At 36.8% G+C, this 129,750-nt stretch overlaps 1 protein-coding gene across 3 annotated transcripts; it reads left to right on the top strand.

Moving 5' to 3' along the window:
- The first annotated feature begins 9,369 nt into the window (after positions 1-9,369).
- Positions 9,370-78,552, top strand: LOC110459991 (lactadherin-like). 3 transcript variants are annotated; one of them, XM_021512661.1, is made up of 13 exons: positions 9,370-9,456; positions 9,584-9,805; positions 54,616-54,682; positions 62,883-63,088; positions 67,568-67,690; positions 68,011-68,149; positions 68,465-68,605; positions 70,511-70,683; positions 72,505-72,588; positions 73,778-73,922; positions 74,531-74,578; positions 75,107-75,382; positions 75,734-78,552. In XM_021512661.1, exons 3-13 carry the CDS (start codon positions 54,616-54,618, stop codon positions 76,012-76,014), a joined length of 1,683 nt encoding a protein of 560 aa, XP_021368336.1. In that variant the 5' UTR covers positions 9,370-9,456; positions 9,584-9,805; the 3' UTR covers positions 76,015-78,552. The 3 variants fall into 3 exon arrangements, with proteins under 3 accessions (XP_021368336.1, XP_021368335.1, XP_021368337.1); XM_021512660.1 differs by lacking the exon at positions 9,370-9,456 and having other exon boundaries at positions 9,473-9,805; XM_021512662.1 differs by lacking the exons at positions 9,370-9,456; positions 9,584-9,805; positions 72,505-72,588 and having other exon boundaries at positions 54,019-54,682.
- The last annotated feature ends 51,198 nt before the right edge of the window (positions 78,553-129,750 follow it).

Below are 129,750 nucleotides of genomic sequence, written 5' to 3'. Positions count from 1 at the left end.
AGACTACGGTCAACATAAGAATGTGGATGATGTCTGACAGACTACGGTCAACATAAGAATGTGGATGATGTCTGACAGACTACGGTCAACATAAGAATGTGGATGATGTCCGACAGACTACAGTCAATACAAGAATGAGGATGATACCCGAAAGACTACGGTCAATACAAGAATGTGGATGATACCCGAAAGACTACGGCCAATATGAGAATGTGGATGATGTCCGACAGACTAAAGTCAATACAAGAATGAGGATGATACCTGAAAGACTACGGTCAATACAAGAATGTGTATGATACCCGAAAGACTACGGTCAATACAAGTGGATGATGTACAAGAGACTACGGTCAATATAAGAATGTTGATGATGTCCGAGAGACTACGGTCAATATAAGAATGTTGATGATGTCCGACAGACTACGGTCAATACAAGAATGGGGATGATACCCGAAAGACTACGGTCAATATGAGAATGTGGATGATGTCTGACAGACTACGGTCAATATAAGAATGTTGATCATGTCCGACAGACTACGGTCAATATGAGAATGTGGATGATGTCTGACAGACTACGGTCAATATAAGAATGTTGATCATGTCCGAAAGACTACGGTCAATATGAGAATGTGGATGATGTCCGATAGACTACGGTCAATATAAGAATGTGGATGATGTCCGACAGACTACAGTCAATATAAGAATGTTGATGATGTCCGAGAGACTACGGTCAACATAAGAATGTGGATGATGTCCGACAGACTACAGTCAATATAAGAATGTTGATGATGTCCGAGAGACTACGGTCAACATAAGAATGTGGATGATGTCCGAGCGACTACGGTCAATATAAGAATGTGGATGATACCCGAAAGTCTACGGTCAATATAAGAATGTGGATGATACCCGAAAGTCTACGGTCAATATAAGAATGTGGATGATATCCGAAAGTCTACGGTCAATATAAGAATGTGGATAATACCCGAAAGTCTACGGTCAACATAAGAATGTGGATGATACCCGAAAGTCTACGGTCAATATAAGAATGTGGATAATACCCGAAAGTCTACGGTCAACATAAGAATGTGGATGATACCCGAAAGTCTACGGTCAACATAAGAATGTGGATGATACCCGAAAGTCTACGGTCAATATAAGAATGTGGATGATATCCGAAAGTCTACGGTCAATATAAGAATGTGGATGATATCCGAAAGTCTACGGTCAATATAAGAATGTGGATGATATCCGAAAGTCTACGGTCAATATAAGAATGTGGATGATACTCGAAAGTCTACGGTCAACATAAGAATGTGGATGATACCCGAAAGTCTACGGTCAACATAAGAATGTGGATGATACCCGAAAGTCTACGGTCAATATAAGAATGTGGATAATACCCGAAAGTCTACGGTCAACATAAGAATGTGGATGATACCCGAAAGTCTACGGTCAACATAAGAATGTGGATGATACCCGAAAGTCTACGGTCAATATAAGAATGTGGATGATATCCGAAAGTCTACGGTCAATATAAGAATGTGGATAATACCCGAAAGTCTACGGTCAACATAAGAATGTGGATGATACCCGAAAGTCTACGGTCAACATAAGAATGTGGATGATACCCGAAAGTCTACGGTCAATATAAGAATGTGGATGATACCCGAAAGTCTACGGTCAACATAAGAATGTGGATGATACCCGAAAGTCTACGGTCAACATAAGAATGTGGATGATACCCGAAAGTCTACGGTCAATATAAGAATGTGGATAATACCCGAAAGTCTACGGTCAACATAAGAATGTGGATGATACCCGAAAGTCTACGGTCAACATAAGAATGTGGATGATACCCGAAAGTCTACGGTCAACATAAGAATGTGGATGATACCCGAAAGTCTACGGTCAATATAAGAATGTGGATAATACCCGAAAGTCTACGGTCAACATAAGAATGTGGATGATACCCGAAAGTCTACGGTCAACATAAGAATGTGGATGATACCCGAAAGTCTACGGTCAATATAAGAATGTGGATAATACCCGAAAGTCTACGGTCAACATAAGAATGTGGATGATACCCGAAAGTCTACGGTCAACATAAGAATGTGGATGATACCCGAAAGTCTACGGTCAATATAAGAATGTGGATAATACCCGAAAGTCTACGGTCAACATAAGAATGTGGATGATACCCGAAAGTCTACGGTCAATATAAGAATGTGGATGATACTCGAAAGTCTACGGTCAACATAAGAATGTGGATGATACCCGAAAGTCTACGGTCAATATAAGAATGTGGATAATACCCGAAAGTCTACGGTCAACATAAGAATGTGGATGATACCCGAAAGTCTACGGTCAATATAAGAATGTGGATGATACCCGAAAGACTACGGTCAATATGAGAATGTGGATGATGTCTGACAGACTACGGTCAATATAAGAATGTGGATCATGTCAGACAGACTACGGTCAACATAAGAATGTGGATGATGTCCGAAAAACTACAGTCAATATAAGAATGAGGATGATGTCCGAGAGACTACGGTCAACATAGGAATATGGATGATGATGTCCGAGAGACTACGGTCAACTAATAACATAAGAATGTCGATGATGTTCGAGAGACTACGGACAGGAGAATGTTGACTATGTCTGAGTCTGTAAGGCTTGCATTCTACAGACATTTTTGTAGTACCATATACCTGTGATTAGCATCATTTATCATCGACACGACGTACATTATTTATCATTGGAAAAAAAACCTTCAATGCGAATTCTTTGACGATGTCATTGTTCGATACCATTTGCTTCTTTTTACTGTAATCTTCATGTACGTACGTTATTTGAAATGAATGCAAAGTGAATTAGCGGGATGAAAGATAGATTCTCGTCTCAATGTGCCACATATGTCCTCGAGTCCGATAGCTCTATAGCATGCGTAACAGGCTTGTTATTTCTCCAATCACAGAAAAAGGACTACGATATAATACCTTGACGTCAGAAGAATTCAATATTAAATACCAATTTTGAAACTTATACGTATCATTGAATCATTTATCAAACGTTACAAAATTGTAATTAGGTTTGGTTCTATTTGAGTGTCTGGACTAAGTTAACAATATATACCAAAAAATGATTAATGATTGCGAAGCATGTGTATTCTTTAAGGAATGAATACAAATATATTTGGTGCATTCTTTGACTTGATTTGTACTGTTCTGCCAAGCGTTCTCTGGGTCTGGTATGCTCACCATAAGGCTCGCGTCTGTATCAGACCGGTGCATCAACCTTGGGGACCGGGGTCAAGTAAGTTTATCATCTGTCCGATGAGTGCTAGCAGTCGATCATATATGAAATGAGAACCTCGCGTAAATCGTCAGCATACTCGGGACATGGTGCTGTCTCTACATCAAAGCTAGGCCGAGCAGGAATGCCGTGTACCTGAAGCACGTCTCCAGTTATACTCCATACCAATCAGCGCCTCCGATACATACAAGTGGTGGGGACGAGCAGCAATATGCACGCACGCGTTTCTCACGCGCAAGACTACATTAATGGTTTGGTACAATCAATAATGGTTTGGTACAACCATTATGCTCGAGAAAAAACTGTAGGTCAAAAATGGATTATATTATACGATATTAGTATACTAAACATTTCATTTCCTTTATTCAAGTATAAAGAAGTTATGTGTGTTCTATATTGAAAGTACCTCATTCTTGACAATAGTATTTAGGATTTTCTTTTCACTGCGCAGACACGGTTTCCTGACGCTTTCTGTATATCTTACACATAGAGTAAGTAGATTGTGGCTGAGGTCATGATAGTCTGTATCGGGGAATTACGTGGTTTCCACCGTTTCCTAATGTATATGCGTGGATGAAGTAATGAACATAGATATAAAGAGGCGGTTTTGTAACATGATTTTGACGTCCTCTTTTATCATTGACCATACCCACATCTGTTTATAAAATAAAAGCGTCTTTACTGCCAATGTGGGTCTGAAACCCTAATTTGTCATGAGGATCGCAAAGAATTCAGGACAATCTTACAAAACCTCACCTGTGTATTCAGAACTGGATGAAACATAGCTCGGTATAATTTAATTATTTCCTAAATTAGTTTGTTAAGATAAATTTGCATTTTTAGAGTGGACTTGTCGATAATTTCAACGTGATCTTCCCATTTAGCTTTAGAAATGAAAATACTGCTTGAGGTGTATGTCCACATGTATATTGGATTTAATTGAATTCCCGCTGCTGTTTGCGCGTGTGTTTGCCGCTTGATTTTCATTATCTGGTGTCCGAGGGATTTTCCTCGTCAGTACATCACGTGCTGTTGGTCCGTTAGATGTCCGCCCCGCTGTTCTCGCCGCAACACACATGCTTTTCAGTGATGTATTTCCTCGCTGTGTGGGGCGGACATTCTGATGGCCCAAGGAAACAACTTCACATGTTAGTTGTCTATTAGAAAACACATCAAACGGTCACTCAATGTCGTAAAAAAACTCGAGGTCCTAATCACCGTGAGCAGATTTCAGGTTACAGCTAGTTAAAAGTTTTAAATACTCAAGGCCAGTCTGTCACTTCTGAATTACACTAAAAGGGCCGAGTGTTCAAGGGAAAATGTCGAGTATCACAAATTTCAAATGGCACCTCGATTTGTTTTGTTTCCTGCGTAGTAAACAACAATGGGAGTCCCGCATGGTTGTGTTCCGAACAGTGGCCATTTTACTTCAAGAGTTCGACAAACCCAGATCAAAACGTTCCGGTGTCGTTGATATTTGTATACAAGTCAAGAGAGGAGAGGGCTAATGTCAGTTGTCAGGTCAAGACTACAGTCCTGGGGGTCAACGACGTCACTGGTCTGGTATCTGAACAGACTATCAAGTAGCCCCTAACATCAGCTTGAGTAGTGCCTCGTTACCGCCAACTTTATAGCAGACCTTTCATTTCATTTTAAAATCATTGTAAAAATTGAACAAAACTTTTAAGTGTCAATTGAGCATTGTTTGGTTGAATCTTGGTATTCCTCTGAAGTTCCAAGTCAGTAGGGATATCGTATGCGTGGAGTTTCCTGGGCTTTATTACATTCGGTCTAAACAACAACACAGCAGCGATACGGGACCAGTTTTACGGAATGAACTCTACAAAGTACATGAACCAGCACGCGCTGTGGTTGTCATGACAGGATGTGACACTCGTCAATATAGACCTACTACGACAGTTTATACCATCAGGTTATCAAACACGTGTTGGCGTTTCCGCCCGGTTCCGATTGCAATTTAATTTGATTCATAAATAACAAATTACGAAAATATCAAAATTCACCACCAGTTGGCGACATAGTTGAAAACGAAACCGGGAAAGTTATATGTATTGCTCAACACGATCTGTGGTAATTAGAAGTCGTTTGTGATTGTATAGTCCTTAAGTACGAGGGACATAGGCCTGCCATGCTAATAGATGACCGTATCGAGTGTCTGTAGTGTCGACGACGAGACAATACTACCTCCTGGGTAACATACATAGTTACATAGACCAATAGTATCGTTTTATTCAATGTACACGCCACGTATAGCGCGTATCTACTGTAGTGAAAGTTGTGGCATGGTCTGACAAAGTCGTAACGCGGTCTGACAAAGTTGTGGCATGGTCTGACAAAGTCGTAATATGCTCTGACAAAATTGTGGCAGGGTCTGACAAAGTCGTAACGTTGCCTGACAAGGTGTTGGCATGGTCTGACAAAGTCGTAACGTTGTCTGACAAAGATGTGATCGGATAATCAATACCGATCGGCCAGGGCGTTTGGACATTTGACGTCGTTTGAACCCGGTATGCCGATAGCCGTGGGTTCGGCTAAAGTGGTCAAGCACGACTTGTTTCGGAACTCTTTACATGGTTTGGTTTTATTTTGTTTAACGTCCTATTTACAGGCATTGCTTATCTCCAGGACATTTTTGGTTGTAAACAAGTATCAATTGTTCTCGTCAACCAGTTAAAAAGAAGGGAAGCCGATGATTTTGTAAACATATCATTAGTAAAAATGCATCGCCCTCCTAAATGTATGTAGTATAAGCATATTATGCAAGGTTCTCGCCTCCAGGGAATTATTATTTAGGTAGGGTCTGTTGCACATATCAGCAAAACCATGTCATGTGATTTTTACCATTGATATATCCGCTTTACATGTCCCGTAGAAAATATGTATATGATTTCACCCGAAAACACGCTCACATGTACGAGTGCTTATATGTATCATATCACAATACATTCTTACGTTGCAATTAATGGAAATCTAGCCATTTCTTATTGGTGAAAACCTATGTATGATACCAACACCTCGCCTTTACTGCGGACTTATTATAAATCATATCGCTCTCGAGCAGAATTCAAACATACGTGTGTCTTTGTGGGTAAAAGTACGCCTGCTTCCTGATAGATATCCATGAATGAAGATTATAAGTGTATGTAGAAATGCTGTTATTATCCAATTTCAATAATAAAAAAAAATCGCGAGACATCTCATCGGGGAGGACCATGTTCTTACAATAGAGAATACGTGATTCTCCATGGTACGTCAGTGGGGCCACATTATATATTGTCGTTCCAGAATTATCGCCAGGGGTGTCCCGGTACTCATACTCTGGTCTAAAACAGGTACCCGAGTTACTTATGTTTACCTGTGTTTATGTGTATACCCCGAAAGATGGTTACAAATCCGTATCTTGTTGACGATACGGAACGTCTGTCTATGAGCCAATTACCTTTAAGTGTCGCCGGTAGTGATCGTAAGTTGACCGTCAAAGGAGAAGTACCAGGATGTATCGAAAATTGCTTTCTCGCAAATGTGAGAGTTTCAGATTGATTAAGTCCTAATGCGTTTGTCTAGGGTGTTTTCCTTGTTCACTATCATCGTGTCGAGCTATTTCAGTTAAGGTATAGCACATGCAATTACCCTTGATACAAAAATAAATTTATAAAAAAAAATCCACTTTCCAAATGAGAAAAATAAGCCGGCATGTATTTCAATTTCATTTTTGCAGGTCTTAACTCATCATGGTAAATTATTACCACATTCGCTTGTACTCCAAGACAACCCGAGAGTTCCAGTTTGGCGCCGGGATTATTCCTGCAGGATCCGCACATATTTCTAATTTATATCCCGATCATGAATTGCCCAAGGGTAAAAGAACTTTACGGAATTCCTTGTAATGGATATATGATAACCTATTGGATCTTTAACCATATTTAACCGCCGACTTAGACAAGAACGACATGGGGTATGACGTTGTCACGTTGTCATTCTTAAAAATAGTTTTTTTTCTTTGAGGATTTATAAAAAACATAAAGTCATTTTATAGCTTCATCAAGATGTTCCGGCGATGTCAGTGTACGTCTGTGACCTCTACGAGCACGTGTGTTTTATGTACGTCTGTTGGTAGCACTCTGTTACCGAACCAACAAGTCCGTGGCAGGCGGATGAAAGTAAAATGATCCGAGCCCAATTGGACCTGTAAAAAAGTGCATACGCATTCTCCTACTATTATATTACATGGCAAGAAAATTGACATTTTATATCAATTGGAAAAGTGAGTTCTTTTCATGACGGCATGGCATCAGAAAGAGATTTCCGGAAGCAGAAGCTATCTCACATAGGGTTAATTAATGATAAAAAACGCTTAAAACGCACATAGATCTTAAGAAAGTTAACTGACTCGTCCAAATGCCTTGTGATAGAGTCCAAAGGCATGTTTATAATTAGCAATTTATGTTTATTTTTAAACCCCAGAGTGAAGCGTGCACCAGCCAGCCAATCAGAGAGGTTAATGGGGCGGCGTTCTCGTGTTCTTCATAAGCCGGAATTTCGGCAACGTAAAAACTTTCAATTAGTTTACACCCAAATTTCTTTAACATTACGACAGAGTGTGATATAGTTTAAATAGAAACACGTATATCACTGCTTAGAACACCACGGTGCCACCTTCACGACAAGTGACGTAATTAATGGCGGAAGTGATAAGTAAATGTTATTTTGTATGGTAATATGGACACCAAATCTCGTCAGAGGGTCAGGCAAGTAATTAGTGCAAACCCGAGGAGTTATCGACATTGTTATAGAACGTGGCGCAACAACACAATCTAGTAGAGGGTATACACAGCGCAACTGTACCGTCCCAGTAAACACATACATAACCGTGCTACTGGTAATATCTATAAAACAACAAACAGAGAGCAGAACTATAATAAAGCGTAGTTGTTCCTTCAGATGGTAAATACATCTCATACATTTTTATTGTTTATCCTTGATACTTGTCTTCTGCCAGAATCTTTCGGAAGAGGATGACATTGTTCCTTCGGGCTATAAGTCCTCCGCGTCTGTTTATGTTTACTGTTATAAATGGTTGTCACCCTTGGCAACCGTATCCCATCCCGTTTTATCGACCTTACAAGACTAAATATTTACACGAATACTGATGTGTGAGATTGCTTACGCATTTGGATTTAAATGTCATGCAAAAACTATCAAACTTTTGATTAAAGATAACTACACGTGTTATTATTATAATTTTAAAAAAATGGACTCGTCTGAAGATCGACAACATCTGGGTGATCTCTGAAATACGAAATTTGCCGAGGGAGTTATTCTGCGCCCCCGGAAACTTCGAAAGGAGCTAGTTTGCTGGGGTATTTTAGTTTTCGCACTAACACACGACTGATGGAGGACTCACACCCTGGACAAAAAAAAGCGCAGGGATATAGTAAATTTTAACGAATTACTTTGATACAGAGTTAATAAAGAACATATATATTACTTTCAGCGATTACCCTCCACATCAGCTTTTTTATCACTTCTTTAGATAGTGATGACGTTATAATTGGAATAATCACGTAAACCTACACAGGAATTAGCGAACACATTTTGCAATGAAGTTGAAAAAAAGTGACGGTTGATGAGCAATTTCGCAAAATCACAAAGTCTTCAAACGTGATCACTGAATAAAAAATCTCCTGAGCTAAGCAAACACTGCTCGATATATCTCCATTAGTCTTGTTGCCATAGTAACGATACTATAATTGTTCATAAAACATTTTCAGTGGAAGTAGGGAGGCGATATCTGTAAGTATGTTTATTCCATTCGTGTTTTTCTCGTGGGAGGTAGAAAGCGTTTCAACCCCCCCCCCCCCCCCCCCCCCTCCGCCTATGTCAGAGAACAGACGCGGTTTTCAAGTATTTACTATCTTTAGAAAAATAATAACTCCCCTGGTAATTGTCCTCGAGTGCAGATATTTTTTTCTTCATTTTTAACCCCTCTCCTCCGGCTTTGATGAGCCTGTAAATATGCACCCACACGTACATACACTTTCAGATTGTGTAGACTGTATTTGACAACAATCAAAGCAGGCGGAGTGATATGGTCATGCGTGGATGGTTTGAAACCCCATACAGGTATACAGTACACTACCGGAATATGAGATAAACAGAGATAGCTAGCTGAGAATAGGCACTTCTTAAGCTGTAGGATCGTATTATAAAATTCAGGTGTTTAAATTCTATAATCGTTCGTCTTCTGCAGATAAATCCGCCATGCACGTCGCACTGATGTGAATTTCCACAACTGAAGGATCGTTGTACAATATTCCTATTTCGAAATTGGATTTTTGGAAGAATTGAACACCTGTTTGTGACTTAAAGGGGTCACTGGTTCGAGGAGGTAGAGGCTTCGTCATTTGGCTCTAAGGAGCCGACCTGAAGATATGTGAGACTGGCCAGCGTTAGGACCAGAGTCCTCCAAAACGTAAGTCCATATATTACATTTATAAATTGAAAGTAGATCGTTATAATAATATTATTATTTTAAGAGATTTGCATGAAATTATTATTTATTTAAATCATTCAGAATAAACGTATGAAGAAAAGTGCATTTCATACCAGAATGAAAGCCAAATAGTGTGCATTTCTTCCAATTATATCATGCTATTCGAGTTAGGATTGCGTCATCGTTACGCTGGAATGACGGTAGGTTATTATTACGCATATGTCTTCCGTAATACTTCTGAATAAATTGGTTATATATTGCTAGTTTTTGTAACAGGAATAAAATATGTTTAACCACTGGTTATAATTCATGATGCGTGAGAGCGTGTATTGGTGGTGATGGAACGAAATGATAAATTGTGGTAGAAGGTAAAAAAAACAGTGGGGCTCGAGATTTTGTAATGTATTATATATGACTGTAATGTATTGTAATGTAGGGTGTATGAACAGGAACAGATGGAAGTTCCGTACTATACATACATGTACCTATTTATGTATATTTATGGTTGTCGTACTGCAAAATGTATCACTTAGGTAGAAAACAATCTCAATCATAGTAAAAAGATTGTCTTTGCGTTTACGTCACATCGGTTTTACTGTCCGCGTGTTAGCCATATTGGTGTACAAGTATGTATAAACAGGTAATGTGATGGCCGTCTGTGGGTATGATGGAGCGAAAGAGACTCGGCCCAGGGTTATTTATTTTTATTAGTGGAGCGGGCCATTGACGGGGAGTGCTGTTGTTTTGTTCAGAACGCGAGATTTAACAAACTTAAGAAGGAGCAAGAGATTAAAATAACCCAAATTAACAAATTGAATAAGACACGTGACTTTCCTTTCCGAGATCAGCAGCTGTAACTCTTAAACGCTTTTTATCTCTATGTGGACCACTTTTGGTCATTTAAATTTTCAAGTTTTCTCAATTACCTTCAAATGAGTGAATTTCCCGTTGAATGGGCCCATATGTTTATTTAAACATTCCTTACTCCCGGTTTGTCGTTGGCACTATATCTTTTGCCGAGGGCGGAATCAGAGCATGTGAGTGTGCTATTTGTCACTTGTCAGTGTTGTGCAATACATGTATGAAGATTGTAATGTGTGAAAAAAAAAAAAAAATACGTTGAAAATCCCCGGAAATTGTTGAAAGAGGAACCATGATTTCGGAAAGGCCAAACGTTAAAGTATTATAATTTATTATGATTATAATGATATAAGATATTCCTCCACGACCAGAGCCATCGGCAGCTCGTCTTGAAGAAGAGACGACAAGACAAAAATTGGTATCAGATAACTAACATCTTCCCCTTTTCCTGCTTCCTCTTTCGGTAAGAAAAGCCTCAATATGAAAAGCCGGAATTCAAATCGCAGCCATGCATGGATTTGCTCAGCGAGCTCTAACACGAAACCTTTTAATATGTAAATACAGACACTTTTTATAGCAGGAATTCCTGAAGGTCATTTCAAGGATGTATGTTTATATATGCTGAATTTTCTGATTAAAAAGGTTTTATTTTATAGTTGCGTTATGGACCAATGATTCGGGTTAACATCATAGACAGTTCAGCGTTTGATTTTTCAAAATATTTCTAATTTTTCCTGCCAATTAGCCGATAGGATGGAGTTAGTAGCTCGGTAGCGGTTTTTTGTGTAACCAGAAACACATCATAAAGGTTCACCGCATGGTCCTCGTAACGTACCCTCTGATCACGAGTAACGCGAGAAGGGTGTGTTGTGGCCGCTCATAATGTCGGAAGTTGTGTATGCACAGTCAATGCACACTGTTTCGTGTCGTTCAAACCCAATAACGTCTACTCATTATTCTGTAATTACAAAGGTGTTCGGTGATAACTATATGTTAAATACCTGCTCATGAAACCCTGGGTAACGTAGACAGGACACTTCCGGTTCGATGACGCGTTCGTCTTGGCTCGAAGTGTTCTTAATTAGTGTTTAAACAGGTATCTAAATTGATTGGGTTTTTTTATACAAAAGGGCGCGGTTTTTTCAAGGACAAATGTAAAATGTTTAGTATTCATTATGCATTTTAGATGGAGCGTAGATTTCGAACGTATTTGAATAATTTTGGAAGTAAAAGGTTTTAAAATAGTTGTTTTTTGCACGTGTTGGTTAGGCTAACGAAACCTCACATTGCGAGGTGTACAAGATACACTTAGCACACGCTAGCTCCGTGCCGGATTAAATTTCCCTTTGCTGTGAGTTAACTTTCCATCTTACCGTGTTTACCATGTTGTAAATTAAAACATAAAAGTGCCAGCATATTTTAAGGTTCGAGTGTACACACATCTCATGCGTTTTACGTAACTGCATCGCCACAGATAATTTTCTGGTATGTCAGAAATGACGGACAAAAACAATTTATTTTTAGCTCCACATTTAATTAATACTCAGCTGGAAGTGTCAGAAAGCTGTCCATAGTCTCCTATACCATACAGCAAAATGACACACCATTATAGAAACCTGTTTCTAAATTAAGTTGAGTGACTGAATGGGAAATTCCCAAAGAGAATTGCACCATGTGGGGAAAATGGAAAAGCAAAGAATGATTTCAACGGCAATTTATCACAAAGATTGGTATTTTGCAACTTGGCAAGTTTTTCGCGTTTTGTTTTGAAAACAGCAGTTCGCGCTTCCAGTACTAGTAATGGAGGTTAGGTGAACGATAGATAACCTGTTTAAAATTAGTTACATGGGCAATCAAAACGTTGCATAATTTCTGACAGCTTGAGAGCTATGAGCGCTGTAGCAGCTGACTTACATATGTATCCTCGTCTGAACGGTCCCGCAGGCCTCTTCTGCACGCCAACTATACCTACATTTGTATTGAACGACGGGTGCAATAAATCGGATCGGAATCGATTCCTGTTTGGCCGTGCATGTTGTGTACACGTGTTAATGTTCTGTGACTAGAGATATTAATGGGGAGTACAACACCAGGAAGAACTACTCGTAACATCTCAACACGTAACGCACGTACATAATGCTTGTTACCACGTGTAACAAACCGTGCAACACCAGTGTAATTGGCCTCGTTAGCACGACACGAGCAGAGCTACTGGACAGATTTACACGACCCCGGGGACATAAAACAAAACGGAGCCGCATCTGGTCCACGTGTAACAGACAACACCGTGTAGATATCACAAACGAATCAGTGAAACCCGTATAAAGTCAGACCAAATGCATTTTATGAATTGAATAGCTTTTAGAAAACTTCGTATTTATTCGTGTATATTTTTTTATCAGCGTAACGCTTCTAGTGTCGCTCAATACACGTATAACTGTTATACCGACATCTGAAACTTTATAAGAATGTTCATTCATCAAACGCTTTTCATTCACAAACAGATGATTTAATTTCCCACTGTGGACATTTCGTCTTTTAACTATGCCCAAGTATTGTGTTGTATGGTTACAAAAGATCCTCTATATGGTACCCCGTCTGTCCAGCCCGGATTACCAGTCCGGGTCACTTATCCTGACAACAGTAGTATCCTGGGATTACCAGTCCTTGACACTTATCCTGACAATAGTAGAACCCCTGATACATACTAGACAGTGATGCGGTGACGACGATCACCTGCTTGGGTAACGTATTTCACCTCTCAAATCGTCCTATATAGATACCTTACCCGATACATCATCTATATTGCTACTAATGCTATGCTCTACCTTTCAGTTTTAGTTATACGTCATGAATTATTATTATTTCACTTTACCCCAATTTGTTTCTTTCGACGCATTTTTCCTTTACAATTTTGCATGAACATGACATGATATAATAAAAAAAATATCATAATTCAATATTTACATGTGTACACTCCAGATTTCGTGTCTCTGCTACCGTGAACAGAGACTTTCGGGTAACAAAATTGTACATGTATGATCACGTGACATAGGCGTTGATACATGAATCTGTTTAAGGCTTGAAAGTCACAACCTTAAGAGAATTTTGTACCGAACTCGGGAAAAAAACATGATGACAAATAATGACCGTCAGTAGATGTGGTATATAAGTATAGGACGCATTGTTTACAGAAAGGTCGGCCTTGAATTTATTTATGATAATGTTGGAAGAAGGAACACAGACGCAATAACTCAACTGGGTAATGCATATGTATGGCCTTTCTCACTGTTAAAAAGTCTTGTCTTGACATTAGCACTGTGTGCTCCCATTTAGACAAAATGCCTTATTCGAGGAAAAGGTGATATACATTGATTTGGCGTGTACATATATTTCTTAATGTTGGCTTCACACCAAACGAAAGAGGCAGGACATGCAAACATAGTTGCAGAGACTATTTTAAAATCAATTATCCGGACTTAAAGTTGACGGGTCCGGTTCTCTACGTTATAATTAGGTGATAGGGGTTTGCCTTTGTCTCTCTCATATGACATCGAAGTTTGACTCCTCAAAAGGTCAGCGGCCTTACATGGAAAGTGACAAGGGGTTTATTGTAAAGGGTATTCTACCTCCTTGTGTGTCGTCCCCCTGAGAAATAGGACACCCGGTGTAGATGATCTATGATTTAGGATCATGTATTCTTAAAATGACGTTTTGATCTCTGCTAGCCTCATCACGTATCCTGGTCTGCTTGCGGCTTTTATCTCATATTTCGTAATTGAATCAGCATTAACAGAAAATTCATTCTCGATCCTTTCGTTTCAGAAGTTAATTTCTTTGGCTTAATAAATTGTAAATATATATGAAATACCCGATATTTTCTGACTTATTACAACTGAAACTAATGGCAAAATGAGCTCTAGGATGTCCTCATTATTGGACAAACGAATAGGTAAGAAAAAATGTAAGTGAACTGCTGAAATGTTGCATGCAAGTTCCGCGTTAGATTTAGTTGGTAGTGACTTGAACGTTTTTTTTGCCATTTGCTAAGCAATATCAACTTTAATGTCAATCAAGGTCATCGCCAATCTAGGTCATGGTATCAAGGTCATCGTCAGCCAAAATCAGCCAAAGTCAGGGAATCAAGGTCATCATTGGTCAAGGTCAAGATGTCTCTAACAAAATTAACTGCAGTAACGCAGACGTTGTGTTGCAAACAGTGTGTTATACTGGTATATATCTACGTGATGTGTAAATAGATATTTTCATCATCGTATGGCATTGCAACTATAAAACCCTACCAAATTCAGTTGGCATTCATCAAAGGCTATGAATGCCAAGGACCGATTGTTGACGTCATCATTATTATGACGATGACGTCATAATTTGATTCGGATACCACTGACCCTCTCTTGGCGATGGCTGTTCTATTCATTGAACAAGCATACACTATACATACATTATTTGAACTAAATGCTGAATAATAATAAGTGTAATTGAATTTTCAATGAGATGCATAGATTCCAAAAATGGTAAATATGAGTATTCAACTGCTTTCAGTTGGCATTCATAGGCAGTATGAATTCCAACTGAACAAAGGCAAATTCAATGAAGCGCGCTAGCGCTTCATGTTGGATTTGCCTTTGTCCAGTTGGAATTCATACTGCCAATGAATGCCAACAGAAAGCAGTTCAATGCTTAAATGATTAAATCGTCAAATGAGTGAAGGTGATTCTCATGTAGGGTGTGGCCCGAACTTCGCTTTATACAATGTATATCATATACATAAACATACGCGAAGAACATGACAACCCTGTCAAATTAAAATATAAATTATTATGTGAAATTGCAAAGCTTGCTGGTGATAGTTGGAATTGCGGACTCCCCCTGTGTATTATCTACTGTGAAGTCGTACAATAGACTAACTGTCACCGACGGACATTTGATCTCTAGAAGGACATTCTTCCATAGATGTGGGACACTTGATACGTTATTCCAGAAACCTGATCCGTCGGAGTTTTATCTGTGTATCTGTCCGTAGTGGATCGTTGACGGGAGTGTTACGTACCCGCTGGAGTACTAGATTTGTCACCATTCCTACAGGAGCACAACAACTTGTCAAAAATTCTTTTCTGTGAATGAATTGGCAACGATGTTGTTGTTATTCGTGAGTGTTTAGTGTGATATTAACCAGAGTGTTTAGTGTGATATTAGCCAGAGTGTTTAGTGTGATATTAGCCAGAGTGTTTAGTGTGATATTAACCAGAAGTTTAGTGTGATATTAGCCAGAGTGTTTAGTGTGATATTAACCAGAGTGTTTAGTGTGATATTAACCAGAGTGTTTAGTGTGATATTAGCCAGAGTGTGTACTTGTCAATGGAATACACGTCTTCCTGAGTGTCTATTGATGATTTAACCATGTTTGTTCGGATTAGCGAGTATTCCGGATTATTATTATATCAAGGGGAGTTATTGAAGCAAGAGGCATGCTTCATACAGTAAACATGTTATTCGTGAAAGTGCAAACACGAATATAATTTATCGCAGCCTCCGAAATCACACACGTATACACTACACGCATGCATCTTGCACACAGAGGAGGCCGTCCTTAAATGACCATAGCTGTTGATAAGACGTTAAACAATACTAAACCAAACCAAACCACACGCTATCATGTTAGTGATTATATAACATAAATACGTATATTTGTGGAAAAACGTTTAGCCGGAAGTGTCTGCCATCATGCCGGAATATGGAAGTTTGGACTCCAGGAGTATGTCAATATAAAAACGTGAAGATCGTATCATCTTGAAATATTGCTTGGAGAAGAGGTGGGGCTTTGATAGGTCTAGAAATGGGGCCGGGAATGGAAGGGGCAGACATATATTTTGAGGGAAACGCAAGATTCCACTGTTAAAGTACATTTAGATGCTAGTTGTAGGTCAATATCCGCAAACTTGCCAAACCCGTAATTGCAAAATACTATTTGTTGAAAAGTTATGGAAAATTTCTTTTGAACCAGAGCCAGATTGTCATGTACAGGATGTAAATTTTATCTGGTGGCCTGATTACGTCAGGTATGAGCTGGTCTGTATCGCTGTGATTGCAGCGGTTAGATTTATGGACGCGTATTATATAAATAGCCAAAAACCATGTCATAATCGAGCATACTCCAGTCTAACGCCCTATATATTTGGCAGGAATTCATCTCATGGGACAGAATTTTTCGAACTTCGGGTAAATCTACGGGACAGCTTAAGGCAAATCAGCTCAAATTAATTCAATTCAATTATTTATTCAGTAAGCTGTATACGTTTGTAATAAGACTTGACTACTTCGTCTGACCAGCTCTGCTTGTTACATGTACATGGAGGACAGGTAGATAATGACCTTCAGCAGTGTGCTGACTGTGTATAAGTGTCTCAGATACTGCGCATCACATTCACAGGTGAGAATTAAATAAGGACATTCCGGACAACCGTCAACCGGAACGGATATTAACAGTAACCGTTGAGAAGCATATTCATGCGCAGATGTGCCATTATTACTGTAACAGTTGAATAATAAAAGACAATGGACTTTGGTTTAAATCGCACTTTACATAAAGTGATATAAATTCTACGTTGCTCTTGTCAGCTATAACATTCAATTCAAATTTTTTTTTTGAGTCTCACCCTCAATAAAACAGTAACATATGTACAACATCAATAATAAATAAAAAAAAAAGAGGCCACTCTATACAGAGTAACGAGAGACTATAAAGGATATATACAGGTTAAATATATGATCACAGTAAAAGATTAATTTCTATAAAATAAGCTACTACGTCTATCTAAAATTTGTTTACGGGTTTTGGCACTATATAAATACATCTATCATTCTTCTGAAGTATAAAATATAATTATATACATGTGAATGGACGGGCTGTTCCTTGTGACACGTCCACGTGACAACAGTGGTACATATGTATTACCAACACCATATAAGACATTACGACACAGGTACAATGCATTAATTCAGTAACCCACATGTTTGTATATAGATTGATCGACTTCCCCCTCATATGTTCAGGTTTTACCACATACCTCCATTCATCACGAGTCACGTGATACCTGTGAAACACGCGTAACAGCACTTTAAGGCCAGCACGTTCTCTGTTGATACAAAAGTACCGGCTGTGACAAAGTGTATACCTACATCAGCAGAATACCGCCCCAACTGTTTAATCTGTTATGGGTTTCTATTGCAAAGGTTTTCTTCAGTATCTCTACGTACTGATTGGCATGTAGCTAGGGAACAGGCCGATTATACACCCGTGTAGATGTGGCAATCTCATTATGCGAGTTTTATCAATTCAAAAAAAGTCAATCAATCTATAATTAGTATTTCAATCACAGATTGTAATACATTTTAAAGTATACGTAGTGTTAAGTATACACGTGTATGTATATCCTTAGAAACATTTCTGTCTGATATAACACGTTAACAGTCCTTGTGCAACACGTCACTTGTCTTTGTGCAGCACGTGATTCAGAGAACCAGTGTCATTGTTACGTATAAGTAGCTGCTTTTGGTAGAGGTGATATAGCGTTTTTATCGTCCCACCCAGTCCTCAGTCTGTTGGGTTTCTTTGAAAAAACATATTCTGTTTTTTTCAAATTTGGAATTTGATCCTGACGTACAATTACTTTACATGCCGACATGGCACAAGACTAGTCGTGGGTTTTTATTACTCGTCAATCAACTTCTCCCTGTTTCAATGCCTGAATACGTTATTCAGAAACCTTTAAGTACTGTTCTTTAGAGATACACGTCTTTTTATCCCCGACTACTTACACAAATCCAATAAGAGTCTGGGTGTTAAATGTCATTGCCGTACCCCACTTACGCTATACGTCATAACCAAGATGGCGGACCATCTACTTCAAACGGCTACCGTCATATACAGAGCCCCATCTCGTTATCGTTACATACAAACTCCACTTTTATTGTGGCATTTGGTCCTGACCATGCAGACATACACAATACAGGGGGCCGGAAGGTCACGACGTCATAAAGACGCCAGACCCTGACCGTGGGGGTCAAGGTGTACTTTGAAAAGGGGTGCAATGTTTACAATAGGGAGTACAATAAGGGAGGGCTGAATGGCTGTTTATGACAACAGACATCCCCATTCAAATGTTACAGTGTAGTACTTTAACATCTGTGCTTGTGAATCATTCACAAGATATATTTATACATACATAAGTGTTTGCAAATCAAAGAAATCGGTGTTTCCAGAGGATCCTTCAGATTCTCACTGGGGAAACCGTATCGTTATTGCTGATCAAAAGATCGGTTAGTGGAAGGCAAAGCAAAATATATTGGGTGGTTCAAAATCCCATCCCGGAGATGCGCACACAAAGGCATGGCCCCGAACCTAAATGTTAAACCACATTCCTGCTCTATACTTGCACTAGATTGAATTTACTGATTAAATACAGAAATACCTACATAAGGTAATTCAATCGAAACCAAGCTCTTTTAACTATTCAACTGAAATTTTATTTTGTAAATTTACTTTCTTTTGATATATGTAAACTATATGAATATGCAGATTTTAATGCACTCCGTGTGAAGATACATGCACATATTTTTTTTGTCGTTAAATGTGCACGCTTATCGATAAATTCAAGTCCCTATATACATGTTCTTGTACCAAAGGACAAATTGTTAGCATAAGCTGTTCCATATACGGTTACAGTGTACTTGCATTCGAAAACTCTCTCTGAAAATAATAATGTATCGCATAGCTGTCAATCCTCCCTCATTAGTAGGGAGAATCCCTCATTTTGACCAAAAGTTATCAATCTCCCTCGAAACTTACACATTCTCAAAATCTACATCCTTTGGTCAAATGATCTCCTATGACTAACTGCATGGTGGGTGAACTGATCATAACAGGTGTGTCTGGATCAAATTATTGCTTTTTGTAGTTATTTTGCAAAAAAATGAAAGATGAATTAAGCCAAGCAGTTTCAGTGGCATTTCACGCACTTTCTCCCTCATTTGAAATGTGGAATGTCCGAGGTTAACATTTATGGTATCGTTATCTAAAAAATAGAAAAATGTTTTTACAGTTTCTCTGTACGATATTAGAGTTTGAAGTTTTCCTAGAATAGCCGACTGTCACCAGAGAGGCGACACTCTATGGCCGTGTAATCACACGTTCTTCAGTACTGCACATAAATTGCGTCGTCGTTGTGCAAAGAAAGGCCTCCATCTTACACATAAAAGGGTCTTATATGATGGATCTCCCTCAACACACGCCGCTCGGGGCACAGTGACCTAAATTTCTGGGTTACACCACCTCAATGTAACATTTAGTTTGTAAATGATTTTGACTGGAGGAAAAACGAATCGGTCCGGACGCTGTGACCTCAACTCTCCACTTTCTTAAACGTTTTGTTTCCCACTCAAAAATTACTTTATACAGACAGCTAGAAGTAAAGTTTTTTTTCCAGTTTGTCCCGTTGCCCAATTCTTTATATATTCTCCTTTCTTCTCATGGCTGTTACACAAAAGAGCATATGAGTTTTCTTGCTATTTTCAGAAAACGTGAACTTCTTTATTTTGAAAAAAATGGAGACTTAAGGTTCACACATTTTCATATTTAAATACGTTGTTACCATCCTGTTATACGTGTTAGTGGTCTGCCAACTAACTTTTAACTCGTTGATGTATTATTCCAACACTGTAGTTCATTCGCCCATCAGGCATACAAACGCATTAAAAGAAATCCACACCTTTCCACCTGTTCTGCCGCTAAAAATGGCAGCCTTTCGGCAAAAAGATATATGTTAGAACTCTTAATTATAAATGAGCACAGCTCGCATCACATGTGTCTGAATTCCCCGTATGCAGCTGCAGATAGAATCCGAACACTTCTATACCGATAATCCGTCAATGACTGCTATATATATTCCGGGTTTCGAGTTTAGAATGCCCCCCAAAAATGTCGGATTTCACTTTGACTTACACTGATAAGTGGGGGTTTAACTTTTACATTTGACACTAAAACACGGGTCCACCCAGCTATCAACTACACAGCGTTTCACAAAATCCTTTTTGATAAAGATAGAAAAGACGGTAAAAGTCGGAGTTAATTATGGTCGTCAGATTGTTTGTACGTCTCCACCACCAACCCACCACTAGAGGGGCAGTGGGTCTGGCCTCAAAACCGTACCGTATTTGTCTCCTTATTTAGTTATGGGCTCAGATTCAATTTATTGGTGACGTATGAAAAACGTTACGAAGTGATACGTATACTTTGATTAAGTATAAAATAACGCGCATGGCATTGTTGGGTAAATTTGATAAATTCGTTGCGGACCATACTTTTCAAAACCGTCATTAAGCCGGAAGTTGTTAAAATGATGTGTATGTTTAGTTTATTATGTATGGTGTTTGTTTTTTAACCGTTCTTCTGAAGAACATCCACTCTCGTCAGAATGTTCCAAATTGTTGGCCATGTTTTTAAAATGTTAATTAACAAAATCGGACACCAAGTACATGCTGTTCCAAAATGCAAATGTCAAAAAATATATTAAAGCTAATCTTCATAAATGCATATATTTATACATGTGGTGCAGACATAAAGAAAAAAAATATGTCCAGATACATAAATTACTAAAACAAAACAGAAATACGGATGTGCAGAAAACAACATATTGACAATTCCCGGATTCCGGTTAGTATACATTCTTACATAATGTACATCATAATAAACAACGTTAACAAGGCGTGTCGTTAATGGGTATGCGCGTGCGTATCAGATAATAAATACATGTCTGAGCAGACGACAGCTGAAAATACATGTCATAGAATGACGTGTTAGTGGATGTGATTTTTGGTTCAAAGTTTTGTAATTGTTAGCTATTATATCCCATAACACGAGTCAGCGACGTCGCTGTGACCACCCAAGTGAAGCAGACCTGGTCGTTGGGAAGGTGTCGTTGGGCTGGGCTCTCGCTGGTTCTAATTAAGATAGCGGGCACCTGTTTTTACCTGCGTCGCTATATATGTATATGCACACCACCCAAACGTGGGAATACACATTAAGTATTGCAATCTGACTTCTACCATAATTAAAGTGATATATCTTAAGCAACAGCTATTTTCCAGATAAAGGTGGTCGGACCTGGATTTAGACATCATAATCTACGTCGAAACGAAGCTTTGAAGCCTGACGGCTTTATTAATGCAGTCTCACACCTTGATGTGTCGTCCGCCAGTGTTGACCGGCCCATTACAAGTCTATAACATCTGTTTCTCTTGTCATGTCCAGTTCACCTCCGGCCCTTACACTGACCAACACATATTTATGCAAATTACTCACCCAAGTGTGGACCAAAGGCTGCGTCTGGATGGCATTATTACAGATTTTCATGCGCAGATAATGACTGCAGTGCCGTGTCAGATCGCCGTGTACAACAATTACGGGGTATTTTTGTAAATAATGGAGAATGTAAAAATGTAATCACGCGCTTGAATTTTTCTCATAATTATATACCTTCTTTCATTAAAGAGTTCGTCTGATGTGATCCGTCACTAATCTCTGGCCGAGTGTCCAGATGGGACGTAATTGGTCCTTTGTGGTTGACCACGGTACAGTGTATGGTCCACTCATTAAAAAAAAAATTAACGCATCATTTTACTTGTTTATGTGTCAACCCTACTGTTCTCCGAGGTGGCCGAGGACAAGTTTGAGAGCATTTCTCTTTTGTTTAAGAATAATTTTCTAGGTTCTACCTTCAGCGAATGAGAATAAAAGGTTCTCAAGTATTAATTTAATCCATTTTGTATTGGTCTTTTATTGATTCATTGTAACTATAAAGCACACTATTTCATCTGTGCGGTGCTTCTGTCCATTAATGTGGCATTGTGACGCGAAAATTGAGGCACGCTTGTAACTCTCGGTTGATTAATTACGAACGAAATTGACTAAAATCATTTAACTTTCGAAAAGTCCAGGAATAAAAAATAATCCCACTTCGGTTATCGATTTTTTGTCGACCAAACTAAAACATTTCAAAAAATGTTTGCCTGCCATTTAAAATTCACGGTTTGATATCTTGAACGTTTACCTACGTAAGACTATAATGATCCCCTCACTATATCTAGCACTGTGGTGGACGTGACGTCTTTAATTTTGCGACAGATAACTTACTTTCTTAATTACAATGTAGTACAGTAACAATCCAGCCTCTCATGTTTGCGGACTTTACGTGTCACAGTTAATTCGCTACTCTATATCATATTAAGCATAATGTTTGGCAGTATATTAATGTCGATTATGTGGTCAGGGTTTTCTACCGTAGAAGCTATAATCTACGCTTGGGACTTTTTTTTTACAGTTGTCAACATGACCTGATTTCTAGCTATAATATATCGGTTCTATCTAGCACGAATGAACGTATTAAGGCACTTTGTTCTAGATCGTCGTTGACCGATATACTCTTTTTGAATTTAATAATTAACATGATGACGGGTGTCACATGTGATGTGGGAAAACGCGTAATCTGCTGGAGCTCCAAATTTCCTTTCTGCTTTTGACGACAAGACATGTTTTCCCCTTTGAATGCATCCTGAATTCCTGTGATATTCATCTTGTACAGAATTTCAGTTCTGATTTACTCCTTGAGTGTTTTGGCTGTTTTATAATGTTTAATACGTCACGCAATAGACTAACTGGAGTCCCGTTTTTATCCATAAGTGTCAATCCTATAGAGAAGAAGCGTTAATTCGTGTCAAACCTCTCGACTAAGTTGAAATGAACAAGTACTTCAGCATCGCTGATCGGACAATATTATAACAAAAATATGTCAGTACAATATAAGAGACATGCTATCACGAAACGGTTTCTAAATTAAGTCAGTCTTAAGCTTGTTGGCATATTAAACCGTGGCACTGTTTTGTGAGACACTAACAGATGTTTAGTATCAAAATAGAAGTCCTGATTTTATAAGATGTCGTGTATGCGGTTTGAATAGTAAAAGGGGTATGCAGGTGTTATTCTGAAATAAATAACGCCTACAATCTTACAATACAATTGGATTTTTTAAATATTTGAAAATGGATCTCAACCAATTTTGACCTCACAGAGATTGCCCTGAAGTCAAAAGTCTGAGAACGCTTTAATCTGTGGTCTGTTAGTCAGTGCACTTTTCGTACTACACGAAGGCAGGTTAATACTTATATCTAAGTTTAGTAGCGTCAAATATGGTACATGACTTTACAAAGTGTCTGATCTATTGTCTACTTGGATTATCTTAAACAAAAACACGAATTTGTTAAAGTTCATTTGTTATGTTAAATATGTATTCTACTGAATCGAAATTTCAATATTTGAATTTGAATTATTTTAATCACAAACGTTTTCGCAGTGTGTTTAAACGTCGGATTGTGTCAAAGTAATGGAAAAAGACTTTTAGAAATATATATGTTGATTCGTAAAATCTTTAAGATCCCTCGACGATTCTAGCTATAGGTCGACCTAAGTGGTTTCAATTTCAAATCAAATACAGTGATGTAATACTTAACGCAGTGTCCTAGTTAAGGATTGGGGGCCTTAATAAATCAGTATTCCACGAATCTCGCGACATTTACATTCTATAGAAAAGCCGGCGCTACTCCACAGCACTTCAAAACTACAATCTCTGTACATAGACGTGTATGAAATTTATATATAGTCGAGTGGAAGGTATTAAAAACACATTTTTCATATTATATTAGTTTTGATAGCGATCCCCTGGTCTTTTGAACACCTGCCCGATGTATGTAGAACAGGATCGCTCTCCTCTCTCGGCAGAAATATATAGGCCAGGCGTGGAGACCTTTACGAAACACCATTGCTGACATTTACCAGTACACAGCCTCGAACCAACACATTTCCACGATTACAAAGTTAAACAGCCCAACTCAGATCATATCCTAAATATAATGACACACAAGAAAAACATCATTTGACATATTCCTATTGTTTATATATGTGTATATGTCACTATCCTCATATTTATATTGATTTCTTCATCCCCAATGGAAAACCCTTTCATTGTTTGTATTCTTCTCAGGTTTAAAAGTTCAACGTATACTTCATAAATATATATAGATATATAACGTTTAACAGTTAACGTTCATTTAATGAGAGAATACTTTTTCATAACGAAACTAGATATATTTTAGGCTTGGTTGGTAAATTCTATGTTTTTTCCCCCTCACAAATGCGAAAAGTGAGTGCAAACTATAAAAGTATTTATCCCACTGTAGAATCATAATCTTCACGAAAAACGATATTCTGTTTGTGACGATTTTAAATAACACACATCATACTTAAAGCTCCTCGTCACTCCACCGTCCGCAAACAATGTCGTGTCAGTCCATTCGATGATGACGTCACTATGTAAAATTAATTATATAAATAAATAAAATTGTTTTGCCCCAATGTAAATGATGCTTTCTGATCGTTCTGAATTTTCATACTTTTACTTGGAGATTGTTTATAAAGCAAAATTGGATACATCCAGATACCTGATACTAGATTTTTCTGAAGGAACAGAATAAAGAAAATGTCACTGTCGCTTTGTAATTTTACAAAGCGACCGAAAGAAAAAAATGTGACATACTACATGAACCATAATTATGAAAACTCCATTCGTGACTAGCAAATTAAACCTGTACGCCATTTTGGTTAATGAGCGCTCATTTTGTGTATTATCTCCATCGAGAACGAGGCTGATATTTAATCAATTACCATCACGGTTTACTACAGGGTGCTGTTCTATCTTCATTAATATTTCATTAACTGGCATTTATGACGAGCGCTTCGCACGGTTTGGTCAATAGAATGCCACCTATGTAATTGATAACCTGTAACGTATCAATCACCCGCCAAAATGTGTGAATGAGCGGCATGCTGGGAAATTGTTACGGTGCACGTGTCGGGGTCATTGCAGCAATGTCATCATGTCAATCGACACTTATCTGTTATGTCAAAACAGGGGTTACTTGATTTTTCTATATATAGCAAAATGTTATTGTTTATAAACTGTTTTCAGGATAGAAATATTGTTGAAATTTGACATCCTATATCAAAATGGACACACTGACGGGATGCTAAACCTGTTGACACGTTAGAGGTAAATTGTCCTCGACAATTTGACGTGGTAATATTCACTGGCACAAGCAGAACCAGTCTAACATTGTATGTTTATTGTTTATGGTGACAGAGATTTGAAGGTTTGTAATTTATGTGTAGGCTCAGAGATGTCGCCGTGGGCTAACTGGCACTTTCTCCGGACCTAAGTTTACTTTCTATCGACCTCTTCTTACACAATAAATCGGATCACATTTCCCCTTACTGCGAAAAGAAAATAATTTTATCTGAAATCTATCTTGGCAGGACTAGAATATATAAAATATTTGAATATGTCAGCTGCTTGATCCATATTAAAGATGTTAGGAGACCATGCCATACGCTGATACGGGCTACGCTGTCCATATACAGAGTCTATGTTAGAAACGATTTTCTGGTTATGCCTGTTCCCTGTACTTGTAGATTGATATAATGTTATAATTTGTACAGTAACGAACCAACTGATATAGCACCAAATCGGAAAACAACAATGCATCATCAGTATTCATGATATAAAATGCAATACAAAGGTAAACGTAAAAAATTGACAATACATTGTCAACCATTTTCGGTACATGTAAACCATTTTCATTTCATCATGTAATGTCATTTCATCATGTAAAACATTGTCATTTCATCATGTAAACCTCTGCCATTTCATCATGTTAACAATTGTCATTTCATCATGTAAACCATTGCCATTTCATCATGTAAACAATTGTCATTTCATCGTGTAAACCATTGTCATTCAACGTGAACTGCTGTATTCCATGTTAACCCTTGTCATTGCCTTAAAACCATTGTTATTTCATGTGAAACCATTGTTATTTCGTTTTAACCATTAACACTTACACTCAAACGCATCAGTAGTTCAACCAATCACACCACACTAGCACATGCCTTGTTCATAGAGGTGTGTATTCAAACTTAACACGTGATCATTAAATCAGAATCACACAGACGCTTATATTAAAAGTACACCTACCCCCAGAATGGACAAGACATTTGTTCACGGTGGTACATGTATATTTGAACATGTCGTTTGTATGTACCTTGGATACACACGGTGTACGTAACATACGGCTAATTAATACATTCCACACAAACTTAATTGAATACACTTGTAGAGTGGGTTACAACACTCGAGTAGATGTTCTACTCGCTGTTTATACGTTAACCCTGTAGTAACTACGGGCACGTTGTTCACGGGATAGAAACTAGTCCAGTTTAGCCGTATACGCTTAACCACGCTATAGGTGACGTGACAGTTTGGTAAAAAATGTTGTGGACAGTAATTAGTATGCATGTATTTATGGTTTATTGTGACAGTGTCCTTTTGAATCCAAGGACATCAAATATTTGTATTATCAGTTTGATAAAATAATGAAAGAGTATACATTTGAATTTTACTTGTTGTGATATTAGGATGATAAAGCTGACTATGACGAAGAGGTACAGGAGTGAGGTCGAGATACACCAGGGAGGTATATAAGGGGTTCCTGGGTTAACATTCATTACAGGGATAAGCTGCCATGGTAAATATTTGAATGCTTTACGCCTTTAATAAGAGTACAATGGCTGGTATACAACGTTCACGAGGAGTCTTCTCAGAACGAGTTTAACCCTTAACAATAAGCGAAATGCAATGAATGCGTGTTATTTTGATAAATATTTGATCTAACATATGTCCTGCTTAAGTTGTGACAATTTATAGTTACAAGTTGTGAAAGCGACAGAAACCTTATATTGTTAATTTAATCTTAAATGCATATCATACTATTTGATATATTTTCTCTCTCTCTCTGAAATGACACAGTCACGTTATGTATATTTTTATCAATTAATTCAAAATCAATTTAAACTTGTGGCTGATATCTGTGACAGAAGTCGCTAGTAGAATCTGTTGGAGTAAGCTTGTCACTTAGAGCGTGTAATAGTATTAGCGTCCGTATCACAGGAGATTGACCTCCAATATACACGAGAAACGTTTGTTGGAAATTAAACCACCCAGAAAATGTCGAGTTACTTAACGAAGTTTTGTGGAATGGTTATTGCTGATTCTAATCTCAATTAAATACCATGTATTGCCTAATATGTTTTCAATTACATGTTAGACAACAGAGGCGATAACGAATGATAAGGGGATACATCATTTAGGTAAAAACACAGTCAATGTTCGTTTATCAAGAATTCGCAAGTCAGGAACATATTCCTTTATCCAGGAACAGAAGTATCATATCTGATATTCAATAATTCAGATAATTATTATACCTATGACTTTTATGAAAGGATATTATCGAATAATAACGTTACATTGTATAGCAATGGAAAAGAAATGTCCGAAAGTAATAAGGCTCCTTTGTATAGTGATGACGCCATTGTGTTAAGGAAATATTGGTATTAATAAGGTTTAATTATAGCGCCATGACGTCATTGTATAAACAACCATTTCTTAGTAGTGTATTGTATAAACTCCTAACAGGACGAGATTGCGATAAACCAAACACATGTTTACATAAAGTGTTGGAAATATCCAAATCCTTAATGGCTTAATTATCTTTGAGGAGAAAAAGACCGGAGTTAAGTTATAAAACAATAAAAGTGTCAAAGTAATGCCTGTATTGTATTTAGTATAACACAGATTTGGTTTGGTGCTTTGAAAACAGACGTTTGTCTGAAAGCATCATTTATTTTTAAGTCGGAACATAAACTTTCCTTTTCAACGAACAAAAACAACTACTGAAATATTTCCTTTCGATAACATATTCAAAATTTATTGGTATACATATTTGTTCTTGTAGAAAAATACACGAAAACACAAACTGATTTCGTAAAAAAAAGACGTTTTTGCTAGCTGAGAAAATATCGGACAAGCTACTGAATTAAGTTCCATGTATAGGATGTGAAACGAATTATTTCTTTAAACTTTGACCCGGTGACTTAGTCAAATATATAAAAGAATGTTTTAACATGTTTTGGGCACTCTTAAAAACGTTTAAAAGCTGCTAATTTGCTCCAATACAACCTGACAGACTTGAGAAAAGGGTTGTTGTCTTTTAAACCCCATAGCAACAAAACTCACACAAGTACACTTACTGAAGTGAAGGTTTAAAAGTACGAATCGCTAATAAAAAACCGTAACGGTTGGTCGTGTTAGTCACTAGCAATATGCTCTCCACTCGGCATTTCTTTAACAAGGTTCATTTTAAGTGTATGATGACGTTGTCCAGAACAATAGTAAGTAGCATCAGTGGTTCCCACAGACCGTGTGATAGCTATCCCGCCCGATGTCTACCCATTACACGGATTAGGCAACCCCCTCTAAAAGCCCTTTAATCGGCGATATAGGTAATTTCCGGGTGTGAGAGTGACAAAGGCCTGTTACGTACAGGTTACACAGGCTCTACGTGATGACTCCTGGCGGGATCCCACATAAAACCTGTCCTTTCTTCCCCCTATAAATAGATTAACAGACATATTTACCATATACATTTAATTGGTTTGAGCGGTTTCATCTAACCTACAGGGAAGTGACTATGTTGTATAAAACAGATAATTGAAAAGACAAACACAATTTGGGTGTGTTTTTCTCAAGTTAAGCTTTCTTCTTGTACATCTCCTGTTTTTAAAGTACAGACACACACTAAATTGACTGTACAGGAAAAAAAACCGACTTCCCATATTAATAGCTGCATCCGACCTGTAAAACGACTCTATTTCTAGGTACATGGCATGGTTTCTTCACGTTGTCAGCATTTGCAGAATCAATCGTACCTCCCAGGCTAATGTGTTGACCAAGCTCCTGACTCCTCTCCTCCCCTCCATCATTGTAGCGCCCCCTATCGCCACACATCAGATGTATGCGAACACGTGGTTACATCAGTACATAGGGAAGCGGTTTTCTGTATCAGAAGTCTTTTATGGCAATCGCGTATCAAACATTTCTTTAAGAAATTAAGCAAATGTCTTCATGATGATGAAGATTATGGTTTGGGTCAGTTGTTAGGAAATGAAAAATTTGAGTTTACAACTAGAAAAGCTTGTAAAATGCTAATAAAAAACTACCATTTTGTAAAGCTGTATAAACAACAGTGATAGCGTATTGATTGGGTGTTAATGATCTCTTTATAAGTAGTATACAAGTACATACCAGACCGAGTTCCTGGTTGGTAGACTCGCGAGAAGTACTTATTGACACGAACTATGGCTTTGTTCCAAGGGTGGCAACACTGGAGCCGAAAATGTTAGAGAATGCGTACAATTACGTGGTTTGTCAACACGTGGACCTTGAACATTTACAAGAGTACAATATGACAGGTGATGTGTCATCAAAACAAAACGCCAAAATGAAAGAGAATGTGTCGCAAGATGTTTGTCTAGAATTAGGATTTACTGCTTCGATTTGTTTTCCCCCCTACATATAATTGACGGGGACAATATAGTCAGCGGTGGAACAAAGGTGCCAATAAATTACGATGGTGTTGGTTATCATTGGTGAATTTAAACCAACAATCATTTTAGCACATCACCTTTCGTTTCAACAGTAGTTTATACCAGTTTGGATTTCTGTCCTTTTGGTCCCAGCATCAGCTTAGGGAGTCCCCCTAGAAGGGCGAAACAACCGTATGATACAGTGTTATTCATTTTTTGTCTTATTGTGTTTTAATATTACCAACCTTTCACAGGTGCAACTACCTGTGTGTGTTTCATTAATATTTTAGAAGGTATTTTATAAGGTTTATAATCGGTGGATCTAAAGCGATACTCGAGTTCACCAGGTATTTGTTCTGTACGATTTCTTCAACATTTATAATTATCACTAGATAAACGAAGAGAGGAAGAACTTATTTGAAAATCTTGTTTGCCCACTGGGACTCATCCGTAGTGTCTTGGGTCAAACGAACTACATATCGTGTTTTGAAATGTTCCGACTCATAGGTAGAACACAGCGAAACGGGAAAAGTGCTTATAGAACCCTTTACAACGTCACAAATGTACAATTTTCGGCTACAGCAAGTACTTCGTACTGAAACTGTAGTATTTCGTATAAGTCATGCCACAATAACTTACAGCTACCAGGGTAAACATCGGGGACTGAAAGTCCACCAGCTCAATCAACCACCTTGTTGCATAAAATATTCACAAGAAATATGAAGAAATTTTAATGTATGTTGACTGCATCAGTAGGTTTCGTTTGGTTTAGTATTGTTTAACGTCCTATCAGCAGCTATGGTCATTTATAAGGACGGCCTCCCCTGTGTGAAAGATGCATGCGTGTAGTGTATGTGTGTGTGTTTTGGGAGGCTGCGATATGTTGGTGTTTGTCTCTATGTGAATGCGCGGAACTGATGCCGACTTTATAGTGCTACCTCACTGAAACATACGCGTTTTATGTCGAGGGCTACATGCTGTATAGGCTATCAAATGTATAGATTAAATAATGTACATTTTATATGAAATTAAAGATATGATGGGATTTGTTCAGGTTCAAACATAAAAAAAATCAGACACTGAATCGTGGTCACCAAGAGTTCTACTTTTAAGCGAACCCGTCGTGCACCAAATTACAGCTATGGTGCACGGTCGTTACACGTGTAGTTATCAATGGACCAGCGATCAAGACGTGAACTTAGTGTAGCAAGAGGATGGCTAGATAAGGCACCTTGCTCATGAATGGGGATCAATGACTACTCATCCGTGATTTAGATTAAAATCTTGGCAAGCTGTGGCTGGTGATCTCTGGGGACAAACTTTAATCACCTCGGACCGATTGGAGGAGATGCATGGCTAAACTGTTACACACATGTTGTTTTAAATAAATAGGAATGTATCAAATCGGGTCTGCAGATATATCTCGTACGCTAACGACAAAACTGCAGTAACTGCAGGGCAATCACAGACTGAACAGACACATATACAGGTGTATTTACCGTATATCCCAACATCTTCTCAATGTGAGCGTCTTGAGTCTGCGACATCAAATTGCAATTATGATTAATACGGGTTTTTCATGTTTAATAGCCCTGATTATTCCTTCCAGAATTTTGCAAAGATATCAAATACAATTTCGTCACTGCCAACAGAAAAAGCCCTTTCAAGCTCTCTCCTTGCAGTCCTAAGCAGACCATACCGTATTGTTACTATAGGTATATGATAATACGACTTTAAATGTTAAGCATGAATTAATTAATATTATTTAAGGACGTGCTGTCTACCAATTAAAGCAATTATTAACATGGGAGTTATCATAAATCTCAGGCAGCTAGTCTGACGTAAATGTCCATACTCACCATTTCGTGCCGGGGTCGTTCCAGACAGTTGAGGACAGAGTTGTGACAACAGTGGCAGCAAATAGTTAGAAGTCTTGTACACTGTAAAATAAAAACGTCTGGTATCTGTTGAGTAGTTCATACCGCAAAGTTTCGACATTCAATGGAATAGCACCTTTTCTTTTGTTAGTAAGAGAGAACAGCGGAGTAAGAAGGTTATAATTATCCTTAAAAGGAGAACCACACAAACAGGTAGTGCTAGGTGGAAATCAAATAGATCGGAGTTCAAATTACTGGCATAATTTCTCTATTGATATAAAGTAGTGTTTACTTTTCTATCATCGTGATATTTGAAAATATTAGGATTCATATCAGGTGCGCGTAAAATTTCCTTTATAGGGGTAAACTATATCTCGTAGTATGAAGGAGACACATGTTGGATTGTTCCATTCCGACATAAGTATCGGTGCAAACTTGAATTGACTTGACTAAACACGTGTTACTATCGCAATGGTAGACATGTAAGTGTCCTGTCACTTCTATGCCCAGGACAGATGCCCTCTAGTTACACATTTACCGGGTGTGGGACGACTACCGTCACTAAGAGTTGTGTTGACCTTTAGTCCAATGATGAAGCACAATTATAAGTATTTGGATATTGTTAACCTCCCATCTACCAGGCTATACCTGCCATTACTAAACAACCATTGCGGCTATTTAACCTTAAATAACGCCCTCAATAATAGTCCGATAGCCATCATATACTATTGAACTTTACTTATGTTGATAATGTTTGATAAATACGACATAGTGTGTATTGAGAAGTGTAGTGAGGCGCGAGTAAGCCTCCAGAATATTGTACTGTATAGCGGAGTGACCTCATGGTCTCCATACAATAACACTCTTCATAACATCGCATGTAGTAGCTGTAGTGCAGATTTCATATTTCAGAGTTTAAATGGATCTTTCATGAATTCGATTATTACTCATGGCTATAAGAAATATTAATTTCCTACACACAACACAGTTCACGTGTTTTATTAAGGATTTGGTATGTATCTAGTAGGCGATCTGTAACAGTTATTTTTAGTTGGTGATACAAAGCTGCGCTGGTTTACGTTATTAAATCGTTTGACATTACGTTGAAAGCCACACGAATGTATTGAATTATTGCTTGCATTACAAACCAAATTAATTATGTTTTATTTGTCGTTTGAAGTGTTAAGCTAAAACCACAGTCAAACATTTGTTTAGTGTATGTAATTGTGTGACATTTATAGTGTATTTAAACTCTGCTTACACTCATTCTACGTCAGGTAAAAAAAATCCGGACGAAACCGGGTCCCACCCGGCTGTTATATTGACCGTATGCCCTTCATGATTGAGCTAAGTGTTTAGTTTTGAATTTAAGTACTTTGGCCACCGGAAATCGTCCTATATGTATACTAAACCTTGCATTCCAGCAGACACCACTAAACGGAACATCAAACTACGAAATCAAATAAAACAGTTGACCAGTGGTCGGTAATACTTGGGTCTAGTTCCTAGTTCAAACTTGGACGAATGGTGCCGTACCAGAGGTCCACTTAAAGGATATAAGAGAGTTTTGATATGTTTGCATTTACAGAAATGAAGGGCAAAATCTGGCGTGAAGTGCACCTGAGTTATGTTTCTAGTGGGCAGTGGTCAAGCTCACAATGGTCGCTGTGACCAATCGCCATGGTTGCCAGATCTTGTAAGAGCTCTGTTTTGTATCCGTTGTTACATGGACACACGCCTAGTGGAAACCATCCCTTGCGAATCGTGCTTTCTATTTGATACAGTGAAACAGTTGGCTCTACAACACATTTGGTGTAAAATGAATGTGTTCGATTTCTGTTTTAACTCAAAATAAATTAGACTTCACAAGTTAAAGCGAAAAAAACTAAATGTTGAGTTACAAGTACCGCAAACTCTATTTGATGTTTTATATCCATCGGGAGATCTGCACATAATCTCGCACCTAACGAAAGTATTCCCTATACAGATTGCCGCCTTCGTGATACTCTTAACATTGACAAGGCTATAGGAGTCGCAAACTAGACTTCTTTTTTAACTAAAAAACAAGGAGATGTACATACACGGCAACGGCTGTTTGGTAAGAGGTAAAATTTACGGATATTTATAGTATACATTGACAGATAGTTCAAGTTTGCATTGATATTGATATATATTGACAAGATCAAAATTCTACTTATTACAAGATACTTTCCTACATAAACGGAATACAAAAATATATATAAAAAGAACATGTTTTCAAGAAAATTAGTTTTCTTTTTAATAGACATTTTGTATAGTGATAAAGAAGAGTGAGAGACTACCGAAGCGACGTGCTTTATCAACTACACCTTGCATGTGAGACGAGGTCAAATCAAAGCATCAACTACACCTGGCATGTGAGACTAGGTCAAATCCAAGCATCAACTACACCTTGCATGTAAGACTAGGTCAAACCCAAGCATCAACTACACCTTGCATGTAAGGATAGATCAAACTCAAGTATCAACTACACCTGGCATGTAATTAAGACTAGGTCAAATCCCAGCATCAACTACACCTAGCATGTAAGGCTAGGTCAAACCCAAGCATCAACTACACCTTGCATGTAAGGCTAGGTCAAATCCAAGCATCAACTACACCTGGCATGTAAGACTAGATCAAACTCAAGCATCAACTACACCTTGCATGTAAGGATAGATCAAACTCAAGTATCAACTACACCTGGTATGTAATTAAGACTAGGTCAAATCCCAGCATCAACTACACCTAGCATGTAAGACTAGGTCAAATCCAAGCATCAACTACACCTTGCATGTAAGGCTAGGTCAAATCCAAATTAAGTCCTCATATCGAGAAGCGGGGTACTGAAAACGAAACTAATTCATAAGTGAACTTGCCGATAATTATATCGCGCAAGGAAATAAGGGGATCATGAAAGCGACCATAAACCTTTCTCAGTCTTCATTGACAATAAATAAAATGATTGGATAACTGAGAAATCATTTCCATTCTATATAGAATTATATTTCGCTGTAACTATGATGAGGGTTTTACACTATATTAAAGCTAAATTCTATCATACACAATTACAAACCGGGGCTTCTGGAACTGTTCAAGGCGAGTATATATATATTTTAATGGGCAGTCCTAATTGAGCTCTTAAAGTATTCTATTGATAGAAAGTGCAACACATCCATAAAACAGATTTCAACACATTATCTTCATGTTTTACCAACATTACCATTCAGTTTAAGTAGCTAAAACAGACACACGTGAAAGAAGACAATAACATAACACAATAACATATGAATTGAGTATTTGTATGAATTCTACAAGTTAACATCTAAACTTTTGTTTCAAGTGCTGCTGCCAAGAAGCGGTTTCGTCTATGATGATGTAACAACGTCACGTTATCTATTAGGTCAAACGGTTCAATGTCAAACCATGTTTGGCAAACATTTGTGCAGATGACATGGGTACACAGGTACTACTTACAGAGTGAATCGTAAGGAATATCACACCTAACAAGGTGGAAATACCGGTACAAAAGAAAAGGGAGGAAAGTTGGAATAATCGGAATGTTTTGGTAACACGTGGTTCTGGTCTATAATCACCCGATTTGTTTAAATGTAATGGTATGTCTTTATTATTATGCAATGTTTACTGTTGAATGCCATCGTGAGGAATCTTTGACAAAAAGATATCGCCACGAAACCTTCGTACCCTTGGATCGAGACCACTTTGCGTGCTGTGAGAGACAGAGCCACAAAGAACTGTCGACAACGTGGTCCAAAACCTGATCAAAAGCAAACACAAAATCGTCGAGTAGCTCTCTTCATTCCTAAATATATTTACGTGTTTCGAACAAGTTTTACAAAATAGCCAAGTGTTGCAAAAGAGAATTTGTTTAAGGAGAAGTGATGATTATCACCACATGATAGCCATTGAGGTCCTCAGCTATGCTTGTCCTATTGTCGTCTACACATTCCCAAGTCGGACGGCCATTCTGCCTTGTCATGCTGTGATTCTACTACCGAGATGTTCCCATCGTTATACAACGTAAACGATTACCGCCCATCTCGATGTCAACCCAGTCTTCCCGATGTGTGGTATAGCAAACTAGAGAGTAACTGGTATTATTCAGGTGTATTTCTCGTACCCCTGCTACCTGACCTTGGACTCTTCCTTTTTTACTGTCACTGGGAATCTGAAGTAATAATTAAGGGTATGAACATAGTGATAGATCAACCATTACGGGTACCGTAATTAAAATAAAACGTTTGTAACCTACCCATGAACGTGTTATTTCAAACAACAATAAACACCGACTGATGTGCTTGTTCCCCACCATGGAACTCTGTTGTAGGCCTCTAGGTTAAACAAGACAAACGTTTCTGGTTAGGTCTCTGTAATTGTGATGGGTCCTTTGGTAAGGAATGAAATAGTTTTTGCTAGACTTGTGTCTCCATGGTGAGCCCCCTAAAAGTTAGTCATGACAAAATCATTGGTTATGTCTGTGTAATTAAGATGGGCGTTTTAGTAAAAAAAATGACCACAGTGTTAGCTAGGTCTGTGTCTACGTTGTAGGCCCCTAAGTTAGACACGACCGACCATTTGATAGGACTGCAGATCTGTCATAGATCCCTAAGACAGACAATACCCTTATTTTGACTAGGTCTGTGTTTTAGTGGTAGCCCCTAGGTTTAATACAAACATCGTTTTGACTAGTCTGTGTGGTAGCCCCTAGGTTAGATACAAACATCGTTCTGACTAGGTCTGTGCTTTAGTGGTAGCCCCTAGGTTTGATACAAACATCGTTTTGACTAGTCTGTGTGGTAGCCCCTAGGTTAGATACAAACATCGTTCTGCATAGTGTTGTCTTTTGTTTTGGTGTTTCTTTGTTTCTACGTACATCGTTTTGACTAGGTCTGTGTTTTAGTGGTAGTCCCTAGGTTTGATACAAACATCGTTTTGACTAGGTCTGTGCTTTAGTGGTAGCCCCTAGGTTTGATACAAACATCGTTTTGACTAGTCTGTGTTTTAGTGGTAGTCCCCGAGGTTAGATACAAACATCTTTTTGACTAGGTCTGTGTAGATGATGTAGGTACTCCGAGTATTTTTCGAAATTGCCTTTATCTAGGCCTCTGTCTCTGTAATAGGCCCCTTGTTTCACCAGGAGTTAGGATTTATCTTCACCTGTTTGTTTTTTAAAGGTAGATGTTTGAATATGTATAGTTAAGATGTCAGATATTTGGGAAGTATTTAACATTCGAAACAGAATTGTGCAATGATTATTATTCAGGTGTATTATTTAATTGTTCCCCTGAAGACTTTATCTCTGAAAGTATTGTTGGTATTTAATAGGCATTACATTAGTTGACGCATGTTGTAAAAAAAATGATGTGACAATGTTAAACTATTGTAGATGTATATTTTATCAATGCTGTGGAATTAGCTTGCAATTAATCCGATAGTTATTGCACCTCCAGCCAAAACTAACTTTAATATGATTGATACCTAATATTAGATATAACCTTTCCAGTGCTGTATTGCCAGTCGATGTATTCCCCAATAATACACTGAAAATGTAAATTTGTAATTATTTAGGTTACCATGAGTACGTCATCGCTCAAAATCATTCAATATTGGGCAAAATGCCGTTTAGTTATCATTTATAAAACATTATATCTACTGATAAATACTTGGCTCTGCTGTCATTACCTACCTGCCAGGTAGATAGCGTTCTATATACAGGTATTTCCACCCCGACTCTTACGACCCACTTACTTACCTGGGCATTTCGCCTTCAGGTGCACAGAGAGTGACAAAGGGAGGTAATTGCCGGCAAAGCAATTTCACCGTCTCTAATTATCTGCTTCCGACAATAAATGCAACAGAGGTCTGTAAAGAAGCATTAGGGTATATGGGCAGAGCTGCCCGAGGGCCCGACTGCTATGAAAGGGCATGATATTGAAGCCCAGCCGCTTTATGGCATAAATGTATTAAAATCAAGTTTATAGCTCCATCTAAACGTTCAATTGTAGTCAAAGTGGGATTATTGCCTATTCATGTCAAATAGTTGTAAAATGGACCGGAATTTGTGGTTGTGTGTTCTCTGTAAATCCCGAATTTAGTCTTACTTAGTTTATTTGTGTAAAAACATGGACATTTTATGTTTCGAATTTATTTTCATGAGTCGATGTTAGTTTCTCAAGTAACACTTTTTACATCCAACGGTGTAACACTAGTACATGTGTGTAATAGCATTCTATTTATATCTCAATACAATGATATTCAAAACAAATATAAAGGTTAGAAAGATTTTTTTTATATTCTCTACAAAGCGATATAGGATTCACTTAGTAACAAATGTTATAATTCGTTGATATATAATTCAGTTGGTTACATACACAATATTATTTTTTGAGTTTCGTTGATATACATTTGTAACTCACTTAACTTATTCTGACTATCATTTCAATGATACATAACTCACCTGACAACATATTTCAATTTATTTTGTCGTCGTATTGATGATATATATTTCTCTTGGGTACATATTCTGACTATGTTACGCTTTGCAACATATTCCGATCATCGTTAAAATAACTTTCACTTGCGACATTTTCAAACTTTGATTTTTCAATATTATGTTTTATGTTTCCTTCTTTTTAAGGGTACATTATTTTAGCTTCGTTGAGGGTAACTTATTTTGACTGTTGTTGAGGGTAGCTTATTTAGACTGTTGTTGGGGGTAGCTTATTTTGACTGTTGTTGAGGGTAACTTATTTTGACTACTGTGGAGGGTCACCTTTTTCGACAATTGTTGAGAGTAACTTATTTTGACTGTTATTGAGGGTAGCTTATTTTGACTGTTGTTGAGGGTAGCTTATTTTGACTGTTGTGGAGGGTAATTTTTTCGACAATGGTTGAGGGTAACTACTATTATGACTGCTGTTGTGATAGTCTTATTTTTATTACTGTTGAGGTTAACTGATTTTTATCTACTATTAAGGGTAACTCATTTGACTGCTGTTTAAGGTAACTACTGTAGAGAGTAACTTATTATACCTACTAAAGATCTAGAGGGTAATTATTTTGACTGCCGTTGACATATAGTTCACTTGCTTAGATATCCCAACCATCCTTTAATACATGGTATTTAACTTTTTAACATATTTGACTATTGTTTTATTGTTATATTTGGTAACACTGATATATTTCACTTAGATATTTTATTTATTATTTAATTGTTATACTTAGTAACATAATCTGAATATCGTTGATATATTTGTACTGGGATATATTCTGGTTATTGTTTTAATACTTTATTTGTTATTTGATGGCATGGCTATCGTACTAACATGTATCATTGATGATTCCTTTTTCGTCATATTCGTTGTATTTTAAGTATTTTTTCTTCCCCACAAAATATTGTGTCTCATGCACGTGCTTGTAAAAGAATGCACTTAGATACACATGTCAGACATAGTTTGGTCTCCAGTGCGAGTAATGGAACACTGAGCGTATTACATTAGGTGGATTATGGAAGGCCGATTGATGTGTTGTGTAACAACAGGTATCACGTGACCAGTCAAATTAAACAAAATCATGACTTTCTTAATGACTTACACGAATAAATTGTTAAAACACATTAATTCTTACATTAAACATATTCCATTTATTAATTGAAATTAATTAAGCGTGATGAAGTGCAGTTGTCGTTCGGTTTTTTTACCCGGTCCGGTTTTACCTGACGCTATAGTGTAGTCACTCATTGCATACGCCCTATATAATACACCATGTAATTCCGGTAGAGTTTTACTTGTTTACGTAAGGAGAAACTTCAAAAATGTATATATGAAACCAAGATAGAAGAAAAAAAAAACAACCTCCAAAAATAAATTAACTCCAGGGTAAGAAACACACGCCCTTACATATAAAGTCCAACGAGCTTTTACCTCGCAAAGGAGTACTCTAGGCTGTTCTCACACCTGCCTTCCTTTGATCCCAAACATGAGAGAGACCCGGACTGCAGAATTTGCTGCATCACAGTTCTGTAGCGGGGTGACGGCGTGCCGGAGCAGGCATGTGCATGCTTTGCAGCAGTTGATACATTTCTGTGTTAGTCTAGAAGTCATGACTTGGGGACAAGGTCAAGTACCAAATCCGTGTTAAAACACTTGTCGCTTAACTCAGATAATTATTTAAACCCCTTTTTATATTTAATCTTATGATAATGCATTTCAACAATTTTTTGAAAATATCGTGATTAAAAGGCCTGGTATAATTTCCCGTTAAGCTAACCATGCGTTGAGCAGGAGGATCTCTCTATGTGATCTGTCTTTACAGTTTGCCGAGATGTCGTGATCCTCAGCAGTATATGTTTGGATTCGCTGAGAGTGTTTGTCTTAAACTCGAAGGTTTGACCTTGTTTTGTCTATTTCGTGTGAAGAGTGACACCTTGACTTGACCAGTGCGGTCACTACAAACTATCCACTGTCCGGATACCTAAGTCGGCGTGTCATCAAACAGTAATGATACACACTCAGGTGTGCTGGTCAAGAATCCTAGCGATTATACTGTTTGTACAGCAGTATCTCTTTACGAGGCGTGACCTTAAAATCAACATCACAAATTCTGATTTATTTTTCGTCCGAAATCCTTACTCAAACAAACGAAGGCAGCCTGACCAACGTAGACCATGGTATTAGGACACTTTGTCAGGAGAAGCAACAACAATCCCTTGTTTATCTATTGGCGCTAAAATATTGAAATTCCAGTTCAGCGATATCCCTGATATCTGTATCAGCACCTGGATACATTATCCCTGTACTTACGTCACAATAAATCTAAATATAGACATGAACAAATAGAGAACCTCACCGAAATGTCAACACACCCTTTATTTGGCGGAATACTAATTTGTAAACTAAAAAAAATTGGTCCACTTTTTGATGTGGATTTAGTAAAAGTGATAATTAATTTCTGCTGATACTCCCCCTTTCTCGTGTCCCCCTATCATATACACTGTTGTGGACCGAAGGACTTCATGTTGACATATATCCATTATTTGCTCTTCAATTTTTGAGGTATTTTAAAAATGCCGAGTGAATCGCGCCATTCCGTGTGTATTGTGGACAAGGGGCAGTGTTAGGCGCGGCCTAGTTACGATGAGACTGTATAATAATAGTACGGTGCCGTATCGAACGTGTTCCGGCTGACACTCGATCGCATACAATCACACGATCCATATTTGAGGAACCGTTCTGGCATGACCCCTTTTGAACACACATAGTAAACACTTGATCTCATATTATCTCGTTGGTCTGGTTAGTTTGGACGTTATCACCTTTTTAATTTATATTATGAATAATTTCTTGAATTTTACGCAAGATAAAATCAAAATTCAACAAATTTGACTTAAAAATACAAAGAGCAGATTGATTAGAATTGCCAAAACAACCTAATTTGTCAAAACTTTCGATTGAAATAAATATTATTTGGAAACTGAGGAAAAGCTTGTGCAGTGTTTATTAAGGTAAACTATAAAAGGTACTCTACCGAAAACATAAATACAGGGTGAAACGAACAGGCATTGTAAGCGACCTAGGAATCAGTTAGGTTCGGTTCGATCTTCGCCTGTATTGAACATTCTCACGCTAAATAGGACGACATACTTATTAAAATATAGCACCATTATTGTCATGGAAGCAGGAGAAACACCTTTCATGTATTGGGAAATCCTCCTCGTGGTTATTTGTATCACACAACTCCTTTCAACATATGGACATATCAAAGACATCACAAATTGAAATCACGTTTTCAATGAATTTATTACAATACACGTTTTTGAATATTAACAGATTTTTTGGGGTAAATGCGTTCAGAAACCTCGTTCATATATTTGTATAAATTCGTAAGACTGTTTATGTTTTAGTGAGAGGTTTGTATAATGTTTCACTTTACTATAAGCTTTTTCTCCATTAGATGTTTATATACCCTGCAGTAAATCACGTTTGTTCCGAGACCGCCTAACAGTCGATTGACTAACGCTGGCTACACTTTGAGGTGAAGATGGGTATTAAACCTACTACAAACACACAAGACTGCATTACAACTTCAGTTGGCGGATGTGAGAATCATCATTACGTGTGTTAGCGAAACAAAGAAATATAATAGGCCCAAATTCACAGAATCGGCTTCCTACCATTAGAACAAACGATCACCGACACTCTGGCCTATTGCATACAGCGTAGCTAATAACCTATCCCGCAACTTATTACACGCTTGGAACTTTGACGTGTTCGTGAAGTTTCGTGTTATATTTGTGTATTGATATTATGTAGATGTTTTGTTTTGACTCATTTGTTGACCAAACATTGCATTAATGGGCATACCGTATCTATTTGATCTCAAATTTTAAACTTCACTGTCCGTAAATTTAAGAAAATAAGTAGACCGAAATTGAGTTACCTTGTAGGATACCTCACGTATTCTATAAACTCTTCAAAATACCAGACCAGATCTTAAAATACCGGCACGTGCATCCTATCTCGTGCACGTTACGTACTATGGTCAGTTTGCGAAATTTCACTTATCTTATGACGTGACCGTTTTAATGAATCATCATTCTATGACTTGACAAAACTGCTGTAAATTCCTCATTTTTTATTCGTATTCTTCATCAGACGAGTGGGCATATTTTCGTCGTCACATTTATATTTTTAGAAAAATCGTTAATCCTAATTGGGTGGTAATTTGGTGTACTTTCTATCTAGAGAATTTTGCCGTTTAAAGAAACCACGCCTTAATCTTTGCTAATAGCACTTGATCTTTGTAAGATTGGACATTCACCTACTAAGTGGGCTAATGAAAACGGCCAATGGTTAATTCTATAAAGAATCGATGAACATTATAGATCGATGTATTCCTGGAGTTCTGTGGTTTGATGAGTCACGCTCTCCTGACAGAACGCCTACAATTACAAACACGGACACAAGCAAACACCCAGAAACATACGTAAATACGCTTGATTTCATCACACATACCTATTTAAGGAACTTGTAAACTTAACCGGGAAACCACTGGGATTACCACATATGATGCGATTGGTTACTATTTTCATTATTTTTGGATAACTAGTAGTTTCAATTTCTGTTGGATCACTTGAAATTGACGAGAGAGGAGATTAAAACACGTAAGTGCTTGACTTCACCATTAATATTTAATAAGTAAATCAATATAACTATTAATCTAAAACTGACATGAATATCGTCATTTAACAATTATCAATTTAACGTTGTTTTAAACTCATCCAATGCCTTAATGCAATTTAGGCCTAGCCATTGAAGGTAAAATAAAGAGACCAAAGCGTCAACACACACTCATCTTGTCAAACCATCGCTTTCATTAACCTATTGAATTGTTTGATATAGAATGTTGCCTAACAAGTTGGTCTAAATCTGTGTGTGCTGGTAGCCATTGAACTCGTGATGGTATACCTTAGATGTTTTATTCTGTGTTCTGATTATCAATTGGGACTATTAAGTTTAATTTACTTGTCAATCTGATACTCGTGGAAGTGTTTATCTAGTATTGTACGCTTTTGATTTAACTCGGGAGGGACGATGCTGCATGCTACCAAAACAGATCCATATATAGACTGATAAGTGTATTGTATATATACTTCAATATGTGGTATAGCTTGTTTTTACTTGGACGCAGAGTGAAATCAAAGTATTTTCACTATATTTTTTGTCTGTCGCTAATTACCCACGACAGGAACCTGGACCAGGAACCACTCAAACACCAGGACCAATTAGAGTTGGGAGTAGAATCAATGTACTACATTAACGTATTGTGTTAGTAAAACGCTTATCTATATACGAGTCTGCTGAAGTAGAAATCGTGGGAGGTGCACAGGGTAAACAGCCCTAGAACACCTCTCCAAGTACTTGTTCGTGTAACGTAATAACGTGTAAAATCATTACACTGAATAACTGAAATACTTCAGACGCCCTTATATGCATGTTGTCATCATAAGCGATCTTTATAATTTTGTTTCACTGATCCGAACAATTACTAAACGATCTGTGAGCCCAATACCGATCTTTGTACCCTTAAATCGCTCTGACAACTCTCTATAGTCTGAAAAGTACAGCATGATGAACCTCCCTGGAGATTTTATAAGATTTTGAAAACGATTTATCCTGAAAAAAAAGTCAGTTTACCCAATGTTACACGACTTTCCCACATTTGTCAAATGCTGAACAGAACATTCATCGGTAAGTTATGTGCATGTTCTTGTTTGAAGTTTTATTACCAAGAACATATTTACGTTGAATGTTATGACATAATTTATCAGATTTGTATCTGATAAAGATCTGACTAAAGACTAAATATTCACCCACACCAGTGATAATCATTTCACTCTCCACCTGTCAGAGGTGACGTATGGCCCTATAACTTAATCGCCCCTCCCTTATTTCTAAAGATTGCATTTCCCAAGAGATCGTATCTGCTGGATTCACCGGACTCTGTATAAGTCGTTATTTAATCAAATAAGATTGCATGTAAATGAGATAGGATGCAATCTGAATGTAACCACCAATTAACGTATCTGACGGTTTTACCTTGGCGCTTTCACCACTGTAGACCATAATGGACTCAGCCATATCAATGCATGGTAGAGTCTACTCAAGTTACGTAGGGGTGAAAGGGTTAGAGACATACGCTTACATCGTGGAAATGTGGAAATATATCTGTACTAGACTTTTATTCCGACATTCAGACAGCATGTTTGTGAATTATATTTAGAATCTCAACATAACATTGTCATTCAAAATACACCTTGATGAAAATCAACCGTCACTGCTGCATTCAAATCTTCTCATATTTACAAGAATAAGATCAAGTTGTATAACCTATTTCGGTCCTCTGTACCTTTATAAACCTTCAACACCTCACCAGTGTATGTTTTTCATTAATGTTGTGTACTTTGCATATGATGCAATAAATCAAACGACAACGACTTCAATTAAATCAGACAAACATGCAGTTAATAGACTCAGATCCAGAACACGAGCACGTGAACCTGACCTCACTGACATGGCTATGATTGAACTTCTAGGAGTAAGCTAGAGAGTAGTAAATACTGTAAATAAATACCACCGACGCTAATGTGTCTGCTAATGGTGTAATGATAATTGTGTAATAAACAATCATTTTGTGATCTCGTAACGGTAAAGTGCATCTCGTCTGCAAAGTCTATGCACATACATAATTAACTCTGTATCAGGTGTGCAGTAATTATCACTGAGTTAGGGTTCTTTTTTGACGAGGTTTTGCTCCATGTTTATAGAGCTGTATCCATCAGGACCGAAACTAAAACATCTACTCTTCTACTCTCTACACGCCTTCATGATTAATACAAATAAGAGTTTGGCGGGTATTCCGACTAGTGTTCTGACGTTTCGTTTTTTAGTGTTCTTCTTTTACTGACAATCGCTTCATGGATTGACCTTTTAACCTTGTTTTACTGTTATTTTCGGCTTTGAGGTGTATTGTTTGGTCCTTAGACACCCTTTCTGTGAAGTACGCGTCAGAAGGTTCCCACCATGCTAATTGCTGTGGTAGGGGAACACTTGTCTCTTTCATTACCAAGGAGAATACCTAGGAGTCGTTACCAATTATTGCCTCCTAATGTCAACAGACGACACTGAGTAAATACAAAAACGTCAGTCTTTTTGTCAGACAAAATTGCAACCTGAGGCTGCTCGCCTAAAAGCACGTTGCTCTAAGCCTTCACGTGCACTGTAGCTTTTTTTTGAAACATGAATCGAATACGACCGAGGTTTCTCAGGCTGCAGTAATCAACTAAAAATATATGTGAACAGTTCCGCAAAACGTCACATATGATAGCTTTTGACCCGCTTCAGGTCTCTTGAAACTGTTTGAGACAGTGTTTTTGTGTGTCTCGAGTTATGTCACGGCATGCAGGGTCTATCTAGGGTTCAGTTGATGTAATGCACATTCCACTCAATTAGGAGCTACCGTCACAAAGCATTCCTCCCCCTAATGCTGCCGTACTCTAGAACTGATTGCTTGCCTTGCACGCGTTACACGTGAGTTGGTGGGGGGAGGAGCACGCGATGAGAACAGGTATATCCCTAATGCACCGTTCCGTCTAAGTATACAACATGCGGTGGGGGACAAGAGCTTTTAAAGTATGACATGTGTGTATGGGACTACAAAAACACGTGTTGCATTCCACCACAGAAATGTGGATAAAGCCCTATTTTATGGTCCCATTGAGACCTGTATGGTCTCTTGTGCAGATTAGTTGCAGGAGTCTGAACCACAGGGCACTACATCATAGAACTCTGACAGTCAATGGCAATTCTGGCTTATTCTAGAAAATAGATATCAGTTCGCTTCCAAATATTCTGAATAGAAAAGCGCACATTACTACCTATAACAGCCTCCCTTTACGTTGACAAGGATCTCCCTGGCATTCCACAGTAACATGACGAGTCAGTGGACACGGACACTGATCATTCTAACCTGATCCAGGCTCATCCCAATCTAAATGTATTTGTTTGTTTACATCATTCTTTAAAACTATATATAGTGTTTAACTAATCGTACATCACATGATGTTTGCAGGTTCAATCATTGGTTTTCTTTTCAATAACGGGGTATATATTCATCCAATATGACAAGACAGTAGAATTATTAAGATTATTAGCGGAAGACGTAGTTTTAAAAGTTATGTCTATGATGAAAATCGGAGTTTTGAGAAAAATTTAAAACAAAATAAAACAAACTAAATAACCCTTATGAACATCCGTCTTAAATACTTACAGATGTAATAATCATACCCCCCCCCCCCCCCCCCCCCCCCCCCCCCCCCCCCCNCACACACACACCGACATATATATATCGCTTGTATCTCCTGAGTGTTACTTTCTGCACCAAACATGGCAATCGTCATACTAGTTGATCCGTCGCATCAAAACTAAGTTTATCGAAACGTGTTCTAATCCTGACAAGTCCTTCTGTGTGCTATCTTTCCATAATGACGGGCCTAACTTCTCAGGTCAAAAAAGAGAGAAAATAATGTACAGGGGTTTTCTTTTTCGAACATTCAAATATTTTGAAACAGTTTTTAAAGAAGCGAATATAATGCCGTGTGACCTTACCAGCAGGGCAAAACTGTTTTGTAGGCGTGTACCTTTATGTTGCTACTGAGGAAAGAGAAGTAAAACTGTCTGAATCAGTGATGATTTATGTGGCAACCACTGTAGTGCTGCGACATGTAATTGTCTGTCTAGCTTGCTTTTAATTCAATTTAATTACCACTCGGGGAATTAATCACACACTCATTCATAGAAAGTATGCAGGAAATAGCGGTGAATCTCAGAGTGGATTCATTGTGACAAGGGATAAAAAGAATGCATATCAGGCCCATGACATAATCCGCTGGTACGCTTGAGGAACTAGGAAGAGAGGCAAGAGCGAACCAGAACAAGTTTTGATGAATGACGACCGTGCTGGCGGGAACCTTTTTTTTGAGTCCTGATAATATGTACCATCAGTGTATAAAGGTATGGCGCCACGGCACACCTCAGTCATCCAGGGTCGATAATTACACCAAAACATCCTCATTAAATGCAACGAATGCAGATGACAGATAGGGTTTAATCAAGAAAGGATGGAAAATGTCAAACTAGAAGAAAGAAATCATCTTAATTTTAAAACTATAAAAACACAAGTAAGTTCAATGATGATGCTTAAAGACAGGAAGTCATCTATTTTTGTCTGGTTCTATTGTCTTGGTGTTCAGTTATTACCCAATAAACGACCAAAAGAGAATAATTTAGATGTCCCCATAGTGGCCTCTTTGTGGGGTAACACCCTAGCGTTCTAATAACTCGTCTATAGGGACGTTTCTTGTAACATAATAACACAATGATACGCCTTACTTGGTATTATGTATGTATTCGGTTTCGTGGCTGTAACAAAAGATGAGGATCTACTGATGGTTCTTTCAGGTGTGAATTTTAAAATTCATACGCCGTGAAATATCATCTGTGGATCATTACTATCCACCACTGTCTATGAGATCGGTATACCTTACAATGTATCCCCCGGCTGTGACAGTAACGAACGTCTAGCCAACCACACATATATCTCCAAATTCACAAAATAAATGTATTATTTCTGGAATGGTTTTTCATCCGTTGTAATTTGATTTCACAATACATGCATTTCGCCTTTTCTTTGAATGCCTTAAGTACACTTTTGATCCCCATTTAACGTTGATTCTTGCTCCATTTTTTCTCTGTCGTGTTGATAGTACACAGTTGAAATAGTTTCTGATTTTATATAATATCACGAACATGTACATACCTAATAGTACCTAATAAACAATAGTTTAAGTAATTCTTTCGTTTTCTGTGATATATATTTTCTTTTGTTTGAGTATATCCTCGGTTCCGGTCGTTGTCTTTCCTTTATTTTGTGTCCCCTCAGTTCCTGTTGTTGTCTTTCCTGTCATTAATATGTCCCCTCGGTTGCTTTCCTGTTGTTTTGGTGTCTCCTCTGCTCTTGGTGTTGTATTTATTTTTGTTTTGCTTCTTGATGTTGTCATTTCGTTTGTTTGGGTGGTTTTTGTTTCATGGTTGGTGTTGTCTTTTGTTTTTGTGTTTCTTTGTTTCATGGTGTTATCTTTTGTTTTGGTGGTTCTTTGTTTCATGGTGTTGTCTTTTGTTTTGTTGGCTCTTTGTTTCATGGTGTTATCTTTTGTTTTGGTGTTTCTCTGTTTCATGGTGTTGTCTTTTGTTTTGGTGTTTCTTTGTTTCATGGTGTTGTCTTTTGTTTTGGTGTTTCTTTGTTTCATGATGTTGTCTCTTGTTTTGGTGTTTCTTTGTTTCATGGTGTTGTCTTTTGTTTTGGTGTTTCTTTGTTTCATGGTGTTGTCTTTTGTTTTGGTGTTTCTTTGTTTCATGATGTTGTCTTTTGTTTTGGTGTTTCTTTGTTTCATGGTGTTGTCTTTTTTTTTGGTGGTCCTTCGGTTTCTGATGGTGTCTGTTTATTTCAGCTTTGGTTCCCGATTTAATCGTTGTGTGTTAATTTGTCATGCGAGCCTTATATCTGTTGACCAATCAATGTTGCCTAAATTCAATTTCATTCAATTCAAATATGTTTTCCCTTGGTAAAATACCACACACCGAACATTGAACTGTTTTACTTCACTAGTATGGTATGTTCTGGGAGTGCGAGTACGCCCGTGGGACAAACGGACGCCTTGTGTGCTACTAGTACATCAGTATGCAGGGCTAATGTTATTCTTTAAAAGTTTTATAATTTTATCGTCGCTCTACACCATATATGCAAATCAGTGTTGGTGTGTTGAATCGTGTCCTACATCTACGTTTAGGAATGTGGTTTATGTCTTGTTTGGCTCTGCTCAGACTTAACAAAATTAAAAAAAAAACTGTATGTCAACTGTATGTCGAGAAAATTAGTTCTTTAAACATTTTTCCCTTTTCAAGGATAATTTAATCATATGTATATTTTAATAGATTTTGGTCGTGTCTATATATATATATAAAAGTAAAAAAGGGGTATTCTGTTTACATTTGTTGATTCTAGTTGTTTATCAAGTTGATACAACTGCATACCAAAGGAAGATAGATGTTCTAATATAGCGTTCATTTTAAACATGTATTTTCATTAATTTTCTGAAGAGATGACCAATTGAGATTATTAACATGATTATTATATAATACATGTTAATATTTCGTTTCGTTTCGTTGACAAATTAAATTGAATAGTTGCTGCCAGTTTGTGAACAATTTGACGTTCTGTGGCTTGTTTTAAAGAGGAAAATAAAGTTTGATGCTGAAACGTAGGGGCTGCTTATAAAACAACAAGATATATTTGATTTTACACGAATTATTGGAAATATCGAGTGTGTTTTCATTATTCAGTAATCTCATTTAATTCATAAATAATTATTTTTGTCATCGTAAGTAAGATGTGCAGTCGTTGGGTAATAATTGGAAAACAGATCAGTAGGATGTTTGAAGAAAAATCTGAATAAATTTGCGTATTGCACCAATAACGAGCGTAATCATTGATGCTATCAGTTTGCGAACCTCTGCCATGTCGACTCGGAGAAGCGCCGTGTCGAGGTGACACGGTCCTCTGAGCACGGGAATGCAGCCGTTCCCGCTCTTTGTGTGGTAGACATATTAAATATTGGGTTTGAAAATTACACAGATCGTCAACACATCAGCTGTGTCCAAAACCTATTGTAACGAACACTTCTAGCCTTTGTTCAGTGTGGCTATTTAGTTTCAATCTCCTAAACCTCGAAACATATCCTCCAGGATGGTCGGAGCGTCCTACGATTTGGGCGTGGCTGAGAACCCGCCAACTCCACCCTTCCTAGCCCTGGTTTAGGATACTGTCACTATGTGTACCTGAATACATCAGACAGGTGTTCCATCTTACCTGTGTACGTAACCTGTGTTACTGTGGTGTTCAACGTGAAACATGTTTATACATAAAACCACAGGTATGTTTGTATGGAAAGACTGCTAAAAAAACGTATTGACCTTAAGCAATAGTATGCATAGAATTATCATTATGCATACATTGCGTCTATGAATCTTCGAGTTTGTATGACTTTTACATGAATTCACAACATCACACATGCATTTAGATGTAGAATCAAATTGAGTGTCAAAAAGATCTTAATTCAAATCGATTAAATTATTTTGATATAAAATATGTTTCAAATGTTTATGGACGATTTCTATTTTTATAACAGTAGTCAATATGGATGACATATGGATAAATAAGAGCTGGTTTTGTGTAGGAGAGGTCCCGTAAATCACTCCATTCCGTACACAGCGCTTTGTCCTACGTCCTTAACTAGTAAAGTGTCATTATCAAGGACGATCATTCAGTCTGAACTCCCCATGGGGTAAATAAATTAATTCATGTTGATATTTACACAATATAGTGATAGCACTTCAGGATGATTGGCATATTTCTCTTTTATTTATTAGAATAATAGTGAAAAAGTTTAAGATAGATTGTTGATATGACGTTAAACAATGTTAAATACGTAAAATTTCTAACTCTGATAACGAATCTAAAAAAATGTTTCTTTCGAAATATCCTCTTGTTTTATATACTTTTCTAATTGTGTTTATGTGTATCAAATGTGCAATAATTGTGATAGGTAATCAGTAATGTTACTACTACCGACAGGTCTTATGAAGGAAATTTAAGTCCTTGGTTTTGTCTCCGGTTTTTCTAGGGATTCATGACTTATTTCCGTTCGGTTGGGTGGTGTCTGAGTCGTTGTTTTATCGTCTTCCGTTTGGTTTGGTGTCTAAGTTGTTGTTTATCGTGTTCCGTTTTGGTTTAGTGTCTCATTTGTTGTTTATCGTGTTCCGTTTTGTTTGGTGTCGAAGTAGTTGCTTTTTCGTGTTCCGTTTGGTTTGGTGTTTAAGTCGTTGTTTATCGTGTTCCTTTTTGATTGGTGTCTAAGTTGTTGTTTTTCGTGTTCCGGTTGGTTTGGTGTCTAAGTTGTTGTTTATCGTGTTCCGTTTGGTTTGGTGTCTAAGTCGTTGTTTATCGTGTTCCGTTTTGATTGGTGTCTAAGTTGTTGTTTATCGTGTTCCGTTTGGTTTGGTGTTTAAGTCGTTGTTTATCGTGTTCCGTTTGGTTAAATGTCTAAGTCGGTGTTTATTGTGTTCCGTTTAGTTTGGTGTCTAAGGCGATGTTTTATCGTGTTCCGTTTGGTTTGGTGTCTATGTTGTTGTTTATCGTGTTCCGTTTTGTTTGGTGTCGAAGTAGTTGCTTTATCGTTTTCCGTTTGGTTTGGTGTCTAAGTTTTTGTTTATCGTGTTCCGTTTGGTTTGGTGTCTAAGTTGTTGTTTATCGTGTTCCGTTTGGTTTGGTGTCTACGTCGTTGCTTTATCGTGTTCCGTTTGGTTAAATGTCTAAGTCGTTGTTTATTGTGTTCCGTTTAGTTTGGTGTCTAAGTCGATGTTTTATCGTGTTCCGTTTGGTTTGGTGTTTAAGTCGTTGTTTATCGTGTTCCGTTTGGTTTGGTGTCTAAGTTGTTGTTTATCATGTTCCGTTTTGGTTTGGTGTCTAAGTTGTTGTTTATCGTGTTCCGTTTAGTTTGGTGTCTAAGTCGTTGCTTTATCGTGTTCCGTTTTTGTTTAGTGTATCATTTATTGTTTAATTGTATCAGCCTGAGTTCCAAATGTATCCTGGAGTGTTTTAGCTCTTGACTATTATTGTTAATCTTGAATTTCACTGTATTATTCCTAGCATTCATTTACTGTAGTCACTTACCGTATTTGGAACTTGGCTAATTATAAACACGCCATTCACCATGATTTTGTGTAGTAATAAAGCGTCTGTGAGAGCGTGATTTCGCCGTCCTTTCCACGTACACCCCTCTGGGAAACACGAGCCTGGAGAGTAATCCCGTTCAGTAGCATCATATGTAATGAGGGGCACAAGGCGTGAAATGTACCAGATGGAGTATGGTATTAATAAACAGAATTAAAAAACAAAGATTTCAACTATATAAAAAGTCTAAAAGTATTACATCATCGAAAAAGAATCATTATTAGATCCTGCTGATAGTTTCATCGTCTGCAACAGGTATTTAGGGGGAACCGTTGGCTCAATAGAATTATAATAAAACAAAAAGGGTAGGGGGGTTCAAAAAGGCGTCAAAACAGAATTGAAAAAAATACCAGATTGCCACCAAATGATGTAAAACAAATGTAAAAAAAATCACCCAATAATAAAACAACAAAAAAAGCAACAAAAAGCAACTAAATACGGAATTCACTGGAAAACCAAGTCTAGCCACAATATCATTCCAGATGTTGAATACCGTTTTAGCACGTGAAGAAATTACAGTGAGATTGTCATTTAGTTGGAAAATGTAATCATAAGTCAACTAAGATAAGAACTGTATGTAAATGAGACACGTTTCTCACAGTTGTGCAACGTAAAGTAGGGAGGTACGATGGGCAGTGCTACGGTGTATTAAGTACACAGCACTGAGGGATATCTCCGGTGCCTTCATTAAGATATTTAAGTATTCTAATTAAAACTTTAATTTGATTGAATTTGCATGAATTACTTTTTATCATGTAAGAGACAAGTGAAAACATAGTATTTTGATTATGAAATACGTCACAGCGATAATTACTCTTGATGTGTTGTTGTCACGCTGTGTTGTTTAATACAAATCACACAATGGGGTTGATTATGGTATTTAATTAGGGAAAAGTAAAGAATGCCATTATTAGCAGGCCACTGTTGAGGAATTTGATTTAATGGAAAGGTCATTCTTTTCTCCACAAATTATAAAAATCGATTTACAACAACATCCACATTAAACTTCTTAGATTTCTCCACTTTTTGCTATTGTCGATCAGAATGAGATGATTAAATCTTGCAGTAAAGAATCTGGTAAATGAATGTTTGTGTTACTTAACTTTAATATCTAATCATATTATTCAATGAAAATATATAAAATTTTGCTTTATCTTTGTATTTAGACGTATTCTTAAATGAAAAAGTTTTGTCTTAAAATTTAGTCACATTTTTTGTGTACAAAAATCACAAACTCGCATTATGTACCACATTTATTTCATATGTTTAAAGTATGAAGCATTTATAAGGTAGGCAGTCAGCTTACAGTCCAGCTGTCCCAACTGTTAGACATAGTATGTTTTACCTGTGTCTTACCTTTACGTCGACTCCTCTATACCACCGCGCGCTCTACCTGTACAGTGTTCGCGGCGGTCTCTGTTGATCAGCACTAATGTTAAAGTAAACCGTCGAGAGGAACAGACGCGTTTGGGATTTACCTCGGCCACTTAACCTAACACTACGTTCAGTCTGTGTATATTTGTGAAATCGATTATAATATGAGAAGAAACGTTTTCGGGGATTAATAAGAAAACATCACCGGGGTTTTTTCGTGTCTTTATTTTATAAAAAAAGGGGAGAAAATCTCTGAGTTGTGGTTTTGTGTGTGAAGGTATCGCCTCGGATTATACGGTATACGTACAGTATATAACCATACGGTGTTGCTTGTTTGCTGTGTTCACCTTTCGTACCAGGATTTAAAATCACAAATATTTCTGAGGATTTCTTATAACTTGTGCGATTTTTAAATAAATATCAGCTGGCAGAAGTGAGACCTGTATTTTTGGTCCCGCTTGAAAACGAGAAAGAGAAATTTTACTCTTTCGTGACACGTTGGAATTTATTCAAACCTGATGTGAAACCATCAACAACTTGGTGCCTGACGCACGACAGTAGGCCTGAAGTTTAATAATTTTTGTGGTATTTCGATATTGGATATTATTAGTGGAGTGTTTACATTGTAGATGGCGGGTCGACTGTGGCAGACGTGTCTTTTTGTCTACCTAGGGATCGGGCTGGTGTTAGCTAATGGTGAGTATTGAAACCACATAACGCTCCAAAATGCAATGTCACATTCTCTGTCGGCGAAAACTCTCATAATGTCTCAAGAAGTGAACCTTATATGTCCTCTGTACGTTTGATCTGTTCTGAACTCAACATGTAATGTCTGGCAATAAAGAGATAAGACTTTAAAATGACAGATCTTTAGAGAGTAAAATCGCCTCAAATGCATTTTGAAAGTCGCCCAGACTGTTTTTCACAAGTGAGTTGTAATTTGATGAAGTTGGAATGTGGACGATCATGTCGGGGACGATGCAAGAGCACGTTATGAGATCTTTCACGCGAATCTGCTCTGGTAAACTATTAAAAACATACCTCTACTTGCGGAACTGTGTTATGTCTCCCATGTAACTAGAACGTGCCTTTGTCTACTTTATTTTTTCCATTCCCATTCCTCGTACATTAAAAACACATTCCGTTCGTACAACTTACAGTTACATGCCTATTTCGATTACTAATAGATATATTTACACACAAAGACTATTGATTGCAATGTAATATGCTCTATCAAAACGCGTGTTATTAATATTAAGTGGGCGTCACTTTGTAAATTGCGTCATTGGATTTTATTTATTCGATTTTGATAATCTTTTCAATTGATTTCTGTTTTTCCGAATAGCATATTTAATGACGTTCTATTAATATTTCCCTTTAGCACACAACGATAGCGTCATGTTCAGAACGAATTGTTTTGAAGGAAATGTATTGAACGCATTTTTCTTTCGAATTCATCCATCAACGTTGGTTATTATATACTATCAATCATTTAATAAAACCTATGAACTCCATTTCTGTAATAGATGGCACTAAATCGGTGTGTCGTATACCTGTGCTACACGTAATGCTAATTAATTCCGAATGATTTATAGATTTATTTCTCTGACATAAACCTCACATTTAGATATCATTTTATCACAAAAGTACTTCATCATACATGTGTTTGTTTATTACAGGTGTTATTAATTATGACCAATTATTTACTTTTTTTATTTATTTTTTATTAGAATTTAAAACTTTTTTTTACATGAATTTAGATACACTATATAAAAGATGATATATAACTATATATTATAAGTATGGTGATTAAGTATCCAATAATTGAATGAGGAGTAGGCTTTATTGTATAGTAAATGTGTGCTTTGTTTTGCTTTCTTCAACAACTTCCTTACTTAATATTCTACTGATATTTTTATTAATATTTGTCTCGCAAACCTCTAGCAGTTTAATACCGTAGATTTATTTTCGAAAGTATCAGTGTTTACAAGTCAAAATGTTTCAATGAGGTTAAATAAAAATATACAATCCGTGATTTTGGCGATGCTACTAAAGAATCCCAAGAGAAATAAACATTCCATATCTTCTTTGTTCTGATTTAGACGTAAACACCAACGATGCTCATTATGACTCGTCATTTTAGGGTAGTCATGTAGCTTATCACAATTCTTCAATTGTCTAAACTGTTATCGTAAACTCATGTATACTAATATTTAGTAATAGGAATATTACTAGTAATAATAGTAATATTTAGTAATACATATACTGCTAAATGATATATGTTTGGTGTTCATCAGTTTGTCTTTGTAATACCTTAATTGTATCCTAACCTAGTGGTAAATTCCGGAGTTTTACAAACCCTTTATATTTGATAGCCATTATCATGTTCTATACACTACAGAAATATGTCCCCCATGTTTAATTGATCCTGAATCTTAGCGCTTTAAGAGTCTGAGGGGAAGCGTTTAGTATGTATAATTAGAGAGAAATGATAGCGCGGTATCAGAGGCGATAACAACACTTGCAGGCCGCAATGTTTACACAAGAGAACTTGGGGACCTTTTGTCTTAGATAAAGGTGTTATTGAATGGGAAGGGTGGGGTTTGTTATCAGTGGTATATTATGACTGTAGACCCCCCTATCATGAGGTAACTGTCCGGTGATAAACACCATCCTGGGGTCGTTAGCTGGATAGTTTCGTTTCTATCGTCAATGTCATCACAATCATTACACAACATGTGTCAACACTTTTATATTATTCGCGTGTAAGGGCAAGTCAAAAGAAAACAATTTTGATGTAGATTTGAATGCTTGGGATTCGCTCAAGTAGTGATCATGTAGGTATGATCTTAACCTTCTGCATGTAAAGGGGAAAAAAATGGAGGATCAATTTTAAAGAATGATTCGGCTATTTCTTTCGTTGTTCTGTTCATAATTAACAAACAATTTTAAAGAAATTGGGATGGTTGGTTAAAAAGGTAACTACAGACATAAAAGTCATCAATTGAGACGGGGTTTCGATACTTTATAAGGATGCGTCTCAAGTATGATAGTTTGATATGATACACTGACGTGATCAAAAGCTGCTCACGTTTAAACGGACTACTTCACTCCCATAAACTTTATTCTTGTGCTGTCTTGCACGAAAAGCAACAGTGCAAAACATTCGCTATGCATTCACTGCAAATACGCTTTCCTGAATATAACTTAGCATTTCTTTTATGTCAATTCATGTGAAATATTCATTGTATGAAGCCTGGTAGAATACTAGATGAATTCATTCCAAACATTTAGATTCCTCTGCCGATGTACGCATACTTTTATACAAACAAGGTCGCGGCCACTGAAAGAACATGGAAACACGTTCAAATATGTTATCAAATAGGTCAATATTTTCATTTCTAAAATTTATTTTCATGAGATATTATTCAGAATGTTAGAGTTGGGTAGTCCATACACTGTGGCTTTGCTGCCGTTTAATATTGCCTTCAACGAGACATTTCGTTTAAACTTAGGAGATTTATTTTCACATTTGTTGAGTAAACATTTCTTCATGTACAGACGACATATGGGGATTTGCATGGATTAGACATATCTTTTACAGACACCTCCATGTGGCTCATTCAAAGAGCGGCTAATAATAAAATCTTTTCAACAAGGTAGTTGACAAATACATTAGCGGGATTCATTCAAATCAGTTTTTGACGTTATCAATTAAAAGCTTGCCTAAACATTAATCTTTTCTTATTTATATTTAGAAGCACATTTTAGGAATATTAAAATTCTAAAGCTTTCACTTTAAGTCAGCACAAGAGCAGAAGTACGTAACCCGGAACAAAAACATTCACTCTTGCAAACACTAAATTTAAGCAAGTAAAAAAATAGCAAAAAGTTTCCAATTGAAAACAGGTCCGTCTGTCTGTAATGTGATATTCCTAGATTAAAGAACTAGGACATATTTAAAGCCAACGAGGAGGAGTTAAAGAAAACACGGACTTCATAAAATAAAGTTCTTTGGTTAAAATGGAAATAAACATTTACAATCTGGAAGTAATGTAGTTTTTAATTAAAAGGTATACGGTGCAAAATTGAATAAGTGTATGTGGTAAAACCCCTTCATATTCGGTCTGTTATCAAAGTCTAGAAAAGACATAGAACTGAAGTCGGTACTTTTTGATTTGAAGAGTAAAGCATCATAAATAGAGAAAATCGCGACGATTGTGAGATCTTGTCTTCATATACTACTTACAAGTGCTCAATGGTTTGCTGAGTTTTTAAATTCAATTTTTATTTCATCACGTTCATAAAAACAAATTTACGAGACTCTAGTATGCTGGTATATTTAGCTTTAAACAACAAGATATAAGCCGTAAATTTAAAAATCAATTTACTGATAGACGGGTAAATACATACAGCTGTGAGCGTAAACAGACCTGCGCGATTGTACAACATGCACTTCGCAAATATACACAGCGGATATTTGGGTGGAGTTAAATTATGTGTAAATTCTACATCTAGTCAGAGTTTCACGACAGTCTTAACTGTCACAGGTTTTATTTCTTAAAATGCTATGGCAACATTTCTATGCAGGGCATGTGTAGTATACTCCAGCTCAGGTAAGCGTTGAGCGGAGTGGAGGATAGTAGCGTTTCTCGTTAAAGGGCCACCCAGGCGATGATATGGTCTCTGTAATATTATAACGCCAGAGCGAGATACAGCATTCTAATGTCAATCAAATAAAAAACTGTAAGTTAAGAAATATGAAATATTACAAAACCCCATTATTGTCGGTGTATACACTATATAAGACAGTAGTAAATTAAGTATTTCAATACCTTATGTCAATTTTAAATGCTGCACTTTATATAACAATACACAGAAGAATCACGCGAGAAGATTTATGAGGAAGGTATTGCATGCACGGGCTACGAAATACAATGAATATCTGTCTTAGGGATTTTACCACAGAATTCGATCTGTTTAATATAATATTTCGGTAGTTTTTAAATATTGTGGAATAATACACTGCTAGACACACCCAATGATATGAATAACCATTGACGCATCTTATAACTTTAATGAATTAAATGAACTAACGTTTGCTAACTGTATTATTACTTAATTAACTTATTGGATTTCATTGAAAAGTACATATGGTAGTTTTTCTGCACAGTGCATTGCCAATTAAAGATTAAACTCAGATAGAAAATGAGCCTATTCTATAGTTCATGAGAAGAAATGGTTCTTCAAAATGTAGGTACAGCATTATCCAAAAACAGTTTATAGGAAGGGCATTGCAATCCCAAAGGAAAAACCATGAATAATTCTTGATAATTGGAAAGTTAGAACTTATGAAATTACACAAAGGCTTTATTAGAAATAAGTAAACCATACAAACAACTGTCGGAAATTAAATAGGAGTGTTGGTTTTGAAATCAAAAACGAGAAATATTATTAAGAAGAAAAGTATGACTGGATACCATTCATTCATTCATCGAATTAGACTCAAGGATAAATATAGATCATTTCATTACATTTCAAATAGTACCTGAGATTTAATCCTTGCTCCTAATGATATATTAACATGTTTAGACTGGGTGCAATATCACTTGGTCGTTGTGCAATAGCCCGATAGTGGACTGGTCAGTTATAGGTGATAGAGGTCAATGATAGAGGTCGATCATACTCTACAATCCAGTAGATACTGTTATCATATTTAATGAATCACGTATGTGTAATCAGTCAGCTTTCCCAGGGCCAGAGACGATCCATATTCATTGTTGGGAGTCGATGGATGGGTTTCATATCGAGTGGTCAAAAATAAATGTTATAGAGGAAGGGACAACGAGGCTTAGCTATTTGATGTATTGACTAGCCACTGTAAACACTGATTGTAAATAGATAGTGCTGGAATGTTTGGTTTGTGTAATGTGAAGAGCTATCGTGAGAGTAGAAAACATATCTCTTAGTCAACAATGCAGGATTGCTTTTTCTTCCAACACCCACTAATTCGTCGACCTTAAATCCCAGGGGGCGCCACAAATGGTAAATTAAAACGTCTTGACATTTACATTGGATAAAACCCAGAACGAGATGACCTTTATCAGAGAGCGAATCCTCACTAAACAGATTAGACTATCACCATATAGAAACCTGGTCTTTGTTACAAATAAAGTTTTCTTAATTTGAGTATATCTATGAAGCAAACACGACAAAAGCCCTTTTCCGTGTATTTCAAGAATTTTTTATAACTGTATAAGTCTTCCTTGGTTTCTAAGTCACATTTCATTATAAGAAAGATAATCATACTACGCACAATCCATCGCACCTTTAAAATTTAGCAATAGAAACAGTTTTCTCGTTAGTAATAGAAGCAGTGTTATAAAGCTTGGCACCTTTTGTATATGCATGAACACATCACACTAATCCCGTGACAATTGTATATGATTTCATTGTATTACTATTTGACATAAATATGCCATAAATCGATTTATGTTGTATTGTAACCTATTATGTAAGCGATTCTAGCTTCATTATTACATATAAAATATGTTAATACATATGACAAGAACACTAGGTAAAGTTAGTGAGAAATATATATAGCTCGGTTAAGTACATACTAAAAACTAAAATGTAAATATCGTGTAGTTATCCACAGAGCATACCAAAAACAGGAATGTTAATGTCGTGTAACTTATCATAGAACATACCAAAAACAGGAATGTTAATGTCGTGTAACTTATCACAGAACATACCAAAAACAGGAATGTTAATGTCGTGTAACTTATCACAGAACATACCTAAAACAGCAATGTTAATGTCGTGTAAATATCCACAGTACATACCAAAAAATAAAAAAAGTAAATGTCGTGTAAATATCGACAGTACATACCAAAAACAGAAATGTAAATGTCTTGTAAATATCCACAGTGCATACCAAAAACAGAAATGTTAATGTCGTGTAAATATCCACAGTATCGTGTAAATTTCCACAGTATATACCAAAAACAGGAATGTTAATATCGTGTAAATATCGCCAGTATCGTTAAAATATCCACAGTGCATACCAAAATATATAAAAAAGTAAATGTCGTGTAAATATCCACAGTACATACCAAAAAAGGAATGTTACAAAATGTAATATCGGGTAAATATCCACAGTACATACCAAAAAATAAAAAAAGTAAATGTCGTGTAAATATCGACAGTACATACCAAAAACAGAAATGTAAATGTCTTGTAAATATCCACAGTGCATACCAAAAACAGAAATGTTAATGTCGTGTAAATATCCACAGTATCGTGTAAATTTCCACAGTATATACCAAAAACAGGAATGTTAATATCGTGTAAATATCGCCAGTATCGTTAAAATATCCACAGTGCATACCAAAATATATAAAAAAGTAAATGTCGTGTAAATATCCACAGTACATACCAAAAACAAATGTGTAAATGTCTTGTGAATATCCACTGAACATACTAAAAACAGAAATGTTAATGTCGTGTTAATATCCACAGTATATACCAAAAACAGGAATGTAAATATCGTGTTAATACTGCCAGTATCGTGTAAATATCCACAGTGCATACCAAAAACAGGAATGTAAATATCGTGTTAATATCGCCAGTATCGTGTAAATATCCACAGTGCATACCAAAAATAGGAATGTTAATATCTAGTAAATTTCCACAATACAGACCAAATGTACATTGAACATGCAGAGAAACCAGTGTCACTAATTTGGCAGGTGAACCAAACACGTGTTTATAGAACAAACACATTTTATTTTTTTCATTATTGTTTTGTTGTTTCATAAATGGGGCCGTTTAATAATAGTCATTTTTCTACAAAGAAAGTTTATTAATGGAGTCTCGTAAGTTAATAAGGTAAAGTCAAAATATAATATAAGTAGAGGATGATATATACACATTATACCTATAAGTCAGTAAAAAGATAACAGAAAAATGAAATTCGTGAGTCACGTTTGCTAATGAGCGATAATGTTTTATCTGGTTATATGATATTTCTGTGTAATTTTTAGTCTGATGATATAACGTTAAAGTCATCCTTTAATTCCTCACTCTAGTGGAAACACATGTTTTTATACATTCACTTAGTTCTTAGGGCACAAGCTGATTCTTAAAAGGGAATATGACAAATTAATTTAATATTTTTTATGTTATTTCGTAAGCTACCAGTTCGGTTTTATATTCTCTATACATCTTTTAAATAGAATTACATATTCACGTAGGTATTTTTGTCTATGCATTGAGATTGTTATCTTATATTGACTTTACAAAACATTTCTTCATATTGCCGTATCCAGCTTAGGTGATATATATATATACGCAATACATGTCCAAGAAAAGGTATATTTCATTAAATGTCGTATTTTTTTTGTATTTCCACTTGATTACCTGTTATTGATAGTCGTCAATGTGTTCCTGGTCTGACGCATAACAAGACACATCTAGATAAGTTATAGACGGCTATTCAGGACAATGCTGTCGGGTATACATAGCTATGACCAGTTACAATAGTACCAGAGGTCAGTGTCCGTTTTACGTGCCACCAACAGGCCCCTTTGTCTCTAGCCTGAAGGTTAACTTATAGTTTCCACATGAATAGTTCATAAAAGACGATATTTCAAATAAGGTCATTTAAAATCACGTGAAATATTAATAAAGAGTTGATGTGTCGTGAGATTTTTCGTCAACAGATAGAAGCTTTTTTATTCATTTAATCGTAAATCAGCAAGATTTCTGGCTGTTGTAAATGTCGAAACGAAAGTGGAAACAAAAAATGTCGTAAATGATAAGAAAATAATTATTAACAAGGAGTCGTTAGTTTAATGGCAACATTGTTCTGCACAATCTACCTTTTATTTTGTAGTATGTACCAATATCGGTCCCCTTGGTATGATAACTGGTAACATCAAAGACTGGCAGATAACGGCGTCCTCGACGTATCCTAAGTCATGGGACAGAAAATGCGACGTCAAATATGCACGTGTTTACCTTCCAAATAAATACGGTTGGTGCGCAAAATACAAATCCTCGTCCGAGTGGCTTAAAATCGACCTTGGAGTAGCTGCTCGGGTAAGTACAAAGCTCACAACTCACTTTGATCAAAGAAACTTTGGTATTATTCAATCTTTTGTTGATTCCTAACCACAAATCCTTAGTGGTCGATTTCTATACGATTTGTCATTGCTGTGTTGAAGCTATTAACAAGCCTATACGATCTTGCTTTACATCCATATCATTTATTTTATCAAACATGGTTGTGTATCTGAAAACGTCAGCATATTTTACAAAACCAAATATATACAAAAAAAATGTACACTGTTGTGTGACAGACTTAGATCTAAAATAAAACGTCTCCCAAAAATAGTCCAACGTATCAATGATACTGTATCAAAGTAACTAATCCCCTCATTGTCCACAAGGTGATACCCATAAACCTGGTATGCTACATACAATAAGGGAGCACGTTTTTAAGTGAAATAACCCAGCTTTCGTGAACGTTTGTTGCCGAAATCTCCAATTAGTGTTGATACTCCTATACTTTCGTTTGTTTGAGGATCATGTAGTGTTGATGAAACGAACGTGGCAGCTCTTAAACTGCAATCGCGTCTTTGGTCCTCTGCCAGGTCTGAGCGTAAACGTAGGGTAATTCTTTGCGTCATTTGTGAATCCTCATGATAACAGGCAAATAGTTAATTCCTATTAACCCTTTACAGAGGTGTAAATATCTCTACCTCTTACATATTTAGTGGTTTTATGTGATGAAGGCATACCTAATATTTCTGTCTGTAACAATGGACATTTATTATCAAATATTTCACATTCAAAACACTACTATTTTTCGAATGTTTAACTTTTCTAAAAAGCAAAAAGGAAAAACTACTTTACCAAACGGGTTTTTGTTTTTTTTAAATAACTTTTCAGATTTTCGGACTGTGACTGTATACGGAGCAGTCGATACATCGTATTAATAACACTAGCATATATATGTAAGCTCGATTGTCGGGCTTCGTAATTATGAGGTTTCAATGTAGAATATAATGATAAAGTAGATTTTATTGGCATTGCATAACTTCTGTAATAAAACCAACGGTAAAATAAAGGAGAAAAAAGTAAGGTCATAAAAATGCAAATTAGGTATGAGTTTACGACGCAGATGTACATCACGTGTCCAACCAAACCGCTGATTATTCAAATTAGGAATAGCGCGGTTTATAAACAACTAGTTTGTTATCTTGTTGATTTATCTTTAAATAAACGACAGTCTGGACAAAAACTAAAATACCATTCCTCGTCTCCGCGGAAAATTCAATACTCTGTGGGTCGGATTACTAGGATTTTTATATTTAAAAAAGATAGACAAAAATTAGGACGCAAAGTCAGCGGGCAGAATTTGTCCGGCATATCTGCCCTGCAGCCACGTCCGCTCAATGTTTTCCGCGATCATCCTTTAAATGTCTGCATAATTTATCTTAGGTTTTAACAAAGTAGCAAAGAGCTAGACCGTCACAGCCAGGAGCGAAATAGTTAAGGTGTGAAATTGCGTCTAACTTTTAACAATAGAGATAATTTCTTTTAACAAAGAGTATTTACGTAGAGAATAATGTATTGTCTGTTCATCAGACGGATGATTATCGGGAAATGTTACTACCCAGGTACGCAGTCATGACCAGCGGAGGATATTCACGTGATTATCACCTGGCAAAAATACATAATTGATGATATCACATTTATTTAATTGTCAAAAGAAACTTGTTTGATTACATCATTGTAATACATGCCGAAGCATGCTCCCACGTGCCGTGTTTATCGAGTAGAATTCACCCTAGAATAGTTCTATCACCCGATAATACTTTATCGTGTATTTCAGTCCAGTTGTTTCTATTTACGTGTTATCTATACTCCCACACCTGAAAAACGCATCGTATCTGTCGTGTTATTTACACAAACAAGATCGTTACTAACGTATGATTTATTGCACGTGCAAGATAGCAACATATTTTTGGCGGTATATTACCTTGTTAGGAATGATTCTTCCCGGTGGCTGATCAGTGGTATAGACAAAAAGGCGGTTAGGCGTTGATAAAGAGATCCTATTTATACTACAGAGTAGTTATCGCACGTCTAATATCATATTAATTTGAAAAATGTTTTCCTCTTTATAAATGGTAGCGCCAGCCATGATCAGCATAGGTAATGATATTTAAGCATAGAACACACAGATAAATGGCGAGATTTCCCGTTATTTGCCTAGCAGTACAACCACAATGCTGACGTGTTTAACGTCCCACTTATCTGTAAGGATTACAAGTGAAAAATGTATATGTCAGTCATTGGTATTACCTCTTAAAAACAAAAAATATAGGAGTCGTCATTTTTGACAGGTGTAATGATTTTTGACAGAACTTCTACTGATGTAATCATTATGATGTTTGCGGATAAATTGGGATTTAAAAGACAAGTAAAAACTCAATTCAATCATCGTCTTTGTGTAAACATCGGGGTCTGGTCGATGCATTTAGATATTTTGAAAATTACAATTTAAACATTTGACAAGTGAAATAGAGATTAACTCAGACACTTTAACGTCTCAGGTTCCTGAAAAATTACTCGGTGTCGTGTAAGAAATGAGGATCTTTCCGTGTTCTTTAATGCAAGAAAGCACAAAGGCAATGGTAAAACAGGGCTGAGATTATGACAGGGATGATCAGGGTCGGCACAGATACACCAAAAAAAAAAAGAAGACAAAAGCGACAGAATAAATGTGAAGAACATTCCTGGGGACCGAATGCGTAATCGATTATTATAGGTCAGAAAACATACGAATAACTATCATATACAGTACAGATTGTTTAACATGGATTTTCCCAATGACAAAAACTGAACGCGTGTTTAGGAATCTGATATAATCAGTAGACCAAGTGACTCTAAGGTAGACTTAAATGTCACGGAATACCTTTAAGACATACACTGATGTCGTGTCCCACCTAGATCTGACTTCAGATTACTGGGGACTCCACAAGCAGTGCAGCTCTGAAAGGATGGCTCTACAATGGAGATAATTTATCCTCGCTCAGATGCTTTTTCTGACGTGTTCGCCGGGGTACAGACAATGGACATATCATAATTAAACCTTACACAGTATAACGATGATATACACCCCATGTCTTTTAATGAACTGAATCCCTATCTGATAATTCTGTGTAGGGGATATACTCTTAATGTGTTTTCCGTTATATGTTATACAAAATCAGTCTAGAGCATTATTTTATTATCCAGTTAAATATTTAAGGGTATCTAAAATAATTGGAATATTGGAATTTATCGTTCAATCTCTTTTAGTATCTTGTGTACTCACCTGTGTTGTTTTTACCTGTCCAGTTGTCGGGGAGTTACTATCAAGCTGGGCTATAATAGCATATGTTTCCAGATGTATACACAGAGGAATGTCTGCTCAGATATAGATATATAACGTTTTTGTCATACTTTACTAAAATTTCAACATTATCTCACATTATTTTATAATCAAAATAAAAGTCAATCAGAAAAAAGAAAAAAGATCTCTGCATCACTATTGTTTTTTTTAATGCATTAAACATATTCAGTGTCTGAACTGTGTAAATTATTATACGGCTACTTGTGTCATTTACTGACACGAAAGCACCTTAATTAACAAATGCCTCAAGTTTCGTTACTGAAGAATGAAATATGAGCAAAGGTAACATTCTATAAAAAAAAACACCTTAATATATCAGAGATTTGGACCAATCACAACAAAGACGTCAACTGAAGTACAGTAATGTGTAAGAGAAGGGGAGCTTAGTTACAAAACTGGATGCCTCTAAAATGTTAATTCGTCAGGGGTTTAACTTATAAAAGTATATTCATTTCAATAAGATAATTTTAACAATAGTTCAGTTTGAATTAATAAGCATTGCGTGGTAAACAGTATTCATGAATTAGTTATTTTAGTGTCGGTAACATGAGGTACAGAATTTAATCAAACTGATCACATACATGATGTAATATGACTTTTACGTAAAGACTATAACAGCGTATAAAAATTACAATACTGTCTACATACAGACACTGTCCTGGATTTAATTATTAAATAACCAAGTATAATCTGATCGTTTTGCAAGATTTTAAGAAGCAAAATAGAAAAGAAAACACTCTGTATTATATGCACAAGGGCACTAATAAAAATGTAGTCCAAAAGGCAGTATTTTTTAGTCCAATTAAAGAAGCATTTTCACAACAGTTGACTATGAAAACCGCCTCCATGTGACATTTCTCCCTCACTGGAAGAAGTGATGTGTAATTACATATACAACAGATTTAATATATAAGACAAAAACTTATCTTCATACAAAAATGCAAACGACGGGAACTGAGAAATGTATAAATGGAATGGGGGGAAAAAATTCATAAATCTCCACAAAAAATCGGAAGCAAATCCAGATACTCTGGAGGAACGGCTTGTCCTAGATATTATTTACTATGTTTGTTGTGATCTATTTTTCTTATTATGTTCTCTTTGTCGTGTTACAGGTAACGGGTGTGGTGATCCAGGGTCGAGGTGACGGCAAGGAGTGGGTGACGACATTTAAGGTGTCCTACAGTATGGACGACTATAACGAGGAGTACGTCACTGACCAATACGGCAACCATAGGGTAAGTCTCCATGGCGACAGTATAAGTATTTGATGGTAAGACACGATCCGACTGTTCTACGCACGCGTAAAATAACTAGAATGACAGCAATATCCCACCGTGTCGCAAGATAGATAAAGGCTATAATTTGTGTAAATATATCAGGTCTTCCTTATGCGTTTTGTTTTATCCAGAGTTCTGATGCATTGTACAATTCCCGAAGACTAGAAGGGACTCTTAATTAATTATGTAGTGTTAAATCATGAATTTCGGTTACGTTACATAATTAAGTTTACATATATTATACCATTAAGAATATATAAATACAAATACTATTACAGGTGTTGGAGGGCAACACAGATGCCTACTCTGTAAAGCACGTGTACCTGGACCGACCAATCCTCGCTCGATACGTCAAGTTTCACACAGTGGCCTGGCACAAACATCCGAGCATGCGCGTGGAGGTTCAGGGCTGTCAATGTGAGTCGTTTTCTTCAATTATATGTATATCATTTATGTAATTATCTGCATATGGATCCGCATAAACGTGTTTTGTAGTATTTCTGCATTTATATGAAAACGTGTGAAATTAAAATAATGAATTCATAATATGCCAGCCAGCTGCAAAATGTTATGAAAAAAGGAACATTTCGTGACGACTGTGTATTTAAAATTCTAACATATTATAAACGTTTAATAATTCCATTATAATAGATTATTGTGTATATGGCTGCCACTGTAATACATAACATTGGACAGGGCTAGTAACAAACACTTTTTTATTTTGCTTGGCAGTGTGTAAAGAATATATAGGCCTTCCGCCGTACGGCCGGATCACAGCTTCCTCATCCGGGAAACAACGCCGGAAGAGCTCGTGTCAGCCAGAAGACGGAACCGTTCTCAGTAACAAGGGCTGGTGCGCGAGGCACAGTAGCAGTAAGTTTTAATAAATATCAACTTTCGTATTGAAGACCTTTAGTAAACACAGTAGGTGTAATAACTGGCTCAAGGTATCCATATCAAGGTAGCTTCATACACGAATTTATTTTAGGACAATTATCATGAGAATTACAAAATAAGAAAGCACGAACTAAAACATTTAGCAAGTCGAAGCAGAAAACCAAACATCGTTAGCTAATGACTGTATCATTTGGCCATTTCAACGATTTAGGATTCATCATTAGTAATAGAAGTCAAAAGAATGAAAATACATGTCAAATTCTATATATGTTCATATTTTGAAATGAGTTTATCATGGAAGTGTACGTAATGCGAGTGGTTGAGATAATGCTGTCGTATAACACTTTATATGAAAGTTATATCTATGTTGTTGACGGTGATTATTATTAACAGAAATACATGAATATTAATTAACACGATTCACCTAGCAAATTGTTGTACTTAAATAAGTCGTATCAGCCCTATTAAAAAAATGCGTCTTAGCGTATATAAGTTGCATTTGGTCAGCTCGTGTCGAGTGAGGTAGAAAGACTAGAGCGTGCTGAATCTCCTATCGGCCATGTATATGGTAAATGAGCATTGTATGGGATCAACACAATTACTCCCAGTGCAGTTTTTATAGAATAATATGATTTCATGAACCATTGAACGCGAACTATTTTTTTGAAGCGATAGGGTATCATAGCATCTAGCAGTGATCTGGTTAGCTCGGACAATGGAGCATTGACATGTGATGGCTGGACATCTAAAAAGAATATACATATTATCTCCTCTCCGGTCTCGGCGTTTTTTGCATGAGGTCTTTCAGGAATGTCGTTGTTTTCTCACTTTGTATACAGTGTGCGTGGTAATTTTCACAGGTAGAAGGTTCTGTCCTACACCAGACAATACACACACTGGTCCTCAGCCTAACTCAACATGTCAAGATGGTGTTGGTTCGCAGATCTGTAATTGAAACTAGTGTGCCCATCAACAATGAGCCACTAATTGGTTAACGTTCCGTTGCTAGTATATCTATTGATGTGTGAAGGGCATTTCTTGTGTCACGAATGTTGTAACCTTGTTAATGTTTTTATAAAACTACTTTACTCGACTACTACAGATGCCATTGTTTAACAGGAAATACCATATTGGGAGGGTTTTCCAAGGAGAGGTGTGCGCATGAATATACACACAAGAGACGTAGAGGGCATTTAGGTACAGGCGCGCTGTGTGTAATATACACAACCATTCAGTTGCCATACAAATATAGACAATAGGATGGGGAATGTTTTAATTTAGACCAGCGACAACAGAGTAAAGAAGACTTTAACATTAAAGTAAAAGTAAGGTTATATGTTATGTCTACTAAATACCACACACAGAAAACAAAGGCAGACATATCAAGAGACGGATTAGCAAGGCCGTAAATAAGCTTCAAGATAAAACAAACGTTTTAAAAGCTTGTTACGTTTTCACTACACACCTGCACAATTAAGTCCTATGTAGGTTATCCCCCATCATACTCCCTCCTATATAATCAACAACCATTTCCTTTGATTCAGGAGGTGCGTTTGTAATCCTTAGATAAAAGTGAATAAAAGACATGTTTAATGTTTAAGGCAGATTTTATACGACTCTTCTTATTAATGACGGAATAAAAACTAGATTTTCTATTAAAATGTAAATTAATATCGTAATATCAGTATTCTTTGTGGAAACCCTAATTTTAGAATCGTGTGTTACATATGATGCATCCATTATCAAAAGAGTGAGAATACCATTAAATCTGATGTATCCTTATATTTTCTTGTTTAAATCCCATTAAAGACAGAATTAACCTGCCGTGTGTGAAACTATACTAGTAAGAGAGTATATGATAAGTATGGTTTTCTGTTGTAGCTAACGAGTGGCTACAAGTAGATGTTGGTCCTCCCACCCTCATCACTGGTATCATTACCAAAGGACGAGCGGACAGTAAGAAACAGCACTGGGTCACTCGGTACAAGATATCCTACAGCAACGACACCCTGTTTTGGTACGAGTACAAAGACCCACAGCACACGGAGCCTCGGGTATGTGTACTATGTCATCACTTCATGTATAGTACTCCATCATGTTATCACTTTTTGTGTCATACTCAAATTATTGATCATTTCTTTGATTCATCTATTTAGCAAAAACGTCTTATCTTGTCGTTTACAGTACAGCTTCGTTTAAGAGAAATCATTTCATGTAAAGATATTACCATGCTCTTCACATTATGTCAAAGAATCGAATCAATTCAATACTTTTTATATTAGTCCATGAAAATGAATTATCCGTCTTATTATCTCATTATTACAACTTTTCGTTGGTTCTACTGTCATCATTGAGTACAGAACCACATTATGATGTATTATATGTATAAATACTTTGTTGAAAATATTACTATGTAATTTGACTCTCTGTCACTTCAACATGATCATGTTACTTCATGTCGTTCCATTTCGTCCTTAAACTGTTAATGAAAACCAGGAGTCATAACGAGGGGGGTCATTATGACAGTATGTCCATATAATCCAACACCTGTCGCAAATTGTCGCATTTGTTACCACACGATTGTCACGTAATCGTCACTTAATATCTTCTTATCACGTGCACTGAATCTATGGAAAACGGACACGTGACGAACACTGCCACGTGATCTAAAACAAAAACCAGCAATATGGCCCGGATATATTTTGAAGAGCACATGTATTTTGATCGACGTATATTTATTATCAATTAACGTTCACATCTAACACTGTACTGTATCGGTTTACCTGTAACACTCTGTGTATCTGTAACAGAATCAGCCACACGGGCATTATGTATTACAGATTAACAATGAGAAATGAAAGTGCAGTTGTTTATTGATAAACTCTCATTAACATATAATTGTCTTTGTTTAAATAACCTGTTAACAAAATCCACAATCACACACGATTCCATCGTAATGTAGTATTACACACGGTTCCATTGTACGATACAATTTCACAGGGTTCTACCCTAGTTTTAGAAATATGGAATCATAAAACATATGAAGTTATTTTCCCTACAGACATGACTAGTTTACAATTATAAGAGCTGTGTGTTAGTTCTACTAGAACCAATAGTGTTTAGCCTGGTAACGTAGTAAATCTTTGAAGTAGGTGTGATCCTAAAGTAATGATTAAAACCATTGACTGTAGCCTGTGAGCTATACTGGGAACTAGATTTCCTGTAGCCAGTACTGGTTGTTACCTTCTGTGTGTATAAGAATAGTGTAGGTACGTTTAGACAAATGCATTGATATCATCTTCATACTTTTCAGTAACTCCATTGCCTCCTCATACGATAATCATACCCATCACATTCCACCAGAAATTTCATTCTTACTTTAATACGCTTTTCTCAGCTCGTCAAATATCATTGTAACACCAGCTTTCATTATTACCACCTAAAACAATGACCTCTAATATATAACTAATAATGACAAAAGCAGATTATTATTTGTTGTTATTGTTCTTATGATATTTGTATATTGTTTATTTAATTTCTAACAATTTTGTCCAAACTGTTGCTTTGTATAATTTAATTTGCCAAATACGGAATTATTATTAATTACGTTTTATGTGTGCTTTGCTTAAGTTACAAGATCCAAATTGTCGCTATCATGTCACATCACACGTAACAACTTAACTACCAATGAAATACTTTAACCTTAATTGCAGTTTAACAACCATGCTAGTTCATAATGCCTTCCCTCCGAGGCGGTGGAACCCAAATGGAAAAGTCGTTATGTATCATTGTATTAGATGGGTGATTTGATGGGATGGTATTTCCCTTCTTTTTGGAATTTCTATAAATGCTCAACTGACATCTTCGTTTTTTAGCCTCAGAATCCGTGGTTATGGAAAACAGGGATTAACTCGTCTCGTCCGATATTAATACCTGACATATATACAGAAGATGGCCTGGTAAGAACTAACCCATACAGGTGGCGCTGTCTGTTCAAACTGACCTTTGGTGACACTGTGGATTTGCATATCATTTCATTCCGGGTCGTTTCGTTCATTGGAAATTGAAAATTATACAGTGATTATATAGTTATAGAATTTTGTTATAAGAGCCGTGAATGGTTAACATTTTGAAAAGATTATAGGTCAGAACGTGAAATGATGGATGAATGATGTCCTCTTGGTAATGGTATGCAATGTCACAGTTGCTACCGTCAGACTAGTAATGAGGAAGAAATGATCGTCATATCTTAGACATCTGTAGCTAACGGTATGAAGCAGCCTGGTCTCATTGTTCAACAAATGTATTTTTTAATGAATTAACTTATGTTTGAAAATATTTAATGAAAACAGCTTCTCAGCAGCTATTCTAGTGGAAATAAGACAATGTAGTTGGATTGTCATTTTATAGATTACCCATCTTCCAAATCATGCTTTAAAATTGAGATTTACTATCGGTTTGACCTTTAGATATAGTGAACAATTTAAAATTGTACGCATGGAATATTATTACACAACATATTGTTGAAATTTGAATTTGAAGCACATCACAATCTGCAAGCTAGCTTGTCACGTGCACTCCTTAAAAATGGTCAATGAAGTATTGTTTGACCGACACTTACGATTGGTCGCTCGGACGACTGCCGTGCCCGGAAATAACATTCATATCACATTGCATGCGTGCATGTCCACTGACCTAACATTGCATGTCAACTTACCGCTACCAGTAACCCTATCCCAATCATTTATACTAATTGGAATATTCTGTCAAGCCTTCTCTGACCTCTAACTATATTAATATGAATTAATTCTAACACGATGACTTTGGTATCAAATGCATGTGCAGGTAAATCCCCCATTCTTTATTATGTCTGACCATTAGAAATCGATCCCCACCACATGGTAAGATATTTGCCTTACAAGTAGTACACCTGATTTCTTGTTTTGCAACGTTCATTGCACGTGCGTTTGTTAACTGTTTCGAATCCCGGAGCATGATTCTACTACACTTCCGGAAGAACGCATGGAGACACCGGAAGTAGAATGCACCGACACAATTCGCACAATAGGATTAGGATGTCAGCACCAGTGCACTCATAGCCCATTTAATTAACACCCACTAATTGCCATGATTTCGATGGTATTTCAGCTTTTCGGTGGCAACAGCGATAAAAATACAGAAAGAGTTCATTATATCAACTCTCCGTTCGTCGCTCGCCACATCCGTTTCCACCCTCTGGAATGGCATGGAAAGATAAGCATGCGTGTCGGGTTGTATGGATGTCCTCATACAGGTACGTACATTCACTGAGTTCAGGCCAGGTGTAGGTAGTCGACTGTGTAATATAGGTGATGACCAGGACTGTCCGCAAAATATGTAAGGGGATTACTGTTTACTTAGGACACATTTATACAGACAACTCAAGCGTAAATAATCCTAAAGTGATTTGCATTCCCCCTATAGTGTCTAACTCTTGTTTATCGTTTACTTTGTTCTGTATACCCCGTCACATTAAACAGATAGGTTTTGTTTTGTTACAGTTATCAGTAATGTAGACTTTCATTGCCCTGGGAATGACCTTTTCGTATAAATCAAGGAGATATTTGAGAATGTATTGGCCAGAGTTCGGAAGGTCAAATGGATACATAGTCTATTCTTTGGAAGATACCCTAGGGAACCATAACAGTAGGCGTCTGTATTGTAACAGTCGTTTTGTTTCTAGTTTAATCTTTTGTCTGTTACATAAATAAGTGTCTAAGATGTAATTAACCTAGATTTATAAACTCGAGTGAGAGTGTTAAACTTCTCGGCACTAGATTGGCGTTTACTTCACATTTCTTGTAAAGCACTTTAATACACCAGACCATGTGACTTAGCCGTGTTATCGTTTGTGTCCTACAGGCGGCTGTGGTGATGCCTTCATGAGAGTGAACGAGGATACACCGTGTGGTAAGTAATGATTCATCAGTGTCAAGACACCTTAGATAATCCTTCAAATCAAATTCTCACATATATGTCTTTTTTGTTATTTTAACATCATTAAATGCTACTGCAAGGCTAATGATAAATAAGTCGTCCAAACACCTGATATGGTATGCAGCAACATATACAGGCTTGTGGTTTGTGCTAACACTCGGCGGGCCTACGACACCTCTTTCTTGTTATGCTGGATCCTCCCCCACAAATTAGTCCGATTCAGATTCGTATTATTTCATTCCTTGTATAAGACACATCGGAGAGTAGACATACATATAAAACGTACAGTATATCAGTCGTAGAGTCTATATGCATAGCTAAACAAAGTCTTTTAATACCTTATAAAGTAGAATAAACTGACTGATAATATCATAAGTATAACCACGGATAATAAATTGTCAACCGCTTTGAGAACCTGCGAACAAGGTTGTGATAAAGTGGTATATAAGAACCTCGAATTATTATTATTATTATATATTATTATGGTTCACCTCATTGTAGTTGAAAACCTGGCATACAAGAAAGAGGCTTGGATTAACAGCAAACGTCATTACAAACGTCATATCCGGAACAGGATCGTTCATGGGCATGCGTCGAGGGCTGTCGATGGTAGGATAGATGTGAGTCTTTCTAGCTGCACGATCCTCGATAATCTGTACGGCGACAACCCGATCTGGACAGTGGACATAGGCAAAATTAGCCCTATCTCCGGTGTAGTGATTTACACATGGCAGGATGGCGTACCCGTACCTGCTGAACCAGCCGCCGTGGAGTCAAGTAAGCATCAAAGCAATCTTCCATTGGCAAAGAAAAAGTTCTTTCTGGAACAAACCTGAATAACTCTTGGCGGGATTAATAAGATATTAAAATATTCCTAAATAACAGCGTTCTGATAGCAAAAGTTTAGATGTTAATAGGTTCAAATGTATAAATACAGTATAATTAATACCTATAATAAGTTGTGCAATTTTGATAATATTTCTTTTGTAAACAACTGAGTTTCATAACATCTTACCTGTTAAGAATATACATTTTTCATTTTTTTTCTGGGTTATTGCAAACACTGTATGTCATTTTCATCCGTTCATGATATAACACTATTCTGTAGTGAACTATTCTCTATTCCAGCTGAAGGTGGTACGCCGTATAAGGATGAAATGATGAACAACTTGGATCGGCTTATCATTTACGTGGATGACAAATCCAAAGGAGAAGATGACTCGAGTGTTTCTGGAAATATGTGCGGATATGTGTCCAAAATCAATGGAGCGTTATTCTCTCAGAAAATCCATGTACAATGCGTGCGCCCCCAGGACGGTCGGTACGTGTTGGTAGAGGCGTGGGGTGCCTCCAATAGTTGGAGCAGACTCTTCAGTGCTGTATTATGTGAGGTGATGGTCTATGCGTGATCCGCTTAATACTCCAACATAACTACCAAAAATAATGTCATAAACATGGAAACTGTTCCATTAGGAATCATATTACCGTGTTTAAACTCATTGTGATATTTCTTTTAACAGAAGATAAACATGCTTCTGATTTCGAGAAAAGACGAATATTTAAAAACAAATACTGCCAGTCATCTGAATAGAAGCAACTTTCAGATATACACGTGTTTTACAGGCCAACGGAATATATAGCACGGCCATATGTTAGAACGGGAGGTTTATCCAACTTCACGTGCAAATATATTGTCAACTGCATTATGGGAAACATGAATATCAGTATTCGATGTATGTTTGCCTTTTATGCATTACATCAAGGGTATTATCAACAACATCGTAACACTTATTATGGATACAAAACAACTGAAACCTGGCGTATATAGTTGGCTGCTTATTTCGAATGTGACCATCAACCATTGCACTTCGCATGTGCTAGTGTTTTCTGAGAGATTGTAATTTATTCTGTTTGGTTTATACCGACACGAAAGTGACGAGAACCAAACGCCATCTAGACAAAGGATGATGTTCTTGCTGACAAGGATCAACCAAGATGATGGCGACTTCACGGGCCACGCCTGCTCTGTTCAGCGTGACGGTTCAATGGACACGCGTCTACCATACACGGTAGAAGCCATCGAACCAGACAATTCACTCGGGAATATGACAGTGCGATACTCACAGTGGGATAACATGTACGGAGGATAGTGATGTGAATCGGTGCTATATAAAGCGGATTATCCTATAAGTACTAAGACTTGAAAGCAGAGGCACATTGTACAGGTACTGTACACAGGTGTGCTGAAGCACTGTTACCTGATGCGTGTCAAGCTGGACTGTACACAGGAGTATAATGAGAAACGTCACGATTGATGCGTTATACAGGTGTGTTTTAGAACACAGACACTCCCACTGTTGGTATCAAAGGAAGGAACTGCAACCCAGTTGATACAGTGCCTAGAACTACACAAAATGTTATTGGACGTTAATATGCCACGATTTCGAAGTCAACTCACGTGGAAGTTGCGTTAGGGTCCGTGCTATTATGTATCTAATACTTATTCCTCTGTAGTGTAAACTGTTCAGCATATAGTCAGTTGTGTACGCCGTATATCGGTATATCACATAGGTCACGTGTGTTATTCGTCATCATATGTGTGCATGCGCAGAACTAACGGATATAGGGAGAGCAGATTGTGATGACCAACTCATTTAAAACCGTATTATCAACCGAATGTATTATATACAATATCGCATTGTCGTAATATTAAGGGATATGAGGTGTATGATAACATTTTCTATAACGTTTTCTGTCAAAAGTATAACATAAATGCATTTTTTATTATTCATCGTTATCGAATCTCGAATGTCTTATTTTTTCTACGATAGTTTCCCGTGCTTCTGGAGCAGAACATGACGGCACTGTATGTAAGTCTTATCATCATCAGTGCATACCCTATTGTACCCAATACCTGTCAGCGAATATCTCGTGTAACCAGGGTATGTACTAACATATACACAGCATAATAACACGTGATCGGTCACGTGTCAATCGACCTATACGACAAGTTGTATCGATTTCATCAGCGCTATATATATAATAATAATAAAGTATATTGAACGAGAAACCCGATACGATATCGACGGGACATCGCTATGTGACATATGAAAACGGTGCACGATTTAATTGTGCATTATTAATTAGAAATTGTTAGGACTAACACATTTGGAAGATACTACCCGACAGCCTTGTGCGTTGTATACAACTGTATGGGGTATCCATACATACGGGAACTTCTGTCCCGTCACATGAATGGTTGATTAGAATGAAAGTATATTAACTTACTTTTGAAAGGAATTTCTCTGAATATTCAAGCCACTGCCAAAAAAACAACACTGACGTTGCACTGAAACATTACCTCCAGTGAATGGGTAAAAATGAAATGCTTGTACGTTCAGAGAAGTCTTTTTTGAATATGTGCGAGTGATATTCAAAATTAATTTGGTATTTCTTCTACGAAAATTGATATGTATATAACTGAGAATGTGGTCTTTGATACTAGTGTCTAGTGTATGGACTGAATATTGTTGTACGGTTACCGTAGTAATGCTTGTAAATAGGTTATTGTTATCGATATTATTTATATTTATTCATATCGTCATTGCGCATGTCTGAGTGCTCGAGTGTTAGGTTCCGGTTATCGCTACACAAATGTTCTAGTTCGGTGCTTGACGTAAAAAATATAATATCAAAGCTGATTAAAGTTTAATTTGATATTTTTGAATCGGTCAGTATCATTATATTTTCCAAAGATATCAAAATAAAATTTAGTTGTCTTTTAAAAAATATAAAGTTGACCTAATCCAACCGACGGTCTCTATTAAAAGCTAAAACTGAAGCATTTGTGTGGCAATACCCTGCAGATAAATGTGGATGAAAAGTTTTGTTTTTGTAAATTTCGTATTATATCACAAGAATAGTCCGATGATGAGTTTGATTACAAAGAGAAAGGAGAACTCTTGTGAGCTCTTCCCATTTAAACATTAAATCCAAAACGTGTACCGTGCATGACTAACATGTCCTCCCCGTATATTGTAGTGCCGAAATGCCCGCATCATAATGGTTGTACTCATTTTTATCAAAAACGTTAAATTGACGATTTCGAAAACCCGAAAGTATAACGGAAAAGTGTAAAATCCAAAAGAATCACAGGAGAGTGTTATGATTGGCTTTTTATGTTTCTTTAGATGCTATCGCAATGAAATAAAGATCGACTTTATGAAAATATTTTGCTGTAGAAACTTGCTTTTACAAAATAACACACCTAAAAGTGTAGTAGATTTTAGAATCATTTGAATACAAACTATTTTCTTGAACTGAAGCAACATGGAGTCAATAACTATTATCTGACGTCAGAATAACAATTTCGGCGCCAAAAGACTTTTGAGTTTTCGAAATCGTCAATGGGAAATAAGGCCAAAACAACATCCCCTATTCGTATTCTCAGAATACTACATAACATATTTCTGAAATTTATACAAAATAGTGGTTACTTTATATAAAACGACAACAGCAATGAACAATGAAATATATAAATATTTGATCGATGACTTTTTATGATGATAAGCGACAAATCCTTCTAAATAACAGAGGGATCCATTAGTTATTTTTTCATTTGAACCATAATAAACACAACCGGTGTAACATAGACCTGAATAAATCATTTCTTGTTTATTACTCCCTATTCAAATGAAATATTTGTATTTTTCTTAGTTCCAAGTTGGAATCTGTCGACCGTCTACGGTTACCCTAATAGTGCTATATCTTCCCCAATTTCTTTTCATTAACTTTCTCTACTTTATTCTTCTTAGGCCTGTTAAAACAGGAAAACAAATTTAAGAAAAGCGTAAAGATGACGTCATCTCATAACCGATGTCATAAATGACGTCAGTGTTGCGATGCCGACACGTTTGGTTCTTACACGAACAGTTGTGTTGGTGTCGTGGTTTTAGCTCGAATTCAACATTGACCCAGTGTTTTGTTTATTAGTAGAACAAAAACAAGTTTGATGGTATTTGAACCAAAATTAAATCTTACAAATTCAAACAATAATGTACAAATGACTCTGGGCATTTACATAGATAAAACGTAATCATTGTAAAACCATGCATTTACATTGGATATCCTTAAATCTATGCATGGTACTATCTTTTGATTGAAATACCCATCTAACTGTTTTTGTTTGTCTGTTGTGACCTTTGAACTTGACCCCAGGACCCCCTAGGTTTCCTGTGTGACGCTTTGAGACAGAACTGTTATATCGTTGTTATCGGATGTACAAAAATGTTAATAAATTATAATACAAAAAACAACAAACTAGTCACGTGTTTTGTTTTCTGTGTGTATCTAAAGTCCGAGTTCCGTGCCCTGAACAAGCCATTATATCCTACGCCAGATATTCGTTATGAAACGCTTGACTTAGCAAACACAGTGTACAGGAAATGTTCAAACGATGTAACTTTTAATGTAGACTTCATTAACATTTTAATGGAGGCGTCCATTTATCTTTATGGATCAATGTAGTTTTATCTTCAAAATAAAAATATTCCATTTCACATTTGTTTTCGAAAAAGAAAACCATGTTTTTGTACACCTTTTGAATGAATCAGAAATCAAACTATCTTATTTTTGCTTCTGGCTATTTGGCCTATAAAACGTATTAACTTTACAACATAAAATATACTTCAATATATTTATACAAGTTGGATTGTATAAACAATGAACATCAATTGCGGATCCTTAGTTCAAACTGTATTGCCCCGCATCATACCCGTGTCTACTTAATACAATCGCATCAATGATGTAGCAGAACAAATTGTCCATCTTTCAAAAGAAGAAGATAAACGCCAAATAAACTAAATAAATGGAAAGTGGAATAAGACATAGATTTGTGCTAAGCCTTATTACAATTAGCAACCGTATCAATAAACATACTTACATTTATTAGTTTGGTTTGGTTTGATTTAGTATTGTTTGACGTCCTATCAACAGCTATGGTCATTTAAGGACGGCCTCCCCTGTATGCAAGATTCGTGTGTGTAGTGTATGCGTGTATGTCTTGGGAGGCTGCGATATGTTCGTGTTTGTCTCCTTGTGATATCGCGGAACTGATGCCGACTTTATAGTGCTACCTCACTGAAACATACTGCCGAAGACACCCAGCAGGACACCTCACCGGTCGCATTATACTGACAACGGGCGAACCAGTTGACTTAGATGTATTATGCCGGGGATTCAACCACGATTAAGGAGATGTACGTCATCATTTAATGTGTACTTCCTCATTAATGGGGTTCACTCTCTTTCTCTGTGGTGAGAAAAATGTTTTAACAACTTACATGTACTTTTTTCGAAATCTATTATTCATCGATTTATAATCCATATATTTTCAAAATAACATCTTCTTATGCTTAATACTGGTATTTGATTAATTACATGGTACAAAGGATATTTTACTTTACGGACAAAGTTATCTAAATTTCCGGCATATTTCCACGTAGAATGTGTTTGAAATATTCTTGGCATGTTTCCAAATTCTTTATATACCAAAACCTGCTACCAAAGAAAGTAAACTTAAAAGAAATTGCAAAAATATTTTACCGTTTAGCCGTTGGTGATTTTGAATTACATAGTGTCTTAAATGCAACACATCGTTTTTGTATTCTTTCTTCAAGAATAAAAATAGTTACTCAGGAATATTTGTGATTTTTTGCATTTTTAATTTACATGTCAGAAACGAAAAAAAAAACCATTTTGCTGCATAACTTTCTTGACACTCGACTCTGATGTTTTGACGATAGATACGTTTGATAAATCATGCGACAGTTATATAGGATATTATGTAATGGAGGCATACTAGTGCACCAAACAGAACTAACGCTTGAACACTTTAGCGCTGGTTCTAAAATCTTATGATACATTGTTTTAACATAATCTTTTTCGATAGCAGATTTAGCATTTTTTTTTTATCAACTTCTGATCAACTGACGAAAAATAAAGAACGAAAACGTTGACATCATAACTATTATGAAAAGTGATTGACGGGCAAAATTGGATGGAGTTATACAATACTCCACGCTTTAACCAGAATCATTGAACATCAATCACTGGGTCCTACGATTAGTTAGGGTGACCACACATCAAATCAATCTGACCACGTTTATTGAAAGTCCCGGACGTGTTTATAACGAACACTGTTTTAAAATGTTCAGCATGAAAACAAAGGATAAATCACTGTCTAAAGGAAACTGTCAATTCGGTGTTAACCATTCCGAGCAGGCGGAACTGGTTCCCCACAAAAATGTCGCTGTGACCTTCGTCAGTCGTACGATCGAACTCAATGTCAACCTGGCTATCAATAGGAGAATGTTTCAATGTGTGACACCTATTTATGTAACGGTGTTTATGGTGGCCTGTCATAGGTTTGATAGGTCATGACCGAGAATATATAACACAAAGAGGAGTACTTAAGTACAAAACTTCAATTCTACTGACATACTTCCCGTCACTTTAATCGTCGCTGAAACTGAGGCATCCAGCAATTAGGTGCAAAACTTTATCCAGGATTGCAAAACATCTCCGTATGCCAATGCCTAAAACTCTCCGTTAAGTTTGTTATGTAATGTTGGTGATTCAATCCCAGCTTGTTTATCCGTTTATTATGAACTTGTTCTTACCCGTTAAATATAGGGAAATCCTTGGGAAATAAAGAAGATCTTATAAAACTATTTATAGAGTGAGGTAAGTGTATTTGTAATAGGTGCAAGGAACGTCCCTAAGCATAACCAGTACAACGGGTAACATATTAGTTACAATGAATACATTATTCGAAATGATCACAGTAAAGATTTTGATATAACATAGTTATCTTGCTGTTGTTATTTAGTAAACAATCTTTGTGAGGTAGGTTTTATGGTGTCTAGTGAACTGTCTTTGTGAGGTAGGTTGTATGGTGTCTAGTGAACTGTCTTTGTGAGGTATTTTGTATGGTGTCTAGTAAACTGTCTTTGCGAGGTAGGTTGTATGGTGTCTAGTAAACTATCTTTGTGAGGTAGGCTGTATGGTGTCTAGTGAACTGTCTTTGTGAGGTAGGTTGTATGGTGTCTAGTGAACTGTCTTTGTGAGGTAGGTTGTATGGCGTCTAGTAAACTGTATGTACGAGGTTGTTTATATGGTGTCTAGTAAACTATCTTATTGAGGAAGGTTGTATGGTGTCTAGAGAACTCTGCATGGGGTAGGCTGTACGGTGTCTAGTAAACTATCTTTGTGAGGTAGGTGGTATGGTGTCTAGTGAACTGTCTTTGTGAGGTAGATTGTATGGTGTATAGTAAACTGTCTTTGTGAGGTAGGTTGTATGGTGTCTAGAAAACTATCTTTATGAGGTAGGTTGTATGGTGTCTAATGAACTGTCTTTGTGAAGTAGGTTGTATGGTGTCTAGTGTACTGTTTTTGTGAGGAAGGTTGTATGGTGTCTAGTAAACTATCTTTGTGAGGTAGGTTGTATGGTGTCTAGTAGACTTTCTTTGTGAGATAGGTTGTATGGTGTCTAGTGAACTGTCTTTGTGAGGTAGGTTGTATGGTATCTAGTAAACTTTCTTTGTGAGGTAGGTTGTATGGTGTCTAGTAAACTGCCTTTTTGAGGTAGGTTGTATGGTGTCTAGTGAACTGTCTGTGTGAGGTAGGTTGTATGGTGTCTAGTGAACTGTCTTTGTGAGGTAGGTTGTATGGTGTCTAGTGAACTGTCTTTGTGAGGTAGGTTGTATGGTGTCTAGTGAACTGTCTTTGTGAGGTAGGTTGTATGGTGTCTAGTGAACTGTCTTTGTGAGGTAGGTTGTATGGTGTCTAGTGAACTGTCTTTGTGAGGTAGGTTGTATGGTGTCTAGTGAACTGTCTTTGTGAGGTAGGTTGTATGGTGTCTAGTGAACTGTCTTTGTGAGGTAGGTTGTATGGTGTCTAGTGAACTGTCTTTGTGAGGTAGGTTGTATGGTGTCTAGTAAACTGTCTTTGTGAGGTAGGTTGTATGGTGTCTAGTGAACTATCTTTGTGAGGTAGGTTGTATGGTGTCTAGTAAACTGTCTTTGTGAGGTAGATTGTATGGTGTCTAGTAAACTATCTTTGTGAGGTAGGTGGTATGGTGTCTAGTAAACTGTCTTTGTGAGGTAGGTTGTATGGTATCTAGTAAACTATCTTTGTGAGGTAGGTTGTATGGTGTCTAGTACACTGTCTGTGCGAGGTTGTTTATATGGTGTCTAGTAAACTATCTTATTGAGGAAGGTTGTATGGTGTCTAGAGAACTCTGCATGGGGTAGGCTGTACGGTGTCTAGTAAACTATCTTTGTGAGGTAGGTTGTATGGTGTATAGTAAACTGTCTTTGTGAGGTAGGTTGTATGGTGTATAGTGAACTGTCTTTGTGAGGTAGGTTGTATGGTGTCTAGAAAACTACCTTTATGAAGTAGGTTGTATGGTGTCTAATGAACTGTCTTTGTGAAGTAGGTTGTATGGCGTCTAGTGTACTGTTTTTGTGAGGAAGGTTGTATGGTGTCTAGTAAACTATCTTTGTGAGATAGGTTGTATGGTGTCTAGTGAACTGTCTTTGAGAGGTAGGTTGTATGGTATCTAGTAAACGTTCTTTGTGAGGTAGGTTGTATGGTGTCTAGTAAACTGCCTTTTTGAGGTAGGTTGTATGGTGTCTAGTGAACTGTCTGTGTGAGGTAGGTTGTATGGTGTCTAGTGAGCTATCTTTGTGAGGTAGGTTGTATGGTGTCTAGTAAACTGTCGTTGCGAGAAAGGTTGTATGGTGTCTAGTAAACTGTCTTTGTGAGATAGGTTGTATGGTGTCTAGTGAACTGTCTTTGTGAGGTAGGTTGTATGGTATCTAGTAAACGTTCTTTGTGAGGTAGGTTGTATGGTGTATAGTAAACTGTCTTTGTGAGGTAGGTTGTATGGTGTAAAGTGAACTCTCTTTGTGAGGTAGGTTGTATGGTGTCTAGTAAACTATCTTTATGAGGTAGGTTGTATGGTGTCTAATGAACTGTCTTTGTGAAGTAGGTTGTATGGTGTCTAGTGTACTGTTTTTGTGAGGAAGGTTGTATGGTGTCTAGTAAACTATCTTTGTGAGGTAGGTTGTATGGTGTCTAGTAAACTATCTTTGTGAGATAGGTTGTATGGTGTCTAGTGAACTGTCTTTGTGAGGTAGGTTGTATGGTATCTAGTAAACTTTCTTTGTGAGGTAGGTTGTATGGTGTCTAGTAAACTGCCTTTTTGAGGTAGGTTGTATGGTGTCTAGTGAACTGTCTGTGTGAGGTAGGTTGTATGGTGTCTAGTGAACTATCTTTGTGAGATAGGTTGTATGGTGTCTAGTGAACTGTCTTTGTGAGGGAGGTTGTATGGTGTCTAGTGAACTGTCTTTGTGAGGTAGGTCGTATGGTGTCTAGTAAACTGTCTTTGCGAGAAAGGTTGTATGGTGTCTAGTAAACTGTCTTTGTGAGATAGGTTGTATGGTGTCTAGTGAACTGTCTTTGTGAGGTAGGTTGTATGGTGTCTAATGAACTGTCTTTGTGAAGTAGGTTGTATGGTGTCTAGTGAGCTATCTTTGTGAGGTAGGTTGTATGGTGTCTAGTAAACTGTCTTTGCGAGAAAGGTTGTATGGTGTCTAGTAAACTGTATGTGCGAGGTTGGTTGTATGTTGTCTAGTAAACTGTCTTTGTGAGTTAAGTTGAATTGTCTATAGTGAACTGTCTTTGCGAGTAAGGTTGTATAGTGTCTAGTAAACTGTCTGTACGAGGTTGTTTATATGGTGTCTAGTAACTATCTTTTCGAGGAAGGTTGTATGGTGTCTAGAGAACTCTGCATGGGGTAGGCTGTACGGTGTCTAGTAAACTATCTTTATGGGGTAGGTTGTATGGTGTCTAGTAAACTGCCTTTGTGAGGTAGGTTGTATGGTGTCTAGTGAACTGTCTTTGTGAGGTAGGTTGTATGGTGTCTAGTGTACTGTCTTTGTGAGGTAGGTTGTATGGTGTCTAGTAAACTGTCTTTGTGAGGTAGGCTGTATGGTGTCTAGTGAACTATCTTTGTGAGGTAGGCTGTTTGGTGTCTAGTAAACTGTCTTTGTGAGGTAGGTTGTATGGTGTCTAGTAAACTGTCTTCGTAAGGTAGGTTGTATGGTATCTAGTAAACTATCTTTGTGAGGTAGGTTGTATGGTGTCTAGTAAACTGTCTTTGTGAGGTAGGTTGTATAATGTCTAGTAGACTTTCTTTGTGAGGTGGGTTGTATAGTGACTATGGTCGTTGGGTAGGTTGTAGTACCTAGGCGACGCTATGTATAGGTCGTATGCTGTTTAGTTAACCGTAAAGGAGGGTCGCTCCTACACAAAGGCGAGAAGAGTTGCTTCGTCATTGTGGCATACTTGTCTTGGAATTCCAACCGTAAGTGAAATCCTTCCAGAGTAACATTTGCCTGATTCTTCTAATTGCCTTTTTTCCATTGTTAGAAACTACCATAAAGATCCGATGTTACAAAAGATGTATCTTATATCATCAGGCCAATCGCTCTTTCTTGTAAAGTGTAACATTTAGAGAAAAAAATCCATGACTTAGATATTGTTGTTGGAATATTTAGTAGACTACTCTAGACTTTTTCATTGAGAAAACCTCAGCCATTCACGGTCAACAGGGGCGTTTTGTAGCTTCATCCGTCCGAGGCCAAATGCTCAACATCACCATAGATTTAAATCGGATAGATCTCTTATCGTCCCATATTTCATTTTAATATGCATGAATATGTAAATTAACATTAGAAAAGTATTTGAATACATTACTATCGAAATGTTTCGTGTTATAATCTTTCTATTTATTATTCTACTATTGTAGAGATAGGACACATTGTCGGGTAATGGTGTCACTCCTCAATACAAAATATAACGCTAATAGCCTGTTTAATTTTAAATATTTTACACACACAAAAAACGTCATCGTTTTACCTACATTTACATTATATCGTCACATTGTGCATTTATTATAGGGGACATATTTCGTCGCCCGAGAGGCGATGTAATAATAAGCATATGTAAATGAGCAATGGTAGATCTTCACACACAACATGCGTATGTTACAGTGTGGCGAAATCGTGTTCAAGTGTCAAGTCCTTTGTTTATTTGACAAATGACTTGGCTGGGTTACATTTCCAATCCATATAAGACAGCATAACAATGCCGCCAACTTTCTTCACAACTGGAACAAAGCAGTCCGCCTATATAAACAGTTGTAGAGAAATATTCACGAAGTGTATCATGCGTAAGCAGACACGATGCACAAGGTATTTATTTATACAATGTAAGTTATACTCGAGTTGCATTCGTAAACACGCATAGCACTTCTTACCTTAACTGTTGTATTCCACTACGACTTTGTTTTTCAACCGAAATCTACACGAGTTATTGGTTCATCCCATTTCTACCTGCTATTGTACCATAGATGAAAGGTCAGTCGAAGCTGGCCATAGACTTTACATGAGGACTTGACATACCTGGGGTAGGTAGGATACCAGGTGACACACCTGTGCACCTGTTGGTAAAACAAACACGCTACATATATGTTGTTTTTTGTAACAAATGCTTGGCATATCTGTTGTTGTTTGTTTGAATTAAATCCGCGGATTATTTTGTAAACAATGTCCATTTGTTCGCGAATGATTTTCTTAGTTTGCTTTCCTCCCTTATTAAGTACATTACAATGTTACCTATGCTAGTTGGACCAGGAAACCGCAATTGACGATGTGTAGGAGAAAAACACAAAACGTTGTTATATTTTTCAGTAGCTCATAGATGGGTGCCAGTTTGGATTCTGATGACACAAAACCGTCAACAGGATGTGTTTCTATTGATTTGTGTTATAATAGCATGATAGTTGACATTAATCGTTAAAACGTTGGTGATATTACTATACATGCGTGACAACAAACGAAGGCCACAAAAATGTGTATTCAACAGTTGGATAACTGAAATGAAAGAACTGGAAACATTCTGTTTCACACCAAAACGAACACCGCGGATATGCATAATGAAATATTATTGGTCAAAACGTAAAAGTCACAAAAACTGCGAGATAAAAGATAAATATATAAATGAAGGCACAAGGGGAAGAATAGAAGGATTGATACAAACTCGTCATGACATTATTGACTCCGATTAGCTGTGAGTAACGCTATTCCGAAACAGCTTACCATTATTTAAGGCACATATTTCTGCATATGTTATGGCATACAATTGTGTCTCTCTATTGTATGTCACCATAGAGAGGTTACCCAAGGGCAGTAATCCCAGTCTCTTGGTGTTATTCAGTACACGAGCGGTACGTCATGGTTTCTTACTCACGAATCTTATTATCTTACCTACCAGCAACAAGTGTATCAGCGTACATTAGCGAGTTTAATTAGATCGTAACAGATCTAAAGGTAATGTACACACTACAGTGTAAGAGATATACTTGGAAACCAACAATGCATAGAAAATCATTTTTATAAATTGTCAATGAAGCGAGTCCACAGCAGACTGGCAGTTCATGAAATAAACTAGCAATGTCCAAATGAAAATCTTTCACTCGTTTTTATTTTCAATGCTTACTAATTAAACAAATTTGACAAATGAGATGATTGCATCATTAGGGAAAATTCAAGCAAGTGACGTCATGTTCATAACTAAAAGTAACAACTGTATGATTTTGAGATTTGTTTATAATTCTGACGTATTCACTTCAACAGCATCAAGTTATTGAACGTATTCCGTCTTTGCGTATTGCAGAGTTATCTTCTCTTGGGAGCAGGTATTGATTGTTACGTCACTTGTTTGTGAGAGTAACGTCATCAATTTTTGAGAAAACGACGTAATTTTCTCACACAAACCAATGACGTAACAATCAATACCTGCTCACAAGAGAAGATAACTCTGCAATACGCAAAGACGGAATATGTTTGTGTGGACATTTCCAAATATTTCTTTTACTTAATTAACACATAACTCTACACATTTACTAGAACAAACTGCACAATATTTGATAACCAAATTAACAAGTGGAAAGGAAACTCTAATATATTGTACATGCATGTCAAATACCGCAAAGAGCATCACATCAAAATATAAACCCCAAAAAACTTGATCTAGAAGTCTGAATGAACGAGATGGTCACGTGGTGCTGGCAATTTTAAACTTTAGTTTTGCATTCTATATCGACAAACTCATTATTTTCCAAAAGGTGACTCCTTACTACATGTACGTACAGTTGTATCTATATTAATTTATCTATGTAACAAGGTGATCAACTCCACTGGTGGACTCTCAATCCGAACAGTTGGTCGTGGCCTCCTAGCTGAAATGTATATATTCTGGCATTGTTTAGAAGAAGCATTAGTTTAAAAAACATAATCATTTGCAGCCACATGTTGTAAATTTGTAGCATTATAAATGGTTTTGTTGGCACACTGTCGTTTTTGCTGTTTATACATATGTTTTGAAACACTTTGGACATGGAATCTCGTTCTTTTTGACCTTGAATATCATTGAGGAGTCCTAAATAGACCAAATGTCGATGTGGTGCAGTAACATGTCTATCCCGTTTCGATATCTGCATCGACGAATTCAGTTTCTAAATAGATACTACCTCACTGCGTGCAGTAAAATGTTCGCTTTGTTTGGATTTCTACAAACGCAATATTTAAAGTGCTTCCTCGCTTCATATGCCTAGTGATAGTGTAACGTTACATGGTGATTGATTCTGCTAGTGGACTTAAGTTGGCCGTAACCTTCAATTAGAATGATTCTGACACGGTTAACTTGTAAAACCAGTTGAAGAAAAAAAAACCATTTGCTGTGAGGTGATAGCGGCATTTGTATAAATGGTTTTAACGGCGCTTGTCTTCTTCCGTTGCATTGCTACATACGTTTAGGAACACTTAAGACACGGATTTTAATTCTTTTGAGCTTAATAGACCAAATAACCATTAAGTGCAATAAAATGTTTACTTTGCTATTGGATCCGACGAACTACGGTTAGAAACAGGTTGTTCTTTACTTTGTAACTCTAGTGATAATTTCGGGGTTTCAGGCTTGTCTCTACTACATTTCTATGAATAGTGAATTGAAGACAGTTTTTGATGTCGAAAGCTTCGTGGTATTTGAAAAGACAGAACAATGGATCGGACTTCCAGACAACCATAAATCTGTTTACGATAGCAGTCGAACATTATTAGTTTACAAACTATGGTATTTATCTTAATTATTCCTGTTGTGTCTCAATTTTCGGTTAAATTTGACTGTATCTGCGAATCGTAGCTGTGCATTGAAATTGGGACACGTTTTCCTTCCCCAGTTTGAACTGTTGCAATTTGGCGTGGAAGACCCATTTCAGTTTCGTCAGAGTCTCCTAAGAAGTAACCACAGAACAATACCCACATCTTCTCCTCTCGGTTCGACAGGGGCTCAGCATTTGTATCCTCCTGATATCAGGTCTTTCTATCCACTCACTTGCGTATATGTCTTGCAAGCAATGTACCAAACTGTTGGCAACATCAGGACGTATTTTGTAATTTCGTCACCTGTTAATATAAGTAGTTAAACCTGTTTTGATATTATGTGTTATTTAATGAAGAAATTGTATGTCAAATTCAAATATTGACAGGAGATAATAAAACAAAAATATTAGCTAGTATGAAATATTTAATCATAAAACACCAGGAGCGATGTGTTTACCAATAGCGTATCATCACCACAAACCGCTTAAACCAATACTATCGAACGACAAACGCAAAAACATAAGAAAGACAAATGAAAGCACAAGATCATAAAGCAGGAATTTTGTATAACATTAAGCATATATTCATCTTAGTAATAAAAACCTAATTATTCTTATTGAAAATTAATGAATATCCTATTTATACTGTATTTGTCTCTTCTTACAGGATCATTGTCATACTGTGATAATAAGCTGCTCGGGTGTTTCATATGACATTGTATGACCTTGAAGAGTGAATGCACGGTAATGAGACGACATAGCCATCACGGTTCGTTATACCTATTCACGGTTCTGACCCGAGACTGGACAGCCCCGATACCTGTCTAATTAAGCATAGCACCTGTGTGGGTGACCCTCAGCTGACAGGTACATGTTTACAGTTGAAGGAATTGCGACGTCTCATCACCAAGGTTACATCTACATGAACTTCAACATGGATTTAAGCTACGTCACTAACGTAACACACACGACCCGAACATGTCTCGAGGTGGTACACACCTATAATGTTCTATGTAATGCTACATCAAACGCGCGCGTAATGAACGTGCTCCGGTAAGTCTGTCCTACTTGTTGGGATGAAAAGGATCAGGTGTTTTAATATCCCATTCCGGCCCCCATCAAACAACCCCTACATGTTTAATTACGGAGTCACTGATGTGCTTATATTACAACATTCGACATCAACCTCGGGCAGACTTTCATCTCCACTGTGAAGTTTTATTGTAAAGAAAGTATGTTCTACCGCCAACGCAAAAGAGTTCTACGGACACCTGTTTTTGGAAAACTGTGCTCCTCCTATTAGACAATATTCGCACATAATTTCGTTATTATCGATAGCTACTTTATCTTACTCGCTATCATCATTTTAGAATAACATTTCTCCTTTTGACAGAGCGCCAAAGTATAATTACGATACTTGTAAATAGTTACTTTTATCTAAAACAGGTATAAAAAATAATGAATGCATTAGCTCGCATTCCTCGTGACACGACGACTACGGGATACCTTACAGATTGTATCTTATCAGTTAAAGTAAAAACCTGCATATATATGCACTTAAAACATGTTACAGAATCACTCAGAGAAACTGTGTGACAGAGGTGATGCATGTATTTATACCTGTATATCAGGGTAGGCTACATATGCATACGGGCTCTAGATCTGTACCAAGACAGCATCGTCCGTGTCATTTTTAAAATGTATAAAACCGTATTCGATTGATAAAATGAGAGCCAAACGTTTTTAAGCTGTTAAACAGAGTATCTTAAATAAGTAATAACCTAACTTGGAAATATAAAATATATAAAATATAAAGATACTGGCATGGTAAATGAAAATGTCGGTAATGACGGAGATAATTTGGTCATAGCCTTCACGCGAACTGCGAAATTCTCAAATTATAATTCACTTAGGTGTAACTCGAGATGGTTATTGTCGTGAGTTTAACGATAATATTGTGCTTATGTAGGAGTAAAGAAATAATTGACAAGAACATTTTTTTATAGAAGTGAAGCTGTATTCGAGCTTTCCTTACACACGATACCCGAATGCATAATGCATGAGATTGTATATCTACTCAATGTTAATGTACATGCAGCTGTATTGGGTAATTAGCCATATAAGGCATCACACAAGTCCTATACATATATATAGGGAAGGTATGGGTTTCAACTTGCGGATCATGAGTTGCCTACATTTTTTAAAAGATGCATATCATCAAAGATCCATCGTGACGATCTAATAGAGTTGCAACGCCCTTTCAGGTTATAAATGGAGGCACACGTATTCGTAAATGAATAACCTCTAATGATTATGTAAAACGCTTCTCTTCTCAAAGGAATGCCACAGCGATATATGATCTTGATTGAACGTCAAAGTGTCCACATTCTACCAAGACAGGGTACCCAAACACCAGACCGGTGTAAGACGATACGGGTTGTGTAAAGACGTGTCATTTGTTACAAGGTGCCCGAACCCTGAACGTAAACAGTGGCGGGTGGCCCCGGGGGTGGTTCTCTAACACAGAAGGGGAAGCAGACACCCTAATTAATTACCTTACCATGTAATCTCTCGTAAGCCAACCTGTGTATTCAATCAGATTTTTCTTTTCTCCTACGAGAATTATTTAATCAAAATGGCATGTCTGCCAGACTGAGGCTTACTTTATTGAATGCAAATTATAAGTTTCCTTAAATGGTCGACATGCCTTTAAAAGTACTATTGAGAACAAATTACCTGTTAATTGCATTCCATTTAAGCTGTTCGTCAGATGAGCACATATCTAGACATCCAGGTTTGTAAATCTACAAGCACAAGCGAAACCAGTCGGGTAACACCACAAACGACATTTAATCATCGCTAATAACCAACAAACATCTACACACGGACGAGCATAACTTACATAAATTTGATTTAGATATATTTTTTATTTCACAATAAAATTTCATAACATACATTGTATAAAACAAGGATTCAGAAAAAAAAAGGTTTGAAACTTATGTAAATCTGTCTCCTTTAAAAATACACAAGCAGCTGGCTGCGACTGATCAGATATAGAAAAGGGGAAAGAAGAAAAGTAATTGGGGAGAGAAAGAAAGCAGGAAGTGAGTTTATTGGAAGAACAGATTCCATACATGGCCAGTTTAAGGTTAAATGTATATTGCTTCATTGAATACAATCTTTTAACACAAATTGCACAAAAATGTGGTATATAATCAGCGGCATTATCGCAGATAACGTAATTACTTATTTTCACTGTGACGTCACAGAATACGAGCAATTTGCTCCGATGCTTCTTTGTCCCCTTTTGAGATAAGAGACTCTGCACGTTTTCTGTGACATTTCAACGAAAACAATTGAATGACGTGACTTTTGGCAAGGCCTGATTACCTTAACGAGTTGTGAACCCATATTTCCAAAATGTGATTTTCGATTTTTTGTTGTTGAAAATTTACGATTTATTAGCAATTAAAGTCATGCAATGACGGTGTACATAAATGAGAGTGTCAATGAGTGGATATTATTAACCCCCACACTGGACTGCCCTTATATCTGGACACGGTACCATGACATCTCACTCAATTAATCGCTTTCAACCTTATAGTCTCCCTTCTAACTTAAAAAGGGGTGCATTACGAAGATGTTCTGTAGAGTACATAGATACAATTACCACGTGATGCTCCCATAAATAAACGTACATCACCTAATAATTACCAGGACCACGTGCTATGAAATATAATGTATGCAGCGTTTAGACTCTCTAACCAATAATAATATGTCATAAATCATAGACCATTTGTTATCACTGACAAACCTTACTTCAGTATATCAATATATCGCTCGTCTGAGTGCCCGACAGGTTACGTTATTTTGAAAAGCTTGAAACGTTCATATCTAACTAAGATGTTATTTGTGTTAAAAAGCACGACACAGCCATATGATAGTGAAGATTTTGAGTAATAAAACGCTCATTTGTTGACAAACATCGTAAAAAAGTATCTGTCTTTAGATCGGAGAATGACATGTGACGATCATCCTATAGGTGCTTGTCGAACTAGAGCCGGTAAAAACCACAGGTATGTTGACGTCACAATCAGGTAAAAGTGCTCGGACATGGTAACCGTATTGGTTCATTACTCGGGCACGACGATATCGCGAATGACTCGACAAAATGCAAATGAAATTTCGAACAATAGGAAAATTAATGTCATGCCAGACATATTTCAAACGAAATGCAAACGAGCAAATGGGGCGACGTAAAAAGTATGATGGCCATAGGAATATGGGTATATCTGTACGGGCAACGGTTCCAACATTTCTCATTCATACCAAACGTTGGTTAGAATCACACAGGAGTAACCTGTGGGTAAGTCAAGAATGCTTATATACCATATGCCTGAATGTTTACATTCTGGAGGTGTTCACGCTAATATGAACATTGTGAGTTATTTGTAAGTGATGTACAGTGTCACATGTAAACAGTCAGTCTGTCCGGAGGGGCGCGTTTAAACAAGACAATAATACGTTGTCAGTCAAAATGTCATCTTGGAAAGGATTTTTATGTTTATTGCTATTGCATTAAGTCTTCATAGTTCCTGTACGTTAATAATCTCAAGGTCACCAAAAGATAACGTCAAGGTCAAAGTATGTGAACCTTGTTGTATTTTAAACATGTGTCAGGAATATTTTAAGGAAATTGCGGTCTTGATTAAATTGTTTTCACCTTTAACTCCAATAAAATATTTCATTTAAAATCAAACACTTGGTTCACCAGTTTTATTTTTTTAGAAATCTAGCATTGCAGACAGTCTCCATATGAGCCACAGGCTCTGTGACATTTCACCGCGTACTGGCTTACTGGAGACACGAAATGTAAAAACCCGATGGCGGAAAGATTCCTCTCATTAACATATATGCATGCTAATGAGCGCGTGTTATGTGAAAGTGAGGTTTGTTTGTTGTACGCATTCTTATGTCACCCTCCGGCCTATTAGCATACACATTGATCATGACGTATGGAGAAAACCTGACCTTTGACCTTGCACAACACCACAGCAATGAGGGACGTTGACGAGGACAGACGGAAACATGTCTGTGACAATGTAAATGTTCACAAAAAATACTGTGCCTCTAAGAGCAAGGGGTTAATATACATACGCAAGAAGTTAAATGTAGTTAAGATAACTATCTAATGATGTGCCCTGTACGTATAATACACGCCTCAAGCTAGCGAGTGTAACATCTATCTTAGTAGTGTTGAGTTTGTAATACAGAATTTACACGTAAACAAATTCCCTGTATTATTTTTTGTAATATTTATTTATGATCGAATATTTTTTATATAATCGTAGGTGATATTTCCGGCGATGATCTTTCATCCGTTCATAGTCTGTTTTTGTTTTTGGTATACGTCAATGTTGTTTCAAGACAGAGAAGTGTTTCTATAGCTGTTTTGAAGATTAGGTGTTAGACGGGGTTGTGTTTCTATAGCTGTTTTGAAGGTAAGGTTTTAGACAGGGTTGTATTTCTATCGCTGTTTTGAAGGTTAGGTTTTAGACAGGGTTGTGTTTCTATAATTGTTTTGAAGGTTAGGTTTTAGACAGGGTTGTGTTTCTATAACTGTTTTGAAGGTTAGGTTTTAGACAGGATTGTGTTTCTATAGCTGTTTTGAAGGTTTGGTTTTAGACAGGGTTGTGTTTCTATAACTGTTTAGAAGGTTAGATTTTAGACAGAGTTGTGTTTCCATAGCTGTTTTGAAGGTTAAGTGTTGGACAGGGTTGTGTTTCTATAGCTGATTTGTAGGTAAGGTTTTAGACAGGGTTGTGTTTCTATAGCTGTTTTGAAGGTTAGATGTTAGACAGGGTTGTGTTTCTATAGCTGATTTGTAGGTAAGGTTTTAGACAGGGTTGTGTTTCTATAGCTGTTTTGAAGGTTAGGTTTTAGACAGGATTGTGTTTCTATAACTGTTTTGAAGGTTAGGTGTTAGACAGGGTTGTGTTTCTATAGCTGTTTTGAAGGTTAGATGTTAGACAGGGTTGTGTTTCTATATCTGATTTGTAGGTAAGGTTTTAGACAGGGTTGTGTTTCTATAGCTGTTTTGAAGGTTAGGTTTTAGACAGGATTGTGTTTCTATAACTGTTTTGAAGGTTAGGTGTTAGACAGGGTTGTGTTTCTATAGCTGATTTGAAGGCTTAACCTACCAATACATTTTAATTAGCATTTAGTCAAATGCCGTGATGTTCTGAATGAGAACACGTTTTACAATTTATAATATTATTGCAAAAGTTGATAAAATGGTACAAAATAAAATGTATCTGTTTACCACTAGTGTTTTGTTAAGCAAACATTAACTGTGGTGTTGATATTTATGCATATAACATAACATCGACTGTCTTAGATGCAATAATAAATGGTCTTATTTAACTATAAAGTTTTACGACAATCTTTTAAAATGATATTAAGAATAATCAATGAGTAGTCTAGTGCATACTTTATACTTCAACAAACACAATGTCATTTATTCTAAATAAACAACCTCGTCGTGATGGACTTGGTTATTTAAGGTTTTAAAATTTTGTGAAATAAGAGGATGTATACGGTTTGAAATTGAACACTAAGGAGAAAATAATTACTTCCCACCCTGTTAAAGATACGTCTCTTAACATAGATATAATAATCCTGTTTACATGGCACTGTGATTTATTTACTTTACACAGCACATTGTAAACTTGGTGAATGGTACTGCGTGTCAAACTGTTACTACGTAATGGAGTTGTGTGACACAGAAATAAAATACCGTGTAATCGTCTTCATTCACTCAAGTAAGGGTCAAACAAACCGAAATTATCTCCCCCTGTGGAGAAGGTATGACGGAGACTTCTCAAACTGAGAGGTGATATTATGTATTGTCTCACTCAAAGTTTATTTCAAGTCGACGGTTTCACCCGAGGCTTCAGATTTTTCCGGCAAACCCTACTTTCACGGGGATGATTCTTAACTCCTATCCAATCAATTATGTACTTGGAAACATTAGTAATCAGAATTTGTAATCTGCATTTTTATCCTCATTTGCATCGTCATGTTACTTTCCTTGTACAATCTCTCGAACCCTAGAAGGTGACAGAGAAATCGTGAACAAGTAAAATGTGAGACAACTCAGTGAAAGATTGGAGAATAAATCATCAACATACAACGTCAAATAGACTAAAGCGTCATCACACAACGTCAAATAGACAATAGCATCACCACACAAGGTCAAATAAACTACAGCGTCATCACACAAGGCCAAATAGACTAAAGCGTCATCACACAACGTCAAATAGACAACATAGTCACCACACAAGGTCAAATAAACTAAAGAGTCATCACACAACGTCAAATAGACAATAGCGTCACCACACAAGGTCAAATAAACTAAAGCGTCATCACACAACGTCAAATAGACAATAGCATCACCACACAAGGTCAAATAGACTAAAGCGTCATCACACAACGTCAAATAGACAACATCGTCACCACACAAGGTCAAATAAACTAAAGCGTCATCACACAACGTCAAATAGACAATAGCGTTACCACACAAGGTCAAATAAACTACAGCGTCATCACACAAGGTCAAATAGACTAAAGCGTCATCACACAACGTCAAATAAGCATTCTAACACGATTCGTTTGCAACGCGTGTTTTGATTGGATACGGACCATGTTCTAATCTGCGATAGAATCATGATCAATCGTGTTAAGCTCCTCCCATCGCACTTAAGCCACGCCCCGTTTCTAACCAAAACAATATGGTGTCAAGCTCGCCTCATAGCGAAATCCCGCTGATACATGCTAGTAGGCAACAGAGCAGAAACGACCGATGAAATACATTTGTTGAATGAATTAAAAAGTAAAAAGAACACATTCCTTGTTCTTACCTCCATTTATTACTGAAACGTTCGTTCCATCCGTGTGAAGGCATCTATTTAGATCCGAAATCAAATCAAACACTCCACATGTGTCGTATGCATTTACACAAAACTCTAAACAAATCTATACAAATAATCACCGATTTTGTCGATAAGCACAGATTGGTATGCACACTGACATGGAAATGTAAGAACTTGTTCAATAGTAAACCGAATGTGTCGTATAAACTTTGGTAACAGGACGTTCACGAACAATCCAAATATTCCGCCTCGTCAACATACAGATCGAGCTCTCGCCAGTATGGGCGGGGCTAAATGACCGACCTTTGAAAGCTTCTTTCCGATTGGTCAGTCCGCTGCAGAATGACACGTCGCCAGTTCAGCTCACAAAGTACTTTCGTACAAGGAAATACAATGTTTCTAAACATATTAGCGTAGTTTATTTGTAAAGGTGTGTTAGAAAGTGGCTATACTAGCGATTAGAACATGAAATTTGGTTTAAACTCTCGACCTTTCGGTCTCGAGTTCAAACCCAAATTTCATGTTCTAATCGCCAGTATAGCCACTCAAAACAACGTAATATCCCCTAAATAGCGTTACCACACAAAGTCAAAAAGACTAAAGCGTCATCAAACACAGTCATATAGACTAAAGCGTCATCACACAACGTCAAATAGGCAATAGCGTTACCACACAAGATCAAATAGACTATAGCGTCATCACACAAGGTCAAATAGACTACAGCGACATCACACAAGGTCAAATAGACAACATCGTCATCACACGAGGTCAAATAGGCAACAGCGTGATCACATAACGTCAAATAGACTACAGCGACACCACACAAGGTCAAATAGACTACAGCGACATCACACCAGGTCAAATAGACTATAGCGTCACCACACAAGGTCAAATAGACTACAACGACATCACACAAGGTCAAATAGACAACAGCGTCATCGCACAAGGTCAAATAGACAACAGCGTGATCACACAAGGTCAAATAGACTACATCGTCATCACACAAGGTCAAATATACAGCAACTTAGCAAAGCATTGGAACTAAATGGACCTCGTTACGAATAGAACAATAACAGAGGAGACACTTTTGAGGAAACAAAGCCCACGAAAACATGCACCCTGGATGCGTCTCCTGTCAGGAGATGCCCTGTCTTCATTTGTTCTACCATGTTCATTATGATGCGTCTTGTCGATACATTCATCTAAGGCTTATGGCGGTACGCTAAGTACCATAAAGCTTATTTCTAAACTTTCCTCAAAATACAAATATATTAATCGTTGTCGAAGATTGATATATCAATTACCTATTATATAAATATCACATTCATGAGAGGTCGATGTTGCATATTTTCACCCCAATGCTTTCCGAGGGGTGAAAATATGCAATATCGACCTCTCATGAATATGATTTTTTATTTTATTATACCGAGTATCATGTTTAGGTGTTTCACCACTTCACCATTTTTAAAGGTCCTTGTGTTGATTTGAAATAAACCAAGACTTAATCTCAACAGTTGTCGAATGAACCAACCATGAATGTGATTTGATAACACCCTGGCACTGGGACGAACCGTGCATGCATACGTTTGGCGCATGTAACAATTTTTGGAATAACCCCCTGGCACTGGGACGAACCGTGCATGCATACGTTTGGCGCATGTAACAATTTTTGGAATAACACCCTGGCACTGGGACGAACCGTGCACGCATACGTTTTGGGCATGTGATATTTTTTGGAATGTCAGATCTGTCTTCTTTATCTTTGTAAAACGAGCAAGTAACATTGAAAATGTTCACATCTTTCTCAACCAATCAGATCACGAGATTTTAACAGAAGGTATAATAATTATATACCGCCTTTTTTACCTTATGGAAGTGCCGCGAGGCTTATGATAAAAATTAATTATGTGTAAATGTCACTATCTACACTGCCAAAACATAATTGTGTATGTGTTTGTATCTTCAACCAAAATGTGAAACAAAAAAAGAAACTTATACAGATGAGTTTGCATCAAATCAATTTCAAATTATTATCAAGTTAACAAGCTTGATGCGACACAGGACATCACGTTATCTACGTTAGGGCGATCTCGACTCAGTCAGTACAAGAGTAGTTGTCTTGACATTTTCGAACTAAAATAGATTCAAATGTAATTCGTATGTTCGCTGAGAGGCACATATGAGTTCGAAGTATTTAATTCTAGGCGACAGGTTGGGTGACAGTCGATGTGTCATCTTGGTGTATCGCTCTAACGACAGCGGTTTTCAAGGTCAGTGGTTTGATAAGAGAAAACACGGCAGTTATGCATGACGACAATGTCAACAGAGACCAAGATATTACAATAGTGGCTACAGAAATAGCTTTTTTTTTCAATGTTAACATGATCTAAAATACAAAAATGGTTGTTCCAGGAAAGGCAATCATTCAATGTCAACGGAGTCCAAAATATTACAATAGTGGCTATAGAAAAAGCAGTCTTTTCAACTTCAACAAGATCTAATGTACAAAAAGGGTGGTTCCGGAAAAGGAAGTACAGCAGAAGTGGCTGCAACAATAGTGGCCAAAGAAACAGGGTCTAAATACCAAAATAGTGGCCACAGAAACAGGGTATAAATACCAAAACAGTGGCCACAGAAACAGGGTCTGAAATACCAAAACAGTGGCCACAGAAACAGGGTATAAATACCAAAAACAGTGGCCACAGAAACAGGGTCTAAATACCAAAATAGTGGCCACAGAAACAGGGTCTAAATACCAAAATAGTGGCCAAAGAAACAGGGTCTAAACACCAAAATAGTGGCCACAGAAACAGGGTCTAAATACCAAAACAGTGGCCACAGAAACAGGGTCTAAATACCAAAATAGTGGCCACAAAACCAGGGTCTAAATACCAAAACAGTGGCCAAAGAAACATGGTCTAAACACCAAAATAGAGGCCACAGAAACATGATCTAAATACCAAAAGAGTGGCCACAGAAACAGGGTCTGAAATACCAAAACAGTGGCCACAGAAACAGGGTCTAAATACCAAAACAGTGGCCAAAGAAACATGGTCTAAACACCAAAATAGTGGCCACAGAAACATGATCTAAATACCAAAATAGTGGCCACAGAAACAGGGTCTGAAATACCAAAACAGTGGCCACAGAAATAGTGGCTCCAACAATAATGACCAGAGAAGCATGGTCTTGAGCAACAAAATAGTGGCCACAGAAAGAGTCTCTAAAATATCTAACGAGCGGCCACAGTAGAAGTGACTACAGAAACAGCGGCTACAAGTGGCCATAGATACCAATATAGTGGCCACAGAATTAAAGGCTACAAGTGGCCGGAGAATCATGGTCTAAAATACCAAAATAGTGCAGAAATAGTCATTGAAAAAAATGCCATCCGTCTTTGGTGAGAACTTTGATCAGGGTTGTATAATATTTCGGATTACTATACACTCATTTTATTCAGTTTTATATACAGACATTTACCTACAGTTTAACAATCCATCGTCAACTCGTTACAAAACCCTACGAAAAACATGAGGACTTTAATTCCACGACCGTTTAATTTGTTTTCCTCAGTAAGCACATGCCAGCCTCTTTTGTTTATGAATTTAATAGTTAACATTGGATTCTCTTTTCCAGAGACGGTTAACAGTATCAAGATTTCCTGGATATTTGTGTCCTGTTGTTTTTAAAACTACTTAACCAGTGTGTTCTATTAGAGAAGGGTTTTTTAAACGTTATAAAGCACGAATCGCTAAGGCATTTAACGTCCTCATCATCTTTTTTTTCGAACAAAGGACAGCTAGATGGCATAGACGTGCCGTAAAGTGTATATCAATTACAATGTAACGGTCGAGTTTATGTATACGTATCCACTGTTTAGTTTCCCTCCAATAAGAATGGTATGAAATGTCTTCGGGAGAGAGATAAGATGAAGGCACCTCATGGAGAATATATTCTAGACGTTGGCAGATTTTTTTTATTAAGCAGACTTTGTTTTAAACTCGCTATATAAAAAAAATATTGAATACCTAGCGCTGACCGTCGCCATATTGAACGACGGGACGCGTGGACGTGACGTTCAGACGAGCACCGAGCTGACGTTTACAGCACTTGTTAGTACGGTCATGACAGCTAATTAGACGTAGCATAACTAAACCTGCAGCTTCATTACAAATTATGTAACAAATGGTTTTAATTGCAGTCTTATATTGCGGAGAATTGTCTCGAGTCTGTATGAAGGCCATTGGTGACAGATTACATCAACCTCAGCTAGGGTGTGTCTCCCTTAACAATCACAGTCCGAATAAATGCCATTGTCTCACCTACAAACCTCAAAAAGTATGCATAGGTAATAAGCTCGTGTTCTGTTTGACATCTAAGGTAAAATTGGTAATTGTCAACTATTTAAATTGATTTGAAATTACTTATTAAAATATACATGACCTTTTAAATAAATGTCATAACGCCGATCTATTCATTGTTTATGAAATTAAACTCTCCAACAAGAACTGTCATAATTAATTATCAAGACACAATCGACCTACATAATTTATAAACACCGACATTCCTCTAGTGACACCGATACAGGGTCACATCTACATTTCCTTTAGTGCACATGTTGGCTGCACGAATAAGCAACGTGCTTGACGATACGCGTGTCAAGTTTCACCTGTGTTAAGGTACTGAGCTCCAGTTTCGAGATACGTGTCAAGTTTCACTTGTGTTAAGGTACCGAGCTCCAGTAACGAGACACATGTCAAGTTTCACCTGTGTTAAGGTACCGAGCTCCAGTAAGTAACACGTGTCAAGTTTCACCTGTGTTAAGGTACCGAGCTCCAGTAAGTAACACGTGTCCAGTTTCACCTGTGTTAAGGTACCAAGCTCCAGTAAGTAACACGTGTCCAGTTTCACCTGTGTTAAGGTACCTAGCTCCAGTAAGTAACACGTGTCAAGTTTCACCTGTGTTAAGGTACCGAGCTCCAGTAACGAGACACGTGTCAAGTTTCATCCGTGTTAAGGTACCGAGCTCCTGTAAAGAGAAACATGTCATGTTTCACCTGTGTTAAGGTACCGAGCTCCAGTAAGTAACACGTGTCAAGTTTCACCTGTGTTAAGGTACCCAGCTCCAGTAACGAGACACGTGTCAAGTTTCACCTGTGTAAAGGTACCGAGCTCCAGTAACGAGACACGTGTCAAGTTTCACCTGTGTTAAGGTACCGAGCTCTAGTAACGAGACACGTGTCATGTTTCATCTGTGTTAAGGTACCTAGCTCAAGTAACGAGACACGTGTCAAGTTTCATCTGTGTTAAGGTACGGAGCTCCAGTAACGAGATACGTGTCAAGTTTCACCTGTGTTAAGGTACCGAGCTCCAGTAACGAGACACGTGTCAACTTTCACCTGTGTTAAGGCACCGAGCTCCAGTAACTAGACAAACGTCCACCCCTAGGTCAAATATAAGATGTTAAAAAGCTTGCTTTGCTTCAAAATGTCTTCCTTTTTCCCAACTTCCCCATCTTGTTCTTTTCCAAGCATTCAACCCTTGTTCAGAAATATGAACAACTGATAATTTAGCTTACATCCAAATCTCCTCCCGTATAAGTATAATACTCTGGTACCTACAGTACTTAAGTTGAAGACTTTAAAACTACATGATCATCGTCATTATTATTTACCTATCTTGCAATTACTCTAAACGTTTGACCGTTCCATGGCTCAATATAAGAAGGCTTACTTAAGTAGTGAGAGCAGGTTAAGACGTTACAAAGGAGGATTACGTCATACACTAGTATAGACTACGGTCGTTAGAGAGATGTCTTACTGCAGAATCGTATGCTATGGTCGCTACTGAAGGGGCTTACTTCAGGAGAGATATGTATGGATGCTACAGAAGGGGCTTACTTCAGGAGAGATATGTATGGATGCTACAGAAGGGGTTTACTTCAGGAGAGATATGTATGGATGCTACTGAAGGGGCTTACTTCAGAAGAGATATGTATGGTCGCTACTGAAGGGGCTTACTTCAGGAGAGATATGTATGGATGCTACAGAAGGGGCTTACTTCAGGAGAGATATGTATGGATGCTACAGAAGGGGCTTACTTCAGGAGAGATATGTATGGATGCTACAGAAGGGGCTTACTTCAGGAGAGATATGTATGGATGCTACAGAAGGGGCTTACTTCAGGAGAGATATGTATGGATGCTACAGAAGGGGCTTACTTCAGGAGAGATATGTATGGATGCTACAGAAGGGGCTTACTTCAGGAGAGATATGTATGGATGCTACAGAAGGGGCTTACTTCAGGAGAGATATGTATGGATGCTACAGAAGGGGCTTACTTCAGGAGAGATATGTATGGATGCTACAGAAGGGGCTTACTTCAGGAGAGATATGTATGGATGCTACAGAAGGGGCTTACTTCAGGAGAGATATGTATGGATGCTACAGAAGGGGCTTACTTCAGGAGAGATATGTATGGATGCTACAGAAGGGGCTTACTTCAGGAGAGATATGTATGGATGCTACAGAAGGGGCTTACTTCAGGAGAGATATGTATGGATGCTACAGAAGGGGCTTACTTCAGGAGAGATATGTATGGATGCTACAGAAGGGGCTTACTTCAGGAGAGATATGTATGGATGCTACAGAAGGGGCTTACTTCAGGAGAGATATGTATGGATGCTACAGAAGGGGCTTACTTCAGGAGAGATATGTATGGATGCTACAGAAGGGGCTTACTTCAGGAGAGATATGTATGGATGCTACAGAAGGGGCTTACTTCAGGAGAGATATGTATGGATGCTACAGAAGGGGCTTACTTCAGGAGAGATATGTATGAATGCTACACAAGGGGCTTACTTCAGGAGAGATATGTATGAATGCTACAGAAGGGGCTTACTTCAGAAGAGATATGGATGGATGCTACAGAAGGGGCTTACTTCAGGAGAGATATGTATGGATGCTACAGAAGGGGCTTACTTCAGAAGAGATATGTATGGATGCTACAGAAGGGGCTTACTTCAGGAGAGATATGTATGGATCCTACTGAAGGGGCTTACTTCAGGAGAGATATGTATGGATGCCACACAAGGGACTTACTTCAGGAGAGATATGTATGGATGCTACAGAAGGGGTTTACTTCAGAAGAGATATGTATGGATGCTACAGAAGGGGCTTACTTCAGGAGAGATATGTATGGATCCTACTGAAGGGGCTTACTTCAGGAGAGATATGTTTGGATGCTACAGAAGGGGCTTACTTCAGGAGAGATATGTATTGATGCTACAGAAGGGGCTTACTTCAGGAGAGATATGTATGAATGCTACACAAGGGGCTTACTTCAGGAGAGATATGTATGAATGCTACAGAAGGGGCTTACTGCAGAAGAGATATGGATGGATGTTACAGAAGGGGCTTACTTCAGAAGAGATATGTATGGATGCTACAGAAGGGGCTTACTTCGGGAGAGATATGTATGGATGCTGCTGAAGGGGCTTACTTCCGGAGAGATATGTATGGATGCCACACAAGGGACTTACTTCAAAAGAGATATGGATGGATGCTACAGAAGGGGCTTACTTCAGGAGAGATATGTATGGATGCTACAGAGGGGGCTTACTTCGGGAGAGATATGTATGGATGCTGCTGAAGGGGCTTACTTCAGGAGAGATATGTATGGTAGCTACTGAAGGGGCTTACTTCAGGAGAGATATGGATGGATGCCACACAAGGGGCTTACTTCAAAAGAGATATGGATGGATGCTACATAAGGGGCTTACTTCAGAAGAGATATGGATGGATGCTACATAAGGGGCTTACTTCAGAAGAGATATGGATGGATGCTACATAAGGGGCTTACTTCAGAAGAGATATGGATGGATGCTACATAAGGGGCTTACTTCAGAAGAGATATGGATGGATGCTACATAAGGGGCTTACTTCAGAAGAGATATGGATGGATGCTACATAAGGGGCTTACTTCAGAAGAGATATGGATGGATGCTACATAAGGGGCTTACTTCAGAAGAGATATGGATGGATGCTACATAAGGGGCTTACTTCAGAAGAGATATGGATGGATGCTACAGCAGGGGCTTACTTCAGGAGAGATATGTATGAATGCTACACAAGGGGCTTACTTCAGGAGAGATATGTATGAATGCTACACAAGGGGCTTACTTCAGGAGAGATATGGATGGATGCCACACAAGGGGCTTACTTCAAAAGAGATATGGATGGATGCTACATAAGGGGCTTACTTCAGAAGAGATATGGATGGATGCTACAGCAGGGGCTTACTTCAGGAGAGATATGTATGAATGCTACACAAGGGGCTTACTTCAGGAGAGATATGGATGGATGCTACAGAAGGGGCTTACATCAGGAGAGATATGTATGGATGACACACAAGGGATTTACTTCAGAAGAGATATACTGAAGGGGCTTACTTCAGGAGAGATATGTATGAATGCTACACAAGGGGCTTACTTCAGGAGAGATATGGATGGATGCTACAGAAGGGGCTTACTTTAGGAGAGATATGTATGAATGCTACAGAAGGGGCTTACTTCAGGAGAGATATGTATGGATGCCACACAAGGGATTTACTTCAGAAGAGATATGTATGAATGCCACACAAGGGACTTACTTCAGAAGAGATATGTATGAATGCTACACAAGGGACTTACTTCAAGAGAGATATGTATGAATGCTACAGAAGGGGCTTACTTCAGAAGAGATATGGATGGATGCTACAGAAGGGGCTTACTTCAGGAGAGATATGTATGGATGCCACACAAGGGACTTACTTCATGAGAGATATGTATGGATGCCACACAAGGGGCTTACTTCAGGTGAGATATGGATGGATGCTACAGAAGGGGCTTACTTCAGAAGAGATATGGATGGATGCTACAGAAGGAGCTTACTTCATGAGAGATATGTATGGTAGCTACTATAGGGGCTTACTTCAGGAGAGATATGGATGGTAGCTACAGAAGGGGCTTACTTCAGAAGAGATATGGATGGATGCTACAGAAGGGGCTTACTTCATGAGAGATATGTATGGTAGCTACAGAAATAGAGGCTTACCTCAGAAGAGTTATGCATGGTCACTACAGAACAAGAGGCTTACTTCAGAAGAGTTATGTATGATAGCAACAAAAAAAGGGGCTTACTCAGAAGAGTTATGTATGATAGCTACAGAAAAAGTGGCTTACTTCAGGAGAGTTATGTATGATAGCTACAGAAAAAGAGGCTTACCTCAGAAGAGTTATGTATGATAGCTACAGAAAAAGAGGCTTACCTCAGGAGAGAGATATGTATGGTAGCTACAAGAGAAGAGGCTCATTACAGAAGAGAACGATAGCTACAGTAGTAAGAGAAGACTATGGTCGGTACAGAAGGGGCTTACTTCAGATACAAGAGGCGCACTTTACAAGTACACGAAGAGTAGCTAGCTACGGTCGCTAAAGAGGACAGTTACCTGAGGATCAACTTTACAGATCGAACACGTCCGCTTCACTACCGAGTAGTTCGGTTATCCAGCAGACGATCGTGCCTACAGAAACACAGTCTCTTAAATACTTACCCCGATATAGCAATAAAATATGTTACAACTAATCAATCTATATACCCCCTGTGGAGTACTAAAAATTAACTTAAAATAGCTATGACTATGACCGTATTTTATACGTCTGCTTGGATACTGGCGGACATGTGACATCACAGGAGATAATATCTTGTCCATAAAATCACACATTAAAGAAGAAAAAAACGTGAATAGCATTTTTCAATCTTTAAACATTTAACCTTGTTGTTCCGCTAGCTAGACATCAATAAGAGTTGTATCTCTACAGGGAAAGGCTCTTTATAAATGTGATCTGTTTTAGTGTCATAGCTGTGTTTTGCTAAGTCATACCGATCGGAGATATATGTGCTCAACAACTCGTAAGAAGTAAAATTGGCCACAATGTACCGACCTAATTATAGCGCTATGTCACTCAAGTAGAACACGTGGCGAGCTCGTCATGAATAAGAAAGAGCTGCTGGATCGAAAGGAAACACAAGATAACATTCCTCGGAGATGGGACAAGTTTCCCCCGGATAATTATATGGTAAAGGAGATCATTTGTTTAAATAATTCAGACTTTACAACGTGTTAAAAGGGAAAATTCAAATGATAATTTTTTCGAAACCATCTCAAAAGCTATTAGTGTATCATATTTCTTCCTTTATACGATCTCCACTCGAGATGTGTTGGTATGTCATCTGTTTTACTAAAAAAAAAAACAACCACAAGACTGGTATGTGTATAATGAGAACCCGGATTTTTTTACAAGAAATTGAACAACATAAGCGTTGTCCCTTTTTCAAAGATTACATAAATATCTTTTTAAATAGTTAATTATTTCTAAACTGATATTCCTGTCTAAAACATTCGAATTAACTTAAAATATTTCTTACCACTGCATGGCCTACAATAATTGAGGTCAGAAAATTATGCGTATAACAGATGAAACGAATATCAAAGTACTGTCAAAAAAGTGGTATAATTGGCGGTCTATTTACACACACACTGAGTGACAAAGAACGCATCTTATCAGATCTGTTCACTAATTACATGTAAATGAAGACAATATCATTATTGTCAGAATTATAAAATGTCATTGTGTTTGACGTAGACATGACAGAGATTCTCATACATTTCAGGGTCATCTTCATAAAAATATAAATGAACAGATCATTCATCAATAAAACAAAAGTTAAAAAAAAACACCGTAGTCTGCAGTGTCTGTTAGCTGCTACTGTTAATATCTGAGCAAGGATTTCCAAATAATTACAGGTTTGTAGGGATGTTATTTTATGTACATTTCTCAGATAAAGGATAAAAGTTAAAATCTAACAGTATTATATATAATAATACCACCTGCTAAATAATTTCGTGTTCGAGACACCTCTGTGTGTACTCTTTCATTTCTATATAAGTTCGTATTTGAGCCACCTCTGTGTGTACTCTTTCACTTCTATATAATTTCGGGTTCGAGACACCTCTGTGTGTACTCTTTCACTTCTATATAATTTCGTGTTCCAGACACCTCTGTGTGTACTCTTTCACTTCTATATAATTTCGTTTTCGAGACACCTCTGTGTGTACTCTTTCACTTCTATATAATTTCGTGTTCGAGACACCTCTGTGTGTACTCTTTCATTTCTATATAAGTTCGTGTTTGAGACACCTCTGTGTGTACTCTTTCACTTCTATATAATTTCGTGTTCGAGACACCTCTGTGTGTACTCCTTCACTTCTATATAATTTCGTGTTCGAGACACCTCTGTGTGAACTCTATCACTACTATATACATTCCTGTTCGGGACACCTCTGTGCTTAAATATGTCACTACTATATAATTTCGTGCTCGGGGCACCTGTGCCTCTACTTTGTCATTACTATATAAATTCCTGTTCGGGACACCTTTTTGCGTACTCTATCACTTCTATATAATTTCGAGTTCCGGACATCTCTATCTGTACTGTCACTCCTCAATGAAATTTGAATTAAAATTAATAATTTGCTGGAAAAATGAACCATAAAGTTTTGACTTGATTTATCATTCTTTCAAAAAACTGCTATGAATTATCTTTCAGAGTTTGAAATAAAACGTTTCTTTCTTGTCAGTATTTTGTTTTGATAAAGATATTTGAGGAAACAAGTCGCGACTGAGTAGAAACCGGACTCCAAATTGAGGAAGTGAAGAGTGTCAGACATTTTGTTTTTTAATGTGTCAGATGTTAAAGTCACAGCTTGTTCACCATTATTTTCTTTAAGTGTCACTGCAATTTCTAAATCCATCTATTGCTCCATTTTATTCCTAGCCGTCTTTCTTATCTTACAGAACCACGACAGTGCCTTACCGCATCGAAGATCTGGGTTCTGATTCCAGTCCACTCACAATCAACGCCTGTATACAAGGTTTTATTTAGTGTCGTGTTGCATTCCGTTTTGTTTCCTGTTGTTGATCAATATGCCCTACGACTTGATACTGAAAAAGGGATACAAGAAACAAAGCAAGTAAAATAATAACATTTATCGGAAAATTGTCTAGTGTTTAGTGTCCGTGTCTTTAGTTAAATTGCATCTTGCGTACATTCTCCGTACCCTGTCTAAATTATATTTTATGTATATTCCCCGTACCCTGTCTAAAGTATATTTTATGTATATTCTCCGTACCCTGTCTAAAGTATATCTTATGTATATTCTCCGTACCCTGTCTAAATGATATTTTATGTATATTCTCCGTACCCTGTCTAAAGTATATTTTATGTATATTCCCCGTACCCTGTCTAAAGTATATTTTATGTATATTCTCCGTACCCTGTCTAAAGTATATGTTAAGTATATTCTCCGTACCCTGTCTTAAGTATATTTTATGTATATTCTCCGTACCCTGTCTAAAGTATATTTTTATATATTTTTCGTACCCTGTCTCAAGTATATTTTAATATATTTTTCGTACCTTATCTAAAGTATATGTTATGTATATTTTTCGTACCCTGTCTATAGTATATTTTATGTAAATGCTCTGTTCCCTGTCTAAAGTATATTTTTATATATTTTTCGTACCTTATCTTAAGTATATTTTATATATATTCTCCGTACCCTGTCTAAAGTATATGTTATGTATATTTTTCGTACCCTGTCTATAGTATATTTTATGTAAATTCTCTGTTCCCTGTCTTAAGTATATTTTATGTATATTCTCCGTACCCTGTCTAAAGTATATTTTTATATATTTTTCGTACCCTGTCTAAATTATATTTTTATATATTTTTCGTACCCTGTCTAAAGTATATTTTATGTATATTTTTTTGTACCCTATCTATAGTATATTTTATGTATATTATCCGTACCCTGTCTAAAGTATATTTTTATATATTTTTCGTACCCTGTCTAAATTATATTTTTATATATTTTTCGTACCCTGTCTAAAGTATATTTTATGTATATTTTTTTGTACCCTATCTATAGTATATTTTATGTATATTATCCGTACCCTGTCTAAAGTATATTTTTATATATTTTTCGTACCCTGTCTAAATTATATTTTTATATATTTTTCGTACCCTGTCTAAAGTATATTTTATGTATATTTTTCGTACCCTTTCTATAGTATATTTTATGTATATTATCCGTACCCTGTCTAAATTATATTTTTATATATTTTTCGTACCCTGTCTAAAGTATATTTTATGTATATTTTTCGTACCCTGTCTATAGTATATTTTATGTATATTATCCGTACCTTATCTAAAGTCTACTTTTATAAATTTTTCGTACCCTGTCTAAAGTATATTTTATGTATATTTTTCGTGCCCTGTCTAAAGTATATTTTTAAATATTTTTCATACCCGTTCTAAAGTATATTTTTATATATTTTTCGTACCCTGTCTCAAGTATATTTTAATATATTTTTCGTACCTTATCTAAAGTATATGTTATGTATATTTTTCGTACCCTGACTATAGTATATTTTATGTTTATTATCCGTACCTTATCTAAAGTATACTTTTATATATTTTTCGTACCCTGTCTAAAGTATATGTTATGTATATTTTTCGTACCCTGTCTATAGTATATTTTATGTTTATTATCCGTACCTTATCTAAAGTATACTTTTATATATTTTTCGTACCCTGTCTAAAGTATATTTTATGTATATTTTTCGTACCCTGTCTAAAGTATATTTTTAAATATTTTTCATACCCTGTCTAAAGTATATTTTTATATATTTTTCGTACCCTGTCTATAGTATATTTTATGTATATTATCCGTACCTTGTCTAAAGTATATTTTTATGTATTTTTCGTACCCTGTCTCAAGTATATTTTATGTATATTCTCTGTACCCTGCCTAAAGTATATGTTATGTATATTTTTTTTGTTCCCTGTTTAAAGCATAGTTCATGTATATTTTGTGTTCATTTTCTCTACCTTGTCTAAAGTGTACCTGTGGAATTTAACTAGCGATAGGTCAGGTGCAATACCAAAATTTACAAATCCAAGGTCATATCTCATCATTGACGAATGTCACAGCTGAAATGTCAATGTCAAATTTTTAATATTGTTAAAAATGATTTTTTAAAAGTTTAATTAAATAACAGAGTGGAATCACGTGCTTGTGTGACGTCGTTGGCACTATATCACTTTCGTCCTCATTAAAAGGGGAGTATGCTAATAGGTAACTCTATTCGTATACCTCTGGTAACCCAACGCCAAACAAACACGTGGTCATCAGGGTTTGGTGGTCCTATTAATGCTTATATAAAGGCATAAAAGTCAGTGACATCTAGACCTCCTTATAGACAGACAATGACAACCGCTTTCGTCTTCACGGGACGCCGCTATATATAAACCTCCACTATCATGTTATCAAATTATATCAATATTTTCATGGAAATGACATTCCTGACACAATTCAAACAAACTTAATTTCCGAAACAGGTCATCTAGATAAATGTTGACTCCTCGACCAGTTTATGGTCACTGTGTTCCGTGACGTCATCAGCAGCAGAAGGAAGGAGAAGGACTTTCTGATGGAGAGAATGTCGCTGTCAGGACTTCAGCAACGATACTGTATATACGTGGACGAGACCAGCCTTTGTCAGACCTGTCCGTGACATGACTATGTCTGCGTCACTTCCCGATCTTTCGCCATTTATACACCACAAACATTATCAATTCCTGAACAGCCACCAAAACTGCCAATTTCTTATCTAATATTGTGTATATCTACCAAATATATAACTGCATGGTCTTCCGTTGCTTGAACACCCCCTCCTCCCAACACCAACAAAGGTTCAATTTCTGATGTTCCATTCTATATAACCACCAAAACTGGTCACTCCTGATCTACATGTGTAAGTACATGAACATGTAACTACCAAAACTATAAATTGCTTATCCAACGTTATTTGTACACCGCCAAAACTTTCAATTACTGGTCTACCGTCATTTGTACACCACCAAAACTTTCAAGTACTGGTCTACCGTTATTTGTATATCACTAAAACTTTCAATTACTGGTCTACCGTTATTTGTACAACTCCAGCACCTTTAATTATTGGTCTACCGTCATTTGTACACCGCCAAAACTTTCAATTACTGGTCTACCGTTATTTGTACCCCGCCAAAACTTTCAATTACTGGTCGACCGTTATTTGTACACCACTAAAACTTTCAATTACTGGTCTACCGTTATTTGTACAACTCCAGCACCTTTAATTATTGGTCTACCGTTATTTGTACACCACTAAAACTTTCAATTACTGGTCTACCGTTATTTGTACACCACCAAAACTGTCAATTACTGGTCTACCGTCATTTCTACACCACTAAAACTTTCAATTACTGGTCTACCGTTATTTCTACACCACTAAAACTTTCAATTACTGGTCTACCGCTATTTGTACACCGCCAACACTTTCAATTACTGGTATACCGTTATTTGTACACCGCCAACACTTTCAATTACTGGTCTACCGTCATTTGTACACCACTAAAACTTTCAATTACTAGTCGACCGTTATTTGTACACCGCCACTGGTCTACCGTTATTTGTACACCACCAAAACTGTCAATTACTGATCTACCGTCATTTCTACACAACTAAAACTTTCAATTACTGGTCTACCGTTATTTGTACACCGCCACTGGTCTACCGTTATTTCTCCACCACTAAAACTTTCAACTCCTGGTATACCGTTATTTATACACCAACAAATCTGTCAATTACTGGTCTGTCTATTCTACACCACTAAAACTTATAATTACTGGTCTACCGTCATTTCTACACAACTAAAACTTTCAATTACTGGGCTACCGTTATTTCTACACCACTAAACCTTTCAATTACTGGTCTACCGTCATTTCTACCCAACTAAAACTTTCAATTACTGGTCTACCGTTATTTCTACACCACTAAAACTTATAATTACTGGTCTACCGTTATTTGTACAACTCCAGCACCTTTAATTATTGGTCTACCGTCATTTGTACACCGCCAAAACTTTAAATTACTGGTCTACCGTTATTTGTACACCGCCAAAACTTTCAAGTACTGGTCTACCGTTATTTGTACACCACCAAAACTGTCAATTACTGGTCTACCGTCATTTCTACACCACTAAAACTTTCAATTACTGGTCTACCGTTATTTGTACACCGCCAAAACTTTCAATTACTGGTCTACCGTTATTTGTACACCGCCAAAACTTTCAAGTACTGGTCTACCGTTATTTGTACACCACCAAAACTGTCAATTACTGGTCTACCTATTCTACACCACTAAAACTTTTAATTACTGGTCTACCGTTATTTGTACACCGCCAAAACTTTCATTTACTGGTCGACCGTTATTTGTATATCACTAAAACTTATAATTACTGGTCTACCGTTATTTTTACAACTCCAGCACCTTTAATTATTGGTCTACCGTCATTTGTACACCGCCAAAACTTTCAATTACTGGTCTACCGTTATTTGTACACCGCCAACACTTTCAAGTACTGGTCTACCGTTATTTGTACACCACCAAAAATGTCAATTACTGGTCTACCGTCATTTCTACACCACTAAAACTTTCAATTGCTGGTCTACCGTTATGTGTACACCGCCAACAGTTTCAATTACTGGTCGACCGTTATTTGTACAACTCCAGCACCTTTAATTATTGGTCTACCGTCAATTGTACACCACTAAAACTTTCACTTACTGGTCTACCGTCAGTTCTACACCACGAAAACAGTTAATTACTGGTCTACCGTTATTTCTACACCACCAAAACTTTTAATTACTGGTCTACCATTATTTGTACACCACTAAAACTTTCAATTACTGGTCTACGGTCATTTGTCCTCCACCAAACGTATCAATTCTCGTTCTAGCTTCCAGCACCTTTAATTATTGGTCTACCGTTATTTGTACACCGCCAAAACTTTCAAGTACTGGTCTACCGTCATTTGTACACCACCAAAACTGTAAATTACTGGTCTACCGTCATTTCTACACCACTAAAACTTTCAATTACTGGTCTACCGTTATTTGTACGCCGCCAACACTTTCAATTACTGGTCTACCGTTATTTGTACACAGCCAACACTTTCAATTATTGGTCTACCGTCATTTGTACACCACTAAAACTGTCATTTACTGGTCTACGGTCATTTTTCCTCCACCAAAACTTTCAATTACTGGTCTACCGTTATTTGTACGCCGCCAACACTTTCAATTACTGGTCTACCGTTATTTGTACACAGCCAACACTTTCAATTATTGGTCTACCGTCATTTGTACACCACTAAAACTGTCAATTACTGGTCTACGGTCATTTTTCCTCCACCAAAACTTTCAATTACTGGTCTACCGTTATTTGTACACCGCCAACACTTTCAATTATTGGTCTACCGTCATTTGTACACCACTAAAACTTTCAATTACTGGTCTACCGTCATTTGTCCTCCACCAAACGTATCAATTCTCGTTCTAGCTTTGTTTCCGAACCACCAAAACCTACCAATTCATGATCTGCCGTTATTGTAGTTAAAATACTATCAATTCTTGATTATTATTTTTTCTCTTTTTTTCTTTCTCTCTTCTCTTGTACACCAACCACTCCCGTCAAACGTTTCTGTAATTTCTGTTAGAATAACTTGACAATACCTTAACTGGTTTCAGCCTATTTCTGTGTGGGCTGTCATAAGCTTTTTGCTTACACCTCATAAATAACACTTCTTTATTTTCAATTTCAATAACTTACAAAGAACTTTAAATATTATCTCTGTTCAGTACTTGGCGTTCTTTATGTTCGTCGAGTCGGCGAATGCGAGAGCCGAGGTCTCTCGGTTACAGAGACAATGATGAGGACGATAAAGGCGATGACTACAGAATAGACGACTTAGAATGGTGACATGATAGATGTCATGTACATTATTGTTGTTCTAAATACATAGCGACGTCTCAGCGCGAACGCTTTGTGCATAGTTGTACTTCGGTTACCCCTTTTTTCTCTGAGGTGTGATAGTCACACTTTCGAGAAAGAAAAACTAGTCATTCACATTGATTTATGTCTTAAGATGTCCGACCTGACAGAAGACGATTTACCAGGAGATAGCCTTGAAATGCCATCCGATCACATTCTAACACGTACGAACACCCCAACAATGCTGGTCCGATCACTACAGTTATATATCCTAACGGCTCACGTGATGATAAACTCTATAAACGCAGTGGGAATGGATATATGACAGTTTTTCAAAATTTGAAGAAGTGTCGACTGTTTTTAATTCGGCCACCAACGTTAATGAATTATAAGTATTCAAACAAAATACACTTATTCCACGTTCACCACAATTTATTTCCAAAACTTTATTTTTAATTTCTCACACCTAAATCACAGAGAGTATAGCCTCAATGGGTCTCTTGTCACAGCCCAAATCTAAAGATTTAGTGATAAAGCATCACCATGCTGGAAAAGAGTTAGCCTTACATCCAATCCGTTCTCCATGATTAGCACTATCGTAAGGACGTACTTGGTGTAAAGGTCGACACTAGACATTGGTGATATGCTGTGGTTAAAGACACTATGACTACTGTAGATCTTGGTGTTCGGTCTTACCTCCCAAACTGTCAATAATTGTCAATAGACATTAAAATCGACTTATACACGGTGTGCCTAACGCCGCCTACCTAAGTCCGCGTAAGTGGATGGGAGCAGAGATGGCTCTACAGTGTCAAATGTACTTTTTACATCACTATTTACGCTTGGATGCAGTTAAAATTTAAAGAATTATTTTTACGAGCGTTTCGGTTTTGATCGTGGCCAAAGCAGGCCAATAAATCGCCTCCTGTTGACACAACCAATCAGGTTGATAAATGTGTGCATATTCATGTTTCCTTTTTTTCCGTCTGTTTTTTATTCTCCTACAGGTTCAATGTCTCCCCTTTGATCTTCTTCACGATCGATGTCAACTCAACGGGAACGCCATCAGTTGACCAGAGTAAGACGAGCCATGTGTGACCGGCCAATAACATGCTTGAGTGGTCACGGCTCACCATAACAAAAAGGTCATACAGGACCTTTGGAGAGAGCATTGGTAAGTATAAATTAGGAAGTGAGGGGAACACTTGAAATAAAGGCGGGCTAGAAAAATGGATGAGCATTTGTAAGCATTAATTATAGTGGAAAACTTACTGATATTGTATTGATTTCAATTCAACAGACCCAAAGGTCCAATTACAGAACTGATAACAATGATAACAAAAGTACAATTAAATATCACAGATAAATATATACCAACAATATTAAGAAAAGTAGCGTGCATACAGAAGCATAATAATCATCTAAAACATACTACCTTTAGTCGAGACTTAAAAGAAGCAAGGTACAATCAAATATACAGTCAAGCTCACAGGCATTTCTGTTAAAAGTTCTTACTGGACGATGGATAGTGCTAAATTTTCGGACATTGATTCTACTAGGTGGACAACTAAATTGTAAAATCCTAGCAGAACGTAGAAATTTTTCTCGGAACTAAAATACCAATCTTTTCTATTAAAAACGAATAGTCGAACAGCCCATGCATACATTTAAAAAGGAAGCAAATATCCAGTTATTGTCGACTGCTTTCCAAAGAAGGCATGCAGATTAAAAAGAAATAAAGAAAAATAGGAGGTGGAGGAAGAAAAAGAAACTAAAACCAATGTAACATCATTAAAAACACACTGTATTTATATATACATTTTTGTTTACAATGCTTACAATGTTTTTAATGCTATAGTTATAAATGTTGATAAATCGTATTGCTGAAGTCTTCGTTGAACTTAACATGACATGTTTTCCTTTTTTTTTTTTTTTTTAGTTTTTTTTTAGTTTTCAATTTAATTGGTTCAACCTTCATACTGGGTGCCACGTCAAAATATGTTACAAAATGGTTCTTGGACCTTAAACAGTCGATATTGTGTTGGCTTTGTTTTGTCTGTTTGTTTATTGATTTTGAAATATATTTCCCCTTTTGTAGGGGTAGCCATACCAACGAATATTAATGTCTAAACAATTTTACATCACCCAAGAGCCGATTATAAAATAATAGTCCCTCTAAATATGCATACTTAAGGTTGCACAAAATGGGCGTATGCTGTTTACGTTATGTAAGATGTAATCGTGCACACATAGAACAATAGATAAAGACAGTCCATTTATCATACCCGATTAGTGTATGGCACACCTAATTACCCCCCGTACACTTACTGACTTGTAGATGTGTGGGGCCGATAGTAACCGATGAACGCCTCATTAGGTTAATACGGCATGAATATATTGTGCACTTAATACACTTATTAATCTGTACATTCCTTAATAAACCTGTCTGATTGATCACGTCTCCTCGGCTATTGTCACGTACGACCATTAGGCATATAATAACGGTAGACCAAACCTCAGGGAACATATACATGGTATAGCGGACGTTCTCTGTAAAGGACCCATCCCTCCTCTAATGTCAGGAAACAGATACATAGTATAATGGCCGTCCTCCGTCAAGGACCCATTCCTCATCCCTGGTCCGACTAGCGACCCACCAACATAACTTAATAGACATGCATTTCCTTAATTTAAGTATGTTATTAAAATACATAGAAGATAATAATATTATCATTGGTTTTAAATACAATGGGAATTATTAGATAATAATTTGAAAATGCAGAATCGACATCCAGGCAACCTTTGAAATATACAGAAGAAAACCATATTTATCGTCAATATTCAATATTTGCTTATCACCAAAAAAGTTTAAATTATGGAAAAATATACCAATTATATCTTAATTTTTTTGTCTTCATTAAAATTCTAAATTATTATCGAACTGTTAAAATGACGAATCCAATAAACATTTGTTGAGATTTAATTAATTAACTTACACAAATTAGATATATTTCCATTCACACTTCACCTGAATAACTGAAAAGTATACTGTTACACACTTTCAAATACATTAAAGGATTATAACACATTTCATCGACTCGCATTGAGAATAAACCACATGAAAGTAAATTAATCGTTGTATACCTTAAAAATACAATATATAGATTTTTTTTAACTTAGATCAAATACAGCACACATATGAAATAATAAAAAAATCAAATCATTGGTGATATAAAAAGCATTCTGTCTCCTGATGAAGATATCAAAACAATTTCCGGAGGTTATTTTATATCAATGCTTAAAAAAAAAAAACATGGTGCATTCTGTTACTTTCGGACAAAGCCTAAATTCTCATTTAAGGATCAACTTCACAGAATAGTGTATTACGTAAATAACTGTACAATGGACACTGCCCAGGTACCTGTTCTTCATCGTCTGTCTACTCCTCACAATAACTCTGACACGTTCATTACAGTTCATAGTATTATAACTCTGACACGTTCATTACAGTTCATAGTATTATAACTCTGACACGTTCATTACAGTTCATAGTATTATAACGCTGACACGTTCATTACAGTTCATAGTATTATAACGCTGACACGTTCATTACTGTTCATAGTATTATAACGCTGACACGTTCATTACAGTTCATAGTATTATAACGCTGACACGTTCATTACTGTTCATAGTATTTTAACTCTGACACGTTCATTACTGTTCATAGTATTATAACGCTGACACGTTCATTACTGTTCATAGTATTATAACTCTGACACGTTCATAACGGTTCATAGTAATACCGACCTGTCTCAATAAGTGCTGTCCCCACTCTACATCTGAAAAAATACGAAAGGGCTTCCCAAAGTATCTGGCCTACTAAGGTGGGGGTGACCGTTCGTTACAGACATATGCCATAACGTAGTATCAGTGGTCAGTTTCATTTAACCATCCGTATCGTCATAAAAGACTTTGGTAATAAAATGATACACAAATCAATAAATTCATGATAGGATATGATAAAAATAAAAGAATCAACACAATAATAATGTTATATCATTGTATTCAAGTCCACTCAATAATTATATAATAATGTGGTATAATAACATAGGTCACCACTGTAATGATATTGTTACAATACAAATAATTCAACACAATAATGATAAAATATTTGTTACTACAATAAATTCAATATATTAATAAAATATATTATACCATGAAAATACAAATCAACACAACAACGATATACTTTAAGAGTTAATATTACATCACTAACATTACACGGAACACCGACAGCTAATTGAGAATAAAGTACAAATAAATGAATGTGTTTTGACACGGGAATTTGTTTTATTTAAAATATTTCGAAAGAATATTATGATAAGCGTTGATGTTTTGACATTCACTTTGCAACGTTAAGCATTACTGATAGTCACTGGTGAATTTTGTCATGCCGTCCTATAAATAAAACTGTGCACCAAGTCACGTACACTCTTTTATATCGCGCGAGTTCGTCAACAGCAAATGACGAATCGCGCCACCAAGCGGTTCTTTATGGAAACTTGTCATGATTATTTTTGGGTGAATAGCAAAACAAAACTGTTGTCCGAAAAAAATTATCTGTAACTTGTCACTGTTCTTTTATCATTGCCAACTTTCACACAAAGACTTTCTTTAATCCACATCTTATCGCCTGACTCCTAATTTCAATTTGAACTCTTTTGAACCATGGCCTTTTAACGGACAGACGTATACCGTTTCAACGACACTTTCATTAAAACACTTAAATACATCGTTAAATGGTACCGAAGACATGCGTCTCTTTTTTCAAATATTAATCAGCTTTCAATTATAATTATTTAGTTGTCACTTTAGCCATATTCATTTCAAAGTGACCAGTGAAATTTGGACCACAAATCACGCCGCTGTCCAGATCTATCGGACCATAATTAGGACATGCAGTGTAACGATAGACAACGACACTTTTGTCCCCTCGGACCGGACAAACTGTTTACGGCATCAGGCTCAAATTGTGAAAATTATTTGGTTTAAAGTGGTGTTTGGTCATTCCGAGACTGTTTTTGTCGTACCTGTCCGAGGGGAACTCACGGCAGATGAGGCAGGACTTGACATTAAGGCCCATTTAAGGGGTCGTAAAGCCGCAGTAATGTCTTTGATAGCAGGGGCATAGAGTGAAGGTCAGGCCAGCTCATTGTGACTATAGAAACAATCATTAATTCCGTAAAGGAGAAATGTGTCGTAAAGAGAACGTTCACACATCTTAGGTCTTGCCGAATATTTTTCTGTCCGCTACTGTTGTCATAACCTACCTCAAAAGCCTCATGACACAAACAGATGATCACGAATTTACACACAGCTATCATAAATAAATGCGTATATACACTCTTCCCCGGTATAATGATCTCCGTGACAAACTATGATACTTAGTATCTGCCCCTGACAACTGAAATATCCGGTTTGTGCCTTTGAAGACTAACATTAATTATAGGAATTAACCCCTCCACCAAATATTTTTCTGCCCTACCTAACTACGTTGTATCCATTTAGATTAATTTCAGAATCATTTATTGAATTTGCAAAACCCGTTTTTCTGAAACACAAATTATAGTCACTTTAGAGATAGATGAAAGGTAGTCATTTGTTCTTTTAACGCTGGGATTGGTTAAAAAGGACAGTGATAAATACCTGTTTCCATTTTTAAGAAGAGATATCAGCACCACTTCGCCTTTGTTGTTGTTGATTCGATAATCAGTTCAGATTTATTGGAAATGGGGATAGGTGGATTGTGGATGTCTGTCTTGTTGTCACCATCCCAATTGAAGTCATTAAAGAACGATTAAGAGAAGAATGATACAAAACCGATCAGTAAAAATGTTGATGAAACGATAATAGACGATAATGATAATAAATATAAAATTCTTTGTGCGGTTAAACTTATTGTCATCGGCAGATAGATGTGACGTTATGTCATTTACTCCGAGTGATACGGAAGTCGACGAGGAACTCATGATTGAATTACTTTTCCTAAAAATAAAAAAATTATAATCACATCCTGCTATTGATCCCCCAAACAATGTTACCTTTCTTAGTGAGATCCTGATACATAAATCAATCTCAGAGTCAAAATTAGCAGATAATCATTCTTATGTTCTTATGGGATATTTTGCAATCTGTTAACTCAATAAAGACAATATATTATTGAAGCTTTACATGGGTAAGTATCCCGTATCCAACTCACGAAGGAAGCTACCGGAGTAAATGCCACTAATGAATCCCTATTTGTCATATACTATGTAGTAGTAAACAAAGAAATCCGGTAATGTGATTTACTCTCATCGGAATAAGTGTGTTCGTGTTTTAACATTCTGCACAAGAAAGGCATCACCATGTTTATTTCACAAAACATCGTAAATAATATGGAAAATTTAAACTCAGGATTGAAAGACTTTCAGAACATTTTCATAAACGCTTTGAAAGGTGTTGCCTCATTATAATAAAGGGATGGACCTAAATGTGAACCCTGTGTCTCCAATATTCAATAGATTTCTATCGTACAGTAGAGAATTTTAAACAGACAGGGCAACTTAAACTTTGAAAGAATCAAAACAGCACTGGATTGGAATCATTCCCCGATACGCTATAAATGACCTGAACATCTTTCCTGAATTTAAAAACATCTGAAAAGTTGTCAAAAAGAGTTGGTAACGGTAGTTTTGTAATTTGAGAAAACAATTGTTTGCATTAAGAAAGGTTTACAACCAGAATTGTGTATTTAGAGTTCGTCCACAGGGGAGTTGTTTGCTTCTGTCTATATTGCAACCCACATACAAACCCAACGTGCCAACTCTCCAAATAAAGGTCAAGTCAGTGGTACCCGACTATCTTAAATGTTTCACAGTAAAAAAAGATCACGAAACATTGTTGAAGTAGATAGAACGTTAAGAACGTTATCAAAAAAGATGGAAGGACGACCATGTTCTGTAAGAATACAACCGTTGGCATATTAATGATGTTATGTTAGAAAGCTAACGATTGGTCCTAATGTGGCCCTAAAGATTGAAATATGTCGTGATGTTTGTGTTCGCGATGGTTCTATTATGTTACTAACATATCCCTGAAGACTGATGGTAACCCTATCGAACAAGATAATCACCCCCAAACCCCCTATCATTTAACGGACACATGCAGCGACCATCGGTCAACCGGCGACACGACATACGATCCAGTTTTTTTTCTCTCGGATTGGCTTGTCATGTTCCGAAGGTGATAACACCCTAGCCGTGACATGACAAATCTATCCATTCGTCACCTTTAGAGACAACACGTAATCCAGTAGTTTGGGACCGCTGATACCCGCAATGGTCTCACGCCATCCGCACCCCTCCCCTTACAGGTCGGCCTGCGTCACGTGTCGATATGATTGGCTGGGCGGGACGGATTATTACCGCGTGTCTTCACGTGCAAATCCCCGCGGATACATAACAAATGTCATGAAAACGTTATATAAATCATCTAGTATTAACCACGTTAGACTTTTTATAAACATCTCCTAAACGAGTCGACCTATTTGGGTAAAACTGTATCCACCTAACGACCCATGTGTGTGCAAGCCACCTGGACATGCGCACTATGTTGTAGTGTTAATATGTGTCAGTTTCTGTTTTTGTTAAATGCTATATAAACAGGATTAAACATTGGTGCTCGACGTGGACCGGAATAAAATAAAACAGGACCACAAATAACAGCGTCAAATAAAGGTTAAAATGCATCAACAGGAAACGTGCTATACAACATAAATATTCAGAACATAATTTATATTAAGAAAAACAGAAATAAATAATTATATTGCTACAGATCTGAGAGTTCGATTTGGGTATCAATTCTATACAAGACTAACTTAGTTATATTTATAAACCCTCCCTGAGCTTTTGAAAAGTTCGAGAATTTCATTGGTCCCCATAAACCAAACAATAATTTGCAGGTCATGAGAAAATTACGATAAATTAACTTTTAAAAGGAAGATGTCATGTCAATAAATGCGTTACTGAAGTTTTTAAGATGAATAATTTAACAATCATCTTTCATATATTTTTATAGCTTGACGCTTAATAAAAGGAAGAAGAAAATAGATAAATGCAGTGTGACGAGATTTTACTGCATTGTAAACGCTTGTCGGCTATAAGTACTCCTAACTTTTGTGTAATTGAACTTGGTTAAATGAGGTGGCGCCCCAAACATTACCACCTGCAATAGCCTAGCGAGTACACAAACGAAATGGAAATTACACCACCAGAAGTTTCGTTCGGTTTGCTTACTTCCTCCTAGGATACATTTAATACCTCAAGACCTATATAATCAACAATATAAATGCATACATGTACATGTCAGTAACGTTGAGTGAGGAAGAGTTACATAAATGATTCAAATTCCTTTCATATGGTGTCCAGATCTGATTTAGAACCATTGTTCTTTACCGCTTTTATACTGTCTCCAGGCCTGGGCACGTTTTCATGAAACCGTTCTCATGCTCCAGCATGGATTTTGTGCTCAAGCCTAATTTCTTTCTCCGGGTTATAAATTATTAAAAAAAGTCATATTTTGTCAATGATTTGAAAAAATGTTAAAGAAACTTAAAGATGGATACTGTTTCCAATGTATATTGTGACTTTTTTTATTGTTGACATGATTTAAATGAGCCACAATAAAGCTGGTCAAAATTCATCCTTGAGCATAAGAACGGTTTCGTGAAAACGGGCCCAGGTCTGGAGACAGTATAAAAGCGGTAAAGACTCTGAGGTACATTTTTCCCCCGAATCTTTTTCGAATTCGTGCTAATGACGACACGAAGTCAGCGGATTTAAATGTGGTGTTGGAAAGCTGTGAGAAGATGATTTGTATCGATAGCTTTGGCAGCTGTATCTTGCACGTATTGAAACACAGGAGCCAAAGAAAGAGAAAGTACATACAAGGAAATATCAATAGGCAAATCATTATGTTAGACTACTCGACTAACATTTGATCTCTGTCGTATATATATCACGGATGAAAATGCCTCCACTTTGTCAGATACATTTTAGAGCCTTTCTGTGTTAAGATCTGATTTATAAGATATATAATCGCTACATCTATTTCAGTTCGACAAGGTGCCCTTCTAGTCTTCCATCGTTCTTATTTCGATGTCACCGTGTCAGTCCGGGTCCTCTTTGTGTCGTGATTGAAGGGAGGCTTGCGCATGCGTGTTATCTCTGATTCTTAGTATCCCGTCTGAGCTGTCAGTCATATAGATACAAATACAATGGCGCAAGTCCTGCAGCCATGAAAAAAATAGAAAACTGTTTGCGCATGACTTCCTGCATGCCAATGCAAATTACGTAGAGGGAAGATAGTTTAAGCACATGATGGATACAATCTTGTTTTTAACATTATAGCTGCATATATATATGACCTAGATGTTTGTTTGAAGAGAATTGAAATTGTTGGTTATACGATATCAAGCAGGCGTTGCATACAGTTCTCGGTAGTTAGGTTGATCACTGAAGTGTGGCTTGTGTATTCTTGGTTATGTTTGTCAGCGAGGTGTGGATTGTGTGTGCACTCCTGTGAGGGGGGCCAAAACAATACACCAAAATGTAACATTCCACGAAAAAATATGTTGTTTAAAAAGATTTGTATACAAGCCCCTCCTTTATCTGTTTGGTATTTCGCCTTCAAAAAAAAAAGAGAGAGAATTAGATCAAGTGACTTCCACGTAATACAAGATTCAACCTGTCGATCAAGGTGCCACGTAGCGGAACAGCAGTTTCGACAGGAAGTCGTGGCTGATTGGCTGGTGACGTTAGGGAAAGTTTTCTCTGGGAATACTCAGGAGTATAAACTTACCGAGTAGGCTGCTAGTTTACTTGGGTGTAATACATTTGGTAAGAACCCCCTTTAATAACTAGCATGGGAACTGGAGGTTGTTCACATAAATAGTATATGAAATAAATGTTTTGAGCTCTCAAACATGCATTTAAAGAAAGTGTTCAAACTTAACCATAGAAACGATGACATACATCTGTAACAATAGCAAGGAAGGTACATGTATTGAAATACACTTCTTTAGTGTGAAACGAGATGGAAAAATGCAGCCGTCTGACCGGTATTCGAATCTTCTAGACTGGAACCACCAGGGCATTGGAGATATACAAATTTGATAACGAAAATGTGTCAAACTAAAATATATGCTAATTCGAACCTTATGTTTAATTTGCCGTTCAGGAGTTCGGAGAATACGGAGTATAATGGGTTATAAAGCTTACGAAAATAAAGAACTTACACTTAGTACATGGAAATTGGACGTCTGCCTGACAATTTCTAGTTCGTTTTCAGTAAACTATATGATAAAGAGATTAATTCCTCGTTAAGGTTTAAAGTCTAGAATACTGATAATCTGGTTGTGTTTGTATCAAGGGACATACAATTAATGACATTTCTTTTATAATTATTGAAGCTATATATAATATAGGCTTTAGATAAACGTTTTACCCATGATAATTTTTTACAATTATTTAAACAATAATATGCCTATGAAATATGCTTAATATATATTTTATCTATTATATATTTAATCGTAAAAGTTTTGTGACATAGGCAAAATACACATATTCTAAAACGGAAAAAACCCTAACATGTTTAAAGGTTTCAAACCACTGACATCTGTAAAAACACGAAAATAAAACACTTAAATAATACAATAAACGATGCAGTAAAGGAAAAGAAAAAGAAATGGAAAAAGATTTCAAATTTTGTAAATGTCTTCATTAAGCTAACATGACGTGAATCAGCCTAAAAGCTACCCTGCCATGATCTGTATCGTGTACAGAATGGCTTATTATCAATAAACATATATTTTCGAGTGGAACTGGAACTCTCGGAGTGTGAAGTGAGAACAATTGTATCATTGACAGGGTACCGGGGGTGTACGGTCGACCTGGTATCTTACCCAATAACGAGCTATGTCTGGGCGAAATCAGGCAGAAGTTTCCAGGCGATAAATAAGGGGTTTGTATGAACATAGGTTGTTCGTGTTTTTTTACGGGCAGTACACTTCATATTAAATTTTTTATCCATTAAATCCTAATTTGTTCACATTAGTGTTTCCATTCATATCCTGTGTGTATTTATGACAAGGTTTTCAGCCTGACTGCAACCCGCCCCGTCAGTGCGACGTGTAACCCCATGTCTGGCCATGAGAACAGGAAAACAACAATGGGACAAGACAATACCCATCTCATCAACACAAGCAGCTGATCAACGATAAAGTGTGGCATGTCCTTTATGACACGTGTTCGATGATGTCGGTGTAAGATTCTGACTTAACGAAATTGACATAATAAACTGTTTCAAAAGAATGGTGCAATAGGATTTTCATGCTTTTATTATTTTTGTTTTTACATCCGTCCATTATGATATTGTCAAGGTACCTGCTTTAGAAAGGATCAGTCCTTCATACCCTGTTTGATCAAAGAACTTATGATAACTGAGTGTGGTAGATTATTCAAATCGTACAATTGACGAGCTTGAACAGGAAAAAATATTAAAAATAATCTTGTTTGTGAACATTATCAAATGGTTAAGGCTCTTCAATACGTTTAATAAAAAGTTTGTAAACATTTCGAGAGTTATGCAAATGGTTCTCCTGTTTGGAGTAATTACTACAAACGTTTATCGTCTGTAATAGATAAAAAAAGTCCGGTTTCCAAGTTTGAACGAATGCAGAAGATTTAAATAAAGGTTTTTGCGGTTGAAATATATGAAAATAGATATGCTCTACTTCCTTATGAGATGACATGACGAAATATAAAAAAAATATGCAATGTCATGAAATTTAATTGCAATGTCGCAAAAACATATAGTGATTTATTTGAACGTTTCTACGTATATTTGCAAACAAACCAATTTATTACGCCAGGAAGGGGGACACTGGATCTACTCGGTATTTTAATGATGAACAATATTGGATACTTAAGTTCCTTTTTGTTAGTGTATTCAGCCAATAAATTCTCAAATAATTGCAGGATAGACATTTATGAACGTAAATAACCCTCCTTAAAAGCTGTGACCAAAGGCGGAGATGTACAGAATAAATCAGCACAAATTAAGATTAACTTAACGATTATTAGATTTGTTGAACATTGGTGAATATCTTAATTTTCAACAATAACAGTACATTTGCTGTTTTAATTGGAATAAAATACCGCTGATCAAATTTGCTTACTTTAAACGCTACATATGCAAAGGAAGCAGAAAATTAAACTCCATCTATGCAGGATCCCCCGGTATTACACACATCGGTCTTTTATTTAACAAGGTTTGAAAAGAACTGCTTTCTATGTTTTGTGTAGGAACAACACTCCAACGATACCAAAGTAATCAAATAACAAGAAAGAACTCCGTTTACTGTCAGAATCATTTTTATGTAGAATTATAACAATGTTCTCATTTAGTCTGGTGCCAAATAAACCTGTGCGAGATCACTGATTGGATGACAGACATGAATCAGCAGAGCCGTCATAAACCATAATGGCGAACCATCTGGTGTTGTACTAGTTTTTACCACTCCTCTTGGCCATACACCAGATATTGATAAGAATATTTAATTTGGATTTTTTTCTATGAGGTTATATAAAGGTCAAACCTGCCATTTTTCACCTCTTAACAAGGTGCAAGCTGGTTGGTGTCATGTGTCCCGGTCGTATCAGCCAATCACAACCCAATACCTTCCGACCATATTTAATTTCCACTTTACAATATGAGAGAGACGGATGACATAAACTTGGCGCAATCCCTGTAGATAATTTTATTACGATTTTGAGACTATTTTGTTGTAAAAGAAAAAGAAATTCAATCCGAACAGTTCTGCCATAAGATGTGTCAGTTTAATATTACAAAATATAATTAAAAAGTGTTTTCAGTGCACAGTATGTACGACACATTCTCGAGCATATATGGCTATAATCATACTAAAGAGCTGTCAGTTGTAATTATAAAGGAATTAAGTCTGCTTCTCTCGTATTTTATTTTAGAAATTTATGTAAATTTTAGAAAGCGAAAGCGGTGCTTTTGCAATCCATAAAACGCTCTTCATATCGTTTTACAAGATTTATATATCACAAACAACACATGGTGAAATCCGTTCTCCAAGACACGTGTTCCCAACCCTATTTTAACTTTAGACAAAAAAATACCAAATGGCCGAAAAGATTATCGGTATCGAAAATAACGAAAGTTAAATTACATACATCCAAAGAATAGATTCATGTGTTACTATCACCCACGTAGAAAGTAGAAAAATTGCTGAACCCAAACATTTTCGATAGAAAGCAAGTTTTTATATAGACAACCGTCCTATTAGAAGGTGTTCTATTTTTATTAAAAAAAACACCTCTAAAAGTAGTTTCAAGGAAAATCTGTTTAAAAAATGAAACATGAGACTTTTTTGTCAATCAAATTATGAATTTTCATAAAGAAAATAGCTTGAACATTTACAGAAAAACACAGGTAGGTCAAATGTTCATAATATGTTATTTTGAAGAATAAATTATCCTTGTTAAGAAGGGAGTAAAAGGTTATGTTTTGTTTGTGAAGTTCCAGCATTTGTCATATTCAATTCATTAATGCAATGAATGCATTAATTAGATGTAAAAAGTAAGTCTTAGACTATCGTCTGGAGAATATATGTCTATTTTCTGTTTAATACATTGTGTTTGAGACCATTGAACATATTAAATGTGATGTTATCCTATTCAATCTTTCCTAATTAATGTAAACATCTTTTTCTCGCTTGAAATCTAGAAGCAGGAGATTTTGTTTTGGAGTTAATGGACTTAATATCCGTTGTCATGATATTCATTAGAGTGAAAAGAACTGAATCATTTGGAATTAGGTACATG

This window comes from Mizuhopecten yessoensis, unplaced genomic scaffold (genome assembly GCF_002113885.1).
Source record: "Mizuhopecten yessoensis strain PY_sf001 unplaced genomic scaffold, ASM211388v2 scaffold10275, whole genome shotgun sequence".
NCBI classification, from domain to species: Eukaryota; Metazoa; Mollusca; class Bivalvia; order Pectinida; family Pectinidae; genus Mizuhopecten; species Mizuhopecten yessoensis.
Note: the sequence above shows the minus strand (reverse complement) of the source record. Positions and strands in the feature narration are given on the sequence as shown.

Coding starts and splice junctions, on each gene's coding strand:
- LOC110459991 (XM_021512661.1), top strand. CDS start 54,616: ATGGCGGGTCGACTGTGGCAGACGTGTCTTTTTGTCTACCTAGGGATC. Junction 63,089..67,567: donor ACCTTGGAGTAGCTGCTCGG/GTAAGTACAAAG, acceptor GTCGTGTTACAG/GTAACGGGTGTGGTGATCCA. Junction 75,383..75,733: donor ACCAGCCGCCGTGGAGTCAA/GTAAGCATCAAA, acceptor TCTCTATTCCAG/CTGAAGGTGGTACGCCGTAT.